The sequence below is a fragment of the Mirounga leonina genome, unplaced genomic scaffold (assembly GCF_011800145.1).
Source record: "Mirounga leonina isolate KUSES-001 unplaced genomic scaffold, KU_Mleo_1.0 Mir_169, whole genome shotgun sequence".
Taxonomy (NCBI): domain Eukaryota; kingdom Metazoa; phylum Chordata; class Mammalia; order Carnivora; family Phocidae; genus Mirounga; species Mirounga leonina.
Genome location: NW_023270431.1, coordinates 2,483,260 through 2,627,438, shown reverse-complemented (window position 1 = coordinate 2,627,438; position 144,179 = coordinate 2,483,260). Strand labels below are relative to the sequence as shown.

Genomic DNA, 144,179 nt, shown 5'->3' with positions numbered 1-144,179 from the left:
AGGAAAACAGGTTAAGAGAGTACCTCAAGAGTGAGGTTCAAAGTTAATGTGATAAGATAATAATATGGAAGCCCCAGAGAGACTGAAAGATTTTAAAGTCAGAGTATTAAAGGAAATGATGAAAGGAGATCAAAGAATGGGGTACATGAAATTATGGGCACAGATGAGTTGCTGTTCTAAATCATGACAAGATCTTGGCCCTTCAGAAAGGGTGGCCTCTGGACCAGCAGAATCAGCATTACCTGGGAAATTGTTAGAAATTCATATTCTCAAGCTCTTTGAGGCAATTTTAGTGCATTCAGTAATTAGAACCTTAGGTCTCAGATGTATCCTATAAAAAAGAGTGAACAGGTAGGATAATGTGATATTATGACAGAGGAACTATATATTTGGTCTTTACCCCAAACCTTGGCAGAGAGCTTCTAAAACCTAGTAATTTCATGAATGATAAGCATCTTTTGTTATTCATAGTAGCTCCCTTTCAACTGAATCTGAGTTTATGCTAATGAGATGACTGATGTGGCTGGGGGCCCTAGAGAGCCTCAGGGTGGTTGCTGGCCACCAGAAATAACAAGACATGATTAGAAGGTTGAAATTTTCATTACCGCCCTCTGGGGATGGCAAAGGGGCTAGAGATTAAATCATCAGCCACTGGCAATTAACTCAATCAATTATGCCTATGCAATATAAACTATAAAAACTCTGAAAAAAATGAGAATTTGGAGAGTTTCTGGGTTGGTGAACACATCAAGATGCTGGTAGGGTGACACACCCAGATTGGATATTAGCAAACCTGCACAGGGAGTTGTAGGAACTCTGATTTATAGCTGATGGGTCAGAAGAATGGGAGGCCTGAACTTGTGACTGGTACCTGAAATGGAGGGCAGTCTTGTGGGACTGTCCTTAACTTGTGGGATAGGACACTAATTGCAGGGAAATAGTTTCAAAATTGAATTGAATTGTAGGACACCAAGTTGATGTCTGGAGAGTGGAGATTTGGTTAGTGTTGTAGGGGCCCCCATTGTAACACAATGACATGTTGATTATTTTGAATGGAAGCTATTTGAGAAACAATGCATACAAGGACACACTCAGACCCTCATCTGTCCCCAGGAAAGCAGGAAAACAAATCTCCCATATGAAAAATACCCCTTTGCATGTACTAAGTAAAAAGACATCCTTAGCACCAAAGATAGTGACTTTAAAGTCGAGAAGGCTATAGAAATAAACTTTCTTATTTTTTTCCTAACCTACTACCTCAGCCCAAATTCCACTTAGAATTCCTTACTAATTAAAGCTCCCAAACATCTGTTTTCCTTATCCTATAAATTCCTCACAAATTCATCATTTCTGTCTAAATGTATAAAAACTGCCTCTTAGGACAGCTTTTGCGGCATCCCAAAGGTCTTGGATCATTCTATTTTCATTTTCATTTGTTCCCATGTATTTTTTTTTTTTTTTTTTAGTTCTTCTTTGATTTCCTGGTAGACCCATTCATTGTTTAGTAGCATGTTGCTTAACCTCCATGTATTTGTGGTCTTTCCAGATTTTTTCTTGTGGTTGATTTCTAGTTTCATAGCATTGTGGTCAGAAAAGGTACATGGTAGGACTTCAATTTTTTTTTTTTTTTTTTTGCATTTGTTGAGGCTTGTTTTGTGACCCAATATGTGATCTATTCTGGAAAATGTTCCAGGTGCACTTGAAAAGAGTGTGTATTCTGCTGTTTTAGGATGGCATATTCTGAATATATATATGTTAAGTCTATCTGGTCCAGTGTTTCATTCAAAGCCATTATTTCCTTTTTTATTTTCTGTTTAGATGATGTGTCCGTTGATGTCAATTAATCTTCAACAAAGCAGGAAGAAGTATCCAATGGAAAAAGAATGTCTCTTCAACAAATAGTGTTGGGAAAATTGGACAGCAACATGCAAAAGAATGAAACTGCACACTTTCTTACAACATACACAACAATAAATTCAGAATGAATTAAGGACTTAAACATGAGACCTGAAACCATAAAAATCCTAGAAAAGAACACAGGCAGTAACTTCTTTGACATTGGACATAGCAACTTCTTTCTAGACATGTCTTCAGAGGCAAAGGAAACAAAAGCAAAAATAAATTATTAGGACTACATGAAAATAAAAGCTTCTGCACAGCAAAAGAAATAATCAACAAAACTAAAAGGCAACCTATAGAATGGAAGAAGATATTTTCAAATGACATACCTGATAAAGGGTTAGTATCCAAAATATAAAAAGAACCTATAAAACTCAACACTCAAAAAACAAAATATTACAATTCAAAAATGGGCAGAACACATGAATAGACACTTTTTTCCAAAGAAGACATACAGATGTTCAACATCACTCATCATCAGGAAAATGCAAATCAAAACTGCGATGAGATATCCCCTCCCTCCTGTCAGAATGGCTAAAATCAACAACACAAGAAACAACAGGTATTGGCGAGGATGTGGCGAAAAAGGAATCTTCTTGCACTGTTGGTGGGAATGCAAACTGGTGCAGCCACTCTAGAAAACAGTATGGAGGTTCCTCCAAAAGCTAAAAACAGAACTACCCTACTATCTAGCAATTGCACTACTAGATATTTACCCAAAGAATACAAAAATACTAAATCAAAGGGATACATGCACCCCGATATTTATAGCAGTATTATCTACAATAGTCAAATTATGGAAACAACCCAATGGTCCATCGACTGATGAGTGGATAAAGAAGAGGTGGTATACACACACACACACACCACACACACACACACACAAAATGGAATATTACTTAGCCATAAAAAAGAAAGAAATTTGCAATGATATGGATGGAGCTAGAGACTAGTATGCTAAGCAATGTAAGTCAGTCAGAGAAAAATACCATATGATTTCACTCATATGTGAAATTTAAAAAACAAAACAAAGGAGCAAAGGGGGAAAAAGAGTCAGAGAGAGGCTAACCAATAAAAAGATTCTTAACTATAGAGAACAAACTGATGGTTACCAGAGGGGAGGTGGGTGGGAGGATGGGTTAAATAGATGGTGGGGATTAAGGAGGGCACTTGTGATGAGCACCAGGTGTTGTATGGAAGTGCTGAGTCACTATATTGTACACCTGAAACAAATTTTATGCTTTATGTTAACTAACTAGAATTTAAATAAAAACCTAAATAAATAAATAAACTGAAAAATTACTACTTTACATCATGTCCATTTCAGATCTCTCCAGAAATGGAAATTGGAAAACAATAGCAAGAAGCTTTGACAGAAAATCTGTACTTTTTATTCCCAGGAGGAAGTGTAGGCAACTATATTATGGACAAATTTAGAAGAATTTTATAATTATTTGTTGTCATATTTTATAAACATTGAGCAAGCTGAATTGTGAATCAGAACTGCTTGGTGACTAGAGTCCTCTGTTTAACATAATTTTCTTACTATTTAGACAAGATCTTTGTTGTTGAAAATTTTAGTCTTCCTTTAATAATTCAGTTTTCAGAACCTGACATTGATTCACATGGCTCTTATTAAATGTAGCTGTGCATATGATTTGGGAATCACGAGGGAGATTGTTAGGTTTCATAGCAGCTTTATTTTATGTCACTAGACATAGTTCCTAGCTACTCATGTTACTACTTTTAAACGTAGTCTTGAATTGAGGTTTTGCTACCTATTTTACCTACAGAATATACAGATAACTCATTTCTCTGATTGAAAAATTTGGTTCCCTGGGGGCAGAAGAGTCTAGTTTCTCTCTTCTCTGTTCAGTATGAAAATACAAAAGCATGTGACTTTTGGAGTCTAACAAACCTGAGTTCCACCGTGGTTTCTTCTCAAACTATGAATTCTGCAAGTTATAAACCCTTTCAGAGCACGAAAGCAATTGCATTAGTTGGAAACATGAGTGTGATAATTAGAAGAAATGGTATTAATATAATTTCTGGGACATAGTCAATTTTTATAAATGTTAGCTTTCTTCTTTTATGATTCAACATCTAATGATTCTGCACTCAATCCCAATGTGTGAGGCTTTTCCCCCAACACCAAGCAAATCTCTACACCAGCTGAGTATCCTACAATTTGACTCAATTCTGACGCTATCTACCTGGATACCTACCTTCAATCCCACAAGACTTCCCCCCACTTCAGATGCCAATCTCAAGTGGCCTGTGCTTCTGACCAGGCTATGAATCAAAGGTTCCCATGACCCCCTCCTACTAAGATTCAATTAATTTGCTAGAGCAGCTCACAGAATTCAGGATACCAATTTATTCCCTAAATTATAGATTTGTTATAATGGATATTAAAGGATACAAATCAACAGCCAAAAGAAGAGATTGATGCAGAGGGTAAGGTATGGGGAAATGTGTGGAGTTTCTATACTCTGAATGTGCTCTTCTCCCCAAATCATCACACGTTTAGCAATCCAGAAGCTCTATGAATCCCATCCATTTTTGGGTTGATGAAGGCTTCATTATGTAGGCATGATTGATTAAATCACTGACCTTTGGTGATTGATTCTACCTCCCTGAAAATGAGGGAAAGGGACTATTCATCGCCCCCCTTTAGGGGATTTCAAAAAGTCACTTTATTAGCAAACTCAGGTGTGGTTGAAAGGCACTAGTTATGAATAAGACACTCATTTCACCTTTATAGTGCTGAAGCAATTTCAGGAACAGAAGATAAGACAGCAAATATGACAAAAGATGCTCCCATTGTTCCTATTGCTCAGGAATTTCCAAGCGTTTTGGGAGCTGTAGACCAGGAACCATGAACAAAGACCAAAATACATATTCTAAGTCACAATGTCACCACATCTAAACAGAAGCCAGCTGGCAATTGTAAAATATTAGTATAAAAATAAAAGTTTGTTGATGGACCTTCAATTATTGAGAGCTTAATTTATAAGAAGGAAAATTAACATTTTTCTCCTCACACACAAGCTAAGGAGACAGAGAGACAGTGTTACTACCAGGATGGAGACAGTATTCTGTGTACACACAAGAATAATGTGAGAGAATGGTTTTATTATCAGGTGCTCTCTTTTTACTGGCAGTAACATCTGAAGAACTTAAGGGCTTATGAAATAGACCTTAAATGGACTTAAGTGCTGGGAAATTTTCATAAGCGTGTTTTATTTCTTCTCTGGAAATCTGAGAACCAATAAAATCACTTTGATAATTCATTCAGTATGTTCTTTCCAAGTGAAGCTATTTATATTCTAAACTTTATAGATATACGTAATAATTATTAATGCAAAAGCATAGCATCTCATTTGTGAATACATGAAAACTAACTGTATAACAAGGGAAATGTAATTTTGAGACATCTTAAAGAAGGATTGCATAACTTAACAAATATTTATGAATTCCTGTCCCTACTGTAAAATCATATACATCCTGAACAGATATGACTGAAGGTAAGTGATCTCCTTTTTTTTTTTTTAAAGATTTTATTTATTTATTTGACAGAGAGAGAGACAGCTAGAGAGAGAACACAAGCAGGGTGAGTGGGAGAGGGAAAAGCAGGCTTCCCACGGAGCAGGGAGCCCCATGTGGGGCTCAATCCCAGGACCCTGGGATCATGACCTGAGCCGAAGGCAGACACTTAACGACTGAGCCACCCAGGCACCCCGGTAAGTGATCTCCTTAAAGAAATTGTGCAATAGGTTTTAATTTCTATGCAAACTGTAGTACTATTGTTCTATGATTAAGAAGAAAGCACTTAAAAGTGAGAATAAAGGGGCGCCGGGGTGGCTCAGTCATTAAGTGTCTGCCAGGAGGGTCCTGGGATTGAGCCCCACATCGGGCTCCCTGCTCTGCGGGAAGCCTGCTTCTCCCTCTCCCACTCCCCCTGCTTGTGTTCTTGCTATCGCTCTCTCTCTCTCTGTGAAATAAATAATAAATAAATAAAATCTTTAAAAACAAAAAAAAAGTGAGAATAAAGATGTAGCTTATTAGCACCTTATTTTGTGAGTTGGACCTGCAAAATTAAAACTTTCTTAGGAACAAATTGAAGTTAGTTGTGTATATGGAGTATAAATTGGTAGTGTCCATATTTTCCTCTACTTAAAGAGAAATATGTAATTTTCACTTCAAAACTCTATTGCAAATTAGCTGTGTCCTAAGTAGTCATTCGTAAGTGTTAAAGTTATTCTTACTAATTATCAAATAGGCCCTTGGTTCATTATAATGAGATGTTCCTATGATCCAAAGTTGAATGATATAGACAAACTTGGGAATCTTAATCCTTTGGAAAATCAGTTCTAATAAAGGGAATATCTGTAGAATACTATTTCTACTCAAACATGTTTCCATTTACAGCACACTTTATCAATGTTAACCACACAAATGTTTCTTGACTAGCAGGAACAGCCATTATAATTATGTACAATTACCCAGGGTTGAATTAAACATGTGGATTGAAAGAATTCAAGGGTTGTAAGAATAAATATTATATCAGGCATTTCTTTTTTTTTTTAGACATTTCTTGATATAGTGCTATATTAGGTTATTTTTCTGACCAAAAAAAAAAAAAAAAAAAAGACATGAATACCTTGAATATCTAAGTTATCAAAGGAAAACACATTCAAAGGCATGATTTTATAAATAAGCCGTATGTGTAAAACCATAAAACCCCACATTTAAAACTGTCTTTAAGAAAAAAGAAAGAAAAATAGACTATTAGCCAGTTATGGGCACTACGGTAAGATTACCCTGGTAACCTGGAACCAAGAGGACCTTTGGTACCAAAACGCCTAATTAGCCACTTGTCCCATGAAGGCCATCATTGTTGCCATGAATTTTTACTCAAAAAGGCAAGTGATCCATATATACAATGGAATATTACTCAGCCATCAGAAAGGATAAATACCCAACTTTTACATCAACATGGATGGGACTGGAGGAGATTATGCTAAGTGAAATAAGTCAAGCAGAGAAAGTCAATTATCATATGGTTTCACTTATTTGTGGAACATAAGGAATAGCATGGAGGACATTAGGAGAAGGAAGGAAAAATGAAGGGGGCGAATCAGAGGAGGAGACGAACCATGAGAGACTATGGACTCCGGGAATCAAAAGGGTTTTAGAGGGGAGGGGGGTGGGGGGATGGGTTAGCCCGGTGATGGGTATTAAAGAGGGCACGTACTGCATGGAGCACTGGGTGTTATACACAAACAATGAATTGTGGAACACTACATCAAAAACTAATGATGTACTGTGTGGTGACTAACAGAACATAATAAAAAAAAGAATCTTGCAAGAAAATATAAAAAATAAAATCCTCCTGAGAAGGACCAAAAAAAAAAAAAAAAAGCAAGTGGTAGAGATAAAGGTGATGTGGAATCTCACGGGTATTTAAACCAGAGATTTACCAATTATTACTTAAAGCTGACTTGTAATACACTATCTAGAGGTTGAAAGATTTGGCCTTCTACAGAAGCTTCCACTAAGATAGGAGGCCCCCCTGGAGACTGTTACTATTTTGGCATTTAAGGCAGTGTACTCTTAAATACCTTGAAAATGATACACATTCTTCAGAGAACAGAAGTTATCCAATTCTCTTGGACTAGTCTAGATTTTATATTTTACCGTTGAAATGCCAAATTGTTTTATCATTATGGATGAAAACATACCAAATTAGCCTTTGTTCCAATCTCAAAATTTGGGATAACTCCTGACAGCTGGAGAAATGTTACGTGGTTAAGAATATACATTCAAGGCTGATGACTGGCACTTGCAAATAAACTATAGATGATGGCATATACCCGTTTACTGCCTAAACTCACTTTATAAAACCCTGTTAAATAAAAGTCAGTGTCAAGAAACTATTTTTAATGACAAACTATTACACAGAAAAAGAAATATATCCATTCTTGATACCTGAAAAGAATATACAGCCTCTTACTATGTATGATTCTGGTTTTAAAACCAATTCTTAAATCATGATTTCTCTTTTATTTTCAAAAAGCCATAGGAGGACTTTGAGAAAACATCTAGATAATTTGATTAATAGAAAAATAAATGTTGGCATGCATTAAGTTAGTGATTTAACTAGTAGGTGGTAACATAAGTTTTAAAGTGCTATAAACTGAAACAAAAAGAACACTTCTCCTGAAAATTTTTAAATGCTTGAAAATTATATTGATTGTCTTAAAACCCACACAATTGGATATAGTCTATAGCAGTAATTCAAAAAGTTAGCATTACATACCATATGGAATTTATATTTATACTGAGTTTAAGTAAGGAATGGATTACCTGTTATCAGAGGAGAAGAAGAAACTCACACCAGAACTGATGTGCATGAATCATGTTAAATTGATGTAGAAATTAAACAATCTATTCAACCCCAGATGTGTGAGGAACAAAGAAAATTTTTAAGTTTGGCTACTAAATTCGTTCTCCAAAATGTCTTTGAGTAATTGCATCCATTACCGATCCTCACGTTTCAAAACACATTCTAGGGCGCCTGGGTGGCTCAGTCTTTAGGCGTCTGCTTTCAGCTCAGGTCATGAACCCGGAGTCCCAGGATCAAATCCCACACATCGGGCTCCCTGCTCAGCAGGGAGTCTGCTTCTCCCTCTGACCCTCACCCCACTTGTGCTCTCTCTCTCTCTCAAATAAATAAATAAAATCTTAAAAAAAATCAAACCACATTCTATTGCAGCTATAAGGTAACCAGACATTAAAAAAGAAACAATCGGGCGCCTGGGTGGCTCAGTCATTAAGCGTCTGCCTTCGGCTCAGGTCATGATCCCAGGGTCCTGGGATCGAGTCCCGCATCGGGCTCTCTGTTAGGCAGGAAGGCTGCTTCTCCCTCTCCCACTCCCCCTGCTTGTGTTCCTGCTCTTGCTATCTCTCTCTCTGTCAAATAAATAAATAAAATCTTAAAAAAAAAAAAGAAACAATCAAAGATCTAGGTAGGTAGTTATGGTGAGGGAGGTTCATCCACAGGTGGGTTGGCCCTGATAGGAGTAGGGAATATGCCAAATGATAGGCAGGTCCCCAGAACAAGAACAAGGGAACCGATCAGCAGCAGAGTTCCAGTTAGAACTGGAAGCAGGTATAGGACATGGAATCTATCCTCATTTTTCTCACTTAGCAGCTAGGATTTTTAATGTCCTATGAGGCAGAGAGAGTGCCCTTCATTTCTGTTTGTTTGATTTAAGTCCTGCATAGTTTAGGACTATTCCTTGAACTTAGCTATTTGTTGAATAATTAATGATGACTAAAATCTGTCCATGGGTCATGTGTAGTACTGAGGAGGGACTTCAGCTATTAAGGTATCTATTAGAAGTCTTACTTTTTATAAAGCCTCTAGTTAATTATTGATATGTATCACTAACAATTTCACTCTCACAAGGTAGAGAAAGCAGGGATGTTATTTGGCTTCTTAGCTCCTCTTCCTTTGCCTTCCACAGCCCTCTCCCTTGGTCCACACACAGGCATTTTTGTGGTTTTCAATTTATTTTGCACTTCTGCTAGAACCTCTTCCCATCCTCCAGTGTAAGCAACTTGTCCTCTGCCCAATATTCACTCACAAAGGGACAAACAGCAAGAAGTCACACTCTAGATGATAAGGAGAAAGAAACATCACTAAGACTAGAATGACTATCTCTTATGGTCAAATGGATATTTCTGCGGGATCTCAGCACAGTTTTCCATTGAGCCCATGTCCCAAATTGGCCCTGAGTTAGGTAGAAGAATAAAGAATGGGACATTGTTTATCCCCAAATTCCCTAATCGAACTACCAAGCCAAACAAATTAAATGTTCACCTCACCATCCTTTGTTTCTTCATGTCAGGATACTTGATGGTGTTGGAAGCTCAACTCATAACAACCCGTAGTTCAAAATTGTTAGCAACCAGCCTACCAACCTTGTTGAGTTACATCTCAAGGCAACCTCCCAGCAAGTCAGCTTTAAGCCCAAGTGCCCAATCCTGCACCTCAGCGGAGTGTTCATCACACCCAACTTCTGTTGTCACAAGCAGAGACCAGAGTCCCTGACTACCTGACTTGCTGCTGTCATGGTACCTGAAAAAAAAAAAGGAATTTGGCATCTAAAAAAGCTGACATGTAGGCAATGCCCAATAGAGATTTTTGTTTTTTAAGTTTCAAATGTATATTATCAGGGCCACAAACCTGGGATTGAATTAGACTTAAATTTAAAGGGGCTAAAAATATTTGAAGACAACAGCGGTAACTAATTTTATACGGTAATTTTTTTAAATACCTAGTTTTCTTTGTGTCTTTTAAATTTTATGATTTGTTGATATAATGCTCTCTTTTTAAATGAAATGTGCTTTTTTTTAATAAAAAGAGAATGGAAAAATATACTATTGACATCATCGAAGCTGTAGGAAAACCATATGTATGTCCCACAAGCCTCCATCACCCACCTGGTAGCCATTTACCAAAATTGAAATCCAAATTAAAAAAAAGTAAATAATATTTGTGTTGTACTTGCCTTACAAGCTTCCAAGCCCAAATCTATAAAATGAGGAGAAACTTCCTAATTATTCATAATTTGCTCTGTGGAGTTGAAACAGATGGATTATAAAGATGATTCCATGATAAACAACTAAATGTGGTTACTACCTTCTGTGCTTTCTTGGTTCATATTTTTATTGTTTTTTTTTTCTTTATAAGCAGATAATACCTTCTTTTCTGTAGCAATGCAAAATTTGTAGCTGCATTGGAAATGTCATAGTTATTTTTTTTCTTTACTGTAGGTGTCTATTTTAAAAAGGGAGAGAAAACAAACAGGAAAGTCTGGTGTTGGAAAGGGTAAAGAAAAATAAAGCTTGAAGAGGAAAGAAAGTGAGAGTTATTTGAAAACAAAAATTCTTAAAGGATAGGGGAGCTAGTTACTTAATTATATTAAGGTTCTTTTCTAAGTTTTCCTGCTTCTTCATCTCTTGGAAGACATTTATTGATAGCAGAAAAGAAAGAAGGGTTTAAAAAGAAAATACTTAGGTGTAATGAGACTGACCATTTCATGAAGATGTTACTGAAGATGCGCCTTTTCTAACACTAGTCAGCCTGGCACTATGTATGTGTGCAATGTGAAGGAAAGTTAACACACATTGTTGGACGGGTGATCAAATCGTGATTCCCAGAATAGAATCAGACACTGATTCATTTTCCTCTTGAGATTCCATAATCTTAGTATCTAAAACTGAAATTCAAATGAAGTTTAAGATACATAATTTTGCCCCAAATTAAAAATCAACAGGAGTCTATTATTACAGATAAATGTGTTTTGTTTCACCATCAATACTAAAGAACATCATAGACTTAAACAGTATTTACATAGCTAATATAATCTAATCCTGGATATTAAAGTGTAATGTTGTACAAAATGCTTTTCTAACATTCAAACTGATCTTTAAAGCAATTACCATGGGATAAATTTGCACATAAAAGAAAAGAAATGATATGGTGGGTTAAGGCAACATGTTTCTGTTCAAAGTATATGATCCTGAATGAAGTCATTATCTCAAAGAGATATCTGTACTCCCATGAATACAAAAAGAAAGAAAGAGAAAAAGAGAGAAAGAAAGGAGAAGAGAAAAGAAAAGAAAAAAAAGATTCTCAAGATAATTTAACAAAGGTTTATTTATAAAAGCCTATTTACAAAGGCAAGGGGGATGGGAATGGAGGAACCACGGTGAGTAGCGCTGTAACTCTGGGGTAGTAGCAGCAGAGAAAATCACTGGGAAGAAACCATCTTTTTTTTTTTTTTTTTTTTTTACTTTAAATTCAATTAGCCAACATATAGTACATCATTAGTTTTTGGTGTAGTGTTCAAGGATTCATTAGTTGCATATAACAGCCAGTGCTCATCACCACACGTGCCCTCCTTAATGCCCATCACCCAGTTAACCCGTCCCCCCACCCCCTCCCTTTCCACAACCCTCAGTTTGTCTATCTTAAGAGGCCAAGGGAACCATGAACTTCCTATGAGAGACACAGAGTGGCCAAAAGACCTAGTAGGGAGGGAGCTTGGGGAATAATCCCTGACCCCTCTCTACTCCTTCCCTCTAATCTCTTAAACATAAACAAGCCAAAGTGCAAGGGAGCCTACTGAGATATTCAATATAGGTCAATCTACCTGGACAAAAGCGGGGTAAACTGTGCAGTGCAGCTGGGGGTGGGGACAAACAGAAGATATCTCTGGCATTTGTCAGTCCAGATCAATCATGTCAACAATGGGACTGGCAGCTTCAACATTTGAATTGTCCAATAAAACTCACATGTGCTCCCATATTGTAGTTTTGCATTTACCGTGATTCGAGATACAAGTGAGCACATAAAAATTGTATTATCTTCCATGGTATTTTAAATATGCAAATACTTTGGCACAACTATATACATTCTTTATTATAAATGGACTTCAAATTATTTTTCCTTTATATAACTTGTGGCGTTATATTCATTTCTTAAAGACTCAAATATGTACATTATGTTTTTCACTAACATTTTACTGTAGTGAAGGGGTCATTCAAGAATGTGTTAGGATTTAGAGGTATTAAGTCACATAGAGCTGAAAACCATTGGCTTAGATTTATCACTATTCATTCTAGGGCTAGGAGGGCCTATTGAAGCATACAGTGTCCAATTCCTGTATGAAATAGGAGTTCTGTTATTAACCAGAGAAATTGAGAATGTCTCATGTAACAAGTGTGCCTTCTATGATTTATAATATTATGCACTCTCTTATTAACTAACAATTGAATAATTCAAAAGCTACAGCCCCCATGATGTGAAAAACATTTGATAAGTACTTTGAGACTGAAAAAAATACAGTCCCGTTTTCAAGTAGGGCAGTCTAATTACTGAGATGATAACAGGTCTTTTGAAGGACATGAGAAGAGAAAGAAAGTCTTCTCTTTAATAGTGTCTTCAGTATGGGCTTCCTGTGCTTCCTGTTAAAGGCACATCCATATGATCTAATAATTGAGCATAAAGTAGCCTAAAGGATAGTGTATGGTTTTGTTTTATTTTATTATTTACTTATGTATTTGCCAACCACCATCAATTTCTAGATCACAGGGCAACCATCCTTTCCTTAGAAATACTCCCTGGGAGAAGCTGTGGGCAGAGGCAAAGGGTAGCCCCACAGTAACTCTACGCTGAAGATATCCAGATTGTCTATGTCTAAAACCTACTTTTTTCTATAAGTCAGGTCTTAACTGAGTCACTTCGTGACTCATTCTTAGCGAATCTCTGCTGTCAGCCTTTTATCCTAAGTGTTCTCAAAACACTCATTTAATGGACCTTCCTGAAATTGTGCTCAGAATCGATAAGAAGCTCATTGACATTTGGAATTCACCATTTGCTTCTTTTTTAAACCTGGGATAGTTACCTATCTTCTGAGTTCTAGCATCTCAACCCCTCTCCATGGCCTCTCAAATTCACCAACATTGCTTTCAGTATCATTCCTAGAAGACTTTTTGATCCAGTGTATTTATCTGACACTTGGACTTTTATAGCAATAAGAATCTAATGCTATCTCCCCCCAACTTAAACTCACAATTACACATTTTAGATCACCTTTGAGGCCCTTATCCTTAATACCAGAGATTTCTTCTTTTATAAATTTCAGTCTTAAAAATAATTTCTACTTGCTTCTCTATGAAGTTAGCTGAAATTTTTTACTTGCATTCTATTATCAGAATTACAAAATATATTGGAGGCTAAATCTCTCCAATCTTCTGATTAGATTAAGTTGGAAATAGGAATATGTTTTCTTTCTTTTCCTAACTAGGCAAAGGTTCTGATTTCTCATGCAAACTATAGGCAGATTAAAACACTCAGGTTCTGAGTTTCTGAGAGACCTCACACAAGTGGACCTTATCTGAGTAGTTCCAGTTTCTAAATAAGGATATAGACATGTGAACATAATGGGGGAAATCAACTGATTACGTGGTAAACGTTGCCTTTGTGATCTCCAAAGGAAACCATGTGTTTTTGTGCTTGGACTCGCAGAGCAAGAACATTTAGCTTGCTTGGATATCACTAAAGAAGAGTTTTGTAATTATTTATAGAATTCTATCGCATTTAAGCCATCTTGAGAGTAGCACCCATGAGGAAAAGAACATATGGAAAGCTTATTGTTTTTTGGTTTGGCATTCCTTTGGATTAAATTTAGCACTTTCTTTTAAACTATCTCTCTTTGCAGGTCATGTGTGATTCACACCCACTTAACTTTCTAGGTGTACATCCAGAGCTATTTCCACAGGAGGAAGTGGAGAGTCCTGCATCACAAGGATTCTTTGCTTGATCCTGCTCAGCTAGAGCACTTTCTAAAAGTAGGTGTCTAAATGATGTTCTTCTGGATTCATATCATTCACCTAGATATGTTCTGAAAATCCTATCAGTTTGCCACTTGCAAAGCTAAACATAGAGGTCACATGTCTAGCATTCACAGACTTTAGATTCTGACAAAATATAATAATAATAATTCTGTGTTGAAGTTGAAATGAGTTTTTTTGTTCATTTTTACTTATTATTTTTATCCTTGTACACACAATCATATTGCTGCATTGCTAACTGCCCTCTGGGAGCAAAGTCATACCAATCACAAATACATACCCCAAAGAGAGATGTTTATTACTCTTCTATGAATTCCATCTCCTATTATGCTTTAAAGATGCTACAAACTTGAGCCATTACTATGTAAATGACATTTCTAGCAAGCCCCCAAATAATACCTTATGAGATTTCAAATGCCATGATTATGAAACAGTAAAAGACTTAAGGAAATAAAGAATGGCACAATATATTAAAACATATCAGCTTGGCTATTGTGGACATTGCTGCTATAAACATCAGGGTGCACGTACCCCTTCGGATCCCTACATTTGTATCTTTGGGGTAAATACCCAGTAGTGCAATTGCTGGATCATATGGTAGCTCTATTTTCAACTTTTTGAGGAATCTCCATACTGTTTTCCAGAGTGGTTGCACCAGCTTGCATTCGCTGAAGTTGGGGTAGGAAGGATGGGGTGGCTGGGTGATAGACATTGGGGAGGGTATGTGCTATGGTGAGCGCTGTGAATTGTGCAAGACTGTTGAATCACAGATCTGTACCTCTGAAACAAATAATGCAATATATGTTAAGGAAAAAAAAAAGAAGAAGAAGATAGCAGGAGGGGGAGAATGAAGGGGGGGAAATCGGAGGGGGAGATGAACCATGAGAGACGATGGACCCTGAAAAACAAACTGAGGGTTCTAGAGGGGAGGGGTGTGGGAGGATGGGTTAGTCTGGTGATGGGTATTAAAGAGGGCATGTTCTGCATGGAGCACTGGGTGTTATGCACAAACAATGAATCATGGAACACTACATCAAAAACTAATGATGTAATGTATGGTAACTAACATAACAATAAAAAATTTTAAAAAAAGAATATATTAAAACAAATTCTCAATTATGAAAACATATAGTAAGTAGTGAGCTTTATTCTAAACACCAATTAAATCGGAACCACCACAGAGGGAGTACAAGTACGTATTAAACCATACACCAACAAAAACAAAAATCTCTTTCTCCTGCATGATGAAATTTAGCATTTACTAAGGAAAGCATAACATAAAATCCTTATAAAAATCCTTCCATCAACTTAAGAAATGTATACACTATTGAAAAGGTTTTAAAAAGTCTCTGGACAAAGACCAAAAAACACTAAAAATGAGTATCAGTCAATAATGAAATAACTACATTTATTAATGTTATATTAATAATACATTGAATACTACTAAGCATTAACATTTATTCATTTACTGAGCCAAAAGTCTCTTAATACCAACCATATACAACATTGGTATACTATTGAGAAAATAAGAGCTTACCATCTTCTAATTCCTTTTAAAGCTTTTACATGCGTTCTTTCATGCAATCCTTATAATAAATTTATGAGATATTTACTGATTTTATAATTTTACAGAGAAGAAAATTGAGTCTTATAGATAGTAAGTTGTAATGACAGCTAATCAGTGACATAGTGGATATTTGAAGTCCCAAGATAGTAAAGTATAATTTAGAGAACAGTAAAATGACGGTTGGAAGCATAGGCTCTGGATTGAAATTTTAGCTCATCCCTTTAATAGCTGTGCGATTCTGGGAAAGTTCCCTTACCTCTCTGTGCCTTAGTTTTACATATGCATCAGTTTGTGCCTCTCTTATGAGCTGCTATTATACTAATTTATGCTTGTAGGACACTTACAATAGTACCGACTTTTGACAAATATTAGCCACCTTGTCCCATTTTCTTCACCTTCAGTAGCTCATGGTCTGATAGAAATCAATGCCAACATGAATGTTATAAAGGCACCAGGAAGAAATGTAAAACCATAGAAACAACTCTGTTTGACTGGAAAGCATATTTGAAAGCTCTGTTAAATTGAGAAGGGGAAGGGTGAGATCACAATGGTGAATCAGTAACTGGAAACTGATGAGGTTTGTCAGAAATGTTCTGTTGGAGACCCTAAGTCTTAAAGCAAAAAGTTTTGACAAAGGAAAGGAGATGATTGAATAGTGTAGGGAAAAGACATTTTCTGAAGTCAGCAAGTATGATAGTTCAATAACAAGAAAGACAAACACAGTAAAGGAAGACAATATAAAGTAATAATGTATTTGAAGTGCTTTCTAAAGGGTAACACGTGTAAAATCTGCTGTATGTAAATTATTACAATTATAATATTATTATTGCCTGGCTAATGCCCTCCAGCCACATCACTTGGCCATCTGAGATCAATTTCCCATGCCTCAGAGAATACCAATAACACCCAATCAGAGGTATCAGCAACCTCCGTCCACAGCTGAGTAGACCCTCACAGCTATTGGGTGAAATTGATTATGTCTTCAAAGGCAGTTTTTAAGATATTAAAAATCTATTGCCAGTAAGCAAAGTGTAGGTTGCCATCAACACCTCTGCTTTTAGTGTGTCTCAGATCACATTACAAAATGATTATCAATTTATCTTTTATCACATTCCAAACTTATTCCTTCTTCCTGGTGTAAAAATATCTTCTTTGAAGATTGTGGCATCTAGTTGTATTTCTATACCTTTTGAGTCTGGCATCCACTGACTATCAGCCTCTTACTTAGCCTTCCATTTAATCCCAAATTCCATTTATCCTATGACAGCTCTCTGCCCCAATGCAGTTCCCTGACTGTATTGCTAGTACTGGGTAGAATCCAGTTACTGGGCTCTATTACCTATTTCATTCCCTGAGCTACATCTTCAAGTATTTCTCTCCAAACTTCTTCACCTCTAAGCACCTAGGATCAATTTCTTATTTTCTGACTATACTTCCCCAGTGTTTCGGATATCCCCAACACCTCTTCTACTCTTGCTTTTCATCTGCACAGAGACGTCAAGTTTACTGACTCCTCCAATTTCTCACATTTTCATTTATTTCAAGACTTTATGGGTCCCTACAATATGTGTGTCTGTCCTCAGGAATTATGGTCCTACAATATGTATATGACCATAGGTCCCATGTTAGGCATGATGGAAATAAGGATAAATGCATCCCAACCCCTGCCTACAAGGAGCTAGTTTCCAGCCTAATATACTGACAAACAAGTAAAATCCAGAATGGTAAATATCCAGAATTTCATCTGCATGTGCCTAATTCAGACTGAGAATATCAGAGAAAAATTTTTGAAAGTGGTTACACTGCACTGTGCCCAGAAGAATGAAAACATTAGAAATAAATAAAAGTAAATTAGAGGATGATATGGGTATGATGATAGGGAAAGGACATATCTTTAGGCCAAGGGAGCTTGGAGATGAGAGAAGGCATGAGAACATGTAGGGAAGTTCGTTAGCTCAATAAGGTTGGAGAAAATGGTATTAAAGGAAAAGCAGGAAGGAAGGCTACATAGGAAATTAAATTGTATCACAACAGGATCTGTATAACTTGCTAAGCTTTTTGGGCTTCCTCCTTGTGGCTTATAGGAAGACATAGAGAGATGTGGTATAAAAGCATGACATGCTTACACATGTGTCTTCTGGCACCCTCACAGCAGTGTGGAAGATGTTCAGAAAGGAGGCAAAACTTCCAGTAACATGAAATTCTAAAAATCAAGTATCCATAGTGGAGATGTAAAGAAAAGGCTAGAGATAGGCTAAGGAGTTGGAGGAGGTGGGCTATGTAGGGCAAATGTGCATTGGGGTAGAGGGAAACATCAATGTTGAGTATGACCCATAGATCTTGGATGACACAGTGGCTGCTAATAACTTTCACAAAATGTTAACAAGTAAGAAATAGCCAGAGAGGTAAAGAGAAAATCATTGCAATGTTATATTTCCTTCTTAGTAGAAACCTCAGCAAAACTTATCATCAATACTTGGTATTTTAACTGACCAATACTCATTTTACTTCCAGGATTAACATTATTTTTCTGCCTGAAAATCTGCTCAACACTTCTGGCCGGCAGGTTTCTTGCTGTTATACCCAGACATTTCTGCTAATACCACTGAGTTGTAGGTTCACTAAGAGTGTCTCAATGGTTCCTCATTGTATATACACTATTTTCTGTTATCACGGTACACACAAAATTTAATTAAATATTATGAACACCAATAATATGAGTGCAAATGTAGTTATAAATGCTATGAAGATTAAATTGGTGCCTTTTCAAAGGTTGTCATGTCTTAGATGCTGAGTTTGGAGTATGTGTTTCTAGTAAGTGGATCGTTTGCTTTAATCATTCTGGTTCATGACTAAAATGTAGGGGAGTGGCTTTAATCTTACCCTACAACTTAAAAAACAGAAGACCATAAGAGGAGTGGACAGTAATTCAGAGTCTGTACAGCTTTAGCATAAAACACAATTCACTTGAGTCAAACTTTGTTATTTTATGGGAGCAAAATTATCAGTCCATATTCAAAATTTACAATGTCAAAAGCAGAACACTGGACTGGGAAAGTTAACATTGCATCATGGAAGAATGGAAGAATCTGCCTGAGCATAGCAATTCTAGTGATTTCCTTCATCAGTGGTTCCCAAATGCAAGCCCCTGGAAAGTCTACATAAGGATAATCGGAAGGACATGTGAAAGAACTACATATGCCCAGCTCCCCAGCCCAGAGATCTAGGAGAAAGGTCAAAATCCTTCCTGATCACATACACATGTATAGTTATCTGTCCAAACTATATGATGATGTCTATGAAGGCCTCCAGCTATGCTTCTTGACTACACAGAATTTGACAAATAAAATGGCCGGAAGGTAGACTCTTCTAAATGGCACTTACAATTCACATCACATAGTAACAGAACAAATACGATTTCACTCATAAGTGGAATCTTTTAAAAAAATGAACTAAAAGCAGAATCAGACCAGTGCATACAGTGAACAAATTGATGGTTTCCAGAAAGGAAGGGGAGTGTGTGCTTGGGCAAAGTAGGTGAAGGGGAGAGAGAGATACAGGCATCCAGTTATGGAATGAGTCAGTCACGGGAATAAAAGGCAGAGTACAATGGTATACCATAATGTATACTGTAGCATACGTGCTGTAGGATAGTACAAAGAGGCTATCATAGTACTGGAATAGGAGAGATGGTAGCTACCCCTGTGGCGACCATAATAAAATGCATAAACTTGTCAAATCACCAAGTTGTACACCTGAAACTCATGTAACATTGTGTGTCGGCTACACTCAAATTTGAAAAAAGAACATTTGCCAAACTCAATGACACATGAAAAAGTGCTCCACATCTCTTAGCATCAGGGAAATCCAAATCAAAACCTCAATGAGATACCACCTCACACCAGTCAGAATGGCTAAAATTAACAAGTCAGGAAACGACAGATGTTGGCGAGGATGCAGAGAAATCTGGATGTGGAGAAATCTGGATGTGGAGGATGTAGGAGGGAGCCCTCCTACACTGTTGGTGGGAATGCAAGCTGGTGCAGCCATTCTGGAAAACAGTATGGAGGTTCCTCAAAAAGTTGAAAATAGAGCTACCCTACAACCCAGCAATTGCACTACTGGGTATTTACCCCAAAGATACAAATGTAGGGATCCGAAGGGGTACATGCACCCCGATGTTTATAGCAGCAATGTCCACAATAGCCAAACTATGGAAAGAGCCAAGATGTCCATCGACAGATAAATGGATAAAAAAGATGTAGTATATATACGATGGAATATTATGCAGCCATCAAAAGGAATGAAATCTTGCCATTTGCAATGACATGGATGGAACTGGAGGGTATTATGCTGAGCAAAATAAGTCAATCAGAGAAAGACGTGTATCATATGACCTCACTGATATGAGGAATTCTTAATCCCAGGAAACAAACTGAGGGTTGCTGGAGTGGTGGTGGGGTGGGAGGGATGGGGTGGCTGGGTGATGGACATTGGGGAGGGTATGTGCTATGGTGAGCACTGTGAATTGTGTAAGACTGTTGAATCACAGACCTGTACCTCTGAAACAAATAATACATTATATGTTAAAAAATAAAAGAAGAAGATAGCAGGAAGGGAAGAATGAAGGGGGGAAATCGGAGGAGGAGAAGAACCATGAGAGACTATGGACCCTGAGAAACAAACTGAGGGTTCTAGAGGGGAGGGGGAGAATGGGTTAGCCTGGTGATGGGTATTAAAGAGGGCACGTACTGAATGGAGCACTGGGTGTTATACGCAAACAATGAATCATGGAACACTACATCAAAAACTAATGATGTAATGTATGGTGATTAACGTAACATAATAAAATAAAAATAAAGAAAGAAAGAAAGAACATTTTCCAAACTCAATATTGTCTTCTATGATAAAGAGGCAGAAAATCATGACCCAAGTTTAGTCCAAAATAAGTGCAGAAACACTCAAGACAGATCAATGCCTGCTCTGTTGAGAGGTTAACAAGAAAGTACATGAATTTTTTTTAATCTATTTTTTTTAAGTAGGCTCCACACCCAACATAGGGCTTGAACTCACAACCCTGAGATCAAGAGTTGCATGCTCTCCCAATTGAGCCATCGAGGTGCCCAGAAAGTACCTGTTTTTATAACATAAAAATTTGCCTCACTTGATACCAGGTGATCTTCTAGGATTTATTAGACGTTCTACTTTCTCGGGCAGCTGCATTGTTTCAGGGGAACAGCCATGTGAGCAGGAAGGAATTCCCATTTCAGGTGATCAGAATTTAGCAAACACATTTTTCATTCATTGAAATCACAGTGGGTACTTCAATACTATCATTTATTAATTCTTTCATTATGAGATATTACTATGGGAACTTGATGGGAAATGGACACTATAGCTCCATTGCAAACAGAAACATTTAGTTATGAATCGCAGGTATATTGGTGGCTACAGGTCTCACAAGAAAGTCTTAAGAGTGTTGCTCCACCTATAAGGACATGAATAAAAAGATTTCTAAAAATCAATTGTTAATGTTCTGAACAGCTTTCTTGAAATCTGCTTGTTCACATTTGATTTTATCATTCACTCTGTCGTTCCAGAAGCCTCTTACATTAATTTCCCAACTACCACTTTTTATTATGTTCCCACTGCCATCCTGAACAACAAAAAATAGAACTCACTCAGTGAGGTGGTATAGAGACTAGTCAGTTAAGTTTTGCATATGTATGACATCATTTTCCACCCACACCAAGAGCAGCCCTACCTACAGCCATCTAGAGAGCACTGAAAAGAGAGAATCCATAGATAAAAAGGCAATGATGCTGGCTCCTGGGTGGCTCTGTCGTTAAGAGTCTGCCTTCGGCTCAGGTCATGATCCCAGGGTCCTGGGATCGAGCCCCACATCGGGCTCCCTGCTCCGTGGGAAGCCTGCTTTTCCCTCTCCCACTCCCCCTGCTTGTGTTCTCTCTCTAGCTGTCTCTCTCTCTGTCAAATAAATAAATAAAATCTTTTTTTTTTTTTTTTTAAAGGCAATGATGCAATGTCAGCACAGGATAAATGGGCCATCCAGCATCCTGCTTAACCTGGGTCTGAATACATCCAAAGTGCTAGTGCTACTCATGTCTCTTCAACAGTCCCAAATCTATTGATCTTCTGGGCTGTACCTTCCACTGCTAAGACTGCTAAATGTCTAGGAAATACCACTGAACACAGTTGACTCTTAAACAGTGCAGGGGTTAGGGGCATCGATCTCAGCCTCACACAGATGAAAAATCACTTACTCACTTTAAACACCCCAAGAGCTTAAGGACTAACAGCCTACTGTTGACTGGAAGCTTTACCACTAACATCAACAGTCAATTAACATATATATTGTAAGTTATATGTATTATATACTGTATTCTTACTGTAAAGGACACTAGTGAAAAGAAAATGTTATTAAGCAAATCATAAGGAAGGACATTTACAGTCTATACTGTAAAAAAAAATATGTGTATCAATAGACCTGTACAGTTCAAATCCATGCTGTTCAAAGTTCAACTGTATTTATAAACTGGTCTTGTGCTTTTAAGTCCTTGTAGCTGTAGTTATATATTTCAGCGATCTAACTTGGGGTTTACCCTAAACTTTACTTCCCTCGATAAGGTAGAGTTGTTAAGACTGCTTATTTCTTTTTTTTTCTATTTTTTAAATTTTATTTTATTATGTTATGTTAATCCCCATACATTACATCATTAGTTTTTGATGTAGTGTTCCATGATTCATTGTTTACGTATAACACCCAGGGCTCCATGCATTACGTGCCCTCTTTAATACCCATCACCAGGCTAACCCATCCCTCCACCCTCCTCCCCTCTAGAACCCTCAGTTTGTTTCTCAGAGTCCATAGTCTCTCATGGTTAGTCTCCCCCTCTGAATTCCCCCCCTTCATTTTTATTTCTTAATTATTGTTACACCAATAATTGATTTACTGAATTCCACAGTGAGAATAATTAACTTCCTGCTAATAATAAACATATCCTGTAAACTAGAAACATCTTAGCCAAGTATGTTCCTTGGTCTTGCTATATGCAAGAGTGGATGAAGACAGAATGACCTGCAGTGTTATAGTTGTTGCCCAAGAGGCTCATGGGAGATGTAGGCTACTGAGGGGAGCTTATGCACCAAGAGGTGAGCTTATGCATGGCACATTTCCCACCAGCACTTTGCGGAAGCTCTGCCCACACCCCATGTATCTTTTGGTATGTGGGTTATGTCTGAAAGAGAGAAAGAAACTCTGAACACAAGCATCAAATACTTTACAGTGTTACCTAGAGCTGGACCTGTCCCAAAACTTTTGCATCAACTTGCTTAATAAGCAACTGTTGCCCTTTGGCACATTCACTGTACAGTACACACTATCAAACTTCAAAACAGGAGACCAAAACTTATATTTTATGTATAATAAAATTTAATAAAAATATTTTTAAGCTTATACCCCTCTTACAAATGCTATCAGATTTTTTTTTTAATTCCAGGATATGCCAATTAGGAAATTACTTCCAGTTAAATTTAACCAGCCCCCTGCAGGTGGGCTAATTAGTTATAAATTGCAGTTATATTGATGGCTATGGGTCTCACAAGAAAGTCTTAAGAGTGTTGCTCCACCTATAAGGACATGAATAAAAAGATTTCTAAAAATCCATTATTAAGAAGGAAGAACTGTAGTGGCCTAGCTTTTCACTTGTAGGATCCAATTAATTGTACTATTTAATATTTTATCCTTTTTTTTAAAGATTTTATTTATTTATTTGTCAGAGAGACAGAACACAAGCAGGGGGAGAGGCAGGCAGAGGGAGAAGCAGGCTCCCTGCCGAGCAAGGAGCCCGATGTGGGACTCGATCCCAGGACCCTGGGATCCTGACCTGAGCTGAAAGCAGACGCTTAACCGACTGAGCCACCCAGGCATCCCTAATATTTTATTCTGATAGGTATTCATCTTATAAACTTATAAGGACATCCACTTGCTGAAACTTGCTGAAAACGAAACTAAATGTTCTATACACTTTGATGACGGTAGCTATTTGGGGCTGAGCTTTTGCCAGCGAGACACCCTAGAAAATCCACTGGGGGATAGTTTCAGGAGGTCATTACACCCCTTAAAAATCAATATTCCTGCTTTTAACATAAGTATAAATAATTCATCCACTGTCAACCATTTTTGAGATTATAATACATAGTCTTTATGGCTTGTTTTATGGCATAATATACATATACAGGTGATCAATCATCTCACATGGTACATTTAGAAAATACTACCTGGTAAAGTCAAGTTTTGAAATTACCTCCCATCTGATCATTGTCTTATAAAAACAATTCCACTTTCTATTTGTTCCTCATTTTCACCTTTACTCTATCCTTTGCCTCTTGCCTGTTCTTCATGATCAGTGACCTGCAGCATTATATATTTCTGGAAACACTTCAACATAAAGATACTACATATAGAAAAAATGCATCTCTATCAAACATTGTTTTATTCACAGTTGTCTTTGCCTATTCATCCACGGACAACTCTTTATAGGTTTTATATGCTATTAGTTTCTATGCACTTTTAGAAGAATTTTCCTGAAAATGAAAGGCTTATATAATTTAAATTATATGCTATTGTTACTGTAAGTGCTTTCATTTGTATTTCACAATTCATAAATTGAAGCAATTAATAACCAGTTGTACAGGATTTATGATATAAGCCCAAGGTTGTTACAGAAAGGCATCTGCTTCATTTTGTCTAATTACTCTTATATAATTTATATAATTTCAAACCTGGAGGCCTGGACTGGTCAGTAACTATATCAAACAGAAGAAAGAAAGGTTGCTCAAATTCTGAAAACAGCTAAATGAAGGAGCTGACCCTTTTGAATAAAACAGACACAAGACAGCCTTTAAAAATTAAACATTTTTCACTGTTTTGGAAAAAGTTGAAATAATCCATTTTAACTTTTGCAATTTTATTAACCAGAGAGAACTCATATCCTAACTTCATTAGTATCCTTTGAGGTTAAAAGAGAAAACTTTTTTTAAAATTCAGGTACATAAATTAATGTTGACATTTATTTGAAGAACTCTTTAACCTCTCTCTCAAAAAACATTTTGACAACTAATTAGAAAAAAAAAATGAGTTTCATTGTAAAGTTTAAGCCAGTGGTAGCATGATCAGGAATTTTTGTTTACATAGAATGCATAATTAACTCTAGAGGGGAAATGAAAGGCAAAAATCGTACTTTACATATCAGTGTAAAAAAAGGTATAAAAAATTAGAACATAACTTTATAAACCACTATTGTCCCACTGCTATTAAGAATCAATGAAATCTGTAATTAGGAAACATTATGGAAAGGTTAATGATGAGAATGCATGTGGTCTATCTACAGGAAACCTAAACTGTTTAGGTTAATGAAATGTCTGTGACAAGTCATATTAATTAGCAGGTTCACAGGAGCCTAACTTTTATTTTATAAATGCCATGATAAAAAGTATTAAGGCTCCATGCACACACTGTGTTCCATCTAGATTACCTCGCAGTGCTTACCTGTTTCAATCTTCTAATCATTTCTGGATTAGAAGCTATTAAGTATTGATCTGGATGCTATTAAGTATTGCATATTTCTGGAAACCCTTCATGTGGTAGAAATCGTATTTAATGATATTGTTTTGAAGATAATGAGAAACAGTAGAAACTTGCTATTTTTTAGAAGAGGATTGTTGCATTGTCAATATTTCATCAATATAATGTTATTAAGATGACAGATTTCCTAATTTTCCTCTTTGTTGTTATTTCTGTCTAATGTCAACCAAAACCCTTTCTTTCATTCAAAAGTGAGAATGTTGTCCATCAAAGTCCAGTTTATGCTGGGAAACAAAAAGCCAGAATCAAATTGTATAGGAGAGATTATATACTGTAGAGATAGCAGGGCCAGAAAAAAAAGGATGAATCAACATTAAAAAAAAAAAAAAAAAGGACAAAACCAGAGCATCATCAGAATCAAGCATTACCACCACATCAATTGTATTTCTATACCACGAAGTTAACCACTTATCCACAGGAAAACAATCACCAAGGACAGAATTCTCTGGTAGAAGTTGGTTATTTTTGTTCTTGCCTGCATCAATTAAAATGATATCTATAAACAGTGCCTCTTATCACTTTTCTTACTTTCAAATGTGTGAGTATGTCTGATTAGCTGAGCCTAAGTTTCAAGGGCACATCTGCCTACAAGGGAAATAGGGGATTTGCACCTTGTTTCACTTTACAGAGGAATTCACAGCTTGGAAAATTCCTTAAATATAGAGAGGTTTTCCAAAAGATGATAGACAAAAAGTTTACTTTACAATGATGTGCATAGTAGCTCATATCTGACTAACCCAAATGCAGAGGAAAAAATTATAAACTCTATCAAAACATTTAAAAACACACACACATTTGATGTTATGGAGAAAACAAAAAACAAAAAACAGAAAGTAGGCAGATATATCAGAGTATTCATCCAATGACCGAGTATTTGATCATCAAAGGCAGATAACTGCTCTGGTTAAGTGTGCATTACTATGGTTTTAAAGCTGATGACACGGCAGTCTTGAAGAACTAGATGACTACAAACTGAGCAACAATTTTATTCTAGCATGAGGAGTAAGAGTACAGAGTTCCAAGCTAACAAAACAGAAGAGCTGGGAAATTAAGTGGAGTGGGAGAGAATCCCATTCAAATGAAAGTCACGGAAGAGAATGTCACAGATAGTGAAGATCTGAAATATTCATAAAAATCCATACAGATTATCAGTGACCCCTAAATTGCACATGCATAGAGGAGACTCCATAGACCCCAGCAGAAAGCAATAGCTGAGGGACTAGAACAGAGCAATGATTTCAACTACTGCGCACTAGGAAGATTTGAAGGTTTGGTGTTTGAGTTACAGATAGATAAGTAATACTAGAAAAGAGTCACTCCTCAAAGAAAAATAACAGAACCCAGAGTCTCTACAATGTATCAGGCCCAAATCCATTTTATAATTAAAAATAGCTAGATGTAAGAAGACATAGGAAAATGTAATACATGGGAAAAAAGTAGACCATGGACAGATGCATTGAGATGGCCTACATTTGAGGATTAGAAGACAAGGACTTTAAATTAGCTAGTAAAAGTATGTTCAAGAATGAAAGAAATAGATGATCTTACATACGAATATATGGGGAATTTCCAGGGAGAAATATAAACTATAGAAAAAAGGAAATAGAAATGCTAGAACTGATGAATACAATATTGAATATGAAAAATTTACTAGGTAGGCTTACTGGACATGGTAGAAGAAAATATCAGTAAACTTGAAGATAGATTAAGAATTTTTTTTCAAAAGGAAGAATAGAGAGGAAAAAATATTGGTTAAATTGTATACTTTCTAAACACGAAATTTAATTAAATTCTCTAAATTAACTGGAATGTTTATTGTCACATCATTTGCTTTTTCCATTACTTAAAAACCACAGATTTTCTTGAAAAATTTAAAATATCTATAAGAACTGAATCCGTATCTTAATGGGTAATACTCAGACTTCTAACTTTCTTGTTTTAAAGTCCCCAGTGTTTCCACTGTGAAGATTTACAGACTTACAAACCTCTGTTTTGTTCAACTACATCCACCTCATTCAATTTCTCTACTCTTCCTTTCTGTATAAAAGCAAGTTTTGACTATAAACTCGACCACTTACTTACTTAGACAGTATAATATATCCATTTATTTAACCAATACTTATTGATAAAAGATTATATTTTTAGTTATATTCCGGACCCAGGAATTTCACTGAAAATTACCTAAGTAAATTTGCTGTTCATTTAAAGAGAGGAAGAGAAGTACATCAGTCTAGAATCAAAAAGAAATTTCAAGTCTCAATGGTGGAGCTACATCATTCCATGGAATTCCCTACTGCTTTTACATTTAGGCCCCAATCTGACTAATACATAGGAAATGACTATACCACGTTGCATAGAAATGGTTTAATTTTTAGGTTAATAATCTTCTGGTGTTAAAAATGTATTATCAATGCCTTTCAAAAATATTTAATTTACAAGTATTTCTTTTGGAGTTTGCTCATCTAAAATCCTTAAGCCACAAATTGATAAATTTGTCTAATTACATTCAATGCATAAAATACTGATTCATGGGGCATAAGGCTTTGAATTATAGGGATAATGTGAAAAGTTAACCAAGTTTGTATCATACATTTTATATATATATATATATATATATATATATATATATATGCACATGTAATTTTTTTAAATATTGCCATTAGTAATTCTCTTCAGCTTTAATCAGATTTTTTTCTAGTTTGAGACCAAAATGGCCTATAGTGATTAGATTCAGTGCCTTATTATGTAGAGATGAAATGTTTTCAATACAACTTTACATATTTTGCTGATAGTCTATCCAACTTTCCTAGTAATTTATATTTTAAAGTTTTGCTTTAGCTCTTCCAAAAAATTTAATGAGCTTCTCCCTTAATATAAAATAAGTTTAATGAAATTCAAAATGCATTAAAAATTTATATTTTAGGTTGAAAATTGATGAGTTATTATGATTTTTGTTATCAGTATGTAAAATAAGGATTTTTAAAATCTCACTAGTTTAAACAAATTCCACTCCATCTCACATGAAGATCAGCTGTGTACATGTTATAAATCCTTAGGGGTAAAGATCATAGTGTGCTCCATGTTTGCATATGGCTTGACAGGTGTGTGATGTTTCCATCATTTTATAAAAGTATAAAGGAAAGGATTACTTTTTACTAAGAAAGTTAGTCCCTCCTAGTACAAAGCTGAGATCTGCTGTAAGTTGCCACCAAATGGATGACAGTGACTAGTCGCATGTACATGGCATATACATAGCCACTAGGTGGCAAAATTTAATTATCAATTCAGATTCTCCTCCATCCTCGTCCCAGAACTGCATCTAGATTCCAGGCACCAGACAGGAGTGTCCTAGTTGTTAAGATTTCACAGTGGGCTGGAAGTAGCACCAAATGCTAACTACCGAGATAGACTCACTCCTTCGGTCTCAGTCATTAGTCCCCGAAGATCACTGCTGTGCCCACTTTGTCCCAAGCACAACCACAAATCCTCTTCAGATCTGCCAGGTCTGTAGAACACACATTTCTTATCTCAGGTCCACAGGGTCATTAGGAAGCTCCCTTGTCACTCCACCCACTGCATGACATACCTTGGTTTGATTAAGTGCCTCACTGTTTTTTGACAGCAGTGTCCAGGACGAGGTCAGAGAGAGACTCCTCTGTCTCATGATTATAACTGGAATACTCTAGAAATGTCAGAGGTGATGCACAAAAGCAACTTCAAAAAACGAGGTCTTTCAATCCTTTCTGCCATAGGTCAGGATTGGTCCTAGAGAGAGGGAGGTAAGTATAGCCTTTGGATATTGGTGTGTCAGGAGCAGGAAAAGAGGAGGGGAGGGCAGCTAAAGGGCCAGCCTGTGGATAAGAGAGAGCTATTAAGGCTGAAAAACCAGATGCAGTCTTTAAACCACACAGGGAGATTTGGTTCTTTGTTACTCTCTGCCATTCGCTGCTAATAGTCCTCAATTAGAATCACCTGGAGAGCTTGTGAGGCCACAGACAGTTGGCTGGGAGAGTTTCCAGTTCAGTAAGAAAAGAAACCCAAATTGGAGCAAGGTGGGGCAAGGTGGGATCAGGTGGTTATAACACCATGTGCTACTCCTGGAAATATCTCATGATTTGGGAGAAGTAACTCTATTCAGCTGTGTTACAGACCAAGCCCAGCCATACACTAAGACATCTTGCAATTTAGTCTTTATCAATGTATCTAATAGCATTGTATCTTTAGACATTTAGAAGTTTAAAAATTAGAAACAAACAATCCAATGATATTAATTTGCCCACGGCTGATATATCAGTCTGGAGGCCTCCAGCTTGCCCTTGCTCAGTTAGACACATTTGGTCATACAAAACTTCGGTGCACTCAGTTCAGCCATTGACCTACCACCGACTTGGCGCATGAAAGGTATTATCTGTGTAAAGCCATCTTTCTACTTGAGACAATTCAGACCTCGTTTTCTTTATAGATTTGAAATATTTTTTGTCAGCAGTAAGGAAGAAAAAAGCCAATATGCATGAATTTAGCAAAGTCTCTGCTTGAATGTTTTGTATTGTTTTATTATTTACTTGTGTGGCTTTAAGTAACGGTTTTAAAATTTCAAGGAATGCATGCAGGTTGAGGAACAATTCATGTTAAAAGGCTGCCCTCTTGTGACAATGTGTTGTATGTTTTACTGGTAAAACTTAACCTTATACCCTCTAAAATCCAATTCATAATAACATTAAAAAGATAAAACCTCAATGTCGTTTGGGATTTCTTTTAAAAAATTCTTGTTTATATGGCAGTTTTAGATAATGAATTGTTCTGATTAGGTAAGGTGTTCCAGGGAGCTGAAATTTAAACCCATCTCATGATTTAACTAACTTAATATATACATTTCCAATATATATGACCCACTTCTCTGCTTTTAAAAAATTAGTTAAATTTTGTTACAGACTGAGGTGTCAGTGGCACACATCATAGAACTTAATAACTCATCTATGTTACTGTAACTATGAATGTCACCCCTGGATTGAAGAGTCAGTTAATCAGTAAACATCACTAAAAGAAAGATGAATAGTTCATATCTTCTGGCTCTGAAGAGCTCTCGGTCTAATGCAGGAGATAGGTGATGTAGATAAATGATCACAAAGAAAAATCATGAATGCTATAGTGCAGGTGTATATACTATACCTGGAAGTACAGAAGAGAGAGTACTTAGTTTTTCTTTAGAGAACCAGGGAAACAGGCTAGAAACAGGTAACTTTGGAGTCACCTGAAATTTGAATAAGACACACAGGATATTATTATATGCTAAGTACCCCCTAGATATTGGAGATATATTAATGAAAATACTTAATCCCTACTTTTAAGGAACTGAGTTGTAATGGAGAAACTACACCACAAACAATCTGAATGCAATGTGATGAAGGTTTATAATGTTATGTGGATTTTCTCTCCTTCTTAGTTCTTGAAACTGTTCCCTTCTTTTCATTTCATTACCGCCCTATAGTACAAATATAGTGACTGTGGTGTTTCTGTGGTGTTAATTTTGGGTTGTTGGTTTTTGGTTTTTGTTTTTCTTCCAGTACTTTTCTAGGTCTTCCTGCCCAGTTCGAGGAGCAAAGTGATTCTGGGTTCACTAATTTAGAGGAATGGAAAGAAAGCATTGTATGGAAAGGAATAGTTACCTACAATTCTTTCTGACTTTTAACTTCTAAAAACTTAGAGCTTAGAGAGAATTTAAAAGAATCAAGGAACTGGTGGAGTAAAGTATTTTGGTGAATGAGAAACACTGTATAAATGTGAAAGGAGACAGATTTTCCCCAGGTTAGGAAAAAAATCCACTCTCCACACCTCTACATTGCTTCTCTGTGGTTGAGAGGAGGGAGAAACAGAAGGTCCCTTAGTCAGCAGAGAAGACCTAGAAGCAATTTCCTAGAAATATCCCATGAGGGGCGCCTGGGTGGCTCAGTTGGTTAAGCGACTGCCTTCAGCTCAGGTCATGATCCTGGAGTCCCGGGATCGAGTCCCGCATCGGGCTCCCTGCTCGGCAGGGAGTCTGCTTCTCCCTCTCCTGCTCCCCCCTCTTGTGCTCTCTCTCTCAAATTAAAAAAAAAAAAAAAAAAAATCTTAAAAAAAAAAAAAAAGAAATATCCCATGAGATGTAAAGGTTCGGGGGTGGGGGGAAGACAAAAACTACAATGGTGTTTAGGCAGAAAGGGCCATCGGCAGACTCATGAGAGGATTTTTGCACTCCAAATATGAGAAAGAAGCAATATTGGGCTTGTGGGCCTCAATGAGCCATGTGGGGATGGACAAAGGAGAGACCAGCAGCAGCTTGTGTGGACAGATGGTCAACTAAGGACCTAACTACCATCCATCCCCCACATTCTGGCTCTGCTTACCAAGGCTGTGCTCTGCCATCCAGATGCCTTCTTCAGGACTAAAGCACCATTCTCCCAGCAGCTAGGGGTGCTGACAGCTGACACCTTGCAGTAAAGTCACAGCTGAATAAAAACATCTCATCCAAGTTCACAGACCCTTCTCAGAGATAAATCATATCCAAAGACTAGTCAATGTGGGTATATAAAGTCCTGGCTCCTTTACCCCAATCTAGGACAGTTTTAGACCCATCAGAATCAAGCTACCAAAAAAAGGGGGGGGAAGGATTAATGTATCAAAGACAATGATTATTCCTAATGGTATGACATCAAAATTGCAATTAAACACAACTTTAATGATTACTTAAATGAAAATTTTAATTCCAGTGACATAAAGAAGAAATTGGTGATAGCTTTGACTCTAGGGTGGGGAACTCTGGATATATGTCCTTTTAGTACATTTTGATTCCGTGTCATGTCAAGAGATTAAACCCTTAAACAAGGGAATTCCTTGTGACACCTTATATACAGATTTCAAAAGTTCTACAACTCAGACAATTTAGACAGACATGAAAAGTATGGCCTAGAAAACCCTGTTAAATAACACTAAAGGGGATTTAAGTGGTAAAAAGACATTGATATAAAAAATGTATGTGAAGAGTTTGATTAAATTATTTCATGAAATGTGAGAATTTCTAAGTGTGAGAATTTCTAAAAATGTCTAAGAAATCTAAATTTCTTACATAGTATGTATGATTAATAAATATAAGTAGATACTTTATTTTTATTCACAGCCTAACTTACATATTCAATTTATATATTCAATTGTGCTCCCATGAAAACCTGAATTTTCTGAATGAGAAAATTAGAGAGATTTCTAACCCTTTCTCCTCCCCCACACAGGGATGTAAGCAGATATATATAGTTGTGAGTCAGTGATTTTTCCTAGGAAAAAAGAGAAAATAAAAAGAACATTGAAGACCCCTTATCATGATCTCTATTAAAAAACAACAACAACAAGAAACAAACAAAAACAGAACAAATAAAAAATATCCTTATTCTGGAGAACAAATGACAGAGATATGATACAATTCAGACCTAGAGAGGATGGACCTAACTTATTTAGAATATGCATGTTTGGCAGGCATGGATCTGCAAACCAATCCTACCAGTAGCTGCTCAAAGAGCAGGAACTGTCCAGATTTACCTCTACTACGTAGGTCAACTCATCCTGCCATTTCCCTCACATCCCTGCTCTTGCTGGACAGAAAGCCTATTATGACCTCTAAAATAAAACCCACTTGCACTAGACTTTTGCTCTCATGGAGCTGGAAAGGGGGTCTCAACATGTTTTAGAAGAAGGGATGAAAAGAATCATGCCACATTAGAAGGCCACGTCTATACAACACAAATTTTTCTTTCACTCCTGCCAGGCTGTTGTGGCAAAATGTCAATGCATCGCTGTGCTGAATTTCCCCATCTTCTGGGAGGTGCTCACCTTGCTTACCTAACATTTTATTATCCTACTTCATATGCCCAGGGTCCCATCATCAGGGTTGGAGACAAGCTCTTTAATAAAGCATAAGAGATATGTCTTTTTGAAGACACAAGTATGCTCATGCCCTGTTCTTACCTGAGAATCTTAAATAGCTCCTGTTTAGAGTAAATCCTTTTCTGTGATACACAAAACTTCGTGTAACCTGGCCCGCCTGTATCTGTTCTGTTCTTCCCTCCTAAGTCATAGTCTACAAGTCTACCAGGCTACATTCTCTTCTGTACCTCTCTCTTTGCGTGTACTGATCCCTAACTATCCATCAAGAACCAATTTTGTTTGTTTGTTATTAAAAAGAAATATTTATTTACTGAACCAGGGCAGATTAGATAACAACTAACTCTAAGTTTACATCTTTTAACTAAATATTGCAGTGTTTTCAAACACACCAAAAAAACCAAAATAACAAAAACAAAACAAAACAAAACAAATCCCAAATGGCATTGCAACAGTTATCTTAAGGTAAAATACAATCACCTCATACTGTTGCAAGTATTTTCACCCCGGGTTGAAAAATTATTTATCCTGAACATGAAAACCTGTAACAAATTTAAATTAATTATATAAAACTCATTACTTCTAGTTTTTCCCTTGCAAAGATCCAAAACAAATATACAAGTAACTAGTATACATCAGTCATAATACAATCCTGGATTATATCCCACAACCAGATGCTCCTTTAATTTTAAACTCATCATCAGAGACCGAGAGAAAGTCATTTCATTTTACAAAAAAACAAAATTCACATGTGCCAAAAAAGAAAGTCCCAAGAAAAACAAAAACGAAATCCTAGTACTGACAGTGATGTTCAGTACCCTAATTAAACAGTGGCCAAAATGCCACTGATCGGGACGCCTGGGTGGCTCAGTCGGTTAAGCATCTGCCTTCGGCTCAGGTCATGATCCCAGGGTCCTGGGATCGAGTCCCGCATCGGGCTCCCTGCTCCACGGGGAGCCTGCTTCTCCCTCTGCCTCTGCCTCTCTCTCTCTATCTCTCATGAATAAATAAATAAAATCTTAAAAAAAAAATGCCACTGATCAAAAATAAAATAGTGGCTGTATGTCATGGCAGTGAAATTCAAGAGACTTTAACCCTTGACATCAGAAATCCAGTTTTTTCCAATTACATGAATGCACACTTCTTACATGACAGGAGTGGAGAAAGCAGATGGGCCAGCATAGAAAGAGAAGAGCTACTGTTCGCTGCAACACCCAGAAAACTGGCTTTAGTAGAGACTTCTTACAAGGTTAGGTAGAAACCAACAAATTGTTATTAGCTGCTTGTGTCATTAATTCAGTTTGGAGGCCATTGAGTCCTAAGGTTCAAGATATAAATTTAGGGGGGAAAACGTTGTTGGGTTAGGTCTTATCTTTAAAGAAAAACACAAGACAGGGCGCCTGGGTGGCTCAGTCGTTAAGCGTCTGCCTTCGGCTCAGGTCATGATCTCAGGGTCCTGGGATCCAGCCCCGCATCGGGCTCCCTGCTCAACAGTGAGTCTGTATCTCCCTCTCTCTCTGCCTGCCATCTCCCCTGCTTGTGCTCTCTCTCTCTCTCTCTCTGTGTCAAAAAAAAAAAAAAAAAAAATCTTAAAAGAAAAACACAAGACAGACAAGTATAAAAGTACCACCTCGTCATAAGCTCCAGTCAGAGCTCTGCCAAAAGGCTGGGTAGAAAATGTCAAGATTCAGGGGCGCCTGGGTGGCTCAGATGGTTAAGCGTCTGCCTTCGGCTCCGGTCATGATCTCAGGGTCCTGGGATCAAGTCCCGCATCGGGCTCCCTGCTCCTTGGGAGCCTGCTCCTCCCTCTGCCTCTCTCTCTCTCATGAGTAAATAAATAAAATCTTTAAAAAAAATTAAAAAAAGAAAATGTCAAGATTCAGACTGCTTTTTCTCATAAGGACTCAACAGAATGAATCTTTAATGACTCGAACTGTAAGATAAAGGATCCAAAGAATGCAGTCATTTTAGTTAAAGTACTATCAGCAAAGTACTAGTCTGAACAGAGTGCATTTTATCATGAAAACAAAAGGAAAAGAAGATATAATCGGGATTATACACCTATATTTCATTCACAGTGTTTGAGTTCTGACAGGCCTGTATAATGGAGGCAGAATTCAAATAAAAAATTACTCCAATTGAGTGTCAAATTTTCACAACTTTTCTAAAAAGGTGTTTTCCCCAATATCTATTAATCACAAAGAAACATGTACTGTGAGTACCTAACTGTACATAAGTACTCTGAAAAAAAATGTAGAGACTAATGACATTAGTACAAACAAGATGTTTGGTAAACAATGAATTATGATTTTGAGATCATCCAAAAAAGGCTTTTTTTTTTTTAAAGATTTTATTTATTTATTTGGGAGAGAGAGAGAGAGCAACAGAGCAACAGAGGGGTGAAGGGCAGAGGGAAAAGCAGACTCCCCACTGAGCAGGGGGCCCGATGCGGGACTCGATCCCGGAACTCTGGGATCATGACCTGAGCTGAAGGCAGACCCTCAACCGACTGAGCCACCCAGGCGCCCCCCAAAAAGGCTTTTTAAACAGCCCTCCAGACTTCAAAAATTTCTTCAGGTAGTAGATCTGTCCCAATGTCATGGCAACTAGAACAAGAGCTTCAATGAAGGACCAAAGGACCACTCTGCTGTTTGTGTTGTTGTTGATCGCTCTGTGCATCCTCTCCTGAACTTCCATGGACTTCTGTTCATGTTTGACAGCTGCCATTGCCCCTGCCAGCTCATTAGTCATTTCTTCCAGCTTGTTCTGGTGAGCTTATATTTCCATGTCTTGTCCTTTGGGGGCCTCCCCAATATCAATGGTGATCATCACTATCTTTGGAATCATGGTAGACATCCTGTTGCTAAAACAAAACCTAATGTGTTCCATGCGTGTGAGCAGCAAATGTGTATTTTCCACTGGACTCTCGGTCTCCTTTATAAATTCTTTTATTATCAGGCCCTGTCATCTCCACAACCATGTCAGTAGGAAGCCGCCCTCCACCATCTTGGTGCCCAAGGTGACCTGCTCCAAGAAGCACTCCCCTTTGTGCCTGTGGATCCTGGCGAAGTAGCCCAAGGCTGCGGCCAGAAGGGCAGCCAGGAGCACCAGCAGCTCAGTTCGAGTCACACGCAAAAAAAAAAAAAAGAAAAAAAAAAGGTAAGACAATCATCTTACCCTCTACAAAAATCAACTCAAAATGGATCATAGATCTAAATGTAAAATGGAAAGCTATTAAACCCCTAGAAAATAACATAGGAAAAAAACCTAGACAACATTTGGCATGACCATGACTTTTTAGACACAACACCAAAGGCATGATCCGTGAAAGTAATAATTGATAAGCTGGACTTCATTAAAATTAAAAACTTCTGCTCATTGAAAGACAACGCCAAGAGAATGAGAAGACCAAGCCACAGACTGTGAGAAAATATTTATGAGAGACATCTGATAAAGAACTTACCCAAAATATACAAAGAAGTCTTAAAACTCAACAATAAGAAAATGAACAACCCAATTGAAAAATGTACAAAGACCTTAATATACAACTCACAAAGAAGATATATAGATGGCAAATAAGCGTGTGAAAATATGCTCAGCATCATATGTCATCAAGGAAATGCAAATTAAAACAATGGTGAGATTCCTCTACATTTTCTATTAGAATGGCTAAAATCCAGAACACCAACACCAGATGCCTGTGAGGAAGTATAGCAAGAGGAATTCTCATTCATTGCTAGTGGCAATACAATATGGTATAGCCATTTTGGAAGACAGTTTTAGCAATTTCTTATAAAACTAATGAAGGATAGTTGGAAGGCAGGCAGGCAGGGACAAGACCACCCCGCCCCCCAAAAGAGGAAACCACCCTTAAAAGGATTTTATACCACCCTGGGAGGAGCCCTCCACCCTTCCCCACGTGATAGATAGGTAACAAAAATCTGATTGGATGACAGGCGCAGGGAGGGTTAATCAGATTAAAACAGCCCTCCAACAAGCCCATGAAAACCCGGATGGCAACCCTCTCGGCACTGACAGAGAAAAAATCCTGTAACAAAACCAAACATACTTTTACCATATGATCCAGCAATCGTGCTCTTTAGTATTTACCCAAAGGAATTTAAAACTTATGTCTACACAAAAATCTACACATGGATGTTTATAACAGCTTGATTCAAAATTGCTACAACTTCGAAGTAACCAAGATGTCCTTCAGTAGGTGAGTGGATAAATAAATAAACTGCAGTATATCTGGACAATGGAATATTATTCAGTCCTAAAAAGAAATGAGATACCCAGCCATGAAAAGACATGGAGGAATCTTAAATGAATATTTTTAAGTGAAAGAATCCAATCTGAAAGGGCTAATACTGTATGATTCCACACACACACAGACCAAAAAAAAAAAAAAAAAAAAAAGCAAAAGCAAAACTAGGGAAACAGTAAAACTATGGAAGCAGTAAAAACCCAAACTATGGAGACAGTAAAATGATGAGTGGTTGCCATGAGGCAGAGAGAAGGAATGGATGAATAAGTAGAGCACAGAGGATTTTTAAGGCAGGGAAACTCTGTATGATATTGTAGTGATGGATACGTGTCATGACACATTTGTCCAAACCCATAGAATGTACCCTACCAAGAATGTTAACTCTGTAAACCATAATGTAAATTCCGGAGGTTGGATGATTATGATGTATCAATGTAGATTCATCCATTGTAACAAATGTATCACTCTGGTGGGGGATATTGATAATGAGAGAGGCTCGCAAGTGTGTGAGCAGAGGTGTTAGAAGGTGGAGGAGGTGCAATAAAGCATCTTCCACACTAAGAAGGCACTTTGAGACCAAAAAACAAAGCAAGCCACTCCATACCGCTACACAACTTTATTCAGGGTAACTCACTGACAGAGAGGGGATCCAGTGGGCAGATGATCCAGGTGCTAGGCAGGTATTCTCTGCAAAGTCTGGATTTTATAGAGGGAGGGGTTACTAGTTATCTAAAGTGATGCCATCTGTGTGGGGGGTGTGGGGGGGAGGGGAAGAACTGTGTTATCTCTGCTAGTTATCTAAACATCTTTAGGGAAGATCAGAACAAGCCTTCCTGCATTCCCGTCAGGATCTACAATAACCTCCAAGGGGCCTGGAACATGTAGCCCCAAGGAAGTTCATTGCACAGACGAAACAAGATGGAGTGCCAATATGGAGTCAGTATTGTCAGCATCCCTAGAAGGGGATATACAGAAAATCTCTGTAACTTCCCCTCCCTTTTGCTGTGAAGCTTAAACTGCTCTAAAATAATAATAACAATAGTAATCATAATAAAGTCTTAGTAAAAGAAAATGTTTCAGGCAGTCTTTGAATTGAGACCATCTGGCTAACAATCAAGCCAGATGACCAGCTTCTAATGACCTCCTAGCACAATCTTGCCCTGACATATACTATCCACACAGCATGACTGCTCTGTGACTTCTAAAGTCGCTGACACCAATGACCAATGACCAATGCCTTGCTTCTTGCCTCTACCACATGTAAAGGTAGTAGTTCGCCCCGATGCAGATAATAGTGTGTTCTGTTATTATGTGCTAGACATTATAATTATTTAATCCTTACACCAACCCTGTGAAGAAAACATGATTACTACCACCGTTTCTCAGCTGAGGAAACTGAGGCAGAGAGCTTAAGTAGTCAGATGAAGATCACCAGATGGTGATGTGGCAGATCCAAGATTTGAACCCTGGAAGCCTGGCTCCCGGGCTTGGACTTGAAACGACAAGGCACCCCAGACCTGTCGTAGGAGTCCTCCTCCCACAAAGTCAGAATCCTTGACATCCCAGTTCTCTGGAAATGCACTCAGAAGTGTTTAAGATATGAGGCCCTGAAGGGCAACCAATATCCTTCTGTAGCTTATTTTGTAAAATGAGATTTCAGGGAGGAAAAAGTGACAGTAAGAGAGGCACAGCATTTTTCCTCTTATAAATTTATTCATCACAACGTTTTACGCCTAAACACATAGTTTGTATGTTCATTGCACAGTTATAAATAGATACACTCAATCTGGTAAAATGTAGAGAAAGTGGGCAGAGTATTTTTAATCTTGATGAAATGCTTCAAAAAGAAGCCCATTGGGCGCCTGGGTGGCTCAGTTGGTTAAGCGACTGCCTTCGGCTCAGGTCACGATCCTGGAATCCCAGGATCGAGTCCCGCATCGGGCTCCCTGCTCGGCAGGGAGTCTGCTTCTCCCTCTGACCCTCCCCCTTCTCATGTGCTCTCTCTCTCTCTCAAATAAATAAATAAAATCTTTAAAAAAAAAAAAAAAGAAGCCCATTCTCAGGCTTTTTGGGGTCAGATACAGGGACGTTTGTAGACTAGGTTCCTTACCTCTTGCTCGGTAGTCTTGAATGTAGGTGTTCCGTGCTGTCTATTTTTGTTCCTTGTACCATAACAGTTGGTATATCCAGCACCTCTACAGAGTTCTTCTACCTGATCTAGGTGTTCTGATGTCCAGGAGTTCTTGCTGTTAAGGGATGATACTTCATGGGCATTTCTGTTGAGATCTTTTTTCTCAGAAACCAGTTCCACTTTACCCTGCCTACATTTGAAAATGAATCATTTAACTCATTTCTTCTAATCTCTTTCTTTGCAGTCCATCAATTTTATAACAGAAAACAAACACTACACCCACTATTGCAACTAGGAATGATGACTGGCATTATTTTTATATGTCACCACACAATATTATTGTTATTATTTTTTCCATAATAATATAAAGGTAATAACTCTTAGTTATTTTGATCATTTCTAGTTAAAGTAGTACTAAATAAAATTAAATTCATAGTACCCTTCTAGATTCAGAAATTGGAATAATTCTTTTTTTTTTTTTTGGTAGATTGCATTATTGGCCCTGTTCTTCACCTATCCCCCTTTTTTTAAAGATTTTATTTATTTGTCAGAGAGGGAGAGCATGAGCAGGGGGAACCGCAGGCAGAGAGAAAAGCAAGCTCCCCGCTGAGCAAGGTTTCCAATGCAGGACTCGATCCCAGGACCCTGGGATCATGACCTGAGCGGAAGGCAGACGCTTGACCGACTGAGGCACCCAGGCATCCCAGAAATTGGAGTCATTCTTAATACCATTTTAGAATATGATAGCATATTAAAGGTGTATAATTATGTAGAAAAAGAACTGGTTTAAAAAACTGGATTTTGGGGGGTGTTCTTGGGGGTCTCATTTCTGCACAATTGTGAGCCCTGGCTGCCTTGTTTGAATATCTTTTCTAGAATGTCTGTATAGAAAACAGCCTTGGAGTACAGAAGCAGTGTCTCCTGCTGGAGTGAAGGAAAGACTTGTTTACTGTTCAGTATAATAGAGAGCATGTCTCTCTCTGGGGAAAAGTCCTGGCAAGTCAACTACCATAATAAAAGATGTAGGTTCCCTAAGCCTGTGGTTGTTCTCCAAAATACAATGTGCAGACATCGGTGGGCCCCTTTGTGTTGCCCTGGGAGAGTTCTGTACTCCGGCTCTGCTGTTGCTAAGAGCAATAGGGTTTTTTTTCCTCTGAGCCAGAAGTCTTACGTCTTCAGTCAGTATCCATAAAACTGTGGCAGAAAAACTGGTTAGCTTGCAAGTAGGGTAATGTCTCAGATCCTTCTAAGTTATTGACAAAAAGATCTAAAAAAATTTTAATGTACATTTTAACACATAGATACGTGTTTGGAGTGAATTAGTGAAGTGGGGGGAGAAAAAGAGAAATGAAGAGGAAATGCTAATAGGGATAGGATTTTATGATTTTTAAATTCCACTTCTTTTTGTTTTTCCATGTTTCTACAATCGATCTGTATATAAACAGAAAAAAAATCAATGTTTCATAAAAATAACATGCCAGGTATACCATAGTTTATTGCCAATGTGAATTATATTTCTTTTAAAATGGTAGTTTCAGTGTTTTCAAACTTAGGAATATAGAGAAGTTATTAATTTTTCTGTATTCTTTTACATCCTATTGCTTTACAGCATTCTTATTTGTTACAAGTGTAGCTGATTCTATTGTGTTTTGTTGGTATAGAGTATTACCATCTACTAATAACTTTAGAAAGGAGGACTCAAAGTTAGCGGTGTTTGTAGATGGTAGTAATACATAATATAATGTTACTAAAGTGTATTATATAATATTCCTATATAAGCTATGTATCATATATGCCTTCTTTGTTGTCTATCAAATTTATATGTATTTTATATACACATGTTTCCGTTGCATATTTTACTTGGGCAAAATTTCCAGATAAAAATAACTACTAATAGTGATAACAGGTTTCCTTACCTTGATTCTGATTTCAACAAGAGTAACTTGGCTGTTGTATTGTTAATTAAGTGAAAACCCTTGATTTAAGATATGCATTATCATCTTAAAAGTGCTTCCCTTTTTTTGTAGTTTAATAAAGTTTTATTTTGTCCTTCTATTTTTTGAGCTGAGTTTTGGATTTTGTACTGGGTTGAATAGTGTCCCCCCAACCCCCGCCAAAATCTATATCCACTCAAAACCTCAGAATGTGACATTATTTGGAAATAGGGTTTTTGCAGATGCAGTTAGTTAAGATGAAGTCATGCTGGGAGGGGAAGAATGAAGGGGGGGAATCAGAGGGGGAGATGAACCATGAGAGACAATGGACTCTGAAAAACAAACTGAGGGTTCTAGAGGGGAGGGGGTGGGGGGATGGGCTAGCCTGGTGATGGGTATTAAAGAGAGCACGTTCTGCATGGAGCACTGGGTGTTATGCACAAACAATGAATCATGGAACTACATCAAAAACTAATGATGTAAGGTATGGTGATTAACATAACAATAAAAAAATTTTTAAAAAAGATGAAGTCATGCTGGACCCTTCCTCCCTCAACTTTCATATTTAATACATTGGCATGTTATAGTTCAACCTTCAAAAGTCTAACCACTACATCCAGCAAAACAAACAAACAAAACCACCATAGACCAAGCCACCATGATCACACAGCCTTCTTAGCGGTTCCTCTGCTTTCAGACTTACCTACCTATTGGAAGTGGCCTTCCAATAATGAAATACAAACACTGTTACTCTTATGTTTGAATGATATTAATGGTTTTATATTATATTTAGAATAAAATCCAAACTACTACCATGGCCAAGAAGATGTTTAAAATCTGGCTTCTGCCAATGTCATCAACCTCAACTCCTGCCACCATGTCTCTGGATTGCTGAACTCTCAGCTCCACTGGCCTTCTTCCTATTCCTCCAACACACTTTCATTCCTCAGGTCCTTACATTTGTTATACCCTCTGCTGGAAATGCTGTTCCCTAGATCCTTGCATGGGTGGTTCTGTCTTGGCATCCAGGCCTGTGCTGTAATATTACCTTCTTGGGGAGGCTTTTCCTGACCATTTCAACTAACTCAGTCTCTCTAATATCACTATCTCTCTTCATTGTTATTTTTCTTATCACCTTATCACTCTCTGAAATTATATTTTTGTTACCTTACTTATTCTTTGCTTGAAGCTTACTGAGTTCAAGAACCTGCTCTTTTTTGCTCATGGCTGTCTCCAGCAAGATGTCAGGCACATAAGATACATTCAGTGCATGTTTGAATGGATGAATGAACGTCTATGTAGACATGTCTAATTTACATATTCTAGATGCAGCACATAGTTTTTCTTGCCGCGATCCATGCTTACCTATTTCATGTTTCAGAAACCACGTTGCTTGACTTTTGCTGCCTAATAAACCATCCCAAAACAGTGTGTTAACACAACCACTATTGTATTTAGCTCATGATTTTGTGAGTCTGGGCCAATTCTACCAATCTCTGTATCTGTGGTCAACCTGCTGAGTGGCAGTTATTGGCTGAGGTGACTCAGTTTTCCTCCATTCCTTGTCTCATCCTCCCAACAGCCTAGCTTGGGCATTTTAACATGATGTCTCTGGGATCCAAGGGCAGCAAGTACTTGTCAGGTCTCAAGTTGGGTTACATTGTCCCAGTGGCCAAAGTAAGACACATGTTCAAACTCAGATTCAGGGTTTAAAGGTGTTATCTATGGGAATGGTTACAGGGAGATTTGAACAAACTGGGAGATATTACTGAAATAATCTACCACAGGTGGAAAGCCACCATAGCCTATGTATATTTGTTTCCAATAGTATAATTTTCCTGGATTTGTGGGCTACTGGTGACTAGAAAGTGAAATAATGTAGGAGAATGTGGAGAGTGAAAATTTTCTTGCTCTCAGAAAGGTATTGAGTCCCAGTAGATAAATGACCATACACCTCTGGTTGGAAAGTGAAATGGAATCACAGTGCGATGGTCAACCTCTCTTCCCACCCCACATTCTCAGTTCAGCTATCTGCCTCAATGTCCCATTTGTGTCTGGTTATTATAACATCCTTCTGAAGTTTGGAAGATTATAAGTAATTTTCCTAGATTGCCAATATTTTCAATCCTGGATTCTGTGTATTTCCTTTACTTGTTCAAATGAAAGGGAGGTAAGGGTGAATCCATCACTGTTGGCTCCATTATCATAACCCTGTTGTGTCTTCCAAATTTTTCTTTACTTTATACTAAAACTGTGCCTATATTCAAATCTATAAATATTTGTCAAGTGTCATTTTCTTTGGTATAGATTGTGGGGAAATATGGTTGAAATAAGATAGTCCCTATGATCGGTAACTCATTATTTCACAGAAACAATATCTTGTATTTCAGGATGAAAGTTTCTTGGGGGTGCTGGCCTAGGTCATGTGGTTCTGAGAATACATTAGTTTGATCATTAAGATAAAGTGTATTCTTAAAAAATTCTAATTCTCTTTGTCACTCTCTCTCTCATCTCATACCCCCTCCCAACTTAAAGAGTCTTCTGCTAAGAGTAAGCCCACTTTCAAAGTCCTTCTTTCTTCATTTACTTTCACAACCTCATCTTGAAAACTTTTTCCACCGACATTTTCCCAATTAAGCATCTCTCCTACCAAGTGTTAAAGAGTAACACAACACTAACATGTATTGGAGAGTAAAAAAACTCTTTGATAACTTATGACAAGTTCAACTGACAAAGGTCCAGTGATTTCAGAATCTATGCCTGCTGCAGACTTTGTTGTGTTTTTTTACCTTCAAATTGTTTCCTTTCCCAGGGAGTTGTTTTTAAAAGACCTGAATTTTATTATTCTTCTCTGTGTTTCAAGTGTTAGTGTTTTAATACTTTAATGATATATGTGGAAGACTTTATTCTGAATTCAGTTCTAAATGCAAATTATTCTTAAGTACTCTGTCTTGACTAACATCACTTAATGTTAAAATCTGGTTCTACTACATTTTTAGAAAAGATTTGAAGACACAGGTGATCTTAAATTTGCTGTACTGTGAGAGCTCTGTGATCTCTAACCAGAACGACTTGTAACATTTTGTTCTTCTAAATAGCCGGCAATCAAATGGTGGTGACTGCCTACTCTTCCTGACTAAGCTAAAAAGAAACTTACTGCTTCATTTAATTTTGCATTTATCATTCAACAAATATTTATGGAACCCCTGAAACAGGCCAGGCATTGGTCTAAACCCTGAAAATACAAAGACGTATAATACAAAATGTCCTACTCAGGAAGATCGCATCCTTGTGATGGAGATAGACAAGTAAGGAAAGAGTTAATAGCCCATGCTGTAACACGATCATGAAATAGCATCTCTGGGGAAACAGAGGAGGAGGTGAAAGCAAAGGAAGAAGTGATTTGGTGAGATATAACAAGTTAACTATAGAAAAGGCCAAGAAAAGACCAAGTGAGAAGTGAGGACAAATCTGAGTTAAGAACTGGAAAGTGCTAATGGTGATCAAACAGGAAAGCTGGAAAAGTATTCAACTGCATCCTAGAGAATCTGGGGGAATGATCTGTTTCTTTGAATCTTCAAACACTTTCTGCAATATTATGTTCCATTTGAAACACTTGAATCATGACTGCTAGCCTACATGCAAACACATTCTTCCATGTCCCTGTGAGAAATAATTCTACCCCTAGCCAAGAGCCTAGCATTCCAGAAACGTAAGCCATGATACAGAAATCCAAATTCAATTCAACACCATCTGCATAATCAGCTGTTCACCTCCCATATTTCCTTCTTTTTTCATGTACCACATGTTCATGGGAAAAAAGAAATTATGAATGAAAATGTTATCTGTGCTTTGAAGTCCTACATTTTCATAACCCCAAAGTCATCCACTGATGTTCTCTGACAGCGTTGTTTCCGCCACCTGGAGAAGTAGATTATATTTCCTTGGGGCAGGACTCAGGTATTTGGTAACTTTTAACAAGGTCTTCATACTAAGATCCATGTGTCTGGCGATTTGCTGGAATCGTTACATTCAGCAAGCCCCTTGGCAGTTGGCAGGCACTCACCAACCACATCAGTTTCTGAGTCAGGCTCTTCTTTTTGTCCTACGCTTCTTTTCCAGTGACTTCTGTGACGTCCTGTTCACACATCTATTTATTCATCCACAAACATTTGCCTAATGTCTATTACATACTCAATAGACAACATACAACCAACAACATATCTTTCAAGTATTGTCAATTGTTCAAAGGATTTCTTTTTCCTCTTTTACTCCCCTTGGTCACTGAAGGTAATAAAAGTATCTAACTTATAGGGTATTTTTAAGTACTAAATTAAATAGTGCAAGTCAAAGACTTAAAACACAGGCTGGTGGGGCACCTGGTTGCCTCAGGTGGTAGAGCATGCGACTCTTGATCTTGTGATCATGAATTCAAGCCCCACTTTGGGCATAGAGCTTACTATCAATCAATCAGTCAGTCAATCACAGACTGGTCCATAGTAAGTATGCATTATGTATTTGCTATTAATATTATAATAATGTCAAAAAACAGGATTAATACATAGGCCATAAATGTTATGACCCACAACAACACTTTTATGAATGTAACTAATTATAAGTATTCTTATAATTGTGCCTTGTCTATTTTGGCCACACATACACACAATTTAAACAATTATCCAGTATATTAGAATGGTGTTACAGCTTATAAATGATGCAATTTGGGGGGGGGGGTTGTTTTAAAGATTTTTATTTATTTATTTGCGAGAGAGAGAATGAGAGACACAGAGCATGAGAGGGAGGAGGGTCAGAGGGAGAAGCAGACTCCCTGCCGAGCAGGGAGCCCAATGTGGGACTCGATCCAGGGACTCCAGGATCATGACCTGAGCCGAAGGCAGTCGCTTAACCAACTGAGCCACCCAGGCGCCCCTGCAATTTGGGTTTTTTAAAATGTATAGTTTATTAAACAAAATCCAGTTGGTCTAGGATTATATTTCCTTGTCATTATAGTCAACCATTGTGGGAACAAAGGTATGATTTGTTGCTTTGTTGGTGATTTATTTTTTTAAATATAAAGTTTCTTATGCCATGGAAACACAAAGAAGGCACAACAGTAAAATAGTAATATAGTATTTAATTAGATAAATCCTAAAATTAACCTAAAAATAATAAAACTATGTTGTTGAGAGGATTTTGAAAGACAAGGTTGAGTCTGATTCTGTGATTCATGCCAAGTAGGCATTCTGAAAGATAAAGAATCTAAACATCTCATCTCTCTGCTTCCTTTTCTATCTGTTCCAGAACAGTATGTCTTCAAAGCAGCCTGGCATAACATATTTTGTGCATAATGTCTATGTGTACCTTTTGTTGTCCCAGATAATTGCTGTAGAAACCTGTGCTTCATTATGATCCTCCAAAAAGTGCATTTTTTCCTCTTTTATTTTTGATCTATGATTTCCACAAATTAAAAAAAATATATGATTAAAAATATTGCTTGAAGACTATGAACTTGACGTCAGAGGAGTCAAAGTCTTCTTCCCTTACCTGCCTTTTATCTTAAAAAAAAAAAAAAAAGATGAGAAGAATTAGGATCCTGGAGAAGTTATTGCAATATGGAAACATGTAAACATTTTGTAAGTTTATGCCATCAAGTTATCCTTGGGAGAGCCTATGGCAAGGAAGTTTTATTATGAGGGTTGTAGGACCCATTAATATGCTATAAGTCTCTCTATTACCCAGATACCCTAAGCAACCAGGAACACAGGAACAAATTTCCTCTGTTAATTTCCTCTGTTAACACTAAATAAAATAGTGCATTTTATTTAATTTTAAAAGTCTGTTTTAGGGGCACCCGGTGGCTCAGTCGTTAAGCGTCTGCCTTCCTCAGGTCATGATCTCAGGGTCCTGGGATCGAGCCCCGCATCGGGCTCCCTACTCAGTGGGAAGCCTGTTTCTCCCTCTCCCACTCCCCCTGCTTGTGTTCCCTCTCTCACTGTGTCTCTCTCTGTCAAATAAATAAATAAAATCTTAAAAAAAAAAAAAAATGAAATGGGAATGTATCTGTTTTAAAGGCTTAAGAAGTTTTGATTTTTCTCCTGCATTGAGCACGTTAGGTTGTTAGTGCTGGCAGAAACTTGGAGATCATCTTCACCGACACCTCCTTCACAGACAGGGAAGCCAAGGCCAAGAGGGTGGGAATGATCTACCCTGGTCTCCCAGCGAGCAGGGCCTGGAGCCCGGTCTCCACTCGGACAGGCGTGCTCCCCCCAGACAGCCTCCCCCTGAGCGGGGGTCTTGAAAGAAGTGATTAAATTAAAGCGAGTCCATTAGGGTGGGCCCTCACCCAATCTGACTGGTGTCTTCATAGAAGAGGAAATTCAGACACATGAAAGAGACACCATGTACAGAGAAAAGAACATGTGAGGACATAGCAAAAAGGCAGCCTCTGCAAGTTAAGGAGAAAGGTCTCAGAAGAAATCAAGCCTACTGACACCCTGATCTTAGACTTTCAGCTTCCAGAACTATGAGAAAATAAATCTGTGTTGTTTAAGCCATCCTTTCAGCGGTGTTTTGTTATGGAAGCCCTAGAAAACTAATACACCAGGAAGTCAAAAGCATAGAGACTGACTGTAATCGACAGATTAGTTTAGAAACATACATGAAACAAACCCTGGGAGTATTCAGACATAAGTGAGAGAGAGCTGAGGCCCAGGAGTCCTTCAATTTCTTCATCAGTGGAAATAGCAAGGAGAACCTCATAGGGTTTTTGTAAGGATTAAATGAATTGATATATATATATAATAAAAATACCTATAGTTTTTTTTTTGGAAAAAACTAATTAATTTGGAAAACTAATTAATTACAGGCATTGAATATCCTACTGTTTGTAAGTACAATTTTGTACTTAACAAAAATGAGGAAGTATTCCTCAACCCGAGCACATATATATATATAACATATATATATAACATATATAACACATATAACATATATATATATATGCTCGGGTTGAGAAATACTTCCTCATTCATATATATATATATGTTATTAAACTGTGTAGGAAGACAGTGATGTATGTCTTAGCTATAGGTATTTTTATTATTATTATCATTCTGGGCAGACACTAGTCAAAATACTGACTCAGGCTTGAAAAAAATTCTTAGATGACTGAGACATGGTGAGGTAAGTTTAGCTACTCAAGTTCTCACCACCAGTATGTGGACCCAAGATTTGACCTTAAGCGTCACAGACCCATATATTATTGTTCTCCATAGAAACTAATTTATTTATGATGCCAAATAGATCAAATAGAACACTAAATGCCTAACGTATCACTAAACAGAAGTTATATTTATGTTTACAAGATTTACATTAATCCAAGTGATTTCTCCAAGTGACAAATTTACAATTAAAAATATATATACTCACTCATTTCACTACTGCAGTCTGAGAAGTAGAGAATGATACTAGTTAGACAGTGTACTGAAGCAATAGGCTTCTCTTTTTTTCTAAAAACATAGTATCTGTTAATAATAAGTAATTAAGGGAAACATTCAAAGATAAACATTTGATTGAGATAAACAGCTTTTAGAATATATTCAGAATGTGGGGCTCCTGGATGGCTCAGTTGGTTGAACATCTGACTCTTGATTTTGGCTCAGGTCATGAACTCAGGGTTATGGGATCAAGCCCAGGCTCTGCACTCAGCACGGAGTCTACTTACCCCCTCTCTCCCCTCCCCCCACTTGTGCTTTCTCTCTCTCAAATAAAATAAACTCTTAAAAAATATATATATATTCAGAATGCTTTACCATATGTTCTTTAATAATTTTCTGTATTTTTGATTTTAAAAATTTATTCAGGAAGTAGAAATATCTGAATCCCAGATTGAACAATGAATTCTTTTAGAAGTTCTTTAATTCGCAAACAAGTTTTTATATCTGATGGAAGAAGGCATTTTATATTTCCTTTGATGTGCATGTGCTCGGGTTGAGAAATACTTCCTCATTTTTGTTAAGTACAAAATTGTATATGCAAAGTGGTGGTCTATGGAAAGAGAAGAGAGAAAAAAATAACTATTAGTAAAAAGCAGCAAAGTTTACATTTTTTCCTCATAAACAGTAGGATATTCAATGCCTGTAATTAATTAGTTTTCCAAATGCAGAGACAAACCTTTGGCATAGTTTTCATTCCATCTCATTTGGCTATACCGGGATGAAGTAGACACAATGTTTATGAAAAAGAAAAAACTCTCTGTGTTTCAATTTCTTCTCTCCCTGATGCTTCATTGGGATATTTACTTTATATGGGAGATATTTTTGGATACTGAAAGAGCTGAAGCCTGAACGCAATGCTTAGTGGCTGGGCCATTTTTTTCTACCGTGATAGCCACCATTAAAGAATGGGGCTTAACTGCATACACAGATTTTCTAATAATCTAATCAGTCCTCTTTTCCGCCTACTAAAGTGGAGATAATAATGAGTAAAGAATCTATATCTTGGAGAGATTGTATATTTAGCATTTGAAGACGCCTGAAAAGTCAAGTCACTGTGATGAATCAGACATCTTGTCTAGTTTTTATCTTCCTGTTAATGTCTAAAAAAACAAACAAACAAACAAAAAAACCTTAAAAAGGTAATCAAGTAGGATAAGAAAAGATGGGTTAAAGTTCAGGAAAGGAGCTAAAGAAAAATATGGTTGAAATAAATGGAAATTTCCTATGTGAGCAATAGCAACTTAGTCAAGGAAAAGGGGCAACTCAGCTGCACGGGGGCTGACAGCTCACCTTTGCTTGAAAAATGCATTGCTCTAGTTCAAGATGTACATTGCTCCCAGGCTCCTAGCTTGGTTAGGATACCATCGAACAAGTTTTTTAAATATTCAACAGCTTTTTTAGGTTGAGTTATTCAATTTTCAAATAAATCAATTTTCTACATTTGTTAATGTGTTTAAAAGTAATAAAATATAGACATTCATTTTTTATTATAAAAACTGATACAGAATTCTACAGTGTCTTCCATTTGAAATAATAAAGGCATCTTGAAATTTTAATTTTGATACTATAACAGTAAATGTAAAATGGTAATATTTCAATCTTATAAGAGTTTTAGGTGTCAGCAAAAGTAGTTTTTTGTTATGTTATCAAACATCATCAACCTCCCTTCTTTATTAAGAAGTAAGTGTGGGAATGACTTCACCACGTTTCCAAACAAATGTATATATACTTACGTCAATTCTTTATATATCCCGCCATACCCCTAAATTACTGAATGTGCCTTCACTGTTCTAGATCTCCCTGATCCGCCGCATTTTTCAGTTGTCACTGTAGGACAAGTGTGTCATTTAGACTTATTAATAGGTAAATTACCTCAGCCTTAATCATTGTATTCACATATTTACAATATAAAACAGGGCAAGTGTGTTTTTATTTCTTTTCCACAAGAAAAGCTCACAACCCCATTTCCATTAAGATATGTTCAATTAGTAATATAATAAATGCATATTTTTGAATTAAATATTCCATATTTTACAAAGTCTTTGCAAGCATGACAAGACAGTTCAGGCAGGTTTACAATGCCTACCCAAAGTTAATTTTCACCAAAATGTGTGAGAAAAATTAATTTTCTTGGTTTTTACATTGTGAAAAGCCTATCTACTTCTTCTGCCATGTTTCTGAGTTTGACATCATTTATTCTAGGTTATTAATAGTTCCTTCTCTCCAACCAATATAAATTTTTAAAAACTATAATTTAGAAGAAAACGGTGTTATATGTTCAACCACCATGCAAAGATTATTATATGCTGATTTTTTAATTTCAAAAAGAGCACTGAATATTGCATTTCTAATGTTTTACTTACCACAAATTAGTGAAATGAATACATTACTTTGATAAAGTATCTAAATAATAAAAGAAATCTAGTGATAAAAAAACTCTAAGATTTAAACACAATTCATTTGTTTTATTTTAATCCATCTATTATTCCAAATGATAAGACATACATATACTTAAATAAGTATATGTATAAGACATACATAAACTTATTTGAAAAAGCTCCCCAGGGCTTTTGTACAATATATCACCACATCCAAGCTTATAATTTTATTTTTAAAAGTTACTTAAGGTTCTGAGCACTAACCCAAGTTGCATGTTCCCAGCCAGATGAGAAAAGCCAATATTTCACAGGTCCCTGGGGAAAGTACATGGGAGGTTCTTGCCTCAGTAGTAGGAGTAATTAACCTAGGTTTAGGGTTACTCTGGGCCTGCCTAATAAATTTTGAAAGCAGGACCTGAAAGAATCAACCTGTTTATAAGAACTTAACATCTTCAGAATAAACCTGAAGAATATTTACAGAAATATAAAAATATAGAGCACCCAACATAATAAAATGCACAAAGTGTGACAGCTAATCAAGAGTTACCAACATGCAAAGAAGCAGGAAAATGGGCCCATCTGAGGGTCACCATTGAAACCAACCCAGAACTAGCACAGATGAGAGAATCAGCAGAGGACATTAAAAGAGTTATTATAACTTTAGTCCAGGTGTTCAAATAGTTAAATAGAGATATAAGAGATATAAAAAGATCCTAATCAAACTTCCAGAGGTAAAAACTACCATGTCTGAAATGAAAAATGCCATGCATGGGATTAATAGCAGATTAAACATTGCAGAATAATAGTGAACTTGAAGCCATAGCAACAGAAACTATTCAAAATAAAATACAGAGAGAAAATGAAATTTAAAAATTAACGGAGCATCGGGGAGCTGTGACATAACCTCAGGCAGCCTAATGAACTTGAAATTGGAGTCCCCAAAGGGAAAGGAGAGAGAAGGGACTTGGAAAAATATATTTCAAAAAATAATTATGATTTTAGATGAAATTTGATGAAATCTATAAACCTATGGGTCCAAGAAGGTCAACAAATGCCAAACACAAGAGGTATGAAGAAAATTACAAGTCACATCATAACCAAACTGCTTAAAATCAGTGGTAAGGAGACAATCTTAAAATCAGCCAGAAAACAAACAAAAAAAAGGCATATAATCTTCACAAGAACAAAGGAAGGAGAGTAACAGATTTCTCATTAGGAGCAGTTCATGGTAGAAGACAGTCCAGCAACATCTTTAACTAACTGAACTTAAAAACAAACAAACAAACAAAAAAACCCTGTCAAACTAGACATCTATATCCAAAGAAATGAAGGCATCCTAAAGACTTTTTCAGATACACAAAAGTTGAAAGAATTCACACCCAGCAGACCCACACTACCAAATAAAACAAAACAAAACAAAACAAAAGCCAACCAACCAAACAAAAAACCTTAAAGGAATTCCTTTAGCCCAAAGGTAAATTATACCACATAAAAATATGCAACCACTTAACAGTTCTGAGAAGTGCATCAGAAATAGTGACTTTTCCTAATCATTTATATCCCTTTAATAGATTAACTCTTTAAACAAAAATGATATACTGTATTATGGAGTTTTTAGCATATGTACAAGTAAAATGTATGCTAACAACACAAAAGCTAGGATGGGAGAAATGAAATTATTCTACTGTAAACATTCTCATGTTAAATGTGAAGTGGTAAAATTCACTTGAAGGTAGACTCTGATAAATTAAGATTATAATATGAACCCCAAAGAAACCACTAAAATAATCAAAGAGTTAATAATAATAATAATAATAATAATAATAATAATACCACCACAGTAGGGAAATAAAATGTAATCATAAGACTACTCTTTATCCAATAGAAGGCAGACAATGACAAAACTGGGTACGAAAAATAGGACAAATAGAAAACAAAATGGTAAGATGATAGTTTTAGGCCGAACCACATCCATAACCACATTAAACTAAATGATGTAAATATCCTCAAAAATGGCAGAAGCCATCAGCATCAGTCACCATTTGAGAAATCCAAATTAAAAACACAATCTCTATACACCTATTAGTATAGGGAAAACAAAAACCAAACAACAAAAACACTGGGGAAGGTGCAGTCTTTGATGATGCAGGAGAGCAATGGAACCCTGCTAAGTGCCAGTGGGAATGCAAAATGTACAGTCACTTTGGAAACAGTCTGGCAGTTTCCTCTAAAGTTAAACATACACTTAACAGTATGACCCAACAATTTCACTTCTAGGTATTTATCCATGAGAAATGAAAGCTTATGTTCACATAAAAACCTACATGCAAATATTTATGTTGGGTTTATCCATAGATAGATATCAAAAACTGTGAAAGAACCATATGTCTTCAAACTGGTAAGTGGATAAACAAACTGTGGTATATACATACAATGGAATGCTATTCATCAATAACATTTCATTGGTATAAGCAACAAAATGCATAAATTTTGAATGTACGAAGCTAAGTGAAAAAAGCCATACTGAAAAGCTACATATTATTCTGATTCCATTTATATAATGTTCTGGAAAAGGCAAAACTAGAGACAGTGGTTGCCAGGGGGTAGGAGTGGGGTTGAAAATAAGGGGGTAGCACAAGGCAGTTTTTGTCATTGATGGAAATGTCCTGTATGTTCAATGTGATTGTCGTTATATGACTTTATGAATGTATCAAAACTCATAGAACTATATACCAAAAAGAGTACTTTTTACTGTTAAGTGTTAAAAAGCAGCTTTAGTCCAACTTTTCTCAAGAAGTCATCCCAGGTCACCTCCACTGTGAATATTCCTCTCAGTCCCTAAGTTCAAAGGCCCTACTCTACTGGAAACGCCCTGAAGGAGAACTATGCTGTAGTGTCTATCAGAGTTTGCTACAGGGATAATTACTAGTTGAATGCAGACACAGTTTATCTGGACCATAAGGCATCACATTTTTAAAACTCACATTCCCAGTAATTTGGCAGTGCTAATTCTCATTAATTGCACATTATCTGTATGGACAGATTTAAATAGGAAAAGCAACTAAACGGTTATGGCAATTATCTAGGTAATTAAACTTAGAGTATACATTTCATCCAAGCATCTGTTAGCATCCGCAGCCAGCAGGGAATGTTAAGAGTCTTGCTAACCATCCACAAAATGTGTTTTAGGTTTCTTCCTGCCCCCTCCCCCGAGTAGAAACAACTGCATCTAAATTTTGCAAATTTAGTAAATTTTCATTGCCTATCCACTGTTTAGATTTTACATAAAAATTGAAATTACATGCATGCTTATTTTTTGCTCTATAGCATATTCTAATTACTTTACCCTATTTTTTCCTTATTAACCAATGAATGAACTGTGTACAATAGCTGTCTATGCAAAAATGATTAAGAAGAAAAAAAAAAGAAGACGGAGTCGCATATAATAGTGGACACATCTGTCTGCCTTTTTCCCCTTTCCTTTCCCCTTATAACAAGGGACTTTTTAAAAGGGAGAAATGCATGGAAAAAGCAACCACTGTCTGTAGGCTCACCAACAACCTGTATCAAGGTGTGAACATCATGTGCTGAGGTGGATGTTCCTTCCTCCTTGATGTTCCTTCTATGAATATAGAACAGGGAAAATGTTTACTGTGCAGATAGCTTTCTATGCATCAATAGTCAGTATTTATGATAAGCAAGCATTGGGGGGAAGAAAAAGCACCAAAATGCCTAACAATAAAGGAAAGACTAATTTGAATATTCTGCAAAAGGTGGAATATAATGGCAGCCATTAATTTGTATTTTGGAAGAAAAAAATGCTTCTAATCATGTCCATGGTATGGCACAGCTCCAAGTACATTATGTTCACCTTGTTATCTACGTGAACAGTGATGCCAGTACCTCCTGCAGTGAATAAACTGCACGATCCTACACAGAAAGCCGGCTTATAATTTAACGTAAATAATTAGATTCATGATTCACTTGTAACATGTGTGATGATAAGTAAGCATGACAAAATATTAACAGTGACAGCTCCCGGTTGTAGCATTACATTTGAATTAAATTTTCCAAATACTCCATAATGGGAATAAATCACGACATTAGTTAGTTAGTAAAAAAAGTGTTTATTACTATCAAAATAAGAGCAACTAAAAGAAAAGAAAACAACACTAAAAACCCAAGAAAAGTCTGGCTTCAAATCATTGCGAAGGCACTTTTCTGCTGAGAAATCTTAGACTTGCTATATAAAGCCTCTCAGTTTCTGTTCCTTTACTAATAAAACCAAGAAAATACTTAACTCAGAGAGGTGTTGCAAAGGTTGCAAAAGCAGTGTCTGGGATGTAGTAAATCTAAACACCCTTAACCACTATTATTCATCTTGAAAACGGTTTACTAAGTGTTGAAACTCTTCAACTAAATGCAATGCTAAATAACTAGGGCAGTTAACAGGAAGTAAGTAAGGCATTCGGGGCAAAGCTACAAAATTGTTGATTTAAATATTTAATTAATTTGAAAAAGGACAAAATGTCTAAAGTTATACATCAACCCTCCATGATATATTGGAGTAAATTACTTAAGAGGTTACTACAATGTTCAATCTCAAGTTGTCTTATCAGGCAAAATATTATATTATAGCTATCCAGAACAATAAATACAACCACTTAAAAAAAAACTAACTTACCCCAAAATCGTTCGAAGTATTCAGATCTTGAAAAATCTGAATTTGAGTGATCCAGCTTAGCTATTCATTCATTGCCTTCATTCACAGGTTAACTGCATCAGCCAATCAAAATTATCTTGAGGGTTTTTTGTTGTTGTTGTTAAATCAATACCCAACTTCAGTAAGATAAATTACAAGCCAATCTACTTTTTTTTTTTAAGATTTTATTTATTTATTTGACAGACAGAGACAGAGCAGAGAGGGAACACAAGCAGGGGGAGTGGGAGAGGGAGAAGCAGGCTTCCCAACGAGCAGGGAGCCCGATATGGGGCTCGATCCCAGGACCCTAGGATCATGACCTGAGCTGAAGGCAGACGCTTAACGAGTGAGCCACCCAGGCTCCCCCAAGCCAATCTACTTTTAATTAATGTTTTGCCTGATTTATCAAAATATTTTCAGTCTTTCTGTAGTGTCCTGTTATTTTTTTCACCTTACAGGTAATATTATCTTCTCTGGTAATACTACCTTTAACATTCTTCATCCTACTCTTAATATATAAACTTTGATCAGGGAGCCTAGGTGGCTCAGTCGTTAAGCATCTGCCTTCGGCTCAGGTCATGATCCCAGCGTCCTGGGATCAAGCCCCGCATCGGGCTCCCTGCTCCTCAGGAAGCCTGCTTCTCCCTCTCCCACTCCCCCCTGCTTGTGTTCCCTCTCTCTGTCAAATAAAATCTTAAAAAAAAAAATATATATATATATATATATGTATATATATAAACTGATTGAATTTGGTCCCATCTTGTCACAGAGTAAGCGTAAATCAAAGGACTTATTTCCCTGGCCAATCAGAAGAATCTACTTCCCTGGCCACAGTATGAGGTTCAAAGGTATGCACTTGCCCAGTCAAAGTCAGTGACATGCAAAGAGACTTTAAAACTTTCTCCACCCATCCTCATGGGATTTGAATTTGGAATCAAGTAGCCTCCAAGTTGGTATTGGGACGAAGCAATGTGAATGGCAAAGCCAAGAGCTAGCACAGAAGTGCACTTGGTGCTTTGAATGCAGCTAAGCCAGGAGCCATTATCTTCTATGGGATTTTCAGATACATCTGGCTACATGTCCCCTTTCTCTTTCGGGATTTGTGGTTGGATTCTCTGTCTTTTGTAGTAGTAAGAGTTTGCTTGTTTTTCTGCTATACAACATCATGCCTATAGTAAATAATACTGCACTTTAAAATTTGTTGAGAGTAAATCTCATGTTAAATGCTCTTACCACAAAACAATAATAAAAAAAAAGATGGTTAGACAATATAGGGTGGGGGACAAGGGGGTGGGAGTTGGCCTCTTGCTTCACCTCTGAGCAGCAGGGGAAAGTTCTTTAATGAATAAGCTATTCTGTGAAACAGGTTAGGTGGTGGTTTAATGTTTTGCCTTAATTGGCAAATGTCCATAGCTATTAGAAAGTGTATTTTGTTTATATCCTCAGACTAAAGAGGAAACTTTTTATTTTCTCTTTCCATATATAATATATAGGGAGAAGACTTTATTCTGAGACAATATGAATTCTTTACATTTAAGTACCAGAAACACAAGATATAAAATTACAACCTCTAAACTTCTCTGTTTATACTCACCTTCCTTATGCTCAGAGAGGTATTAATGGGGGAGACTAAGGGGATATGATGGTGCAAAAAGCTTGGCCCCTTTAAAACTTAGCTTTTGGGAACTACAAATATATTTTGCATTCTTATGATTACTAGAGGTTTTGCATCTTTAAGATAATAAACACAAGGGGTGGGGAATAAATAAATATTGTCTTAAAAAGGTAATAAATACAGAGATCAGTTGAAGAATAAAAATCTTGAGCTCTAGTCCTTCAAACATGACCCCCTATGTGTGTCTGTCTGTCTCTCTCTCTCTGGTATACTTTGGTGGGGAATGATGTTGCTAATATTCCTAGCTGAAAATTTCCATATATTTTGTATTTTTTTGTAGGTATTTCAATCAAAGACAAAGAACAGTAAAATTATTCCTAGATTTTTTCCATTATAATATCTTACTTAGTGATTTTTGAGTGACTATTTTCATGCCAAAAGTTACAAAATAATTTTCACTTCAAAGAATCTTTCTAATTCTCCTCTTTTTATTTTTTTTAATTTTTAAAAAGACTTCATTTATTTATTTTAAAGAAAAAGAGAATAAACAGGGAGAGGGATGGAGGAGAGGGAGAAGCAGGATCCCTGCTGATCAGGGAGCCTGATGTGGGGCTTGATCCCAGGACCCCAGGATCATGACCTGAGCCGAAGGTAGAGGCTTAACCAACTGAGCCACCCAGGTGCCCCCCAATTCTCCTCTTTTGTTATAGACCTTGTCAAAATGCATATTCTTGTAATTTATTATTTTTATTCTCCAAAAATTCTTATTTACTATGTGCAACATTCATAGAAAGGTAATTAGGGAATCAAACATATAAATACAGAAACATAAAGAGAAGTAAAAAGAAAGCTCCACTGTCAGCTAAAGAAGAGAGATTTCTAGCAATCCACAAACCCATTGCTATTGGCTCTCAGTTGAAACTCATGGTTGGAACAAACCACATGTCACATATCCAAATAGACAAATGGTCAACTCATTAAAGAGGTCTTAGTGGTTCTTAGTGCTTTCACAGAGGTGTTTTTGTGGGAATATGAATCCTGCCATGGTGAACATGTACATCAATACTGTGGGGACAAGGATAGTAGGAAAACCTCTTCAGTTATGAGAACACGGAACTAAGAAAAGCATATTAAATAGACTAAGAAAAATACCGCTGGAGTCTATCATCTTCAAAAAAACCCATCAAGTCATGATGTGGAATGGAGATATTTGTGATATAACAGACAAACCAAGACATATGATGGTAAAATTAAAATGTAGAGTCAGATTTTCCTCATGCTGTTATTGTACATATGCTAGAGCTTCACTTCTGTCAATATATTCTTGGGGTTGAATTTCCAGTGATATATAGAATCTTAGATACAATAAATGAAAATGGGCTTTTTTTCTCTTCCCAAATAAAAATAAATTTAAGAGAAAGAAAAATCATTGAAAGTCATGATGACTTCTATCTTATTATGCCTCATTATAGAGTTTTCAGCTACTGAACCCCATCTAAAGAATTGTATAAAAGGAATCTCAACCACTCTGTAAATATATATGTATATATAAGAAATTATCAATCAACTTCTAAGGCAGATACTTGTCTCATTTTTTTTTTCATTTTTATTGTGTCTAATGAAATGATTGTGTTTTTTCTTTGCTTAGGTGATGTGATTCCAAACTAAGTTTCATTCAAACTAATTTTCATTTTTAAAAAAGTGCATCTTGCACCTTTTAGATATTCTAACATTTATGTAAAATATAATCTGAAATACACAAGAAACAGATATTTGAATACATAAACTTTTTTTTTAAAGATTTTATTTATTTATTTGACAGAGACACAGCAAGAGAGGGAACACAAGCAGGGGGAGTGGGAGAGGCAGAAGCAGGCTTCCCGCGGAGCAGGGAGCCCTATGTGGGGCTCGATCCCAGGACCCTGGGACCACGACCCGAGCCGAAGGCAGACGCTTATCGACTGAGCCACCCAGGTGCCCCTTGAATACATAAACTTTTAAAACATTTCTTAGCAGACCAATATTTTCAAGTTTAAAAGATTATAAACTGAAATCAAAATTTATTTTTCTTACCTTTCTGGATATGTAAGTGACTGTAACATGATACGCTGGATTTTGTATCTGCCTGTGATAAATTGCCAATGTGAGCTCTGAGAATATGCCAAACCAATGCTTGAAATATTTACAACATCATTTAAAAATTGAGCAAGAATCTTGACTTCTTGGAGCTCATTAAATGATCTGTTCTTCCTAAAGAGAGAATTTAATATGCTCAGCATATTAGTAAAATACAATTTAATTCTAAAGTCAATGTAATGTTAACAATGCAGGATAGAAAGAATAAACTTAAAGGAAAAAGGCCAAACAATAACATATTTGTTAAAGTATTTATTAAAATAATTTAAAATACAACCTAGCAATTGCACTACTAGGTATTTACCCAAAGGATACAAACATAGTGATCCAAAGGGGCACTTGCACCCCAATGTTTATAGCAACAATGTCCACAATAGCCAAACTATGGAAAAAGCCCAGATGTCCATCAACAGATGAATGGATAAAGAAGATGTGGTGTGTGTGTATGTATTATATATTACATATATATACATACACACACACACAATGGAATATTACTCAGCCATCACAAAAAATTAAATCCGACCTTTTGCAATGACATGGATAGAACTAGAGGGTATTATGCAAAGTGAAATAAATCAATCACAGAAAGACAATCATCATATGATCTCACTCATATGTGGAATTTAAGAAACAAAACAGAGGATCATAGGGGAAGGGAGGGAAAAATAAAATAAGACGAAATCAGAGAGGGAGACAAACCATAAGAGACTCTTAACTACAGGAAACAAACTGAGGGTTGCTGAGGGGAGGGGGTAACTGGGTGATGGACATTAAGGAGGGCACGTGATATAATGAGCACTGGGTGTTATATGCAACTGATGAATCACTGAACTTTACCTCTAAATTAATAATATACTAATTAATTAATTAATTGAATTTAAATAAAATAAAAATTTTTAAAAACTAATTTAAAATAAGTTAAAACAAAATAAAAAAATAATACATGCGTCTCCATACAAAATTATTTGGGGATATTTTTTGAGAAAAATGTGGGACATCTTGTCTTTCTGACTTGGGTATCTAGATTGTACATTTAAGATAAGAGAAGTCCTAGGTGCCTGGGTGGCTCAGTTGGTTAAGCGACTGCCTTTGACTCAGGTCATGATCCTGGAGTCCCGGGATCGATCCCGCGTCGGGCTCCCTGCTCAGCAGGGAGTCTGCTTCTCCCTCTGACCCTCCCCCTTCTCATGCTCTCTCTCTCTCATCCTCTCTCTCAAATAAATAAATAAAATCTTTAAAAAAAAAAAAAAGATTAGAGAAGTCCCCTTATGCTTCTTTGTTTAGACACCTGAACAACTATCATAGTTCCCTGAATGGGCTGGATACTCAAATAATAATTCTTCATTGTTCTGTGCCATTTACCAAATATTTGTGAATTAAAGGAATAATTATAAAAGCCTCAGATTCAAAAGGAAAAAATAAAGGTAGAATTTAATAAGTACAATTTTCTGAGCATTTACAGTGCATCCAGAACTGTAATAAAGTTTGACATACTTGCCCTTATTTAACTATCTTAACAACTCCCTTTATTAGGTACTATTAGTATTGCCATTAACAGATGAGAAAACTGAATATCAGAGCATATAAGAGCCTTTCCTAAGCTAGTGAATGCAAAGCTAGAACGCAAACACAGTCATGTCAATGTTCTTCATCACTCTACTCAAATTCCTCATCCTTGTTTGCCAGAAGTATGGGGGCCTGGAGTCAGTTAGATCAATATGAATCTGCTTAACTACCAAGGGGACTCCAAAGAAGGAAAAGGAGGAGGAGGAGCAGGATAAGTAAGAGGAGGAGGAAAGAAAAGGAGGGAGAGTGGGAGGAAGGGGGAGAGGAGAGGAGGAAGCAAGGGAAGAAGAGAGAAGAGAAGATAAAGGAAGAGGAGAGAAAGAAAAAAAACATCTATTGTACTGGGGCACATGGGTGGCTCAGTCAGTTAAGCCTCTGACTCTTGATTTCAGTTCAGGTCATGATCTCAAGGTCGCGGGATCGAGCCCTGTGTGGGGCTCCACGCTCAGCAGAGTCTGCCTGAGATTCTCTCTTTCCCTCTGCCCCTGCTCTCACTCTCTCCCTCTCTCTCTCTCAAATAAATAAATCTTTAAAAAAATCTGTTGTATTAATTTCCTCCTTCAAGGCAGCAATGATTTGCTTGAGCAAAGGCAACAATCACACGTAGAACAGATGAAGAGTATGTTCAACACTTGCGCCATCTTACATTTCTTCCCACCTTTTCCTCCTCTTGAGTCTTCAAAACAGCTAGGCCCAAAAAAAGGTTGTCATCACACTCCTCAAAGCCCATTTCTGCTCCTTCCAGACACTATTACTACCTCCTCTTTCACGGAATATAGCATCAATGATCATATCTTTAATTTCTATCCAAGACCTTATCTGGGTTTCTCAGAGATACTTCAAAGTCAGTATGTCCAGATGGGAATGTGCTATCTTTCCCTACAATTTCACACCCACTTTAATGATTTCGAATACCAACTGTTTGCTCATGACCACAAAATCTCTGCCTCTAGCTGAACTCTGCTGAGATCCAGACATACATATTGACTGTCATTCATCATGTCTACTTGGATCTCTCAAGGATATCTGCAGCTCAGTAGGTTCAAATCTAAATGACATCTTCCCCAAAAACCATCTCTCACCAAAAAACAAAAGGAAACAAAACCCAACAGTTTACAAATTTCTTTATCATTTTAAATGGCTCTACCACCTATTACCCAAGCCAGACAATTAGGATTCACCCTTGATATCCCCTCTTTTAACTCCTACTTCCAATCCATCATAAATTCCTACTGACTATACCTATAAAATATCCTGAATCTGCTTTGAATCCATCCTCAGTTTCCATCTCCACTGCAAGCACTCAGGACACCATTGTTCCTTGCCTATATTCTTAAAACGACATCCTGTCTTGTCCCTCATCAACCCACTGTGATCAAATTGTTTTTCCTAAATAAAGATCCAATCCCAGCTCCAACCAGACTGCCCCAACTAAAACACTTTAGTGGTTTTCATTTGCCCAGTGAGTAAAATAAAATCCTAGAAATGCCCTGTAAGTTCTAGTTCTTACAGAATCTAGGGGTGTACTACCTCTCTCAAAGCTCTCTTGCTTTCCCTGCCTCCATTCTAAGACATTATAAAATTCCTTCAGTTCCTAAAATGGGCTATGTTCCCTTCTCCTTCAGGATCTATGCATTTATTGACCCTTCTGCCTGGAATATAGCAAAGCAGATGAATTCCTGCTCCTCATTTAGGTCTCAACTAATATGAAATGTCCTTAGGGAAACTTTTAATGACCTCACTATCCCCTATTTTATGTTTCCATACACACTATAATTTGCTTCAAGACATTTTTCAGATTTCATTTATACATTTTTATTTATTTTTGATGACTGTTATAGCCTTCATTAAGATGTAACTTTAATGAGGGTAGGACCATGTCTATTTTTCTCATCACAGTATCCTCAGCACTTAGCACAGTCCCTAGCTCAATGCAGAAACACATTAAAAATTGTCTGAATAGAGGAATGATGAACATTATCATTTTATTTGTATTATGTATTTGTAAAGTCTATCGGCTGCACTGGACAGAAATTATGTAAAGACAGCAATCTAATTTGTCCAGAACTGTATCCCCAATTTCTAGTACAGTTACTGGCCTATAGAAGCTTTCAAGATATTATATTGAATGATTAGATTGGTTCCTATCCATGACCTCCCGGCTCAGTAAATGGCACCATAACTTAAATGTTTGCCTCGAAACTGGTTTCTTTCCTTCAGTTTCATATATTTAATTTATCATAAAAACACATCTATTCTAAGTCCTAAAAACAAAACAATACAAAACAAAAAACATTTCCATGAATTTAGTCCAGGCCTCCATCATCTCTCACAGAAATTATTACAACAGTCACCTCTTTGGACTTGTGCCACTCTAATCTCTCCACTACTCATCCTCTGAGGGAACCAGAATGTCCAAAATTGATAACCCCTGTTTAAATTCCTATATTGATATATTAATATATTTGGCATCGTATTATAATGTGTGAGTAATTTTAAGTGACATAAAAAATTATTACATTGTAACATTCAGTATAAAAATCAGGATAAGATCCTAGTTTTGCTAAGTGAAAAAAAATAATGCACAGGGGTATGTACAAGAAGAAAGAGGAAGGAAGTGAAGAGGTAGAGGAAGAGAAGGAGACATAGATGTAGACCAAATAGTAAATGTGAACATGCCTGGATGATGTAATTATATATGATTCTCATTTTCTACTGTATGACACATTTTTCTAGAATGAGCAAATATTCCTTTTCAATTTTGAAAAGGGAAACAAAAGGTCATTTAAAAGTCTCTGGCTTCCCTAGTTTCTGAAACAGTTCAAATCCCGAAGCATGACCAAAGCTATTAGCAAAGAATTATTTAATAGAAAAACAATAAAGCCTATGGCCAGGCTTAAATGGACAGATTTGCCATGAATATATCATCCATGTTTTATATTCCTTCATGAAAAATGCACGAAGTCAAGTATGTGGATAAAATGCATCAATATTTCACGGTGTTCTGCATAGACAAGGATGTTTATAAAGGGAATCAAGAATCACAATTGCATTGCCTTCTGAACAAGTTGGAAACAACTTCTCTCATACTATAGTCTTTGTGCTGTTACTGAACTCTGGTACTTTCCTATTTCCATGCCTTTGAAAGCACTCTCTCTCCACGCCTTGACTGCAGTCTCTCTCCTTCAAATGCTTCCTTGCTTCTTCCTCTGTACACCCACAGCATGTAAGTATTCTGCTACTACAGAACTTATTACTCAGAGCTATAAATATGCATTAGTCTCCTCCAGTTTTCTGTGACTTCCTTGAGAACAATAACAGTGCTATTTTATCTTGAATACCCATTATTTGGTGAAATGCCTGAATAAGTTCCATTGGTGCTGAATAACACTGTTGAATAAGTGGATTCAAAAACCTAAGAAAGCATGTGTCTTATAAAAATAAATAATGGATCATACACATATGTGTGTTATATGTATGCACATATATACACTATTTTAAGTGATTTAAAGCAATAAACTATTATAAAATATTATTATAACACTGTCAATCAGTGCTCAAAATTAAGTGGCAACAACTTAAGTTTCTCTTAATAAAATACGGGCCTTGGGATGCCTGGGTGGCTCAGTCATTAAGCGTCTGCCTTCGGCTCAGGTCATGATCCCAGGGTCCTGGGATCGAGCCCCGCATCGGGCTCCTTGCTCCGCGGGAAGCCTGCTTCTCCCTCTCCCACTCCCCCTGATCGTGTTCCCTCTCTCGCTGTGTCTCTCGCTGTCAAATAAATAAATAAAATCTTTAAAAATATATATGGGCCTTGATGTAAATGACGAATTTGAAGAATCTGAAATCCTAGTTTGATTTATTTAATATTCTTCTTTGGGTGACTGAGGGGAAGTTGAAGAAAGGGAAAAAACAAAAAGAATTGATGCTCACTCATCGCCAGTTCTATCCAACTACTAAATTATCTGCAATGCCTTTAATCATTTTAAGAAAATTAAAATTTTAAGGATCTAATATTAAAAATATGTTAATCTCAATGTTTAAAAAATTTTTCCTGACTAAAACTCAGAACATTATTTCCAAGAATGGCCTTAGTATCCCATGGTGAAGTAGTCTTTATGTCACTTCAGTACATAGGTTCTCAATATTTTATCATAATATACTTCTTTTACTATTATTTTTCTTTGTGGATTTCAAGGTTTTGAAGATTTATCTACAAAACAAACTTCATTTATTATGAGATATGACTACTTTTTATATTTTAATATCATTTTAGATTTTAAACAAATGTTCATAATAATCCTGTAAAATTACATACATCACTTCCATTGTTTGCAATGCTGATGTGCAAATATATAAGCATGCAGAGACTTTTCCCTGGTTCGCTTTAGTGGTTGAACAAGTTTGGGCATCACGATGTATGCAAGTCTGAAGCCCATCACGCATCAGATTTAGTCAATTCAGGTACTGTAACCACCTAGACTATGACAATGGTAAAAACTGGATATATCGATTATGCTTCCTGAAATTCTAAAGAGGTCATCAGTAATCAGTCTAAACTTAAACCAAATTGTTCTGAGTCCAGGCACAATAAAATAAAGTGTATCTTTTATTTCATCACTAGACATGGTACCAGTGAGCATTTTGAAAAGTCACATTATTTAATAGATTTCTAGAAGTCTAGCACAGCAGGTTGGAAACTACAATTTTAATAGTAGCATACACCTTCATACCATTCTTTTGTTTAACAGGAAATGAATTTCTTAGTTTGAGAATTTATTAAATACACAAATGTGCATTCAACAAATTCAAGCTGAGAACATTCTTTGAGATGATTAGATAACTTAAAAAATATGTATATATACCTACACATACATATATACACAAAGAGTTAAATAGAAGATTAAGTAAAAACAAAACACTCTTCTATTATTTGTGGAATTTGTGGCTGGGAGTGGTTCTCTGGAATACTGAAATTGTGTCACTCTACTGACAGAAGTTGTTAGACATTTATTCACAGCACTGTGAACACAATGTTGCCTGAAAACCAGAGAGAATTAGAAGGCAAGTAGTTTGAGAAGAAGAACACTGGAATGAGAGTTAGAATGAGAGGGGAAAAAAAGTTTCCCCTAATGTTTGTAGTTCCTAGGTGTGTATGACATAAACAAGTTAGTCGACTTCGTATTCAGCATCTTCCTCCATAGAATGAATGAGTTAGAATATACACCTGAGATTCTTTTAATATTTAACATTTTAAGGTTCAACGGATAGAAAAATTACACTATCTGTATTATATTCCAAAGTAGATGCTCAAAAAAACAAACATTTAATTTATGAAAGAAAAAAAATACTAACTTATACTTACTCATAGAGCCTTGGCTCTTCAACCATTCCAAGCTGGTTTAATAATTTAAATGTAATATAGCCATCCTCTATAGTTTTATCCAGAACAGTTATAGTGAGAACAAAATAATAGGCTGTAAAATAAAAATATAGAATGCAATTCACATTATTATTTTTTTCCTTATTTTTGGTGCCTATGCAGATACACATGTATGTATATATGTACACAATCTAGGCACATATTATATATGCACATAATATTGAGAGCCACTCATTAGGTACATGGGTAATATATTTTACTTTTTGTCAATTCTTAACTAGACCTGAAAATGGGAGGAATGAAAAAGCCTGCCAGAAAGTCATAGGTATGGTGAAAAGTTGGCCAAATAATTAGAGAATACTAACTGGTCTGCAAACCAAGAAATTTCAGAATTTAGGTCAATGAAACAATTTTTCTTTTTCAATAGCACAACTAAAGAAGTAAATATGATAAGGTTCCTTAATTATCTGATGAATAGTCCTGGGTAAAATTGCTTGACAAATATAATTCCCAATTTCACTGGTTGTTTAGGAATGCCTGTAAAATTAAGTATTTCTATAATACCAAGCTCATAATAGTTTTTATTCAAAATGCCCCAGCTAAAAATCGATATAGTAAATCTTCCAGAGGCAAGGATGCTGAACTAATCACTATACTCAATATAGTCTGAGCTATACAGCAAGTTCTGACTCCCTGTGAGGTTTTTTTTTTGGTTTGTTTTGTTTTTAAGCACAAGAAGAATTTATTAGGGAATATGTAGTTCAAATAATTATTGAGGTCCAGAGAACAAGGCTCTGCCAGAAACCCCACCACAGCCCAGAACTGCTTCAAGATCCCACTACTCCCACCTGCAAACAAGAGCTAGAAGATTAGCTGAGAAAACAAGTTTGAGATACTTTCATTTCTATGATGGGAAGATGTTGATGCATCTGGAGGGGAAATACCCAGACAGGGGCGCCTGGGGGGCTCAGTCGTTAAGCGTCTGCCTTCGGCTCAGGTCATGATCCCAGGGTCCTGGGATCGAGCCCCACATCGGGCTCCCTGCTCTGCGGGAAGCCCGCTTCTCCCTCTCCCACTCCCCCTGCTTGTGTTCCCTCTCTCGCCGTGTCTCTCTCTGTCAAATAAATAAATAAAATCTTAAAAAAAAAAAAAAAAAAAAAAAAAGGAAAAGAAATACCCAGACAGAGGGAAGATTTAAATTCGCAGCAAAGAGATATTTTTAAGTGCTTACTAGGTCTACCCCTTTTACCACTTAACATCAATATCCACTTTTCCTCCTATACTTCAAGTATGATGACCTTATGACTTAGATGCCCATCCCCCAGTCCCAAGAACAGCCAAGTGGATACATTTTGCTGCAACCCAGTGTAAGGTGATGCCCATCCTTTTAGTTCTATGCCAATCCTGTTGTGATACTGTAACTTACGGACTAGAATGTGCAGTCCATCTCCATCAGAGGTAGACACTAGTCCCTGTACTGTGAACCATCTCTTAGAAGAAAATGTATAAAAAATAGAACATGGAATATGAAATTTTCTTATGAGAAATACATGTACTAAAATCATGCATGCTAGCTGTTAAATGCTGCTACTAAACAGACAAGAGTAGTAACTTCCTGTTTTATTCCTGATGCTGAGTACTACCTCAAATAAGGTAATGTATTTATCACTGGACCTCATCAATTTCTCACACAAGAGAGTTAAGGACCACTTCTTACTTTGAAGTGACTGCTCAGCTTTAGACAAAATACTTTGTTCCACCTCACCCAAAAAAGCAGATGTTCAGACTTTCTCAGATGACTTCTGGTAGCATGACATATTGAGATGTTACAGAATAAGCCCACCTCTTGCTACAGGTACATGGAAATGATGAGTGTACAATCCATAAATTAAATATAAAACCAAGCTCAGGTGAAGGTAGGAAAAATATTAGGAAGCAGAAATGAAGAGAAAGTAAAGGCAAAACTTAAGATAGACTGAAGCTCTGGATCCCTGCAGGACTTGAGAACTGGATGTAGGGAGACTGAGGCTGCAGTGTCAACTTCCATGCACAGGAGATAAGATGCTAAGTGACAGTGCTGAGATGAAAGTCCCTGCACAGAGCCAGAGACCTTAATTCTCTGCTCTGTCATTCAAAGAGGAACTTGGAAAATTCTTCCTACTGGTTGTCTATGAGTCTTAGATGGGGGGATAAATTTTCCAAGACTAAATAAAACTCTAGGTAACATGGAAATTTTTTAAAGATTTTGTTTATTTATTTGAGAGAGAGAGAGAGAGAGAAACAAGTGGACTCTGCCCTGAGCATGGAGCCGGTCGCGGGGCTCAATCTCAGAACCCTGAGATCATGACCTGAGAGGAAATCAAGAGTCCCATGCTTAACTGACTGAGCCACCCAAGTGCCCTGGTAAGATGAAATTTAAATTAGCACTCATCACTTGGTGAAGAACCCCCCAAATTATATTAAAAATGCTCCAAGACTATGCTACATAAATTCTGGAAAAAAACAAAATCCAACTTGCTCTGAAGAGAGAATCTTGAAGAACTGACTACTGAGAGTTTTCTATATTTAAAGAATACATGAGTTTTTATTTTGAAACAGCACGAATATCTTTCTTTAATTTTTAAGAGACTTAAACTGACCATTGAGACTAGAAAATGATAATAATAAATCATGAATAAATAGATTAATTAATTAATGAATTCAACCAGAAGAAAACTATAGATTATCTGCAGGAAACAATTACACTGACAATAAATGAAAAAAGAGATTTATCTGAAAAGAAAATTAATATCTTCAAAGTGCTGAGTGAAAATACTCTCAATGTAGAATTCTATCTTGAATTAAATTTGCATTCCAGGGGCGCCTGGGTGGCTCAGTTGGTTGGGCGACTGCCTTCGGCTCGGGTCATGATCCTGGAGTCCCGGGATCGAGTCCCGCATCGGGCTCCCTGCTCAGCAGGGAGCCTGCTTCTCCCTCTGACCCTCCCCCCTCTCATGTGCTCTCTGTCTCTCTCTGTCTCAAATAAATAAATAAATAAAATCTTTAAAAAAAAAAAAATTTGCATTCCAGAGTAAGGAAAAGATAAAGGCATTTTCAAGGAAAGAAACAAACTGAGAGAGACCAGAAGTGAAAAGTCACTAAGGATATATTTTAGTAAGATAGGAATTAAACTCAGAAGCAATAAGTGGGGGAGGGAAAAGAGAACAAGGTAAAAGGTAGAAAACTAAAATTGGTAAATATGGTGAGCATTTGTTGTAATGATAACATTCATAATAAATACTGATTGTTAAGTAACATGTGAAATAAAATACTACAGAACATAATATTTAAGACAGAAAAGAAAACTCAGGTTCAAAGGCTCTATGAGACAAATTGTTGTGATAGAATTGGATAAAATTGGGAGTCAAAATGCAAGTTTATGCATAAAGCAAAAAGAAGCAAGTCACCAGGAAAATATAAAAATCCTGACCTTTATACATCTAAGAAATCACAGCCTCAGAATACATAAAACTAAAATCTAAACAATGTGGCTCCCTGCTTGAAATAAAAGATTTAAATAGGACTCAAATTCCAACATAATAAACAAAATATCCAGGATGTGATTGAAAATTGCCCATTATACCAAGAACAAAGACAACCACAACTTTGGTGAGAAAGGACAATGAAATGATGCCAACACTGAGATGAATCAGATGCTGGGATTATCTGACAAGGATTTCAAAGAAGCCATCATAAAAATGCTTCAAAGTCAGTTAGAGCCTCTTGAAGAAAAATGAATAGAAAGAGCTGAGCAAAGAAATAGGAGCTGTAAAGAAAACAAAATAGAAATTACATAAATGAAAGCTACAGTAAAATATATAAAACTCACTGCATGTGCCTGATGGTAGAGTGGATGATAGAGGATAGAAATTAGTGAAATTGAAGACAGATCAATTGGCTACTCAATCTCAGCAACAGAGAGAAAAGAGACTAAGGAGGGAAAAAATGAACAGGGCCTCAGATACCTGTGTGACTATAACAAAAATATAATATCTGTGTTATCACGTCAGGAAGAGAGAAAAGAAAGTGGGGCTAAAGAATATTCAAAGAAATAATGGCAAAGGACTCTCTAAATTTGGTGAAGAAAACAAAAATGCAGATTCAAGAAGCTGAGTGAACCTGAAACAGGATAAACCTAAACAAATCTCACCAAGTCATATCATAATTAAACTTCAGAAAATGAAAACAAAGACAAAAAATTGAAAGCAGCCCAAGACAAATGACGCATTATCTATATCTAAAAAATCAATGGATTTTTTATCTGAAACTATGGAGGCCAGCATTTTTCACACATTATGTGGCACATTTTTCAAAGGCCAAAAGAAAGAGTTCAGCTCTTAACCTTATATCCAGCAAAACTATCCTTTGAGAATAAAGGAGAAATAAAGGTACTCTAAGACAAAGAAAAACTTAAAGAATTTCTTATTAGCAGACTCAATCTCTTAAATATTGTAAGAAGGGATTTCTTCCGACAGAAAGAAATTGAAATCATCGACGCATCAAAAACAAAGAGGTAAAAATGGGAAGGGAAGACATCTGCATTCATACAATAGATTATCCTTTTCCTCATGAATTTTATATATTTGATGATTGAGACCAAAATTATTACACAATCTGCTACTCAATGAGATTTTAAAGCAGAGAATGTAAAGAAACCTAAATGCAAGTCAAGTTCTCACACTTCACAGAAAATGTTGATATTAGGAAACTGAAACATCATATGTGCTTATTGTAATTGTGGTAGACCTCCCCAAATATGTCCATGTCCTAATCTCTGGAACCTGTGAATATGTTACCTTAAGTGGCAAAGCATAATTAAGATCTCAAATGGAATTAAAATTATTAATCAGCTGCCCTTAAAATAGGAAGATTATATGATTTACACAAGTGGGAGCAATGCAGTCACAAGGATTGTAATCACAAAGCCTTAAAAGAAGAAGAGGAAGACAGAAGAGAATCATAAAAAGAGATGTGATGCAGAAAGAAGGGTTGAAGAGATGCAGTGGGTGTGAGTGAAGACTCAAGCCACCATTGGGGAAGAAGAGGCCAAAAGCCAAGGAATGCAGACAGCCTCTGGAAGTTCAAAAAGTCAAGGAAACAGATTCTCCCCTGGACCCTCCAGAAATACAGTCCTGATGACACCTTGATTTTTGCAGTGACACCCGTGTGAGTCTTCTGACCTACAGGACTGTAAAGATAATAGATTTTTGCTTTTTTAAGCCACTAAGTTTGTGGTAATTTGTTATGTTAGTGACAGAAAAATAAATACATATCTTGATGTGAAGAATGGGATGCTCTGGTAACAAATACCTAAAAATGAGGAAAAGGTTTTGAAATTGACAATGAACAGAAGCTGAAAGAATTTTGAGGAGCATGATAAAAAAAAAAACACCTAGGTTACCTTGAACACATTGTTAGTGGAAATGTAGATGGTAACAACTCTGCTGGTGAGGCCTCAGAAGGAAGGGTCATGTTATTGGAAACTGGTAGAAAAAGAATGCTTGCTATATAGCCACAGAAAGCCTAACAAAATTATGTCCTATGAAATTATATGGAAAGCAAAAGTTGCAAATAAAGAAATTGGACATCTAGCTGAGGGAATTTCTGTGCTAACAAGGCTTCAAAGTGTGGCCTTGTTTCTTATTGGTGTTTATGGTGAAATGTGAGAGGAAAAATGTAAATTGAGATAAAAGTGTTAAGCAAAAACAAACCTGGACCTAATGTCTTGAAAAATCCTTATCCTATCAAGTTTGCAAAAGATACTAAAACTAAGAGATTCACCGTCAGGAAATCACGCTCTAGAGAAAAATCTAGCAGTGTGGCTTGACAACCTTTTGACTTAGATCAAAGAGTCAGAGAATTCGGTAACACAAAAGTCTCTTTGGAAAGATTAAGTATGTCGTTCTTAGATTCCCTCAGCCACCTCAGCAGAAGCCCAAAATAGAGATAAGATTATCTACAAAAAATATTTGGAAGTACCTCTTGTCTAATGGAATGAATCTCTGACATATATGGACATCAACAAGGTTTTTGACAATGTTGAAGCATAAACACTGTCAGTTTGGATGGAAGGAGACAGAGTACAAAATGAAAGAATGTTGTTGGACCCCCAAAATTTTTCAGGCAAGGAACAGGCTGTTAAAACTATTCAGCTGTAAGCATAAGTTACCATTTTTACAAAAATAAAAAAGAAGAAAGAAAGAAGAAAAAAGATGACTCTGAGAAGCTAGAACATGGAGTCGTGAACCCACAGAGCAGACCCCAGGAGGAATAAACCACAGGGAATTATTCCCAACCTTGAAACCAAATGGAATTTGCCTCATTGGACTATAAAATTGCTTCAGACCATTGACTCCATTTTCCTTTCATTTTCTTCCCTTTTGAACAGGAATGTCTATGACTAGTATCCTATGCCTGTCTCACCAACGTATTTTGGGAACAAAAAACTTGATTCTTGAGTTTCATAGACTCACAAATGAAGGTAATTGTGCCTATGGGTAGATTCTACCTAGAGCCTTACCCAAATCTGATTTAGATTTGGAATTGAATGATATGATTTGGAATATTTTATCTGATGACATTAGATGAGATTTTTTACTTTGAGTTGATGTTATAATGAGTTGATGATGTTGGAGACCAACAGAATCCTATTGACATATATTGAACACTGCACCCAACAAAAACAGAATACACATTTATTTCAAGTGCCTATGAAATATTCATGCAGATAAACTATATCCTGGACTATTAAAAAAAAATTCAACAAATTTAAAAGAATTGAAATTTTTTTTTAAAGATTTTATTTATTTATTTGACAGAGAGATAGAGCCAGACAGCACAAGCGGAGGGAATGGCAGAGGGAGAGAGAGAAGCAGTCTCTGCACCGAGCAGGAATCTGGACGCGGGGCTCGATCCCAGGCCCCTGGGGTCATGACCTGAGCTGAAGGCAGATGCTCAACCATCTGAGCCACCCAGGCGCCCCAAAAGAATTGAAATTATATACAATTTGTTTTCTAAACATAATGACTCTAAATAATATAATCAACAATAGAAATCAATAATAGAAGGACAACAGGAAAATCTCTAAATACATGGAAGTAAACAACATGCTTGTAAATAACCCATGGTCAAAAAACCTACAGGTAACAAACAATGCTTTCTTCTAAGATCGGGAGTAAGACAAGATGTCTGTTCCCACCATCCTTATTTAACATAGTACTGGAAGCTCTAGCCACTGAAATAAGTCAAGAAAAAGAAATAAAAGGCATACAGATTAGAAAGGAAGAAGTAAAAGTTTCTCTCTATTTGTAGATGATATGATTGTTACATAGAAAACTCTAAGAAATCTATTTTAAAAATCCAAGAAATAATAAGTGAATTCAGTGAGGCTCCAGGAAACAAGCTCAATACAAAATATTCAATCCTATTTCTACCTTCTAACACAGACATGGGGATATAAAATTTTTAAAATATCATTTACCATCACTCAAAAAAATTTTTTTTAAATAATTATTTAGGTATACATGTAACAAAAGATACACAGGGCCTATATGCTGAAAATTACAAAATACTGATGAAAGAAATCAAAGAATCAAAGTAAATGTAGAGACATAACATGTCTATGAATCAGAAGACAACATAGTAAAGATGTCAGTTCTCCCCAAGTCTATCTATAGGTTTAATTTAATTCCTATCAAAATCCCAGCCAAAGTTTTGCAGACATAGACAACCTTATTTTAAATTTTTATTGAAAGGCAAATACCCTAGAATATCTAAAATAATCATGACAAAGAAGAATGAAGAAGAAATATTCATTCTACCTGATATTAAGGCTATAGTATTAGCTATAGTAATTAATAATGTGTGGTATTGGAAAAGGGATTAGCAGATAAATAACAGGATAGAGAATGGAATCTAGACAAAACAGAAATATGCCTAAACAAATATGCTTAACTGATTTTTGATAAAGGTACAAAAGCATTTCAATAAAGCAAAGATAGCCCTTTCAACAAATCGTGCTCGAGCAAATGGACATCCATAGGCAAAAAAAATATATATATATACCTCAACCTAAACCCCACATATTATACGAAAACTAAATCAATAATGAATTACAGACTTAAAGGTAACACATAAAACTATAAAGATCTTATGTGGGAAAAATTCTTCAGGACCTAAACTCAGCAAAGAGTTCTCAGAAATGAAAAAAAAAATGTTCTATGAAAAAAAAAATAATAAATTAGATCTCATCAAAAGTGCCCTTTTTTGCCCTTGCAAAAGTCCTTGTAAAGAAGATGAAAAGATAGTCAGATTATAGACTGGGAGAAAATATTTGCAAACCAAGTATTCAACAAGGACTACTATAAAAATATATGAAGAAAACTCTCAAAACCCAACACTTCAAAAAAATGCAGCTGGAACATGGGCAAAAGACATGAACACACACTTCACCAAAGAGGATATACAGAAAAGATATTCATTATCATAAGTCATCAGGGCAACAAAGATTAAAACCACAACAAGGTATCACTATCCACCTGTTAGAATGAATAATTTTTTTTAAATGATGACAACAGCAATTGCTAGTAAGAAATCAGAGAAATTGGATCACTCATACTTTGCTGGGGGAATTGCAAAATGGTATGACACACTGAAAAGCACTTTGTCAATTTCTTATAAGACTAATTAGCTTCCGACCCAGTAAGTGCTTTCCTAGGCCTTTATAAAGAAGAAATACAAACTTAAAATCACATAAAAACTTGTATATAAATATTCATAGCAGCTTTATTCATAATAGCCAAAAACTAAAAATATCCCTGATGTCCTTCAAGAGATGAACAATTAAACAAACTAAAAAATCAAGTCCTTATTTGAATTTGGCTCTAACAAATTTCAGAGTTCCTTGAAATTACATGATGGAATTGGACTGGGTACGAAGAACATTTTGGAGAAAAGATAAATTAGCATGTAAAACCAATCATTTGTCATTTGTTGAAAATGTTAACTTACCACAGAATGGACTTGCGCCAGTAGTATCCAAAAACACAGTGGTCTCTTCTCTCTTTTCTTTTAAAACATCTTCCCATAGCTCAGCTTGATAACCTAAGATTTGAGAAAGAAAACATTAGAAACAAGGAATGCCTGGCGGCTCAGTCGTTAAGCGTCTGCCTTTGGCTCGGGTCATGATCCCAGGGTCCTGGGATCGAGCCCCGCATGGAGCCCTACATCGAGCTCCCTGCTCAGTGGAGAGCCTGCTTCTCCCTCTGGCTCTGCTACTCTCCCTGCTTGTACTCTCTCCCTCTCTCTCTCTGAGTCAAGTAAGTGAATAAAATCTTAAAAAAAAAAAAAAAAAGAAAACATTAGAAACCAGATTTCCATCAAATAGCACACAAAGCTTTCAAATCACTAAAGGAACTGAAGAATCAATGCATTATAATAATAATCGTAATAATAATTTATGATTTTTATAACTTAAAAACCACTTTTCCAATAATTTTATATTCTATTCATTTTAATTACATAATAAATCAAATCCAAGATTCACAAACAAATCCCCCCCCCGGAAATCTTACCAGAGCTGAGCATACTCCATATGGCTACAATCCATTTGTAGCAGTTTTTATTATTATTTCATAAATTCAGAATTTTACTTGTATCTCCTTTTAGTAAATTCAGCAGAATAAAATGATTAGATAAAACAAACACAAAATTTAGTTCCATGAGTACAGCTCCCAATTCTCCTACATTCATACAGATATACTATACATGTGTATACATTATAAATATGTCATATAGATAGCATCTATATATAGTATATATTATATATATACTATATATATTCCAGATACATACATTATTAGTACATTTGAAATATCATCACACACACATGCATATATTTAAAATGCTTCCTACTTTATGTATTTGTCTGTTCCCACATTGCTACCTCCAAATTCGAAATTTGAATGTATAGAAAGTACACTGAATTGAGAATTAAGAAGTTTAACTCTAGTTCTCACTTGTGTCCTTACATAATCCTTCTGTTCCCACTGGGTCACAATTTTCTCATTTATATGGAAAAGCAATGAGACCAGAAAAGCAATCCCCAACATGAGGTCTGGAGAAAAAGAATCCCACAAGACGTCTTCTGGACAGAAGGGGTCTATGAGAAAATAGGTCTGGCCAAGCCGGCAGATTGCCTGCCTCCCCCAGAAATTCTCTACGCATGTTAGTATAAATCTCCTGCCGAAGAAAACTACAGAAAGCGGTTTACTTCAGTCGTTGTAATCGCTTCCCAAGCCCCTTTGGCCTTGGAAACATTTCTAGCAGATCCTGATCATGACACTGATAAGATGTTATATGCTCATGACATGCTTGGGATCTGGTGATCTCTTTGGAAAATCCTGAGCAAAAAACAGCCTCTGAGATTCTTTCAGCTCTACCGTTCTATTTTTATGTGGATTCTTTTTTCCTCTATAATTTCCTACAGACAGGCTGTTGTTATCGAAAGTTGCAATACTTAACTGCTCTTGCCAAGCTTTATCGATTTGGAAGGTGTGAACCATGTATGATTCATGCCTACTTGCTAATAGCAAATGAAAAGCTAACTATGGTTTACACCTCTCCACTTGCTCCTAAGACTTTCCATAAAAATAAAAGCCTTCAGTGCCACTAAGAATGCACAAGTCTCAAAAAAAAAAAAAAAAGAATGCACAGTCTCTTTCTTTAGTGGAAATACAGATGGATGATAGATAGTGAGCCTCCTTTACAAAACAAGAGCAAGGGTCATCATGAGACCACCAAATTTGCACATACATTGAGCACAGTTGGTTAAAATCCATTGAGCAGTTGATTAAATTCTTTTCACTAAACACCTTAAAAATATTTAGTAGGAAATAAACTATTTCCTCTGGTTGTTCCACAGGTAATTTTTCCATAAAATGCTTAACATGTTCCTAAGTAAATATGAAAGCTTCCAGCAAAAATACTAACAATTATGTTATTCATTTTCCACAAAAAATTAGAGTAATTACAACAGTCTCACTTACCTAGCCTAGGACATGATTTTTCGTTGAAGTTGTCACAGTCTACACATGAACCAGCTTTGAAATCTTCATATGAAGGACAAGGAAATGAAATAAAATTGCAGTTTGTTTCCAAAGAGGCCATGAACAAGTAAACCGCTCTCTGGTGGTCGCATTTAATAAACTGAATTCCTTAAGTGTTAAAAATCAAGCAAAAGAACTGTAGATGTATTAAACCAAGTTCAAGTAAATTAGAGAAAAATTAAAGGTTAAGTTCCACTCAATACTATGCCCTTGTGAATATTAAAGTGTTGACTACAATGCAAAGTTTTATCTCGAGCAATTAAATAAGTAGTACCATTGAAAATTTAAATTTAGTATGCTTTTACATGAGATTTATAAGAATTTTTTCTGAAGTAATAATTACCACAGGGGAAAAAATGTTTAATTTCAATAATTTGACAAACTCTACAAACACGGTGCTACCATACTTAATAACTATGTGTACATCTTTCCCTCCTAATCCCGCACCCCTAACATTTCTGCTTAATGTCAGAGAGGACTATGAAACCAGGTAACATTAAAGCTTTATTATGTCCATTTCTTTCCCCAACTCCTCACATCCTTATAACCTTTGGCCAAACTTCTCTAGCTGTAATGGCCTTTCACTGTGTGTTACTTGACCAGTTGTCACTGTAGACCTCAAAACATCGAATTCTTCTGACTCTGAAGTGAGCCAAATTCCACACCTGGAGCAGCTGCTCGGCTATTTATGTAATAACCAAGTTCAAGAGATTATGAATCTGTGCTTGTACAATATTAGAGTGATGGTAAAGATTAAATCCCGAGCCCAAACTCATGTTACATGATACTTTGGCCATCTGTGCTTCTTCACTGACTTAGCACTTCTCCTAATGTTTAAAATGATGAAATAAAGCTATTGAAACTAATGTAATGGATCCCACCATGACCAAATGGGGATATTACTGGTAAACTCTATGAACTGAGAAAAATCCAATTCAACCATTTTTTGCCAATCACTCTCCTGAATAATGAGCAAGGGTGATCAAAATCTTACCCACAGATTAAGAAGGAAAAAAGTAAAGTAAATTTGATTTTCCTTCATCATTTGAATCATATGTAATTCATTCAAAATTACTATTGGTATACCTGAAAGAATGGATTTAGGACAGCCAGGTTGCGTTTTTCCTCCATTTGGATAAAAATCTACATGCCCCAAGGGTTCTTTAATGCCTAAACCTAAGAAGAAAAACACTCAAAAATCACAAAGTGAACATAATCAGGTCAACAACACTTTTACAAAATAAAATCTATAAATTCTATTGAAAGTGACTCTTAAAATTTGAATTGAAAATAAAAGAAATGCCTTTTTTAAAAAGATACATTTTTCTGGTTTTAATGCCTCAAATTAATTCCTCATGAAAATTATATGTCATTAATTTAACATGTTTACTAGTCACCAATTTACTACGGGCCCATCACAGTTCTTTGTGCTACAAATATATAAGTAAAAAAGAAAAACAGAGCAAAACACCTTTTTGTAGTGGAAATTACATCTGAGTGGAGGAAGACATAATAAACAAGTAAAAATATAGTATGTCAGATAACAATAATGCTGTAGAGAAAACACAAGTAGCATAAGAGGGCGGTAAGTGCTTAGTCAGGGTGGTAGGTTGGTTGTACTTTTAAGTAGTCTGGTTAGGGAATTATCCATTGAGGTGGTAGAGTCAAGCAATGACGTGAAGGATGTGAGTGAGATGAGTGAGACAGGCAAGTAGAAAATTATGTGAGCATACCTAAAGTATTCAAAGAAGCCAGGTTAGCAGGAGTATAATGGGTAAGAGGGAGCACCAGAGGAAATGAAGCCAACTCATATAGGACCTTTTAGGCCAGTTTGATGATTTGCTTATACTCTGGATAAGGCCTAAGACTTGGTACTAGATTCACTAACTGGAAAAATCTAAATATGCTGCTTCAGCTGGAACAAATGGGTCAGAGTGACATAAATGTGTAGCTGTGATTTAAGGGCTTCTGTATATCTGTGGATCCTCGGGGCACTGGGGAAGGTGCAAATGCTGGGTCCATTATTACCAATATGGGGGCTATAACCCAGGGAAGGCATGGGAACGAAAGAGGGTAGCAAGCTCAGAAAAATCAGGAATGTGGTTAGATCTGAAAATCTTGCTGCCAAGTGAAGTCACAATGCTTTGGCTTAGGGCACAAGAAATTTCCTACAACAGGATAAACTCTTGAAAGTGATCAGCAATAGATTTACATAACAAAGATAAATACTTGGGTCTGACAGTAGGATTAAGATGGAGTGACAGGATTTAGTGAAAGTACAGAACAGAACAAGATAACTGCTAATGAGGTGTTAGCAGAGCAGGAGGACACTGGGCATGTGCATTATGGGGGAGGGGAGTCAGCGTGTAGGGAAAGGCAAAAAACAATTCAGACGACTTCATTAGAACTCCTAAGAATTCAGGGAAGCACGAGAGTGATTAGATTGTGACAGTGGTGAGGTTATGCTAGCCAATCTCTCTTTACATTCCATCATCTGCTTGCATTCTCCTAAGTATGACCCAAAAAAAAAAGTCCAATAATTTTTTTAAATTTTGGCAATCTTTACAATTTCCCTATGTCTGAATTCAACATGGAGTTCCAAGACTAGGGGTGCCAGGTTGGAGCCATCATTTTCTCCAATCTGCCACTAAAGTAGAAATAAGCCAAGACTCCTCAGGACTCAGGGAGAAACAAAAGACATTTATATTAACTTAGAAGCTGGCCTTGATTCATTCAGGCATGTCTTTTCCCCTTTACCAGATGGAAGGGGCAGAGAAGTTTGGTCTGTTTAGGTCATTCATTCCCTTGGTTTCAAGGAGGGTAAGGAGAGTAGATAGGGCTTTTTAAATTTTCTTTTTATTATAATTTAATATACATACACACAAACAAGAGCGTAAATCTAAATATTAATTAATTATTATAAAGCAAATAGCCACTTAGCTATCACACCCATGTCAAGAAATAGCACCTAGAGGGACGCCTGGGTGGCTCAGTTGGTTAAGCGGCTGCCTTTGGCTCAGGTCATGATCCCAGGGTCCTGGGATCGAGTCCCACATTGGGCTCCTTGCTCAGCAGGGAGCCTGCTTCTCCCTCTGCCTGCCTCTCCCCCTGCTTGTGTTCTGTCTCTCTCTCTGACAAATAAATAAATAAAATCTTTAAAAAAATAAAAAATTAAAATTAAAATTAAAAAAAAGAAATAGCACCTAGAAACCCCTAGCTCTTACCTAATTACCAGCTTCTCCTTTTCCTTTAAAAATAATAACATCTTTTTTTAAAAAAAGATTTTATTTATTTATTTGACAGAGAGATAGAGAGCATAAGTAGGCAGAGCAGCAGGCAGAGGGGGAGGGAAAAGCAGGCCCCCAGCTGAGCAGGGAGCCCGATTCGGGACTTGATCCCAGGCCCCTGGGATCATGACCTGAGCTGAAGGCAGACGCTTAACGACTGAGCCACCCAGGTGTCCAATAACATCTTTTAATAAAATAATTTTTTTGCTATTCTTTACCTTCCAAGGATGCCTCCCAAAACATAACAGTTTAGATTTGCCCATTTTGGAACTACATATAAATTGACTCATATTTCATGTATGCTTTTGTGTATGCTTTTATTATAAACTTGCTTTTTTATAATAATCCAAATTGGGTGTGATTCATTATCCATTTTTATATGTTGCAGAATTGATTTACTAATGTGATGTTTACGTAGAAATTTTGCACCCATGATTATAATAGAGAATGTCCACAAATTTTCTTTTCTGTAATGTCTATCATCTCAAGTTTTGACATTTTTATGATAGCTTTTAAAAAAGGTTATAAACAGTTGCCTACATTTTATTATTCTCTGAAACCGTTTGTGTGAAAGTGGTCTTACTTTTCCCTTAATTGTTTGGTAGAGATGAAAAAATTTGCCTAGGATTTACTTTGTTGGAAATCTTTAAATTACAGTTTCTATCTCATTAATAATTATAGAACTATTCAAATTTTCTTTCTTAATTTGTCAGTTTGGTAAATGCTTTTGCTTTTTCATAAAAATTTTTCTATTTTATATATCATACCATATAATCATACATTTTCATATTTATTTGCATAATATTGTTCATTATATCATAATATGATCAATTTCATATCTGTAGTACCTGTAAAACTATCTCTTTTTCTATTTTATCTTTTTAATATATATATATATTAAAGATTTTATTTATTTATTTGTCAGAGAGAGAGACAGCACAAGCAGGGGGAGTGGCAGACAGAGGGAGAAGCAAGGTCCCCACTGAGCAAGAAGCCCGATGTGGGACTCGATCCCAGGATCCTGGGATCCTGATCCGAGCCAAAGACAGACACTTAACCGACTGAGCCATCCAGGTGTCCCTTTATTTTATTTTTTTAAAGATTTTATTTATTTATTTGAGAGAGAGAGAGAGAGTGCTGTGTGCGCACCAGTAGGAAAAGGGCAGTGAGAGAGGGAATAGCAGGCCCCCGGCTGAGCAGGGAGCCCTGCGGGGCTCGATTCCAGGACCCTGGGATCATGACCTGAGCCGAAGGCAGATGCTTAATGACTGAGCCACCCAGGCGCCTCTACCAGGGGCCTGTTATAAATTACTGAAATTCATTGTGCCTTCTCTCGTTGTTCTATTTTTTCTCCCCAAGAATATATTAAATTGGAGGGTGATATATAAAGTCCAAGCACTGTATATTCCTTCACTACATGGAAAGAAGGTAAAAATGAGATATTTTACAAGCCCCGTGTAAGGGTTTCAAAAATACTTCCCATACTCTATGTATGTATCAGGAAACCTGCCGTAAGAAAAGTGACTCCAAACTTACCAGTTTACTTCCCTGGAATTTTTCTATCTTCTGGATGTTGGACTGTAATTTTTTACTGATATCCCAGCAAGGATATTAGTCCAAATTATCCAATTCACAATTTTAGAAGGCCACATAACTTTTTTAACATATACAACCAAATATGGACAAAAACTCCTGGTAAGTAGAAGATGCACTCACTGATAAGTATTCAAGGAAAAGGTAGTCTGCCAGATATGTGTTGACCCCAAGTATCTCATTCAGAAATTCCTTGAGACAGGTGGATCTGCAGCATCAAAATGCTGTGTCCCTCGTTTGCAATGGTTGTGAAAAGATCAATCAAAGGTGTCAACAATGTGGCATCTAGTGGTAAGTTAGATTTGACAGGCCAGGTCATCAAAAGATGTTGACAGTGGAAGATAACAGAAACAGTTTTTTATTAGGAAAAGCCAGAAATGCAAACAAAAATAATAAAAAGTATGAAGAGCTAATTCAAAGGCCATAGGCAAAACTGGAGTTGGGATTTCAGACAAAGAACTGCAGAGCAATTGGGCAGTAGGTGCACTGTGTGGGGGGAAAGCTAAGTTAATATAAAGGGATAAAGACAAGGAAGGCTTGAGAGGTTGAGGTATCATATTCGAACTATGAACCTCTGGGCACTAACTCCCTGTGATACATAAGGTAACTTAGATTCCAAAGAAGGAGCAGAACGATACCCATAGAGGCTCAGCCCCCTGGCATGTAGCCATAGAAGCTGAAAAATTGTCCTCTGTGGCATTTACGGCATTTGTATCTCTCACAAAGGCATCGGTATGAATCTCCACAAGGACAATTCAGAGTACTATGGGAGCAAATAAATTACCTGGACCAAAGAGAAAAGAAACCTGAGGAAATAGGGAAATCAAAACAGCCTGAGCATTACTTCCTCCTTTCTCCATGGTAGCGCCATATCCTCCCCATGCCCACAACCAGAGCACATGGAAATTATCAGCTGGTCAGAGCAACAAACTGGTGACGCACAGACTCTGGAATCATAAGACTTCAAATTCTGGCTCTGCCACTTGTGACCATGACCCTAGCTTCCCCATCAGTAAAAGGGGGATGATATTTATTTTATTTTATTTTATTTATTTTATTTATTTTATTATTTTATTTATCTCATGGGGACTTAGAAGAATGCCATAATTCATTCACAGAAAGCATCTAAAACACTGCCCAAGGTATAGGAAGTGCTCAATAAATCGTAGGATCATTAATTTCAAATGAGGAAGGGGCTCAGGGTCATCTAAATTCTTCCTTGAGAGTGTCTGTCCAAAGCACTCTGGCCTAAACTACCAATAGCCCATTAGACATTTTCAGGAAGACAATTAAAAATCATAGAGAAATTATGTCCCTACCTCCAGGGGAGGGTATTCTCTATCTGTGCCTGAAATGCTGTGTTCAGTTCGAGTTGATACACATCACAGTGAGAAAGTGGAGGGAATGGTAATCTAAATACAGCAGGAAAAGGAAGCATGGGAGAAACTGTGATCAATCAAAATTGTCAATAGCTTGAACAAGATGAAGTATTTTTTTATCAAGTTTCCATTTTTTAGGATAATATGACAGCCCTTGAAACCTGAAGGAGGTAAGCCGATGGCAAAACCTGGCCATTTGACACCACAGGACATCACGAACTCTAAGAAATACCGCTTGTGGGAAATAGAATCATTTTATGATTACAGACTCATCGTCACTTTACCCACTACTCCTTCTCCTTTCATGTTCTCCTCTTCCCCAATGTCTACATCTTTTCATTTTCAGATAATTAAGCAATAAATCCTACATTGTTACCATTGGTATCGGAATGGATGACATCCACAAACTTGGCATCAGTGTAGTCTAATCTGTCATTAAATGATCTTCCAGAGAATTTTGGCCCAGCAGGGTCAAGACCTGAAATTCAAGAAAGAAACTATCGATCGATTAATTAATTCCTACTACAGTGTTTATTAGATCTTATGGTTGCATTATTATTAAATTATAAGCATGTCTATATAGTTTTAGCTTAAACTTGTAAAAAAAACTAATATTAAGATAAATGAAATTGGATGAATAGCAAGTATCTTTGTTATTTGAATGATACTTTTTACCAATAGTTAGTTTATCAACAATCTAGTGTTAAAGCACACTTAGCGATGCCTCAACAAAATACTGTAGGTTTTATTTTTTTAGCATTTTTATCTAAGAAGTACTTAGGGGTAAACCAATAGTAGCTATATAGTTAATAATAAATAACTACTACTGCCCTGAGGGGGGTGGGGGGAATGAATAATATCCTGGTCCTGTCTTGAATCTCATGCCTTACTAATACATCCCAGATATATCTGCAGTTCTAAAATGATTTTTAAGTGCCAAATACAATTTGGGCTCTGGCATAAAACATATTATTATCTCATCATTCATTTTTCACAAAAGTTTCCCATATACACACAAGAAAACAAAAATGTATTAAGAGTTCCATGGAATATAGATATTATTTCTGGTGTATTTGAAATTTTATTTATTTTTTTAAATATTTATTTATTTGACACAGAGAGAAACAGCACAAGCAAGGGGAGCAGCAGAGGGAAAGGGAGAAGCAGGCTTCCCGCCAGGCAGGGAGCCCTACATGGGGCTCGATCCCAGGACCCTGGGATCATGACCTGAGCCGAAAGCAGACACTTAACCGACTGAGCCACCCAGGCACCCCATATTTGAAATTTTAAATAGAAATTCTAGTCTCATGACCTACTGGCATGTATCAAAAAGGCAAGGGAGTGGGAAGGAGGTAAAATTCAATAACTTGAGAACATCTATGCAATGGAAGATAACAATCATCTCAAAAAGGATATTTTAAAAAGTAAAATATAATGTTGCTCATCTCAAGCCCTTCTCCTATCCCTAGTTTAGTTAGCCCACTTGACTGAGTGAGGCAGAAACTTCTCTTCTCATAAATAATTCTGATGTAGAACTACCACATTTGCTGGACTTTTAAACCCTGATGATTGCTTGGCCTGTGGATTCAATCTAACTGGACTAATGTGTGAGTAAACACACCTTAACATAAAGTAGGATGACTATGGTGGTTGAAACAGAATGGGCTTTGGGTGCTAGAAAGTTTTGTACAAATCCTGGCTTAGCTATTAAAAACTTTTTGACCCCCTCCCCCTACATTCATTCAGTTAACCTGTTTTCACATCTATATAATGGGGAATAACATTAAAACCGATCAGAATAAGTAAGTAAGGTATACTTAAGGTTGTAAAGATCCTATCTATGCAATTCATTCACCTCTCCCCTCCCCCTTTGCTTAACTTAACACTCTATTACTTTTATTAACACTTAAAATCATTATAAATATTCTATGGACACAGATCTCAATAGTTGTTAAAAAGCTGAATTGATTGGGGAGGGATATGCTCTTTCTATTCTAAAATCACCATTCCCAAGTGGAAGCATGAAAATCTATGTCAGCATTATTTGGTTACTAAGCTTTCTGGATGCAGGAACTCTGTTAAAAAAAAAAAAAAAATATGAGGGGTATCAGGATCTAGACTCCTTCAAGCTTGGGTATCAACTCCTGATTCTCTCTTCTGGTGTTCAAATAAAATTCTTAAAAGAATTGAAATGTGTCAAAGTTTGTGAAAATTAAGTACATGGTTATATATTTAGTTAATACATGAAAAAAGTTTTATATTTAATGGGTCATATTTCCCTCTGGATTGTTAGAATAATGTGTCCTTAAAATTCACGTGGGGTTGCAGAAATTGATCTTCTTCCTCCCATTTTTATAGGAGTATCTCATCTCTGTTAAGAACTAAACAAGAGTCCCGCATCGGGCTCCCTGCTCTGCGGGGAGCCTGCTTCTCCCTCTCCCACTCCCCCTGCTTGTGTTCCCTCTCTCGCTGTGTCTCTGTCAAAAAATAAATAAAATCTTTAAAAAAAAAAAAAAACTAAACAAGAAACAAGACTTTAGAATCTAACTAAAACAAAGACTAGCATTTGAATATAATACAGAAAAAAAATAAATGTGCATCATTTCTACTGCTTAATTATTGTGCCGGATAACTTTTAAATAAAACAACTTCTGATGCCTTAAAGAATGCTAAAACACATTTTATAAAAAATATTTTACCTGTTATTCTTCCAAGTTGACCTTGAAATATCTTTCCAACAAATCCACTAATATGAGCCCCTAAGCTCATACCTATGAAATGAAAATTACCAAGAGATGCTCCATGCTTCTGCAAGTGAAAATGCAATGTTACGATTTTCATTTCAGAAATCGCAAATTATGCCCTGTGCATCAATATTCTAGAATTTATTTTTTTTCTAGTTTAATACATTTCTGGGAGATGGAGGATGGGATTTTATAATTTGAAAACAACAATATCTTTGTTCAACATTTTCCATAGGACATCTGATTTTTCTCTATACATTTTTAGTAATACCAGTACATTTTTAAAAACCTTTGTTATCTGTTATCTAAACTAGTATATGCAAAATAATACATTTAGTTAAAGAATTTTGTAATAATAGTAGTAGACATTATAGGGTACTTACCTTGAATAAGTGTTTTGTAAATCTCACATTTAATATTCACATTAGTCCTATGAGATATTTATTTTTATCCTATTGTTTCAAACTATTCCTGGCACTTATTAAATGTTGAATAACATGGTTTGATAAAAAGTTGCCCAAAGCCACATATAATTATTACTGTAAGGGAAAAAGATGAACTTCAAGTCCAGACCTGTTTAACTCCAAAATATATACTAATCTGCCTCCTTGTTTTTTTCTGAACAGATTGTGTCAAAATCACTAGGAAGACTGAAACAGTATGAAATGAGGATGCTCATTTCAGAGATGTTAAAATGAGACTCATGGATTTGAAGTGTGATCATGGATTCCTGAATCACAAGCTGGAGAGCCATGGAATCCAATCTTCCAAGCTAAAATTCTGAACACATCTTAGAGGCTTGTAGAAAGATGTGGGACATTTACTGCCAATGAGAAACTAAATCCAGGCTTTCCAGCCACAGGGTGTTAATTTTCTTCAAATTCCTCAGAGCAATGCCCAGAAACCCGAGGAAGTATCACTCTCAACTTTAGTGTTACTGAGCTTTTCATCCTTTTTCCTAAATATAAAGCCTTTTCCTAAATTTCTATATTTTACATTCGTATTTCTCACACTTTGAAGTACATGTTATTAGAGAAAAGACCACTGCTGTAAGCAAAAATCAATTATGTAGTTTATAGACTAAAAGAACAGATGAATTACTTCCACTGTCTCTCTAGAGAGACAGTTTGGTTTTGTCCAAATTTGGGGATGTAATAATTATACTGATCCTGATTATATTCAATGATTATTATATGCCAGGTACTGGTTAAGAATTAATTTCATTTAATACTTATATAAAATATTGTTATAAAGTTTCATTATCCCCAATATATAGCTAAGTAAATGAGGCAGAGAGATTAAGCAATTGCTTAAAGTCACACAGAAGATAAGAGATAGATTTGGTCTTTGAACTCTTCCAGTCTGACTCCTAATGACTACATGTAAACTGCTTCTTGGATCTGGTAAGCTTGCTCAATTTCAGGAGAGCCTTGGAAATTCAGGACAACGCAACTCAAAGCAGATATCAAGCTCAAGAATGTTCCAAATCAGAAATCACCCTTCTTTCTCTCAAGTGCTCATCACCACCACATCTCTCTCTAGAACAGACACTGATCTCCATATGGGTTGACATAGTAAATGTAGATCATTCAAACTGCAGATGACCTAAAACTGGCCTGAATGTTACTGACACACTGCAACCCTGCACCTAAATCCTGGACAAAATCTGAAGACTTGCCTCCAAAGTTGGCCAGAAGTATGCTACTTTTCAAGATGTTTTTCCCTCACTTTTACCAATTCACACTTGATGAACTATAAATATATTAGCCATACCTTAGGAAAGATGTCTAAAGAACCTAATGATTATATAGTTTATCCCCTTGGTCCACATGGAATTACTACCCTAACATCAAGTCAGTATAGGTAGAGTTAAAAAAAAAAAAAATTAAAATCTTAAAAGATTTTAAGATAAAACATAATAACTGAGTCTTTAAGATATTTTTTTTTAAAAAATAAGACCGTTCATAGGTAGGTATGGAATTTATCCATTTACACAAGTTAAAGATGGCTGTATATGGTAGCATATCAAAGAATAATTCTTTTTTTAAAGATTGTATTTATTTATTTATTTGAGAGAGAGAGAGCACATGAGAGGGGGGAGGTCAGAGAGAGGAGCAGACTCCATGCTGAGCAGGGAACCCAATGTGGACTGGATCCTGGGACTCCAGGATCATAACCTGAGCCAAAGACAGTCGCCCAACCAACTGAGCCACCCAGGCGCCCCTCAAAGCAATAATTCTTAATGTGTATAGGAAAAAAGTATTTATCTTGCTACCACTTTGTGGTATTGCATAAAACACTGTATATTGTAAAACATATATAATATATAAAATTCTTACCAAAAGATTCCGAATGTACCCACTCAAACTCACAGCAACTTTTCTGGTGTTTTTAACTGCTCTGTTGTAAAGAAAAGTTGTAGCACCCCGGTTCCAGTCTACTACAATTATGTTTATATCCTCTTGATTCAACAAAATCCTTAGGAAGTTCTGAAGCCATGTGGGAGAGGAGCCCGTTGGTCTGTATCCATGAATAAGCCAGACTGTTTTCTTGCTTATACTGAAATTAACATTAAGGGAGTTATGCTGCTCAAACAGTGGCTCAGCACAGTTGAGATTTTTCCTTGTATACAACATCAAGGAAATCTCCATTTGGGGAACAAACAAATCTTTGAAGGAATCCTTTATACTTAGATGAGAGAATTCAAGGCATGATCTTTTATTCTCTGAAATAAGAAAAAAAAAGTCCGTCAAACTGAGTACTGGGATAGTATTTGATACAATTCCTATCACTATTACAAAGAACAGATTTGAACTTGGAGGGAAGGTTTTATTTCATCAGTATTTCTTTTTTTTTAAAGATTTTATTTATTTACTTGCCAGAGGGAGAATACAAGCAGGGGGAGCGGGAGGCAGAGGGAGAAGCAGTCTCCCCGCCAAAAAGGAGCTGGATCTGGGACTGGAATCCAGGACCCCGAGATCACGACCTGAGCTGAACGCAGATGCCCAACCATCTGAGCCACCCAGGCCCCCCTATTTCATCAGTATTTCAACATAATACTCTGAGCAACTACAATGTTTAATATGTTGATTATGTAAAAAGACCCTTTGAACAAGAAGCATCCAAAATTTTTAAATAAAATATAGAAAGAAATGCGATTGGTTAAAAGTTAAAAATTATTTTTTATCTGTACAAAATAGCAATGGTGTCACTTAAAATCATTAATATTGTTAGTAAAGGGACGCCTGGGTGGCTCAGTCAGTTAAGCATCTGCCTTCAGCTCAGATCATATCAGGGTCCAGGGATCCAGCCTTACATCAGGATCCCTGCTGGGCGGGGAGTCTGCTTCTCCCTCTCCCTCTACTCCTCTCCCACTCCCCCATTCATGCTCATGCTCTCTCTATCTCTCTCTCCCTTTTTTTCTCTCTCAAATAAATACAATCTTTAAAAAATATATTGTTAGTGAAGAAAGTATTATGCACACCAATAAAAGTAAATAAATTGATTCTGAGCTTTAACAGAAGTTCTGCAGAATAATATATATGGATAATAATCATTCAAGAAAATATATTTGGGCGCCTGGGTGGCTCAGTTGGTTAAGCGACTGCCTTCGGCTCAGGTCATGATCCTGGAGTCCCGGGATCGAGTCCCACATCGGGCTCCCTGCTCAACGAGGAGCCTGCTTCTCCCTCTGACCCTCCCCCCTCTCATGTACTCTCTCTCATTCTCGCTCTCTCAAATAAATAAATAAATCTTTAAAAAAAAAAAAAGAAAATATATTTAACCTAACTAGTGATCAAATAAATACAAATCAAAACAATAAGGTATCGGGCGCCTGGGTGGCTCAGTTGGTTGAGCGACTGCCTTCGGCTCAGGTCATGATCCTGGAGTCCCTGGATGGAGTCCCACATCGGGCTCCCTGCTCGGCGAGGAGCCTGCTTCTCCCTCTAACCCTCCCCCCTCTCATGTACTTTCTCGCTCTCTCAAATAAATAAATAAATCTTTAAAAAAACAAACAAACAAACAAACAAAACAATAAGGTATCATTTTCTTCCTATCAAATTAAACAAAAAAAAATCATTTTAATACTTAATACTTCTGAAGGTATATTTAACAAATATTCATATACATGGATGCTGAGAGCATAAGTTGATACAACATCCTTTTGAAATTGAAATTATAGGGGTGACTGGGTGGCTCAGATGGTTAAGCGTCTGCCTTCGGCTCAGGTCATGATCCCAGGGTCCTAGGATTGAGCCCCTCATCAGGCTCCCTGAGCAGGGAGCCTTCTTCTCCCTCTCCTTCTCCTGCTCCCCCTGCTTGTGCTCTCTCGCTCTCTCTGTCAAATAAATAAATAAGATCTTTAAAAAAAAAAACTGAAATTAGATGGTACACAGAATCCTAAAGTATGTGTTCTTCCTTATTTTCTTCCTAGGATTTATATTAATGAAATAAATAATTTGTATTAAATGTAAAGACATTAATAACTGGGTTATACATAATTGCACAAAAACTTAAAACACCTTAAATATCACCAGATAGTATTTTCATTAATGTGCGCATCCTATGTGTCTGCCTATCTATCTACCTACCTATCTAACCATTCATCTATCCTAGAAAGGAGTAGGGCAGAATGAAATAACTAAGCCAAATCAATAGCAATAGTCATACCTAGGCAGTGAAACAAAGGCTGCTTTTTAATTTTCTTTTTCATAGAGTCTCAAAAGTGTAATTTCTTTCAAAATAAGCATATGACCCTAATTTTTTATGAGCATATGCTTGTATTATTTCTGGAAGTTTAACTTATTAAAAGATTTGGGGAAATGATATGTCAATTTATATCCAAAATTCACAAAATTGTTAATATAGTTCATGCCAGTAATTCTACTTCTAAGAATTTATCCCAAGAAAATAGTCATTTAAACATAAAAATGAACTAATATATATTATTTTAGTATTGGAGAAATAGAAGTGATTTAAATGCCCAGAAACAATGATATGATTAAGTAAACTACAAATATATTTAATAAATATAAATATATGTTTTGTATACACATATTTAAAACCACAGACATATAATGTACATTTGATAAATCCATAATAATATGCACAAATTACAATCTACCTTTTAATTTGGAAAGTATATATATGTGATATTGTCACAATTATTCAGAAGATAAAGGAAGAAGGCAGTGAAGGAGAAACAAGTGAAGGAGAAGCACAATTAATTCCCAGGTTGACAGGTGAGAGATACTTAGGCAAGTGAAAACTTTGAAACAAACTTCATTTGTCCTAAGTACTAGAGAATGAGGAAGTGGAGAGGAGAAATAAATCAAACCACAGTGCAACATCACACTATACAAATTGCATAGGGAATTGTGTACAACCATCTTTCCACAATCTGAACTGTTTCCATCAGCTGAAACTCTGAGAAGGCCAAATGCAATCAATATATCTAAACTGCCAGTCCACTCCAAGCCAAGGTAGATTTTACCTGGCCCTGGGATAAGTAATGAGGAATAAAAAGTAGGATCCCTCTGATAAAGTAAGAGACAGAAATCACTTGAAACAATCAATAGAGCAAACTATTATCTATTGCCAGATGTAGAAGTAATTGCAGAAAATTCAATAGCACTCTCATTACAATACAAGAAAAATCGTGTCTCAAAAATAGGAGGACACTAAGAGAAAATTTGTTGAGGTAAAAAAAAAATAGTATAAAATTAAAAGTGGAATAATGAGATACTAAAATTCAAGAAAAGAAAAAATGCAATTGCAGAATAAAAATTCACATTGCATGTGCTAAAACATGGAATGCTAACCTGGCAGTAAGAAATGAAGGAAGGAAGATTTCAATTATGAAGGGAAACACAGATATGGGACAGGAAATGATGATTCAAGTTAAAAAATCATCACTGCTCCCTTGGAGTGGGAAGGAATTAGAGAGGGAGAGGTTTGCAGTTACAATCACTAAGGAAATAATTGCATACCATCACAATATAGAGAAAATCAGTTAATCAGACTCACCAAGAGGCTTCCTAGAAACTAGTTTGGGTTTTGATGAAAGGGAAAAATATCCTAAAAACATCAAGGCAGAAAATCCATGTTAAAATAGAGAAATGAAGTCATGATGACTTCAGATTTGTCTTCCAAAACAATACATTAGACAAGATAAAAGTTTGATGAATGAAAGTTATAAGTGAAAAAGTTTGTGGCCTAATGATTTTATATCCTCCCTAAAGTACACCACTCATAAATAACATAGTACAGTTCCTAACATCATTGCTGTTAAATAAATGCTAGATTTATTGAAGACAAGATCCACAGAAACTCATAGTATAAGCAGATAGAAAGTTTGCAAGGAAATAGGTAAGACACCAATATAAGTGTATATATTATAAAACTGAGTGAAACATACATGCAATATCAAAAGGCATTCTTATTCAAATGTTTGCTAAGAATATTTAAATATTAGTGTAAGTCAATATACTAATAAGATGGGAATATAGGTTAAAAGGAGTATAGAGAAAGTAAGTGTGGTACAAAAATTCCTTAACTGGAGGATTCAAAAGATGTCAGCTTTTTAAATTTTAATAAATAGATAAGTGTGGCTTTAAAAAGATACTGAAAACCTTAAATTTTAACCACCATACTATATAAAACAGTACACATAACTTTGTACACACTAAAAAAAAAAAAAAATAGCAAATAGTGTATACATACAAAAGATTAGAAATTGAAAAAATAAATATAGAAAGTAGAAAACATGAAACAAAAGGATACAATTACACTGGAGAAAAAATATATATGATATATAAAGTTATGTAACTATAAAAATTGCCCATTTAAAAAGCAAAGAATCTCAGCTTTCATTAAAAAAATTAGCACTGGTTGTTGTAAGTGATTAATCACTAAAATTACTCCTGAAACCAATACTGCACTGTATGTTAACTAACTAGAATTTAAATAATTCTTCTAAGTGACACTTAGCTATATGTTATTTAAAAGAAGCGCACAGGAAATTTTAAAGAAATAGGAGGTACATTCTACACAAAATAAAAGGAAAGCTGGTTGGTGTACTCGATTATAAGTGTGGCTCCAATTCATCACCCTTTCTTGAATCCATGCCATTTGCCTTGTAACTTTGAGTCATTCTTCTACCATCATAAATGGGTGACTTGCCTCACTTCTTGATATGGGCACAAACATACAGCCTGCCATGGAAAATAGGACCCTGGTAGATATAATGCAAGCAGAGGCTTGAAATGGGCTTGCATGTTGGGGGGCTGGCCTCTCATACTTCTGCCATCACCATGAAAATATCCTTGGTCTGGCCTGATAGAAGAGGGGAGAGAGGAGCAAAAAAGCCAAGCTGCCGGTTGTACTAGTCACTCCAACAGACTGACAGCCAGTCAAAAGCAAACCATGCAAGTGAACCCAATCAGGAAGAGCAGGGTTGCCTAACCAATTCCCACCTGACCCCACAAGTGTGTGAGTATACTGCTTTAAGTCAAATGCTACTGAGGGAATGAGTTTTTGTTTTGTTTCATTTTGTTTAGCTTTATTGGGACATCATATAATTGATTACATTGGTAATATTAATATCAGGTAAAGAAAAACAAAAGTTTTAAAATGATAAAAAGTGTTAACTAGTATGTTAAAACTCCTAAAAAACATTGAACTGTCTCAATTCTGGTAGATGTTAGGAGTAGAAAAATAAAGCTCTAGGTATCAAAAACTTACCAGAATCCCCAATAAGATTGTCAGATTTCTCAGCAGAGCAGGCCAGAAGGCAGTGAGATGATACATTTATATATTTAAAGTGATGAAAGAGAAAAACTTTCAACCTTGAATTCTATAACCAGCAAAACTGTCCTTTAAAAATGAGAGCAAAATTAAGACATCCTTAGACAAACAAAAGCTGAGGGAGTTCATTACCATAGACTTGCTCTACATGAAATGCTAATGGGAGACTTCAAGTTGAAATGAAAATGTTAGACAGTAACTTAAAGTCATATGAAAATATAAAGAGCTCTGGAAAAGGCAAATGTATGAACAAATATAAAAAAACAATATTTTTGTAATTTCGATTTGCAATTCCACTTTTTATTTCCTACAGAATTTAAAAGACAAATGCATAAGTATAATTATAAATCTATGCTAATGTTATGCAATATAAAGATAAAATCTGTGTCATAATAACTGAAAATGAGGAAAGCAGAGCTGTAAAGAAGTAGCTATTTATGTAAAAGTTAAGTTTTTATTGAGGTCTATTTTTCTTAAGTTAAGTTAGTATCAATTTAAGAAAGGTTGTCATAATTTTAGGATGTTATATGTAATCCTCTGATAATCACAAAGAAAATAATCTATAGAATACACACAAAGGAAAATGGGAAGGGAATCAAAATGTGTCACTACAAAAAATCAACTAAACACAAATAGAAGACAGAGGAAATGAAAGACAAAATAAGCTATAAGACATATAAAACATATAAAAACAACAAAATGGCAAAAGGAAGTGCTTCCCTATCAGCAATAACTTTAAATGTAAATGGATTAAACCCCCCAATAAAAAGAAATAGATTGACAGAGTGGATAAAAAACAGCATCCAACTATATGCTATCTATAAGAGACTCACTTTACATCTAAAGACATTCATAGGTTGAAAGTGTTAGGATGGAAAAAAAAGATATTCAACAGAATATCATTCAACAGAAAGTTACCAAAAGAGGGCAGGGATACAACCTAAATGTCCAGTGAATGAATGGATAAAGGAAATGTGGTATATATAAATAATAGAACATTATTTAGCCATAAAAAAAGTACATCCTGCCATTTGCAACAAATGGATAAACATAGAGGGCATTATGCTAAGTAAAATAAGCCAGACAGAGAAAAACAAATAAAAATACTATATAGTATCACTTATATGTGGACTCTAAAAAAAAAAAAAAAAAAGCCAATTTCATAGAAATAGATAATAGAATGGTGGTTACCACAGGTTTGGGAGGGGTAGGTGGGGAGATACAGAGCAAAGGGTGCAAACTTCCAGTTATAAGATGAATAAGTTCTGGGGCACCTGGGTGGCTCAGTTGTAAAGTGTCTGCCTTCGGCTCAGGTCATGATCCCAGGGTCCGGGGATCAAGCCCCGCGTTGGGCTCCCTGCTCTGCAGGAAGCCTGCTTCTCCCTCTCCCACTATCCCCTGCCTGTGTTCCCTCTCTTGCTGTCTCTCTCTCTCTCTGGCAAATAAATAAAATCTTAAAAAAAAATAAGATGAGTAAGTTCTGAGGATCTAACATGCGGCATGGTGACTATAGTTAATAACATGATACTGTATATTTGGTTATGTAATAATATACTATTGCATACTTGAAAGTTGCTGAGAATAAATCTTAAGCATTCTCATCACACACACAAAAAGTGTTAATTATGAGAGGTGATGGATGTATTAATTATCTTGATCTTGGCAATCATTCCACAGTGTATATATGTTTTAAATCATCACATTGTACAATTTAAATATACACAATTATATTTGTCAATTATTCCTCAATAAAGTTGCAGGGTAGGGAAAGAACAGATTGGGATGTCTATACTTCTATCAGAGAAAATACACTCTAAGTTAAAATTCTTACAAGAGAAAAAGAAGGACATGATAGAACTAAAACCATAAGACTCTTAGAAGAAAACATAAGAGAAAATTTCATGACTTTTGATCTGGTAATGACTTTTTGAACATTACCAAAAATAGCACAGATAATAAAAGAAAAACAGATGAATTGTACTTCATTAAAATTAAAAACTTTTGTGAGTTGAAGGACATTATCAACAGTGAAAAGGCAACACAGGGAATGGGAGAAAATGTTGACCAATCATATATCTGATAAGAGATTTATATCCAGAATACATAAAGATCTCCCATAATTCAATGACAACAACAACAAATAGACAACCAATTAAAAAATTGGCAAAAGATTTGAATGGACATACAGATAAAGATATACAAATGGCTAATAAGCACATGAAAAATGTTCAATATCACTAATCATTAGAGAAACCAAATCAAAACCATAAGTATGGCTACTATCAAGAACAGAAAATAACAACTGTTGGCAAGAATGTGAAAAAACTGGAACCCTGCCCATTGCTGATGGGGATAGAAAATGATATGGTAGTTCCTAAAAAATTTAAAAATAAAATAACCCAAACATATTTATACACCCATGTTCATAGCAGCATCATTCATAATAACCAAAAGGAGGAGGCAAGTCAAGTATCCACCAACAGATGAATGTATAAACAAAATCTGGTACATACATACAATGGAATATTATTCAGCCTTAAAAAAGAAGGAAATTTTGACACAGGCTACAACACGGAAGAACTTCTAAGTCATTATAATAATTGAAATAAACCAGTCACAAAAATATAAGTACTGTATGATTCCACTTACATGAGGTACCTAAAGTTGTCAAATGGAGACATAAAGTAGAATAGTGGTTGCCAGGGGGTGGGACAGAGAGGAAAATGGAGAATTACTGTTTAATAGGTAAAGAGTTTCAGTTTGGAAAGACAGAAAAGTTCTGGAGATGGATAGTACATCAGTGTCAGTGTACTTAATACCACTGAACTGTACACTTAAAAATTATTTAAATGGTCATTGTTATGTATGTTTTACCACAATTAAACCTTACAGAATACAATTCCTGTCATGAAAGATATCCAGACTCCTCTTACTTCTATAAACAACTAGAATACTGGATAAAATGTTTATATAAAAGTTTAGACACTGGACAACAAAGGGCTCAGAACTGGGATCTCTAAAAGAAAGGAAATAAATTATTTGAACACTATAATCTAATAGCTTTCTGCCTGGAATAGTCTCCTGCCGTGCAGGAAGGTTGGACTCAAGGGAAGCATGGTGGTGTTACCAAATTGGGGAGAAAGACCGGAGTTTAGGGAGGGTAAAGCAACTAGAATTTATATCAGAGTGCTGCAACGGAAGGAGCTGTGTGGAGGCAGAGCTCAGAAATCTTCAGAGGGATCCCCAGGAGTACCTTGCTGGATACAAACCTATGCATGCAGGGGGTGACATTCCACAAAGAGCTCTAAGCTGAACCATTCCAAAGGTCACAATCCTCTGGGAGACAATGAAGTTCTGGCTAGCCAGAGTAGAAAGACCTTAAAGAACATCATGGACATTCAATAGAGACCCTAGAAGGGTCATATTTAATTTTAAGGGAGCCAAACTAGCACTAGTGTAAAAGAGACCCATCTTTTCTCCTTCTCATTCTCTCCATTCTGCTTGCTTTGATTCGGCTTCATTTTCTGGCAGGGAGCAGGCTATGTGTCTGAAATATTGAGAGAAAATATTAATGACTTTGAAGTAAGCAAGGATTTCTCAGACAAGATTACAAGAAGTGTGACGCATAAAAGCAAAAACTGATAAATAGGACACTGTCATAATGAAACATGTCTGCTCCTAAAAGGACATTGTTAAGAATATGAATAGGCAGACTTGCAATATGTACACCTGAAAGCCACCTGTGTCCAGAATTTGTGGGGCGGGGGGGGGGATGTGTGTGTTTATATATACATATAGGTAAAACACGACACCTCAATGTTTAAGAATTGTCAAAAGAACTGAAGACACTTAACCAAAGATGGTATAATGGCCAATAAGCTCAAGAAATGATGCTCAACTTCACTAGTCACCAGGAAAATATAAATTAAACCAAAATATCACTACATACCCACTAGGATGGCTAAAATTAAAAAGACTGACAAAACCAAATATAGGTGAAGATGTAAAGCAACTTGAAGCTTCCTTCATTGCTGAGGGAAGTGACAAAATGGTACAATATTTTGGAAAACAGTTTGGTAGTTTCTTAAAATGTTAAATATGTACTTTTATGATCCTAAAAAATCACATCCAATTGTTTGCCCATGAAAAATAAAAGCACTTGGAGTGCCTGGGTGGCTCAGTCGGTTAAGCGACTGCCTTTGGCTCAGGTCACAATCCCGGTCCTGGGATTGAGCCCCACATCGGGCTCTCTGCTCAGCAGGGAGTCTGGTACTCCCTCCCCTCTGCTGCTCCCCCTGCTTGTACTCTCCTGCTCTCTCTCTCTGTGAAATAAACAAATAAATTTTTTTTAAGAAAAAGAAAAAGCACTTGTCCACAATATTTATAAATTTATAGAAGTTTTTTTCATAAGGCCCCCAAACTGGAAAAAACCTACATGTCAATCAAAATGAGTATAGATATACAAATTGTGGTATATCTATACAATGTAATACTGCCCAGCAATAAAAAGGAATAAACTGACCATACATGCAACAACTTTGATGAGTCTCAAAAACATTATGCTGAACAAAAGACTCCAGAAAAAAAAGTACATATTATTTAATTCCATTTGTATGAAATTCTAGAAAAGGGATATTTAATCTAGAGTATCAGAAAGTAGATCTGTTTAGAACCAGAGATGGAGAGGGGATTAATTGCAAAGAGCTAACTTTTGGGGATGCAGTAAATGTTTTATATATTGATTGATAAGACTGTTACATGCCACATAAAATGTGGTGCACATATTTTTTAAAACTCATCAAAGTATACTCTTAAATGAGAATATTTTATCGTATATGTTATAACCTCAATAATTTCAATATAACCTCAATAAAGTTAAAAAAACTTATAGTAAACATCTAATTTTTTACAAAGTGTAGAAAATTACAAAGCTTAATAAATCATTTTTAAAAGATAGAACACCTCTAATATCAAACATAACAATAATAGGACAAATATGCACACAGATAGATACATGAACTATAGATTATTACAACTCAGGCAACAATTTAAAAACAAAATTCCCAAATAATACACTCATAAGCATACATAGTCCATAGCATGGTCCACAGCATAAGACTAGGACATAAAAAATTAATTTTAATTAATATTTAATTAAAAATAGTATATTTTATTAGTAATAAATAGTATATTTTAATACTAAAATTAAATAATTTTAAGTAATTAAAAATAGTGTATTTTATTAAAATGATAAAATATTACCTATTTCATGTCAATAGCAGTTATCATATTAATGATGAAACACTAGTGACATTTCCATTAAAATTAAGAAAGTATAAAAACATCTGCTGTCACACATTCTACCAGCGATAGTATAAGAAAAAGAAATATGATGTCATCATTGGATGCAGACATTATTACTTGTTTCATATGATATAATATTCTACCTGAAAATATGAAAATAGGAACTGAAAAAAATTAATCTAAAGGGAAGTTGCAGTATAGACGTATAAATATACAAAAATCATTAGCCTTGGCTCATAATAGCAATAGTCAATATAATATAATAAAGAAAAATATTAAAACACACAAAAATAGGGCTCCTGGGTGGCTCAGTTGGTTAAGCGACTGCCTTCGGCTCAGGTCATGATCCTGGAGTCCCTGGATCGAGTCCTGCATCGGGCTCCCTGCTTGGCAGGGAGTCTGCTTCTCCCTCTCCCCCTCCCCCCTCTCATGTGCTCTCTCTCATTCTCTCTCTCTGAAATAAATAAATAAAATCTTTAAAAAAAAAACCACACACAAAAATATAATTATTAATATTGCTGTAAATATATTTTATATTTTCTCAGCTCTCCAGCCTTTCTTTTTTAAAACTTCCCCTCCCCCCCAATACCACGTGAATTTTTGGAACTAACCATAAAGACATGCTCTCCCTTCATCCTGGGCCAGTCTGAATGCCTAATCAGCCTCCACCCAGGATTAGACCACAGGAGGATATAAAATCCAAACAGGTCCATTCAGGACCCTTTGGGGGAAGTTGAGAGAGAAGTGGCTTTCTTCTTTCCAGATCTCAAGCTATAAGGAAACACACCCTGAAGCTACAGATAGTAATCTTTTTTTCCAGTATTGGATCCAGTGATATTTAGTGTAAAACTTTTCGGTTATATGAGATAATATATTTCTTCTTTCCTTAGCTAGTTTCAACCAGGTTCCTGTGATTTGCAAGTTAATTAGCCCTTTGAAAAGAGGAGGAGAAGGAAGAGGAGGAGGATAGAGAGGATGAAGAAAAGGAGGAAGAGACAGAGAAAAGAAGACCAAAAGGAAAAAAGAAATATACAGTACCCTTAAAAGAAAACTACAAAGCTTAAAAACCTTACATAGAAACAGAAAAGATTTGAATAAACACCGAGATAGGAAGGGGGAAAGATGGCAGAGGAGTAGGGGACCCTATTTCAACTGGTCCCCGGAATTGAGCTGGATATCTACCAGACCGCTCTGAGCACCCACGAAACCAGCCTGAGATGTAAGAAGATCTGGATCTCTACAAACAGAATATTGCAGGCAGTTGGTTTTGAGGTACGAAGCAGGGAGCCGTGATTCCGCGGGCAGATATCGGAGGATAAACGGCAGCGGGAGGGTGCTTGGACGTGGGGATCCTACACTGACGGTGAGTGACAGCCTCGTGCGCTGCGGACAGGGCACAGACTCGCAGACCGCGTTGGGAAAGGACTTTAGGGCAGTCCCGGGGTGGAAAACCAGACCAGCAGGGTAGCGCGCACGTGAACTGCAGCCCCCCGGACAGAAACCTGAAGCGAGGGTCGCGCACACGCGAACTGCAGCCTCCGAGAGGGAAACCCGGTGCACGGGGGTCGCACCAGTGAACTGCAAACCCCGAGCGGCGCGCGCGAACTGGGAGCGGCTGGCGGTTTTAGAAGCACAAAGGGCAGAGACGTGCCCCGACCTGGAGGCAGGACTGGGAGCGCTGCAGAGGGGCGCACAATGCAGGACGCTGCAGTTTATAGCAGCACGGACAGAAACGGAGACGGTGTGGCCTGGAGAGCTCACTGAAGAACAGACTGAGGTCTCTCTGCTCTGAGGCAGAGAGTTGGAAATGGTCTCTTCTGCTGACTCGTGGAAGAGATGCGGAAAGCCGCCAGGGAAAGGCGCCAGAGAACAAAAGCCCCAAAGACTGATTCCCACTGAGCCCATCCCCCACCACAGGGGCGCAGGGCAACTTCGCCCAAACAGGGTTGCCTGAGTAACAGCGCCACAGGCCCCTCCCGCAGAAGACAGGCTGGGAAAACAAGAGGCCAGGAACCCTAAGGTCCCAAGAAAACAAGTGCATCTTGCTGGGGTTCTGGTCAATAATTTGGACTCTATATACATTCCCTCAAACACCCATCAACAGAATGACTAGGAGGAGGAGCCCCCAAAACAGAAAAGACTCAGAGATTATGATTTATGCTGCAGATTTACAAATGGATGCAGATATAACCAAGATGTCAGAGATGGAATTCAGGCTAGCAATTGTGAAGACAATGGCTAGAATGGAGAAATCAATTAATGGCAACATAGAGTCTCTAAGGGCAGAAATAAAAGGTGAATTGGCAGAACTTAAAAATGCTATCAATGAGATCCAATCCAAACTAGATAATCTAACAGCTAGGGTAACTGAGACTGAAGAGAGAATAAGCGACCTGGAAGACAATATAATAGATAAAAAGGGAAAAGAGGAGGCCAGGGAAAAACAATTCAGAATCCATGAAAATAGAATCAGAGAAATAAGTGACACCATGAGGCGTTCCAATGTCAGAATAATTGAAATCCCGAAGGGAGTGGAGAGAGAGAGAGGACTAGAAGATGTATTTGAGCAAATCGTAGCTGAGAACTTCCCTAATCTGGGGAATGAACAAACATTCGAGTCCTAGAGGCAGAAAGGACCCCTCCTAAGATCAAGGAAAACAGGCCAACACCCCGGCATGTAATAGTAAAACTTGCAAATCTTAGAACCAAGGAAACCATCTTAAGGGCAGTTAGGGAAAGGGATTCCTTACGTACAGAGGGAGGAACATCAGAATAATATCAGACCTATCCACAGAGACCTAGCAAGCCAGAAAGGCCTGGCAAGACATATTCAAGGTACTAAATGAGAAGAATATGCAGCCAAGAATACTTTATCTGGCAAGGCTTTCATTTAGAATGGATGGAGAGATGCAGAGCTTCCACGACCGGCAGAAGTTGAAAGAATATGTGACCACTAAGATGGCCCTGCAAGAAATATTAAGGGGGGGGGGGGCGCCTGGGTGGCTCAGTCGTTAAGCGTCTGCCTTCGGCTCAGGTCATGATTCCAGGTCCTGGGATCGAGCCCCGCATCGGGCTCCCTGCTCCGCGGGAAGTCTGCTTCTCCCTCTCCCACTCCCCCTGCTTGTGTTCCCTCTCTCGCTGTGTCTCTCTCTCTGTCAAATAAATAAATAAAATCTTTAAAAAAAAAAAAAAAAGAAATATTAAGGGGGGGTTCTATAAAAGGAGAAAAACCCCAAGAGTGATCTACAACAGAAATTTACAGGGACAATCTATAAAAACAACATCTTCACAAGCAACATGATGACAATTCATTCATATCTTTCAATAATCACTCTCAACGTGAATGGCCTAAACACTCCCATAAAACGGCACAGGGTTGCAGATTGGATAAAAAGACAGGACCCATCCATATGCTGTCTACAAGACACTCATTTTGAACCTAAAGATACATCCAGACTGAAAGTGAAGGGATGGAGATCTATCTTCCATGCCAGTGGACCTCAAAAGAAAGCTGGGGTAGCAATTCTTATATCAGACAAATTAGATTTTAAACTAAAGTCTGTAATAAGAGACACAGAAGGACACTATATCATTCTTAAAGGGTCTATCCAACAAGAAGATCTAACAATTGTAAATATCTATGCCCCCAACATGGGAGCAGCCATCTACATAAGTCAACTGTTAACCAAAATAAAGAGTCATATTGATAACAATACGTTAAATGTAGGAGACCTCAATACTCCACTCTCAGCAATGGACAGATCATCTAAGCAGAAAATCAACATGGAAACAAGAGCTTTGAATGATACATTGGACCAGATGGACCTCATAGATATTTACAGAACATTCCATCCTAAAACAACAGAATACTCATTCTTCTCGGGCGCACATGGAACTTTCTCCAGAATAGACCATATACTGGGTCACAAATCAGGTTTCAACCAATACCAAAATATTGAGATTATTCCCTGCATATTCTCAGACCACAATGCTCTAAAACTGGAACTCAATCACAAGAAAAAATTGGGCAGAAATTCAAACACTTGGAAGCTAAAGGCCACTCTGCTCAAGAATGTTTGGGTCAACCAAGAAATCAAAGAAGAACTTAAACAATTCATGGAAATCAATGAGAACGAAAACACATCGGTCCAAAACCTATGAGATACTGCAAAGGCGGTCCTAAGGGGGAAATACATTGCCATCCAAGCCTCACTCAAAAAAATAGAAAAATCCCGAATTCACCAACTAACTCTACACCTTAAAGAACTAGAGAAAAAGCAACAAACAACGCCTAAGCCACGCATTAGAAGAGAAATAATTAAAATTAGAGCAGAAATCAAGGAATTAGAAACCAGAAACACAGTAGATCAGATCAATGAAACTAGAAGCTGGTTCTTTGAAAGAATTAATAAGATTGATAAACCACTGGCCAGACTTATCCAGAAGAAAAGAGAAAGGAGGGCGCCTGGGTGGCTCAGTCATTGGGCATCTGCCTTCAGCTCAGGTCAGATCCCAAGGTCCTGGGATCAAGCCCCGCATCGGGCTCCCTGCTCAGCGGAAGGCCTGCTTCTCCCTCTCCCTCTCCCCCCGCTTGTGTTCCCTCTCTCGCTGTATCTCTCTCTGTCAAATAAATAAAATCTTTAAAAAAAAAAAAGAAAAGAGAAAGGACCCAAATTAATAAAATTATTAATGAAAGGGGAGAGATTACGACTAACACCAAGGAAATAGAAACAATTATTAGAAATTATTATCAACAACTATATGCCAATAAACTGAGCAATCTGGATGAAATGGAGGCCTTCCTGGAAACCTATAAGCTGCCAAGACTGAAACAGGAAGAAACTGACAACCTGAATAGGCCAATAACCAGTAACGAGATTGAAGCAGTTATCAAAAACCTCCCAAAAAACAAGAGTCCAGGGCCTGATGGATTCCCTGGGGAATTTTACCAAACATTCAAAGAAGAAATAATACCTATTCTACTGAAGCTGTTTCAAAAAATAGAAACAGAAGGAAAACTTCCAAACTCATTCTATGAGGCCAGCATTACCTTAATCCCCAAGTCAGGCAAAGACCCCATCAAAAAGGAGAATTTCAGACCGATATCCCTGATGAATATGGATTCCAAAATCCTCAACAAAATCCTAGCTAATAGGATCCAACAATACATTAAAAGGATCATCCACCATGACCAAGTGGGATTTATCCCCGGGATGCAAGAGTGGTTCAACATTCGCAAATCAATAATGTGATAGAACACATTAATAAGAAGAGGGAGAAGAACCATATGATCCTCTCAATTGATGCAGAAAAAGCATTTGACAAAATACAACATCCTTTCCTGATTAAAACTCTCCAGAGTATAGGGATAGAGGGAACATTCCTCAAGCTCATAAAATTCATCTATGAAAAACCCACAGGGAATATCATCCTCAATGGGGAAAAGCTGAGAGCCTTTCCCTTAAGATCAGGAACACGTCAAGGGTGCCCACTCTCACCACTGTTGTTCAACATAGTACTAGAAGTCCTAGCAACAGCAATCAGACAACAAAAAGAAATAAAAGGTATTCAAATTGGCAAAGAGGAAGTCAAACTCTCTCTTTTTGCAGACGACATGATACTTTATGTGGAAAACCCAAAAGACTCCACCCCCAAATTACTAGAACTCATCCAGCAATTCAGTAATGTGGCAGGATACAAAATCAATGCACAGAAATCAGTTGCTTTCTTATACACTAACAACGCAACTGTAGAAAGAGAAATTAAAGAAATGATTCCATTTACAATAGCACCAAAAACCTCGGAATAAACCTAACCAAAGAGGTAAAGGATCTATACTCTGGGAACTACAAAACACTCATGAAAGAAATTGAAGAAGACACAAAAAGATGGAAAAATATTCCATGCTCATGGATCGGAAGAATAAACATTGTTAAAATGTCTATGCTACCCAGAGCAATCTATACCTTCAATTACATCCCAATCAAAATTCCAATGACATTTTTCAAAGTGCTGGAACAAACAATCCTAAAATTTGTATGGAATCAGAAAAGACCCCGAATCGCCAAGGAGATGTTGAAAAAGAAAAACAAAGCTGGGGGCATCACGTTGCCTGATTTCAAGCTATATTACAAAGAAGTGATCACCAAGACAGCATGGTACTGGCACAAAAACAGACATACAGACCAATGGAACAGAATAGAGAACCCAGATATAGACCCTCAACTCTATGGTCAAATAATCTTTGACAAAGCAGGAAAAAACATGCAATGGAAAAAAGACAGTCTCTTCAATAAATGGTGCTGGGAAAATTGGACAGCCACATGCAAAAGAATGAAACTCGACCATTCTCTAACACCAGTCACAAAGATAAACTGAAAGTGGATGAAAGACCTCAGTGTGAGACAGGAATCCAACAAAATCCTAGAGGAGAACATAGGCAGTAACCTCTTTGACATAGGCCACAGCAACTTCTTTCAAGATACATCTCCAAAAGCCAGTAAAACAAAAGCAAAAATGAACTTCTGGGACTTCATCAAGATAAAAAGCTTCTGCACAGCAAAGGAAACAGTCAACAAAACAAAGAGGCAACCCACAGAATGGGAGAAGATATTTGCAAATGACACTACAGATAAAGGGCTGGTATCCAAAATCTGTAAAGAACTTCTCAAACTCAACACCCAAAAAACAAATAATCAAGTCAAAAAGTGGGCAGAAGAGATGAACAGACACTTCTCTGAAGAAGACATACAAATGGCTAACAGACACATGAAAAAATGTTCATCATCATTAGCCATCAGGGAAATCCAAATCAAAACCACACTGAGATACCATCTTACACCAGCTAGAATGGCCAAAATGGACAGGGAAAGAAACAACAAATGTTGGAGAGGTTGTGGAGAAAGGGGAACCCTCGTACACTGTTGGTGGGAATGCAAGTTGGTACAGCCACTTTGGAAAACAGTGTGGCGGTTCCTCAAAAATTTAAAAATAGAGCTACCCTATGACCCAGCAATTGCACTACTGGGTATTTACCCCAAAGACACAGATGTAGTGAAAAGAAGGGCCATATGCACCCCAATGTTCATAGCAGCAATGTCCTCAATAGCCAAACTGTGGAAAGAGCCGAGATGCCCTTCAACAGATGAATGGATAAAGAAGATGTGGTCCATATATACAATGGAATATTACTCAGCCATCAGAAAAGATGAATACCCAACTTTTACATCAACATGGATGGGACTGGAGGAGATTATGCTAAGTGAAATAAGTCAAGCAGAGAAAGTTCATTATCATATGGTTTCACTTATTTGTGGAATATAAGGAATAACATGGAGGACATTAGGAGAAGGAAGGGAAAAATGGGCGGTGGGAATTGGAGGGAGAGATGAACCATGAGAGACTATGGACCTGAGAAACAAACAGGGTTTTAGAGGGGAGGGGGGAGGGGGGATTGGTTAGCCCGGTGATGGGTATTAAGGAGGGCACGTACTGCATGGAGCACTGGGTGTTATACGAAAACAATGGATCGTGGATCACTACATCAAAAACTAATGATGTATTGTATGGTGACTAACATAACATCATAAAATTAAAAATAAAGTAAAATAAAATAAAAGACATAAACAAACTTAAAAAAAAAAAACACTGAGATATACCATGATCCAGAATGGAAGAGATATTATCACAAAATCAGTTCTACTCATATTAACTTATATGTGTAATGTGATTCTAAATTAAGGTCTCAATGAGATGTCTCCAGGGAGGGGATAAATGCCCAAAGAAAATGAATGATTTTTTAAAGATAATATAGGGGCATGATTAAAATTATGTTTATACTATCAACCAATGAAAAAGAGGCCCCTGAAACTGAATCAAGAATTGATACACAGATTAATGAAACAGAATGGGAACACCCAGAAATAAACTACATTACCCATGATAACTATGGCAATTCATAGTCAAAGATAATGGATTTTTAAATAAACAATGACTAGGATAATTGATTCTAGAAAAGATAAATTATATGAACTAGAAGAATACAGTTAATAATATGTATATGACCTCAGTTGAGGAATGACTTTTTAGCATAAAAATGAAAGAAACCATAAAGTGTGAGACTGATAGATTTCACAGCATATAAATTACAAACTTCTGTACATAAACACTATACACTAGACAAAAGACAAGAATATATAGGGAAATATTTCAATGAAAGGTATGAAGGAAATTGATATACTTACATATAAAGTATAAATGAAGAAAATACCCAACTGAATATCAAGAGAAAGATATAAACAGATATTTTATAAAATATGAAAATGGCTCATTAAGTCATCAAAGTGTGCTTAATCTTCTTAAAAATCAAATAAAGATTAATTAAAATAATATTCCCATATCATTTTTATTATTATACCCATTGACTCTTAACATCAATGTTTATCACAGGATTTTTAACAGTGAATATTTAGCCGTCAACTAAATACACAGAATTGAGAGACTAGAAAAAGAAATTAATGTTGTCCCCACATGATGGGGACTGTATGCACCAATTAAGAAATCTTATATAATCCATATATATATGTGTGTATATAAATGGTTCTAATTTTATCTATATTATATATAATATACAGTATACTTAAAACACACATTTGTGCACACACATATTCATTATAATAGAATGGATAGGAAATAAAACAATAGATTAATTGTAATGATGGAGATATTAGTTTATTTCTCTGTTCTAGTGTATTTTATGTGCATTATATTTTCTAAATATTCTAGGTTTAAAATATTCATTCATTAATTTTATAATGATAAAAAATGGTTTAAATTGAATTCAATTAACTGATAATGATAATAGCAAAAATAATATTACCAGCAAAAGGATGAAGATATCTAGAACAGAAAAGCAAGTATTGATTTTTTTTTAAATCATTTGAGAAATTAACAAACTGAGGGTCTGCATACTATACTAAGTAACTCTACTGTGATCAGAAATTCAGTAGCAGGGGCACAATATTAGAGTCCATCGCCAAATATATAGGAAGATGATGACTCTAGCAGTAATCTCAACAGAGAGGTACACTGAGAAAGAATTCTGAAAATCTTGAGACTTCGATTATAGAAGCAGTAAAATTGTTAAAAATATCAAAGGCATATAGTGAAGTTAGGATAATCATTCTAGGTTGTTCAGCTGTATCTCTGAAATATAGTTCCAGTATAGTGACAGTGGCTGTGAAGAGGACAAGGGGAGCAAATGGACAGTGTCCAGAGGCATGGATAGTGCCCTGGACACGGACATCTGAGACCCACGTGCCTCTGGCCTCCTTAAACATCTCTTGCTACTCTGAGCAAATTTCCCCCTCATCTCTGAGCTTCAGCTTCTTTAAATGGAAGGAGCTGTAACAAATAGTCCCCATGACTTGTATTCTAACATTCTTTGGTTTCAAACCCATTTTCACACTTGGTAAGCTACTAAGACAAATTAGTCTGCCTTGCACCTTTCTTTTTCTTTTTTTTTTTTTTAAGATTTTATTTATTTGAGAGAGAGAGAGAACACAAGCAGGAGGAGGGACAGAGAGAGAGGGAGAAGCAGATCCCGCCCCAAGCAGAGAGCCTGACACTGGGCTTGATTCCAGAACCCCGGGATCACGACCTGAACTGAAGGCAGACGCTTAACCCACTGAGTCACCCCGGTGCCCCTTGCCTTGCAACTTTGAATATTGACCAAGTCAATACAGAGGAGCCTCAAAACCCAACCATAAAAAGCTAACAATCCTAACACATCCTGGAAAGGTTTAACCCTACTTCCCCTGAAGCCCCGCTCTAACCCTCAAAAGACTCCATGAAAACCTCTTCTTTTTCCCCATTTCTGAAAACAATATATATTTGTTAACAGCAATAACAATACCATCAATGATAGTAATAATGCTTAATGGTTATTTAGCACTCACTCCATGTTGGGCACTGTGCTACTTTATATTTGCTATCCTTTCCCTCATTTTATATATGAAGAAAGATCATACAATTAGAAGCAACAGAACATTTATGAGTGACATCTGAAAAGCATAACCATACTCATGGCGCAAGTTATTATGCAAACAGTTGAGCAACCAAGTTCACTAGCTCAATTATATTCATGTGTAATAGAAAGAATGAAGACCTTTGGGGCCAGCGAAGTGTCAAGTACGAAACAACAGACTGACCTTATGCCTACAAAAACAGAGGTTTATATGGCCATAGAGTCAGTTAAGACACAAAACTGTAGACAGAACTTTAATCTCTGAAGGCTAGGGGCAGAAGGCAAAATAGGAGGTAAAAGTGTCTTTAATTTTCTGGTTCTGAAACAATCAAAGCACATTTAGAAAATATATACTATTTAACAAGTCATAAGTAACCCAGATTTTCCATCAGTAACTCTTCCAACTGTGCAAATGTTTGGAAAGTAGTGGAAGAATGAAGCTGACTGCACAAAATAAAGTAGATGTCTGATTAAGTCTTTAGATCAAGAATTCTCAAGCCTGGGTTTAAAAATGAGGGTAAAAATGACTGGGAAAGTTTGTTCAAAATGTAGTTTCCTGGTGCCATCTCCAGAGATCCTGATTTGGTAGGTAAATCTGCATTTTAAAATGCATACCCCAGGGGATTCTGATACCCATAGTCTATACAGGTCTACCACAACTCTATAGTGTGAAGTCCTACACCTGCAAATTAATCTGAGACAATTACAGAGAAAATGTACATGGAAGAAAACACAGTGGATTATTCTATTCTAATTTATAATTGACCAAATCACACATTTATATTACCTCCTTTGAGCTTTGCAATGCAGTGAGACAGTATTACGACTTTTACTTCCATTTAAAAATGAGGAAACTGAGGTTCACAGAGGTTAAGTCATTTGGCCTTGAGATAACAAGCCATCAGGACTTAAATCTGGGTCTTTTAAATGCAAATTCCATGTTCTTGCAAGCCACCCTTAAGGAAATTTTTGTACATCTCTTCCAAGTTACTGGAATATGAGAGTTGGCAAACTATGGCCTAAGGGCCAAATCTGGCTGGCAAGTTCAGGCAGGCTTTTACATTTCTAAATGGTTGAAAAGAATTAAGATAATAATATTTTGTGACGTGAAAATTGTAATGAATTCAAATGTTGTCTAGAATAAATTTTATTAGAACACAACCATGCTCATTAGTTTATGAATTGTCTATAGCAGTTTCCATATTACAATGACAGAGCTAAATAGATAGAGCAGAGACTGTATGCCCCTCAAAGCCTAAAATGTTGACCATCTGGCCCGTTACAGAAATATTTGCTGACCCTTGCAACAATTACTATTTAAGCACTTAATAAGAATCAGAAACTGTACTAAGAATATATATGCATATAATTTGAATATATATGCAAATAGATATATATCTGTACATAGTTTGTTCAGCTACCTCTCCATTCCCCTTTATCCCATTAAAAAAATTTTTTTAAATATTTGAAAGAGAGAGAGAGAGCGTGAGCCAGGTGGGAGGGGTAGAGGGAGAGCGAGAACGAGAGCGAGAGCGAGAGAGAGAGAGAGAGAGAGAAATAGAGAATACTCAAGCAGACTCCCCACCGAGCACGGAGCCCCATGTGAGACTTGATATGGGCTCAACTTGGGGCTCCACACAGGGCTGATCCCAGGACCCTGAGATCACAACCTGAGCCCAAAATCAAGGGCTGGCTGGCAGCTTAACCAACTGAGCCATCCAGACATCCCTCCATTTAAAAATGTTTAAAACATCTGATAATCTTGGTTTTTCAGAATGTTTTTCCTTTTTTGAAGGCAGATGTAATCATGTAATGATTTTCATGTTGAGGAGTGTGAGACGGGCTCTCTAAGAGGCACATATCAGAATCTCTAGTAGAGAAGGGAGGGGAATTTATAATTTGAATAAAACATACATATATGAAATTACTGAAAATTCAACAATTCCCTAGGCATGTGGGTTTCAAGGAAAATGAGAGGGCACGCTAAGAGTTTGCATGGGTTACAAATGATTTTGAGAATAACTGAAATCTTTAATTTCCTTATTTTCTATTTACGGTCATTAATATCTTAAAGGCCTGCTGTTCTATTTCAGTCAAGAGAGACAGAAACATACATAGTAATTACCTCAGAGTTTTCCCAACTAAAAATTTAGGTAATTCCTAACTACTAATCAAAACAATAATCTTAGAAAGTCTGCCACATGAGTTTGGAGTATAAACTATGATACTAAAATGATGTAAACTATAAACGACACAAAGTTAGAGGCCTAGACTTCAAATTTCTCTGACTTCTAAATTAAGATGCCACTATCATACATTATACAAATATAAAATGCCTATCAAGAAACATCTAAATGAGAAAAACATAATAAATTGTATATTAATATCCTTTAGATTCTGCATTTGAATATAAAACTCAAACATTTCTAGAATTTGATTAACTCAAATATCCAACTGAAAAGAAACAAGAAATAATTTGAATTTCTAGGTGATATTTTAAGGTTATTCAAGGATACATTCAAGAATTATTCTAAAAGGAAATTTGAAACAAAGCAAGTCATCTGCTTTTACAAAGGCACAAAAATCTGTTCATCATGAATTTTAAATTTGTTACTTATTATCATAAAGTAGAACAAGTAGTTCTAGTTCTACTTCATTACCAGAAAGAAGTAAATGATATTACTAACATTAATAAACTTTATTACTATAAACCAGTAAACCAGGAGAATAAAGTTCTACTTTATTACTATAAATCAGTTTGGGTTTTGTTATACTTTAGCATAATAGGTCAAAAAAAAAAAAAAGTTGTAGTATATATGTTTACTTTGTTTGCTTTGCAATTGGCAATTTACCTATGTAAAAAGTTTCTGAAAAGTAAGATTACTTGAGCACTGAAATTGAAACAAGATGTTTAGTAAGTCATGATTTTCAAATATTTAATTAATTTCTCTATGACTGAATTATTCTAACTTTCTTTTGAATATTTCTGTTCTCTCCATCTTCTTGTAAGAAGATTTTTAGTTATTAATTTTCTGGAAAGCAAATAAAATACAGAATATACAATTTAAGAAACACACACACACACATATAAACTTTCTTCATAATTACCCAGTTGATACAATTAGTACCCAAATCATACTATTTTTTTTCATACTATGATGTCATAAAATTCTTTATCCCAGAATCAGAAGACCATACCAATTATCTTACACACGATTTGGTAGATAAATCAAATTATTCAGTTCTTACCAGATCTTGCCCAGCACATCAAACAGAGAAAAATGTATACTCTCATTTGGAATCCAATAAAAGTAAAAACAGCCCTCAGATTCAGCAAAAAAGAAATTCTGAAATTCATTAAGGTTTCTCTTTGGTAAGATTGTCAGTCTGGTAGGTTTTATCGTAAAAGATTCCTGATCTTTTGCTCCTCCCTGTTTGTAGTAAAGGTAAGGTGGTTTGTTTCTCTTATCTGGCTTGTGGTGAGAGGATTTTTAAGTCAAAACTCGAAGAAGTCACAAACAGCTGCCCAAGTTAAATTTAAAGGGAAAGAAAAAGTAATTATATCTTTCTTTATTCCTCTTAACCTCAAGATTTCAGAAGTGGTCAGGAAGAATATGTCTGTTGAAAGCCTAGAGCAAATGTGATGTTAAAAAATGCTAGAAATGGAAAGAGTCAGAAAACGTTGTGATTTATGTTCATTTTGATTACAAACTAAGCTGTCTTCATATACCATAAAATCAATAATAAAATCCATATCCATCAAGCTGTCAAATATAAAATATGAGATTTTCATGTTTGTGCAGTTTTGCAACCCAAGCTCAGTGGCTATTTTAAAATTCAAAATGCTAGCTTGTCCTTAAGTTGTATAATTGGATAATAAACAAAATATATTTTTATTTTTAATATAACAAACATTTTTAAATTATGGGGTTTTTTTTCACATTTACTTCATTTTTCCCCTTATTTTCCTTCCAGCAATAGACTTTAGAGGTCTGAAAAATAGAGAACCGTTGTAAGTACATGCATTATCAGTTCAAAAATTAAATTTGTTTTTTATAAATTCAAGTCTCTATAAATTTCCAAAGATACTTTAAGAACAGAAATGCCTAATTCATATCATCGATCAGCAGAAACTAATCGAGGTCTGGGAGGTATATCAAAGAATCCACAAACAAAAGGAGGTATTCATTTAAAAACCATGAAAAATTTAAAAATCATCAATTTAAACTGTTCACTCTCTAGGGATTTTATGTGAGACTTCATTTTTAGAAGGAGTCCACTACTATAATTTGACTGGAGACCACCAATGTACTTCTTTAACAAAGATAGGAATAATCATTCCTATCATTCTAATGATCTACTAATCATCCTAATCATTCCAGTCATTTTGAAATGAGGGAAGAAAGGTAATATAAATGTCATACATGTTAAAAGAGAGTAACAAGTTTATACTTAAATTAAAAGATAAATCTTTCCTATTTAACATATAATTTTTTTTATTTTGTGCTTTTGATGTGACACTGAAATATTAATCTTATAGATTATTTTCATCTTTGCCATTCTGAAGAGCTCATATTCAAAATATCAACTTGGCATTTAATACAGTACACTACATAGCAGAGTTTCAAAATATAAAAAACTATACTGTTTTCATATTTTTACTTACTGTCAATAGTGATAAAATTGAGATTAATGTCCATTGCATTAAATAGCAAAATATTGAGAAATGGCAAATTATATAAAATATCTATAGTTTATTTTTTTTTAAGATTTTATTTATTTGTCAGAGAGAGAAAGAGAGAGAGAGCACAAGCGGGGGGGGGGGGCGGTCAGTAGGCAGAGGGAGGAGCAGGCTCCCTGCTGAGCAAGGAGCCTGATGCGGAACTCGATCCCAGGATCCTGGGATCATGACTTAAGCTGAAGGCAGATGCTTAATCGACTGAGTCACCCAGGCGTCCCAAAATATCTATAGTTTAGTAAGAGAATATTTCCGTGCTTATTTAGTCCTCCTTCGAAATAAAAAATGATTTTAAGCTTACAGACATCTATACAATATAAATAATACAATAAGGGTGATAATGAGGATGATAAGGATGAAGATATAAATTTGATTGAGCTCTATGTACCATGTATGCTTCTAGGGACTTTACAGGTGATTATAATAGGTAGTTGAGTATTGTATACTTAGATGGGGGAGTCATTGTTTATCAGAACATATTTTGGCACAATCTTTTTGTATAATTTAGCAATATGTGTCAGAATGTTTAATGGTCTTACCCTTGGATTCAGCAAACATCCAAGATATTTTCCCACAGAAATACTAACATATGTGCACAAAGACATATGAGCAAGGATTTAATCTCAGCATTTTTATAATGGCTAAAAAATGGAAACAATGTAAATGTCTAACAGTGGAGGATTAGTCTAATTATGTACATACTGTGGATTAAAATAAAAGATATAGATAAATCAATATTAATTGATATAGAAAGTCTCCATTATGTAGTTCAAGGGGAGAAAAGGCAAGCTAAAAAATAATATGTATAGTAAAATTTATTTTCCTAAAATATCTTTTACATATATATGTATAGATCAAAGTTAGGAAGGTTTTCCTCCAAAATGTTTACCTCTGCATGGCAGACTTATTGATGTTTTTTTTACTTTATTTATTTCTTTAAACATTAAAAATATTTCTCTACAATAATCATATAATACAAGTAAAACAAACAAAAAAACTGTATTTACTTGGGACAAATATGGTTAGGAAAATCAGAATAGAGAAAAAAATGAGGGTAGGAAAAAAGTGAAGACAAAGTGAGGTCAATTTTAGAAAAAGCATCCACTAGAGTCCCTTTACACTAATTTATCAAGTTCCTCCATTCACTCATCCATTCATGGTTGATTAAGCGTGTACTGATTTCCAGGCATAATATAGTTGGACATACAAAGTACAGACATTCATTCATTCAAACTGTATTATGTCAACAACTATTTATGATACATCCACAGATATGTCAGGGTTTGTCCTAGGTACCGAAATAATATTTACCCTATTGCAATTCACAGTGAGGAGGGCTTGAAAAAGGTGTATCTATGGAACCGTGGAACCACACAGCAGGGCAGCCAGCTAATCTAGAGTGCAGAGTTCAGGGAAGCCTTGTAGGAGATGCTGCCTAGGCTGAACTACAAAAGAGAGTAAGAGTCAACTGGGCAAAGAAAGGGAGAAAGAACCTCTAGTTTTAGATGATAGATAGATGATAGATAGATGACAGATTTATATACATGGATTATAGTTTTACATATATATATATATAAACATGTTCATTTTTGAATACATAAAGTTAGGGGTGTAAAATGTCCTGATATGGGTCAAGAAAGGCTAATTCTTTACTGTGTTGCATGCATTTAACCCATTAAATCTTATATTTGAGTAATGGTCCAGGAAATGCTGAGAATAAAAAATTTTTTTTTAAAGATTTTATTTATTAGAGAGAGAGCACAAGCAGGGAGAGTGGCAGGCAGAGGGGGAAACAGGATCCCTGATGAGCAGGGAGCCCGATGCGGGACTTGATCCCAGGCCCCTGGGATCATGACCTGAGCCGAAGGCAGACCCTTAACCATCTAAGCCACCCAGGCGCTCCGAGAATAAATTATTTTTTAACTACTGCTAGTTTTATTACAATGTGTTCATTCAATATGTTAGGAAATACAGTAAGCTTAAATTAGAAAAATGATATATATTTAGGTCAAATTCTGAATAAACAGCTAACTGCATGAGCTGACTTTCAGAGCTCATAACATTAAAAAAGTACTCTAGGAGTATAAGCACCATAAATTCAGGTCCCGCCAAAAGAAAAGAGGATGTGAAGGGGCGCCTGGGTGGCTCAGTCGTTAAGCGTCTGCCTTCCGCTCAGGTCATGATCCCAGGGTCCTGGGATCAAGCCCCACATCGGGCTCCCTGCTCCGTGGGAAGCCTACTTCTCCCTCTCCCATTCCCCCTGCTTGTGTTCTCTCTCTCGCTGTCTCTCTCTCTGTCAAATAAATAAATAAAATCTTGAAAATAAAAAAAGAAACTATAAAAGAGGATGTGATAAGAACACCAAAATCATACACATTTGTAAAAAAAAAAAACAACAGTATGATGCAAGCTTCAATATAGCAAGACAACATGATTGTTAATTATTTATAAATACAGCTAAAGGTTTATATGATTCACAACCAGATATGTGCACTACAAATTTTACAGTGAAACCTGAAGATCCAACTCCCAGATTAGCTCTGACTGAGGGGAAGTTAAAGAGGAAATATGTTCATTTGGATAAGATTTATGAGATAAATGAATTTAAAAAATCAGTAGTATGACACATAATTGAGACCTTCAGGTATCCATTCATTTGATCAACATATATTTGTTATATAACTACAATGTTAGTTTCCTTAATCCCCTCTTATCCTACCACAATGTTGATGACACACGAAAGAAAGGAAAAATGGAGACAGGACTTATATACTTATGATATCAACAGAAGGTGACTACTGAAGTTACTGACACATGATTTTGTATTTATTTGTATGGGAAGTCTGTCTCTCTCATTATGCTGAAAGCTTTAGGACAGATCTTTATACTTAACCTTTGTTTCCCAGGGATTAAAGACCGTGCCTGGTACATAGCAAGCATTCAAAAAATACCGAAATGGGGGCGCCTGGGTGGCTCAGATGGTTGAGCGTCTGCCTTCGGCTCAGGTCATGATCCCAGGGTCCTGGATCGAGTCCCGCATGGGGCTCCCTGCTGGGTGGGGAGCCTGCTTCTCCCTCTGCCTCTGCCTCTCTCTCTCTCTCTGACTCTCATGAATAAATAAATAAAACATTAAAAAAAAAATACCGAAATGAAGTACTGTAATTTACATTAGCCCAATCCATTCCTTAAGAAATAGAACCTAAATTATCACCACTCCTAACTAATAGCCAAATGACGTCCTGATTACTTGTATATTTACGGGATAATTTCAGGGTCTTTCATAGACATATGGATTCTGCAAAAAGGAAGCCAAGTTAATAGTTGACAGTTGATTTATCCATCCACTGAGATTCTGAGTGGGTTTTCTTCTCCCTTTCTTTTACTTACCTTTATTTTTTGTAGGATTTTTTCCCCTAACCCTCCTCAAGTAAAAATTAATTATTCACCCTGGTCACTGTATACAAAGTACAGTCCTGATACAAAGTACAAACATTGGATCCCGCTACAAGCGCCCTGCAGCCATCCTCAAAAATTCTGGCTTCAGTCACAAAACTTGCTATCCTTGGGCACCTGGGTGGCTCAGTCGTTAAGCGACTGCCTTCAGCTCAGGTCATGATCCCAGGGTCCTGGGATCGAGCCCCGCATCGGGCTCCCTGCTCCGCGGGAAGCCTGCTTCTCCCTCTCCCACTCCCCCTGCTTGTGTTCCCTCTCTCACTGTGTCTCTCTGTCAAATAAATAAATAAAATCTTAAAAAAAAAAAAAAAAAAAAACTTGCTATCCTTTTTGTAGCGTTCCTCGGTAGAGGCCGTTTTCTCAAATTTTCAAATGCCTTCTGGAGTCCACCTAAAACCTCTGTACCCATTTTCAAAGACTTCTCTAGGGCGCGCTTCCTAGGTAAATAAACTTTAGTTCTAGGACTCTATCGTATTTCACATCCACGCATGCATGGATTTATTCTTTCAAAAAACTATTTTATACAGAATATAAATTCAAACTCCTAATGATTTATTCATTCACTCTTTGGAAACAAATCTTCCCCCATTAACCTGGCAGCTCCAGTACTGCAGGTAGTATGTCTTAAAACATCTCTCTTATTGAAAATGTTGATTGAATAAATCCAAAGTCAATTAATAATGCTGTACCTAGGAAAATGGAAGGCACTCCACGAACGAGAGGGCAAAGCCCCGAGCGCCGTAATCCTTTCTATTCTCACTCACTCTCCTAGGGTCCCGGCGGGATCCGGAGCAGCGTGGCGGCGCAGTGGGCGGTCCCCGCAAGCCTCTGTGGGCGTGGCCCCGCCGCCTCGCCCCGCCCCTGGCGCGCGCGCTCCCGTCGCCGCCGGCCCCGTTCCCCTAGTCCAAGCGGCGCGGAAAAGAGACGAGAGGGGGCGGGGCTTGGGGACCTCCTACATCCTCGGGCCGAGACCGGAGGGATGTTCCCTGCTCAGGAGGAGGCCGACAGAACGGTGTTTGTGGGGAATTTAGAGGCCCGAGTACGGGAGGAGATTCTTTACGAGCTGTTCCTTCAGGTATCGTCGGCGGGGGGCGGCGGACGGGCGGGGAGCGTCGAGCCGGAAGCGCAGCCCGAGGAGCGGGCGCACCTGGGCCACCCGGAGCCCGGCCCCCTTCCCGCCGCGTCTTGTACCTAGGTTTATAATTTAGTTCCGTTTTGGCATACCTGCCTCTAGGTGAGCAGCTGGTAGTGAAGTGATGTAATATGCGCCCCATCCCCATCCCCACTATAGAGCCCTAGGGGTGGGAGTGACTTGGCTCCCCCCAGCCCCCGGCCCTGAGTAGGGGCTTCGCGGAGACGGCCTGGGCCTTGGGTGTCTAGGGCAAAACAGAAAGCCCTGTCACTACCTTCTTGAGGTAGTAAGCGCCCTCACGCCTTACATCCAGCATTGGTATAGATTTTAAAATGTTACCGTATACATTACTTACTCCTCCAAACCCTTTGATACGGAGGGTGTTTTTACTCCAGTATGGTAAGATTTAGTGATTCGTACAGTCAAATCATGACTATGACCAGTTGATTCCCTGGGCAGTTCCCTGTATTTCATACCAGGAGGACCTTTTGGAAACTTTTCGAGGTTTAGGGCCTCCATGAGTAAGTCTTCTGTCCCCTGTAAACACTCACCTATTGTATACATGTAGATGTCACTTCTAAAGAGATCTGCTCTTCCAGCCATTCATCTAGCCATTACACGACAAATACGAAGTAAGATGCTGAACATACAAATTTAAGAGATAACCCTTGGTCTTTTTTTTTTTTTTTTAAGATTTTATTTATTTATTTGACAGAGACACAGCGAGAGAGGGAACACAAGCGGGGGAGTGGGAGAGGGAGAAGCAGGCTTCCCGCAGAGCAGGGAACCCGATGTGGGGCTCGATCCCGCGACCCTGGGATCAGGACCTGAGCGAAGGCAGATGCTTAACGACTGAGCCACTCGGGAGCCCCGCCCTTGGTCTTTTTAAAAGGGGAAATTTAAAATTAATTACCATGATTTAGGATAATCTAAAAAGAGAAGGATACGCAATATAGTGAAGTTGTTTGGAATATGAACTCTAATGTCATAACGTCTAATGTCGATGTGACTTTGGGCAAGTAAATGAGTATCTCAGTACTGCAGTTTCTTTAAATGTTAAATGGTAGTAATAGCATCTACAATGTGATGTGGTGGGAAGATCAAATAAATTAAAGCAGGTAAAACAGAACTGAGCTTGGCATTTCTAAGTGTTTGCTGCTGCTACTGCTACCACTAATAGTGGTACAATTACTAATACTACTAATACTAATGAGAAATCAAGAAAGGAAGACTTCCCCCTATCAGAATAAGGGCACGTTCCAAGGCAGGCAATAGCAAAGCTAAATTTCTAGGACTAGGTAAGTACTACTAGCAGTGAAAAGGGTTCTCTACATGGTTTTTGAAAGGCCCTAACTTTGTTTCTGTCTTCTGTTAATTTCAGATACACACAATTTGATCAAGAGAATTCCCCCCAAGGAACACAGTTTCCTTTCCTGGACATAAAACTTTATTATTTGAAAAATACATTTAAGGCTTTTATGCTTACTTTTCTAAGTTGCCATCTTTTAAAATTTGCCCTTTTTAATCTGCTCTGATACTTGTCTTTTCCTATAGTTATTTCCCCCAATATCATTTGAAACTTTCCACTCTAACAACAAAAAAAAATTTTAAAGAAAACAGAAAGAAAGAAAAAACCTTCTGGTTCTTTTTTCCTGAAGCTTTCTCTCATGTTGAGCCTCCAAAAAGGAGGAGGGGAGTTGGTGAAGGGGTTGGGGATAAGCATAAAGGCCCCCAGCACGCACTTATATTATTTCTAGTCAGTAGGAACTGGATCGATACGAGCTGTATGGATCTACAAGATAGATAGATAGATAGATAGATAGATAGATAGATAGATAGATAGATAGATAGATATTATAGATATAAAATCTTCTCATTTTTTAAATAATTTCTACCTAAACAAAATGTTCATCTCTTTTAACAGATCAGGCAACCAAGTATATGTGTTTATTTTTGCCTAGGTCCTTCTGTATTCTGTAAGAATTTGCTAAAATGGGGTGTCTTTTAAAAAGGCTTTTTAAAACACATGAACTTAGTCTTTAAAAAGACTAAAAGTTGATGGGATTGTTACTACAAGCAAGTTTTGTTGAAATTTATCTTTGGAAATGTTTTGGTATACCTTCGAATTTGTAAAATTCAAAGCATTTAAGCATACTCTTTTCATTTGTGATTTCATATATTTAATATCTGTAGTAGAACAGTACTGATTAAAATTGGTTTTTTTATTACTGTATATCCTTTTACTAGTTTCTTTCAAATTTCTGATTATCTTTTGAAGTGAAAAAATCAGGTTTAAAGTTTTTGTACTTTTGACTAAGAAATACTGAAGTAGAGATTTGGAGGAGAAAGATAATGAATTCAGTTTCAAATATGTTGAAGAACAGTCACACAGAGGTCTCTAGGAGGCATGAGTGTAAAAAATAGATTTGTTGACAAAGTGGTCCTTGAATCCAGAAGGGAGGATGAACTAGTCCCTGAGAAAGCAGAAAATGAATTAAAAAAAAAAAAAAAAAAAGACGGAATCTTAAAATGTAGTATCATTTTAAAGATGATAGTTAACATTTTTCTTTAGAATAAAAGCGATTTCTTTATCCAACTCGACAGAGAAAAGTAATCAATCATTAAAGTAAAATTAAAAAGTATGAGCCAGGGCCTGGGTGGCTCAGTCAGTTAAGCATCTGCCTTCAGCTCAGGTCATGAACCCGGAGTCCCAGGATCGAATCCCACACATCGGGCTCCCTGCTCAGCAGGGAGTCTGCTTCTCCCTCTGCCCCTCACCCTGCTCATGCTCTCTCTCTGTCTCTCAAAAATAAATAAATAAAATCTAAAAAAATAAATAAAAATAAGAAGTATGAGCCATTGACCATTAAATCTTAGTTGTTTATAAGTCTGTGGGTGCCTCCTATAATCATTATCATGGGGGACATGTAATTTTTTTAGTTGTAATTAATACCTTTTTATAATATTTCACTCTGCTTTTTTACTGTCTTGCTAATTATAGGTTTTACTACCAATACAGTCTGAATATTTTCAATTTACTTTGTTTTATTCCATTTTTTTAATGCATGATGGAATAATATTCTCCCATTGTGGGAATTAGAACCTTTCTAATTTTTCACTCATATAAACAACGTACCTACTTTAAAGTCGTAAACATACTAAAACATTTTTTCCTTTGGGAGTATTTACCAAATGGGATTATTAGATCAAAACACATGATAAATTAGTTTCTCTTGTCAAAATGTTTAACTCTGACAAAAAAAATTAGGCTGTGCTACAATACAACGGTTTTTTAGGCTCACTCAAACCAACATTAGGTTTGTCATTTCAATTTGTTTTTGAGTTATACACAGTTAATACATATGGAGATAAAATAGTATTTTACTCTTAGATTTAAGTGCTCTCCAAACTGTTTTGTTAAACCTAACAGAGGGTAACATATCTTTTCTTTTAAGATTTGGAACTATTACCTAAAATTTTCTGTTCTTAACACCATGAATGTTTTCTTGATGAGCCAAAAAATACTAGAAAGTGTGATGAAATATGATATTTACTGTTAGGAAAATGCATCATTCGCAGAGCTACATAAAGCAATTATTGCTAACAGATTTATTTTGAAGTCTGAAGTTGAATATACTTGATTTATCTGAGTGTAAAAAAAAATCTTTAGATTTATGAGAAAATAATTTTTAAGTTTTTTATAGGCTGGGCCATTAACCAAAGTGACTATATGCAAAGACAGAGAAGGAAAGCCGAAGACTTTTGGATTTGTCTGCTTTAAACACCCTGAATCGGTGTCTTATGCCATAGCTTTGCTGAATGGAATACGTTTATATGGAAGACCAATTAATGTACAGTATCGATTTGGTAGGTCTTGCCACTGAAGAATCTTCCAAGTGTGTTTTGTTGATGGTGTTGTTCTCAGAGGTGTGAACATTGTGTTTTCTATATAATGTAAGACCAAAAAAGTGTTCCTTTTGTCTCTGTTAAATTTTCTCAGAATACATGTAGACATTCATAGTGTTATATGATTAATTAGTATTGCCAATCCTATAGCATCTTTTCTATATTAAAGTTTAAAATGTTCTATCTTAGTACCAGCCAGCAAGTAGCTATGATAGTTGCTATTGGCTGTTTTAAATTAAGCGAATCTAAATAAATTGGGGACACATAGCTCTAGCCTTTAATACATCAAGGCCATTTGCCACTCTTGTCAATGCTAGTGTGTGGTATCAAATACCTACTGTTTGGAAGGTAGAGTGGGTGCCTTAGTCGTTCTCTTGTGAACACCATACTCTACATTATTGCCCTGGATCTAAGCCCCTGCAAAAGTAGCTGGCCAAAAGCGGCTGCAGAGTGACCCTCAGTCACTGTGGAGGAGAGCTTCCGGACACCAGTGACCTCAAATGTCTTCTCCTACATACCTGTCAAAAACTGATTAGATACCGGAGAACACTGTACGCTACCTCTTTCATGGTTTGAGGGACTGATAGAGGCGATGCTTATGGTGCGGTGCTTGCGATGCTTATGTTGCCTCCCTCCCCTAAGTGATGCGAGCCTATTGACGTATCCCTTGCTTGTTTTTTTTTTCCTCTTATTATACTAAAAACAGATAGTAAGAAAACAGTACCTCATTGCAAAGGAAAAAGGTTTCTCCTTGTGTTTCTTTCTTTTATTTATATTTTTAATGATTTTGCAAAGGTAATTGGCTGTATCATTGCTTTCAAGTACTGTTTGGTTAATTCACACAGACTGGTAAAGTGGGCCGGGATGCACTATGTTCTGACACGTCCCAGCCAGCTGCTTAGCATCCTCTGTAACGTTGCATCCACTTTTGCCAATGCAGTTTAGAGAACTTCTGCATTCTCCACAGGAGGCAGATAACACTAATTTTTGCCATTATTAGTCTACAGGCATGTGGAATAATACAACATCATCTAGCTTATGTCCCCATGTCAATATCATTCTTCTGTACAGCCATGGCTTTGGACAAAGCTTGGTTATAATTCAGTCATTTGTCGTAATGTAAACAATCTGTAACTATCACTTGGGAGATCAAAGATATACTCATGTACCTTATATGATTAAGGAATTTTGACCAATGCTACATCCTTTTAGGTTTGGAGTTTCTCTATGGTTTAACAATAGAACTCCAAAAAATTGTACCATTAAGTAATCTATTAATTCTTTTTCTTCTATAGGGAGCTCTCGCTCTTCTGAACCAGCTAACCAAAGTTTTGAGAGCTGTGTTAAGATAAATTCACACAGCTACAGGTAATTAAAAATATTTTTTCAAAAAACAAATATGTCCTTGTACAAGAAATAGTTTTTATATATTCTGAACTATTGTAAAACCTTATTATTTAGACATGGGATAAAATTTAAGCAATTCACTTTTTTCTGAAACGATGAACAGTGGCAAAATATTTTGATTTAAAGTTCAGTTTTAATATTTTCAGTAGCAGGTAAGAAAGATTCATATTTCTAGTGTTCTTTATAGTTTACCTTGTGGGCTTTTCATAGATGTTAAATCACTTAAGCTTCCAAGGTGTCATTGTGATGGATCATAGAGATGCTATTATCCATATCTTATACTTGAATAAACAGAGATGCAAAAGGTAACTAATTTTCAGGGTCATAAAGATGAAAAAGTGATAGTTGCAAGGCTTGAAATTAAGCCTTCTGACATTAAGCCATTCTGTTATTTATTGTACTACTTTTTAGAACTTCTTTATGATAATTTTCCAAATATTCTAAAATTTTGTATTGGCTGATTTCTTGATGCAATGGTAGCCTCTAAGGACACTGTCAGGCAAGCTATCCTAGAGGTCATGGAACAGAAAGGCCCTGAAACTGAATTAAGATGTTCAAATTACACCATTTATTAAACCAATTTAGAAGACACAGTGAAAAGCAACAGGAAAGATCCTGGATAGTTTGGCACACGTATCATCGGGTACCAGTGACACTCTTACTTATTCCACATATTATCGATTGAATCTATCTGTAGCATGTCTGACAGGATACTAACTTATTTACTATCTGTACTGAACATATATTATAACTTCTGCCTGTATCTCCCAAGTGATTTGCTTATTCTGTCCCTAACACGGTTTCCTCACTGTCCTATAAACTACTAGCTTACTTAGAGTCTGTTACAAGCATTTCATCCATCTTGTTTGTTTTTGTCTTCTGCAGCAGAACTGAATATTCTCATGTAAACTAACAGTAACTGAAACTCCTCTGAGGCATAAGCGAATGCCTCTGAGGACTGGCAATCACACAGGCTTATCTATAGGAGAAGTACTGCCTCCCAAATAAAACACAGTGTGTTCCACATCTTCATTCTTCCCAGTATTTCTGTATCAGGGAAATCAGGAGAAGTGAAAAAGTAGGTGTTGAGGGGCACCTGGGGGGCTCAGTCAGTTAAGATCTGCCTTCAGCTCAGGTCATGATCCCAGGGTCCTGAGATCGAGTCCCGCATCGGGCTCCCTGCTCCACAGGGAGTCTGCCTCTGCCTCTCCCCTGCTGGTGCTCTCTCTCGCTCTTTCTCAAATAAAAGAAAAAGAAAGAAAATCGTAAAAAAAAACAAAGTAGGTGCTGACATCAAATTACGTGAACTTAAATCTTGCTTCGGCCACTTTATTAATGGTATGACCTTGGACAGGTTATTTCACCACACTCTAACCTGTTCTAAAACAAGGATCATACCTCGAAGATTGTTGTGAGAATCAAATATTGTAATACATTCAATGCATTTAATATACTGGACACATAGCTGGTATTCAGTAAATACTTTCAGCCAATGTTACCAGAAAGGGGGGAGTGATTTACTATGTTGGTAGGGGACGTACTATAGACTCATGAATTGAGCCATTTATATGAGAGCTTCCTCTCTTCTACTAGTGGGAAAACATACCTCATATTTCTCAGGAATTAGGAAGAAACAAGCTGTTGCTATTTGGGCAGAGGTAGAAAGACAAGCACTATGAGATATCAGAACTCTTGTATTCTATGTTTATGTTTGACAAACTAAATCATCACAAATTCTAGAGTAGAAAATCAGAATTATATGTATATTCCATAACAGTACACTTCATTGGTAGTCCCTTATTTTCTAGTATTTGTTACATTATAAAGGAAGAATGAGAATAGGATATAGTGTCCTAGAAGTAATACTTGTGCAGAGAAAAATGGTGTGCATGTTGTATCCTTAGTCTTTCATGGGTCTTTCTTTGAAAAGGATTTTTTATGCTTCTGTTGCCTCTTATGCCTTCTGTTTTTAATAAACAGTTCCCGTATTAGTTTGCTGGGGCTGCCATAACAAATAACCACAAAGAGGTGCTTAAACAACAGAAATGTGTTGTCTCATAGTTCTGGAGGCTAGAAGTCCAAGATCAAAGTGTCCACAGAATTAGTTCCTTCTGAGGGCTCTGAGAAAGAATGTTCTGTGTCTATCCCATAGTGTCTTCTGGTTATTTGGCAGTCCTTGATATTCCTTGGCTTGTAGATACATCACCCAGATCTTCATATGATGTTCTCCTGTGTATGCCTGTCTTTAAATTTCCCCTTATAAAGAAAACAGTCCTATTGGATTAGTGGCTCATCCTACTCCAGTATGACCTCGTCTTAACCAATTACATCTGCAACAACCCTGGTTCCAAATAGGGTCACATTCTGAGGTATTGGGGGTTAGGACTTCAACATAGAAATTTTGGAGTGATACAGTTAGCTCCTAACTTTCCCCAATTTACATGTGATTCATCTCTGTAGACAACGATGCATGCCCTGAGATTCACCTAGGAAAGACAGTGGTTTTAGAGAATCTGCATCTGTTTTCATAATGGTGCTAGTCTCGGCACTTCTGCTACTGAGGTTGTATCTTCCCCACTCTGTTCCCCAGTCTAATTTCATTGCACTTTTTGTTTGTTTCTTTACTATCACTTACTCTATACACACGTTCTGGTCTCCTCCAACCTTGTCCCCAAATGAGGCTGTTATATTTTACCCCTTCTTCTCACTGAAAAATCTTTTATCTTTCACATCCTTACTTCCTACATGCTTCTTAAGCCCATTGTTATATGGAAGGTGCTCATTCAGGGGTTATCAAGAACCTTCTGAACAATAGCTTCAATGCTAATTCAGTTTATTCTTTCATAACAACTGACACCTAATTCCTTCCTTAGTGAAATTTACTCCTCCACTGGTTTTTGCGATACCAGTCTCACCACTTATCAATGGGATGTCCGCGTATCCGACTCTTCCTGTCGTTCCCCTGCCCTCATCTTTGCCTCCGCCTTTCCCACAGCACACCTCCTTTCCTAAGGATTAGTAGTATTAGCATTAAAATTGTGGAATGCTGTGGAGCAAGTAGACAAGTGAGGGCTAGCTAGATAATCTAACTAGTAATTATAACTGGAATTTATTAAGTATCTTCATAGAAGCAAATATTACAACACTTATAAATGAAACTTTAGCTCACCACAGTTTTTAAATGAGGAATTTTTATTATCTTAATTCATGGGTGAAAGAAATCCACAAACGTGGATAAACATTAGCAGTCCATTTAGGAAAGAGCATAATTTTTATAGTTAAACAGTAAAGATATCTTCAACAATAAACTGAGGAAAATTTCTATATTTCTTTCACTTTTTATATCTGTAGAAGATTGAATGTACCCTTGGTGATTACCAACGACTTGCTTTGCTCTCTTCATACTTAAGTATCTAGTTCTTTATACACATACAACACTGTTTAACATTTTCCTGTCAGAAGGCCAGATGTGACTCTAAATATTGAGATTTCGCTATGTAGCAATTAGTAAGACTTAAGGTACTACTATGTCACTATATTATCAGTATAATATCTGATTACTTGTGTGTATATGTTTAAAGTTAATCTTAACTGAGCTGTCTTAGAGAAGCTTTGTTTTTTAATAACAAAGAGCCTTTTTCTTCTTTTTTTAAGAAAAAAGGACATTTGTGTGTAGGGATTTTAACTTTTTATTAATTTTTCTTTTACCTCCCCAAAGAAATGAAGAAGTTGTGGCCAGATCTTCCTTTCCCATGCAGTTCTTTCCAATTAACAGTGCAGCTTTACCTCAAGAATATTTTTTCTTTCAGAAGATGGTAAGTTTGATATGCCTTTGGTTCAATATGTAATATAATACAGACTGTGATGGAACTTATGTTTCTCAAATCTAAACCTGGGGTGAAGGCAGAAGCTGCCCTGAGCACTGTCTCCGCAATGGCAGTCTGCTGCAACAACCAAGTCATCTTCAACCTCACACCTAGAACTTTAGCGAGTGTGTCAACACAAGATGGGTAGATAGTAGTGATGCTGCATTGTGGTCCTAGTACAATTTGAGCAGAGAGTTCTCATTTAAACTTTAATTTAAATTAGATTCTCAGTGTTAAACTACATTATTTCTAGAGACTCTCAATAATATGGTTCTGGCCTAGAAATCATAATTATGGTCACAATAAGTTAAAGGGGCACTTAGGAAATTTTTTTCTTCCAACTCCTCATTTTATACATAATGAAATTGAGGTCCAGGGGTATTAACCAATAGGCCCAAGACAGTACAGCTTGTTAGTGACAGACGTGGAACATTGTTGTGAACATCCAACATATATGTGAGCTTCAGATTTTTCAAATAGCCATTTTCATTTTGTTAACATAAAGAAAATGGAGAATTTAACTTTTGGAAAAAAATTTTTCTTAGTTACAGTGAGATATTAAGAAACAACCAGTTCTCATCCAAAACTGTCAATATCCTTCTTCCCAGCATTTTTATCCTTGGTAGAGATGAGAAACACACAGACACACACAGGTTTGTGTTTTCTCTATTAATCTTTAATCTACTTTGAATAGTTGGAAATTTGAGTTAAAAACAAGAAAGGGTCTCTCTATCTTAATAGTTGACAAACATGCTGTCCCATACTGTGGCAATTAGCCACATGTGAGACCAAGGAGCAGAGTTTTTAGTTTTATTTAATTTTAAATTTTATTAAAATTTAAAAGCAGATACTTGGTTCAGTTGTTAGAATATTTTTAAGAATATTTGCAGGAGGGGCACCTGGGTGGCTCAGTCGTTAAGCGTCTGCCTTCGGCTCAGGTCATGATCCCAGGGTCCTGGGATCGAGTCCCACATTGGGCTCCCTGCCCAGTGGGGAGCCTGCTTCTCCCTCTCCCACTCCCCCTGCTTGTGTTCTCTCTCTTGCTGTGTCTCTCTCTGTCAAATAAATAAAATCTTTAAAAAAAAAAAAGAATATTTGCAGGAACTTGGGTATGTGAATCTACTTTTTCAAATGTAAATTTTAGGTAATCTAAATTCAGATCAAGTATTTTCAGGGAAAATGTTGCATCCACATTGAGATGTGCTGCAAGTATAAAATGCACACCAGATTTCAAAGACTTAGTATGGAAAAAGGAAAGTAAAATAACTCATTAATAATTTTTATGTTGTTTACATGTTGAAATGACAATATTTGGGATTTGGGGGGATAAATAAAACACATCATTAGTGGCACCTGTTTTTTCTATATTGCGGCTACTAGAAGATGTAAAACTGGCTTGTATTCTATTTCTGTAAGGCAGAATCTGTATTGTAGGAAGCTGTACACTACCTTGAATCTTTCCATTAACAATTTAAAGGAACTACCACATTCTTGTTTTGGAAAGTTACTGTCCTAACTCGTGGTTGAGTTTGCCCGTGGTTAGCTGTATAATGCATGTAGACTGTTAACTTTTTCTTGTAACGTTTCAGGCTTGTTTTGCTAGATGATTGTCTTTTTTCCCCAGCAGTGGCATGCCTATAATCCAGCCCTGCAGCTGCCGTATTATGAGATGGCAGCACCGCTTCCTAATAGCACGTCTGCGACGTCGTCACTAAATTGTGCCCCAGATCTGGAGGCTGGACCCAGCTCTTACGAATGGACTCACCAACAGCCCAGTGACCCTGACCTTTATCAGACGAATAAACGAAAGAGGCAAAAACAAACCAGTGACAGCGATAGTAGCACAGAAAACAAGAGAGGAAATGAATATAGCCAAAAATTCCGAAAGTGTAAGAAAAAGAAAAGATACTAGCATTATGTTCACATGAAATTTGCCTACCCTGGTCATCATTTTCTTAAAAGAAAAAAAAACAAACACCTGTATTCTTCTAAATGACCAATCTCGTGGCTTTCTTGTGTTTTTCGAAATATATAATATGACATCTGATTTGCTATTTCATTTTTGTCTTGAATGACAAAAACATAAATAATATAATGTAGTACTTTTTGTAATGGTATTTTTGACGCATTGTCAACAAGAAATATACTTTGAGTTGTTATATTTTAGTACTGATGATGAAATTGCATGAAATTATCAGTCAGAAGTCACTCACTGAGCCCTCGTGGATAAGGCACCCTTGCTCTCCTAGTCTGTTGCCTGTATGGAGTGGGGAATCTTCTGAATGAAACTAGTGCAACTATTTAGGGGTTTCATGTTGTTCCTAACAAAGACGGAAAAGCAGGCTTTAGTTTCCTTTGTGAATAACATTTTATTTTTTATGTCTAAATATATTCATTCTGAGCCTTACTTTCCTACAGGTTTATATCATAAAATGAGGATATCTGACCGTGATACCAAAGGAAAGATGATTATCATGGGACTAGTTTTTAGATCCTTCCTTTTTTATACGAGTGTATATAAATAGGAATACCTGCCTCTTTACTTCTCACTTAATTGTATTTCATGGAAATTAGTTGGCTAGATCAGTATTTATTATCCACCTCTTTTGCCAACTGGGTTTGAGATAGTATATTTGACATACTTAAATCTTGATAATGAACAATAAATAGAGTGATATTTCATTAATATATGATATTTAATATTTATTATCAAATCAGGTTTCCTGTTTCTGGTACATTTATTTTTAGAAGACAAATAGAATACATGTAAAATTAATGGTTTATTTGGACACTTTGTTAACTTTGTAGCTCATCATAAGCTACATATGATGCTGCATATGAACTACAAGTACATAATGATGAAAGTATTTATTTACTAAAGCTAATTAAAAGAATCTTGCAAGAGCCTTGCTTAGATACTTCTTTTGCAGGTTGCATAGCACTTTATAGATCTTTATTTAAAATAACAAAGATGTTTTTAGCAAAATGAGTAACTGAATTTAACTTTTGATTATAAATATACAATGCAGTAGAGTTTTAAATATAAATACTAAACCATTTCCATCTGAGGAACATGAAAAATTAAATACTGCTTGATATAGCTTGATCTATATATACTGTATGTACCTGAATAATCAGACTAAAAGAGATGATCTTTTTTTTTCTTTTTACCTTCACATTTTTGCAGTTTAAAAACATTAACTTCACCTCAGCCTTTTTTTCAACTCTTATACTTATAGTTCACCTTAGCCCTACATTATTTCATAGTGATTGGCATTATCAAAAATATGTACATAAGAAATGTCTCTTAGCAAGTAAGAGTGCATATTTGTAACAGAATTACCTTGAAATAACTGCTACATGAACTGAAATCTTAGAACTGCGAGGAATTCTTGCAACTTCTTCCATCACAGGCAGGAATTACCCCGATACCAACTTTAGACCCCGCTACCAACTTTAGACAGTCAGCCAATTTGAGCCAACCAGAAAGTAAATACACCTATTTGCCCTTGCTGTCTTTCATTGTTAAAATAAATAGGAAACTTTCCTTAAAATGTTACTATAATCTACAATTCTATATAATTTTAAATTACCGGTTTTCCCAGTGCTGTGTCTTTGAGTTAAAAATTATATAAATTATTTGCCTTAGAGGGTTTTATTTTTTTTAATTTTAATTCTCCATTCTCAAAATCTATTTTATGTATGTGCACATTCTGTTGTAAATGCTAGGAGAAGCCTGGACTTTGAGAACCAAATAAGTTATCTTTTTATTCTCATATTCACTAATTTTTTAATGAATTTTTATAATGCATCAGGCAGTGGCAAAACCATTGAGAAAAATTACTTAGAATTAAAGTTGGTCAGAAAGGTCAACATACACCCTTGAAATTTTTACTGAAATTATGCATCCTGAGCTATGGTTTCAAATAGCTATGTGTAGCTCTTAAGACGGTTGTCACCTTTGAATTCCTAGCATTAAATGCAATTATTATAAGATTAGCAACAAATTTGTTGACAAAGTTCTGTTGTAATAATGTTATCTGTTTAGAGTGTAATGAAAGAAAAAGTTAAGAATTATTATACTTTCTTTAGTACTGTCCAGGTGCAGGAACATTGTACACTGAGTAGTCAGCCTCTTCCTTTGTGTGGCTAAATACTAATAAATTGTTGGGCAATTAGAAAGTGAAATTTTCATCTCTTGCCAATACAGTACTTCTGAAACCATATTCCCAGACCGTTTCCTCCAGTGCCTACTGAACATTCCCTCCTGGATGTCTCATTAGCAATACAAGCTCAACACTTTCAATATTACCCCAATTTTTTCCTCCCCCAATATTTTCTTCTGTGATCAGTGGGGGCCAATATTTCACTATGGACTGGGTGCTGGAGTGTTGGAACAATTGTTGACCTCACTTCAGTTTCAGTCTCTCTTAGCCCATGCGCCTACTTCAAGATCATGAAGCACTCTTGATGTTAGGCACTTAAGGAAATGAAAATAAGCCCATTTATTGGGACTGAGCAGAATGCAAAGATAAAGGGGATACCAGTTATTCAGCCCCATCTCCATTTAAATATGCTTAAGGACTGGGCATATTCTCCTCAGGGCGGATGTGCCTCATGACACATGCGGCTTACATAGCTGCCCCTGGGTGATGGTGTGGCTGTTTGGTTCCCCCATCTTCCTTGTCCCTAGGAAGAAAGGCTGGAGGAGCAGGGTTGGCTTTTAGAATACCATCCCAAAGAACTGATGGAACATCAGCTGAACTACTCAGGTCTGTAGTCAAAGCTCAGTTAAGTGTCCATATTCTACCTCTATTTTCTATTTCTATACATCCTAGTAAAGCTAGTTACATCAGAATTAAGAGCCTCTCATTAATTTATTTCCCATTAAGAAATGTGAATTAATAGCCTGGGTTTGATTTTGGGTAAAATGAGGACTAATACATAAATCTCTACAGAAACTATATTTTAATGCAGAAAATTCAAAGGACACCTTTTTAACAAAGGATGATGTCTGCTTCTATGCCTCAAGCCTGAGGAAGTTCAGTGAGCACAACTCCAGTTTGCATTAGTGATGATGTTATTTGATCAGAATGGGTCCTACGGGGTCACATGATACCGCAACTGTGGACTAAGTCTATTACCAGTCATGCCCAACCTGCAAAAATTACTTCAGGTGCCTGCAGAAACTGCCTTAGCAGGTGAAATCAAGTAGTCTGTTATCTGGTTCCCTGTAAAATTTCCTTTCCAGCTTCTAATACCATCTTGTTATAATATTAACAGGTTTTATAAGGATTAAGAAACACATGTGCTATTTGCATTGTAATTAGAAAACCTAAACAGTATGTAAGGATAGACAGTCATATATTTCCTGTGTTATAAACTCTGGGAATAGTTGGCACCCAACAAGCTTACATAATATCTGCTGCAAGGAACCTGGATCTAACAACCCCTGTTTCAACCACTTGACCCATTGTTTGGGGAGCTTTGTGAATGAAAACATGCTTTAAATGAATACTGTTGGTCATTCCAACACACTATTTGAAACCTGATAATTATTGTTTTGCTTCTATTTCTATATGAGACAATTAGTAATAACCTGGATAGGAAAATAACTCTCGCCCCAGCTGTTGCCCCAGGCTGATAACAAATCTTCATCGATTTTATCCCACCTCCAGGTTAATCACAAGGGAAACATTGCAGACTCTCCTGCATGCCAATCAAAACCCTGGGAGTTACTCTAGACAGTGCCTTTCACTCCATTTCTAAGTGGTCATTAACTCCTCATTGTGACCTTGTTCAGGTTCTTTTCATTTCCTACTTGGAGTATTCATTAAAGCAAATCAATCAACAAGGAATGATTATCATTCCAAACACAGATTTTGGTGCTGAGGCGACAGCGTCACTGGAAAAGTTTGATCCCAACATTCAAGAGTTTATGATTTTCCAGCATAAATGGACAGTTAGGAAGGTGATTTCAGGATAATGCTACAACAATAGAGGTAAACACAGAATGCAATAATGGGAGGGCATGAGAGTCTCCATTCCTCAAGAAAATTAATCCTGGGAGGAAGAAAGGAAAAGAAAACCTGAATACACACACACAAAAAAAAGGATATCTAGGAGTCCAACAATTTTCTATCCTGACTCTCAACTGTCCTCACATATTTAGCCCTGCTTTTCACCTGTCCTTGGAAGAGTGTCTCCAAGTATTAAATCTGTACAAGTAAAACGGCTTGCCTCTTGTCAGTATCACCCCAACCTCTTAAGGATACAGGAACTTGAGTTATGATAATTTTTTTTTAAAAAATCATGTTCTTATGGAACAGTCTAGTGGAAAGAGAATAAGATAAATAACATATAAAGTTAGATGTTAACTGATAACTGCTGAGGAAAACGATTTTTTTTTTACAGGAAATGTTTAGGGATTAAAAACTCAAAGCAGGAGGGAAAGTAAGCCATGTGCATATCTGAGGGAAGAACACCAGGCAGAGGAAACAGCAGATGTAAAGGCCCCATGGAGGAAGCATTCCAGGGAAGAAAGGGAAGGAAGCTCTAATATGGTGGAGGAGGTTGATCACAGGTGAGATGTGAGCAGAAGATAATGGGAACTCATAGGCCATTGTAACAACTTGGACTTTTAATGGGGATGTCTTGTGGATGGGGTGTGGGGACAAGTTCTGACATACCAAGACTATTGAAGTTACCCAGTCAAGAGAAGATGGTTGTTTAGCCTAAAACAGTAGCAATAGAAGTGGTCAGATTCTAGATGTATTTTAAAGGTAAAGCTGACAATTCACTAAGCATTCTAATCCTGGGAAAGAAGGGTCAACAATGACTCCAAGTTATCATTTATTGATACGGGCAAAACTATGGAGAAGCAAGTTTTAGAGCAGGATCTGGAGCAGAATTTTGGACATGTTAATTATGATTTGCATATCAAAAATCTAATAGGAGATACCAAGAAATTTGTATATATAAGTCTGGAGTCCAGGGGAAAGGTCAAGGTTGAAGACTTAAACATTAGCATTATTGGCATATCAATGGTATTTCAAGTCTCAAGACTGGATGAGATCATCTAAGAAGTGTGTGTAGATAGGAGGTGAGCCCCAAGGTCTGTGCCCTGAGTATTGCCAGTATTTTGTACCTTAGGGAGATGAGGAAGAACCTCCCGTAGAATGACAAGCAGAATATGGTGTCTGGGAATCCAAGGGAACAAAGTGTTTCCAGAAGGAAGAAATAATTAGTTGTGTCAAATGTTACTGATAGGTCATGTAAGATAGGGACTCAGAATTGGTCACTGGATTTAGCAATGATGCTTCATAAAGACATTTTGGGTGAATGATTCTGGCAAGAGCATGATCAGAGCCGTTTCAAGTGAGGATAGAGGAAATAACTGATGGACTGCAAGAAGAGATAACTTATGCAAGTTTCTTGCTGTGAAAGGGAGGAGAGAAATAGGACCATAACTCAAGGAAGATAACATGATTAAGAGAGATTTTTGTGGGTTGCTTAGTTTTCTTAAAGATCTGGAGAATGCCTAAAATTTTGTTATTGTCCCTTTTCCCAATCTCTGCTGCTAAAATACTTTTTTTTTTTTCAATATGTCAGTATGTCAGGTTTAAAAAAAAGTTTTTACTGATTTTTAAATCCTCTTTTACCTTAAGAAAATTTGCTCTTTGTTATATATATGTAAATAATTTTCCAGTTTATTTTTTCTGTTTTCTTGCCAGAGCAGGAGGTTTTAATTGTCATATAGTTAATATATTGTCATACATATTAGTCTTTCTTATAGTTTGGGTGTTTTTTTTTTTTTCCCCCAGAGAGCCTTTCACAGTCAAAGATTAAGAGAAAATCTATTGTGTTTTCTTTTAGAATTTTGCCAAATTCAATTTTATATATAAATCTTGGATCATGGAGTGCTTTATGAGGATATGAAGATTAAATGTTTAGATTTTTGTACAACATAAGCAGTTTTGAGTTTCTTTCTGAATGCTTGCCTGAAGGTTTTTTTATATTAAAATAGCAATGGTGTTCCTATGTTAGGTAATCCTGTAGAGGATACAGTCCTGAGGGAAGGAGTGAATTTTCCCACTGACTGAATTTATTGCCCCCACCCATTGTAATGGGAGTGTGAAACAAATTAAGTTGAAGAGGGTGCCTGGGTGGCTCAGATGGTTAAGCGTCTGCCTTCGGCCCAGGGTCCTGGGATCGAGCCCCGCATCGGGCTCCCTGCTCCTTGGGGAGTCTGCTTCTCCCTCTGCCTCTCTCTCTCTCTCTATCTGTCTCTCATGAATAAATAAATAAAATCTTAAAAAAAATAAACAGTACAGTCAGCAAAGGGCTCGAATAAAGTAGATTTCGTTTCCGCCTGAGGTGACAAGGTAAAGTTTATGAAAGTGGTGATAAATTTAGAACAATGTGTGGTATTTTGAAACATCCAGAATGAGGACGTTATTTCTCAGCAAAATGAACAGTTTAGAGGTAGGAAAGTGACAACGTAATCAGAATATGGCCAGTAAAATTAGAGGAATTTAAGGAACTGAAGTAAGATACAGTTGATGGCATTTAGAAACTTAAAAGTCAACTAAAATTTAAGTCAGGGGAATCTTAAGTAATAATATGACACACTTTAAAACAGCCTCGGAAATATGTCTGCTGTCAGCAAAAATTTTAAGAAAAAAGTTGAATGAACCTCTAGGGAAAGTAAATCGTCAGCTGTTAAGGAGCAGGGTTTTCTGAAAATAACCCACATACCTACTTTGACAAGGAGCTAGCCTAAATAAGGATTTCCTACTGCTTCTTCCAGGCAGAAGGGTTAAACTCAAGCTCAGTTTCCTGGGGACAAGGGGCTTCCTCCCACTCCCCCACCCCCACAAGGGGCGCTGCAACTTCCCCAGGTCTTCAAGCTCAGGGCAGCACCTGCAATGGCCACCCAAACTCACAGACACACAACTTCAGCTTCTCTGAGGGAATATTGGGAGGATGGCAAACAGTGCCTTCTCTTGTCTTGCTCTGTGGTTCAATGGAGTCTCCTCTTCAACCCATCAATGGGACGGTGAGAAATTCATCCTGAGTCCTATTGCAAGACACTTGGTGACTCCAAAGTGACCCATCCAACAGACATCAAATTTTAAGCTATTTTTTGAAACCAAGGACACAAACATTAAGAAAATGGATCTCTTTTCCAAATTATCATGCTATAATTTATTTTCCTTTATAAAGACATTTGAGTTTAACTTCATAGGAAGAAGTGGTATATGTGCAAGACGGATAGCTTGAATTACCAAGCTAGATAGCGTTAGGAAGAAAACTTTCCTCTTACCAACTTAGGCGTAAGTAGTCTGGGGCCTGAAAATTAAATTGACAAAGGTTAACTAATTAATTTTGGTTAAATTATTTCTCTGAATTAATGACTTTAAGAAAAGTTTAATTCACATGCACGTGGGAGCATAGTATAAGGACTGACTCCTCAAATTGCAAGGGACAAAGAGGGCGCCTGGGTGGCTCAGTTGGTTAAGCGACTGCCTTAGGCTCAGGTCATGATCCTGGAGTCCTGGGATCGAGTGCCGCATCGGGCTCCCTGCTCAGTGGGGGGTCTGCTTCTCCCTCTGACCCTCCCCCCTCTCATGCTCTCTCTATCTCATTCTCTCTCTCAAATAAATAAATAAAATCTTTAAAAAAAAAAAATTGCAAGGGACAATGGTTTATATGCCAGCTTAACAAACAAGGGGGGTTGGTGGGTTAGGGCTTCAGTGGGAAAGTATGGAATGTTCTGTTGTTTGCATATGTTTACATGTGCTTTCATCCAGGTGCTGATGGGCATCTCCTTCCTGGCTTGCAGCTCCCCCAAAGGGGTATTTATGACAGCTGAACTCTCATTTCCAGGGCTAAGGAGCAGTCTTCCCTCAAACAGGAAACCCCTTCCGAGGAGGGTTTATGGCTCCGCTTAAGTCAGCAAAGGGAAGTTAGATAAGGTTTCTTTCTGAGAAAGGCTGCTATTTGTTCAGATGTTTTCAGTTTAAAGTTATCCTCATACCACTCTGGTGGGTTATTGGTCCCTTTAATAGCAAATACGCTTGCTTGTTTATATTTATGTAAGGAACCCAATACTACATTAAAAAATTTAAGCCTTTCTTAAATGGTGAAAATTCAGTAACCCTGAACTGCATTTACTATGAGCTAAGGCATTTTTGGTTCAACTAACATATGCCTCTGTATGCATATCCCTATATCATACTACTTTTATGTTCAAATACGTGTGAAATACTTTGGTCTGAAAAATTGGCATGTTTCCTTAGCCAGAGATTCTTAAATTCGTGATTATATTGCTTTAAAATTTAATTAAAATCTCCTGAGCTTGAAACCTCATCCCTAGGCAGTGGCAAAGCTCAGGGCCATGTCACAAGATTTTGGAAAGCAAATCAGACCAGCCACGTGGCTGAATTTCCTCCCTCAGAATACGTGCACACAGGAAGAGTCTGATCAAAATAAATGTCATGTTCAGAAAACAAGATAAACTGCAAAACATCAGCCTATGGGTTGTACGTGAAATTGGGAGTGGGGCGGTTACAAGCCGTTTCCTTGATGGAAATCTCAGGTCTGTCTTTCTCACAAACCGGTACCACCTCCACCTTCTACCTACAGATTATCCAGCTGCCCACACAGCAGCTTCTTCCCTCCTTGTCCCCCAGCAGCAAGTAGGAACCTTATGAAAGAATTGTGCAGAATATCTAAGGTACTTTTCTGAAGAACGCTGCAGATAAACTCACTGAGTTGCTTCAAAGAACTAAATTTTCAGGCAATAGTAAGAATGTTCTTAATTCGTTAATCAAACTTTCTTTGTTTACTGCTAAAATAATACTGGATTTGGGGAGTAGGAATGAATGAATGAATGAGGAGCTGAAACTGTACAAGGTTAATAATAACTACTATGGGGGCGCCTGGGTGGCTCAGTCGTTAAGCGTCTGCCTTCGGCTCAGGTCATGATCCCAGGGTCCTGGGATCGAGCCCCGCATCGGGCTCCCTGCTCCGCGGGAAGCCTGCTTCTCCCTCTCCCTCTGCTGCTCCCCCTGCTTGTGTTTCCTCTCTCGCTGTGTCGCTCTCTGTCAAATAAATACATAAAATCTTAAAAAATAATCATCATCATCATCATAATAACTACTATGTATTCAGGCCATTGCATGCCAGACTTTAGTCCTGAGGAAAACAGCCTATAAATGAAGAAGCTGAGGTTCACTCAGTTGACCAAAACACATCTTTTTTCCACAGAGAAAAGCTAGAATATAAGTCTGGTGAGGCCTGACCTGATCCAGTGCTCTAAATATTAATTACCACACTGTTGGTACTAAAAATTTACTTGCAGGATCTATAATAACTGGTCAGAGCTTTTGAATGAAAATTTGTAAACAGGTATCATAATTACCTCATGCTAGGATTGATGTCATTGTCACTTCTATGTATAAACCTGGGCCCAATGGTCAGTGTGACTAAAAATGAGGCTCTCCGTAAAGACTCTGCCCTAACTTAGGATAAATTTAAAATCTATTAAAGTTACTCTGGAAAAATTCAATGGCGGCTTTCCAACACTGTTCGGTGTAAGTGAACCATTTTATGACAAAACTGCTTTTTTTATCCTTTGATACCCTAATCCTATTTCAGTTCTATTTCCCCAAGTTTCAGTTGTCTTTTTCCATAGAATATGCACCATTTAGGAAATATAAGCATGAGAAATTTTATTTAAAAATTTTTATTGTGTAGTTGACACACAATGTTGCATTAGTCTCAGGTATACGACATAGTGATTCAACAACTCTATGCGTTTTGCTATGCTCACCATACAATGCTATTGCAACATCACTGACTATATTCCCTAAGCTGCACCTTTTATCCCCATAAACATGAGAAATGTTAAATGGATTAGTTGAGTGTTTGTGTGTGTGTTGAAGAAGACGGACATCAGTAGCAAAAAATTTAAAAGAATTTTTTAAATGCAAGAAAACCACCTCCTGCAAAGATGAGTGACCATGAAAAGCCACCTTCTTAATGAATTTTAAATACTTCACTTTTTGTGTTTGCTTGGTTAAATTTTTATGTCACTAGCTTAAAGAAACCTGAAATTGCGGCATATTGACTACATTGAGATTTGAAAGGTATGCTATAAAGCAGGGTTGTTGCCCATAGTGTGGAGCTGTATGAGGTTAATAATCATAATAACCACTATTTATTCAGGTTACTGCATGCCAGATGTTAGTCCTGAGGAAAACACCCTATAAATAAAGATGTGGAAATTCTCCCTGGAATTGTTAAGTTCAATATGAAGGTCTATAAAGAGTCTAGTCCTCCATTTTGGAGTTCAGGAAACTGATTATGTCCGCACACATATTGTGGATTGCCTCATATTAAATAATCTCATTTAAAGACCAATCCTCCCTCACCATGATCACATTGTAACAGCCATTTTGATAAAAGGACTCTTGTTTCCTTAGTCATAGATGTTTAGAGCAGCTACATGTATAAAACCCAACCCAAACCAATCCTTGTCACTTCCCACTTGCGGTCAAAAGTGCTTGGTTGGGATTGGCACCCAATCTGACTGAGGTGGCTCAATCACGGTCTCTTCTGCTGGAAAGTACAAAAAGGAAACACAAGTGGCTTATTCAAAAAATGAAAATTTGGGAGCTTTCTATAGCTGGCTTTTCATCTTGTGGGTAAGGAAAACAGATGAAGTCCTTTACAGAATAGAACAACATGGATATGTGGAGAAAAGCAGAGACAAAAGAGAGTAATAAAGACATCTGAGACCCTCATTCAGAAAAATCTACCTAAGCCCCCTGTAGTTTTACAATAAACTCCCTTCTTTTGCTTAGGTTTTCGATTTATATTCTAAATGATGCACTCTTTAAATCCAAGCATTTATTGGAAAGTTAAGGACCCTAGGTTTCGCTGGTAGTGATCTGTGTTAAAATCTGGGTTCCCTCACTTTCTGTTGTTACTCAGGGTGAGTTGATTAGCAGTTCTTGTTTTGGTTTTCTCTTCAGAAAGATTTTGCTAATTTACATTTCTATCAGCAGCATTAGGTCAGGCTGCTATAACAAAGTACCATTGACTGGGTGGCTTATAAAGAAAAGAAATTTATTTCTCACATTTCTGGAGGCTGGGATGTGCAGAGTGCCAGTATGGTAAAGTTCTGGTAAGAACACACTTCCAGGTTGCAGACAACACTTCTCTTTGTATCTTCACATGGCAGAGAGCGCAAAGGTGAAGCAAGCTCTGTCCTGACTCTGAGGGCACTAATCCCCTTCATGAAGGTTCCCCACTAATGACTCATCTACTCCTAATCATCTCCCAAAGGCCCAACCTCCTAATACCATCAGGGGTGAGGTTTCAACATATGAATTTTAGGGGAATACAAACATTCAGTCCATGACAGTATGAGACAGCGAGCTCATTTTCCAACAACCTTACCCTCATTCAATATTTAATTTTTTTTATAATTGCCAATCTAGTAAGCCAAGTATGCTATTTTTTCTGTTTAAATTTTCATATATTTTGTTATAAATAAAATTTATGAAGAAAAAGAACGTGAGCCCTTTTTCTAACTTACTGATCATTTCTAGTCTATGTGAATTAAGACCTTTGTCCATTTTTTTCCTCATATTTTTCTTAATTATTTTAAGGGGGTCCTTATATAGAAGGAATATATTGATTAACATTTACAATTGTTGCAAATATTTCTTTGTGTGTCATTTGCTTTCAGGTTTGTTTACGTACCTGTGAGCTGGAGAATTTAGCTTGTACTCAAGTCTACCATTTCCTCCTCTATGGTACCTGCCTTGCATGACATTCTCAGGAAGCCTTTTTTTACTATTAAATTATGTGACTATTTCCAGGTTCTCCTCTGGCATTTTATTTAATACTTAGCATTAAAATATAAATCAAGGGGTGCCTGGGTGGCTCATTCGGTTAAGCGTCTGCCTTCAGTTGGGGTCATGATCTCAGGGTCCTGGGATAGAGCCCCGGGTTGGGCTCCCTGCTCAGCAGGGAATCTGCTTCTTCTTCTCCCTCTGCCCCTTTCCATCCCCCCCCGCCAACTCATGCTCCATCTTGGTATAAGTTAAGAATCTAACCTTATTCATTCTCCATATGGTTAGTTAAAATGACTCCTTTGTCATATAATAAATTCTTTCTTGTTTGTGTTTCTGTGCTTTTTATTCTATTCCATTGAACTATCAGGCTTTATACAAGTACTACATTGTTTTAATTATTCTAGCTTCAGAATATAAGATTCTATCTCCACAGCATTTTGCCTCTCCATAAAACATTTAAATCAATAAAATTTTATTGCAGTTAAAAATTTTTTTGTGCTTGTTTTATTGTACTGATGTAAAATCGTTTAAATTCAAGAACTACTTGCCAGTGATTAAATAAGGAAACTGGCAAAATAATCACCTTGAAGGATTAATTTTTTTTTAAAGATTTTATTTATTTATTTGAGAGAGAGAATGAGAGAGAGCACATGAGAGGGGTTAGGGTCAGAGGGAGAAGCAGACTTCCTGCTGAGCAGGGAGCCCGATGTGGGACTCGATCCAGGGACTCCAGGATCATGACCTGAGCCAAAGGCAGTCGCTCAACCAGCTGAGCCACCCAGGCGCCCTTGAAGGATTAATTTTGCTTTGGAATTCCTTTCACCTCTTTTCTAATATGATCTAAAATATCCACAGAATTACTTAAAGTCCTGGTAATTTATTTGAAAAATATATATGTAAAGTCTGCCCTCTTGTGCCAATGTAATTTACATTTTGTCAATCACTCCAGTTTTAAGTAGTCTCTATGATGAAAAGAATAAAACAGAATCCGTATTTTTGAACATTTTATTTGAATGTGTCATTAGAAATAAATAATAAGGGCTCCTGGGTGGCTCAGTCGCTAAGCATCTGCCTTTGGCTCAGGTCGTGATCCCAGGGTCCTGGGATTGAGCCCCATATCGGGCTCCCTGCTCAGCGGGAAGCCTGCTTCTCCCTCTCCCACTCCCCCTGCTTGTGTTCCCTCTCTCGCTATCTCTCTGTCAAAAAGAAAAAAAAAAAAGAAAGAAAGAAATAATAAGATGGGGCATCTGGCTGGTTTAGTCGGTTAAGCAAAGAACTCTTGATTTCAGCTCAGGTTATAATCCCAGGGTCGTGAGACTGAGCCCCTCATTGGGCTCCATGCTCAGCAAGGAGTCCACTTAAGACTCTCTACCTCTTTGCCCCTCCCCCCCATAAAGAAAGAAATCTTTAAGAAAAGAAATAAATAATAAGAGAAAGTGAACAATCTAAA

The 144,179-nt window shown here is 36.7% G+C and overlaps 2 protein-coding genes and 1 pseudogene across 4 annotated transcripts; 1 reads left to right on the top strand and 2 right to left on the bottom strand.

The window, feature by feature from the left end:
- Positions 1-32,850: 32,850 nt before the first annotated feature.
- On the bottom strand, positions 32,851-45,606 carry LOC118017288 (annotated as a pseudogene).
- A 4,120-nt stretch (positions 45,607-49,726) lies between these two features.
- Positions 49,727-119,288, bottom strand: LIPI (lipase I). The gene is made up of 10 exons (XM_035015310.1): positions 119,240-119,288; positions 89,565-89,950; positions 87,181-87,289; positions 84,858-84,959; positions 79,309-79,398; positions 78,163-78,330; positions 76,127-76,219; positions 67,061-67,172; positions 60,064-60,240; positions 49,727-49,845 (listed from the first exon to the last, which is right to left on the bottom strand). The coding sequence occupies exons 2-10, from the start codon at positions 89,874-89,876 to the stop codon at positions 49,758-49,760; spliced, it is 1,251 nt and encodes a 416-aa protein (XP_034871201.1). The 5' UTR covers positions 89,877-89,950; positions 119,240-119,288; the 3' UTR covers positions 49,727-49,757.
- Positions 119,289-119,466: 178 nt separating this feature from the next.
- Positions 119,467-136,831, top strand: RBM11 (RNA binding motif protein 11). 3 transcript variants are annotated; one of them, XM_035015141.1, is made up of 6 exons: positions 119,467-119,625; positions 123,387-123,549; positions 124,884-124,956; positions 128,714-128,810; positions 130,489-130,750; positions 132,275-136,831. In XM_035015141.1, the coding sequence occupies exons 1-6, from the start codon at positions 119,530-119,532 to the stop codon at positions 132,319-132,321; spliced, it is 738 nt and encodes a 245-aa protein (XP_034871032.1). In that variant the 5' UTR covers positions 119,467-119,529; the 3' UTR covers positions 132,322-136,831. The 3 variants fall into 3 exon arrangements, with proteins under 3 accessions (XP_034871032.1, XP_034871031.1, XP_034871034.1); XM_035015140.1 differs by having other exon boundaries at positions 130,486-130,750; XM_035015143.1 differs by having other exon boundaries at positions 119,468-119,625; positions 130,486-133,039.
- Positions 136,832-144,179: the final 7,348 nt, after the last annotated feature.

Bases quoted from the DNA above. Each gene is read 5' to 3' on its own strand.
- LIPI (XM_035015310.1), bottom strand. From the start codon at position 89,876: ATGGAGATTTCCTTGATGTTGTATACAAGGAAAAATCTCAACTGTGCT. The intron at 84,960-87,180 runs GTAAAATATTTT...CTTGAATTTCAG, and splicing joins TCAACTTGGAAGAATAACAG to GTCTTGACCCTGCTGGGCCA. The intron at 76,220-78,162 runs GTAAGTGAGACT...CTCAAATCTTAG, and splicing joins AAAATCATGTCCTAGGCTAG to GTTATCAAGCTGAGCTATGG.
- RBM11 (XM_035015140.1), top strand. From the start codon at position 119,530: ATGTTCCCTGCTCAGGAGGAGGCCGACAGAACGGTGTTTGTGGGGAAT. The intron at 119,626-123,386 runs GTATCGTCGGCG...AGTTTTTTATAG, and splicing joins TTTACGAGCTGTTCCTTCAG to GCTGGGCCATTAACCAAAGT. The intron at 124,957-128,713 runs GTAATTAAAAAT...ACCTCCCCAAAG, and splicing joins ATAAATTCACACAGCTACAG to AAATGAAGAAGTTGTGGCCA.